The sequence below is a fragment of the Nerophis ophidion genome, linkage group LG18 (genome assembly GCF_033978795.1).
Source record: "Nerophis ophidion isolate RoL-2023_Sa linkage group LG18, RoL_Noph_v1.0, whole genome shotgun sequence".
NCBI lineage: Eukaryota > Metazoa > Chordata > Actinopteri > Syngnathiformes > Syngnathidae > Nerophis > Nerophis ophidion.
The window spans coordinates 17,601,901-17,746,079 of record NC_084628.1 but is presented as its reverse complement, the minus strand read 5'-3'; the positions used below and the strand labels follow the sequence as shown (position 1 = coordinate 17,746,079).

At 39.8% G+C, this 144,179-nt stretch overlaps 3 protein-coding genes across 4 annotated transcripts; all 3 read left to right on the top strand.

The window, feature by feature from the left end:
• Positions 1-53,785: 53,785 nt before the first annotated feature.
• On the top strand, positions 53,786-89,770 carry bace2 (beta-secretase 2). 2 transcript variants are annotated; one of them, XM_061877408.1, is made up of 9 exons: positions 53,786-54,302; positions 74,371-74,459; positions 74,603-74,819; positions 77,037-77,168; positions 77,341-77,475; positions 78,924-79,025; positions 83,722-83,871; positions 83,942-84,110; positions 88,528-89,770. In XM_061877408.1, exons 3-9 carry the CDS (start codon positions 74,664-74,666, stop codon positions 88,767-88,769), a joined length of 1,086 nt encoding a protein of 361 aa, XP_061733392.1. In that variant the 5' UTR covers positions 53,786-54,302; positions 74,371-74,459; positions 74,603-74,663; the 3' UTR covers positions 88,770-89,770. The 2 variants fall into 2 exon arrangements, with proteins under 2 accessions (XP_061733392.1, XP_061733391.1); XM_061877407.1 differs by lacking the exon at positions 53,786-54,302 and adding an exon at positions 54,536-54,562.
• A 4,539-nt stretch (positions 89,771-94,309) lies between these two features.
• srsf1a (serine and arginine rich splicing factor 1a) lies at positions 94,310-105,755 on the top strand. Its single transcript, XM_061877405.1, has 4 exons — positions 94,310-94,717; positions 97,462-97,643; positions 104,800-104,972; positions 105,135-105,755. The coding sequence occupies exons 1-4, from the start codon at positions 94,530-94,532 to the stop codon at positions 105,330-105,332; spliced, it is 741 nt and encodes a 246-aa protein (XP_061733389.1). The 5' UTR covers positions 94,310-94,529; the 3' UTR covers positions 105,333-105,755.
• Positions 105,756-111,433: 5,678 nt separating this feature from the next.
• On the top strand, positions 111,434-124,175 carry dynll2a (dynein, light chain, LC8-type 2a). Its single transcript, XM_061877406.1, has 3 exons — positions 111,434-111,628; positions 112,027-112,171; positions 123,030-124,175. The coding sequence occupies exons 2-3, from the start codon at positions 112,040-112,042 to the stop codon at positions 123,165-123,167; spliced, it is 270 nt and encodes an 89-aa protein (XP_061733390.1). The 5' UTR covers positions 111,434-111,628; positions 112,027-112,039; the 3' UTR covers positions 123,168-124,175.
• The last annotated feature ends 20,004 nt before the right edge of the window (positions 124,176-144,179 follow it).

Genomic DNA, 144,179 nt, shown 5'->3' with positions numbered 1-144,179 from the left:
TTGCATAAAAACTACTCATAGAAGTACAATTTATCCCAAAAGTTACTCAAGTAAATGTAACAGAGTAAATGTAGCGCGTTACTACCCACCTCTGAATATGACAGTATACCTGTCACACTCAATATGACAGTTATTTAAAGGCATAATACAAACAAAAAAACATTAAAAATAAAATCATGATCAACAACTTAAAAGCAAGTATCAGTACCGTCAATACCGGCCATGTATGTACTTGATATCGGATGATAACATTTGCAGCATCCGTCAACCCTGCTTGCAATGCATTTTGAGTCTATTAGCGGTGGGAGTTATTATTGTTTTGAATAAGACATACTGTCTTCATATGAAAGGGAAAATACCATTTCAGAAACTAGTAATACAAATGCTTTATCATTGCTACTGTTTTTTTTAGGTATTGCTGTACAATCTAAATAAAAACATTTAATAGTGTCTCTGTTTGGAATTCAGAATTATTGGACTGTTTTTATATTATTTTATTGTATTGTATTTATCCTTTGATATTCTGATCTCATGTTTAAAAGGCAGAAAAAATTATTTTAAAGACATATTTTTCTCACTGAAACCACCCACAGTGCAGAACGGGTAAAGAATAAAAATGTAGGGTAACACTTTAGTAAAGGGAACATATTCACCATTAATTAGTTGCTTATTAAAGTAGCAAATACTTAATTTATAGTTATTTGGACACTATGGGAACATATAAGGGTTAGCGTTAGGGATAGGGTTAATAATAAGCAATAATTCGGATGTTATTGAGGGAGGACTCTTAGTTATTGGCTTACTGGTTGTATAATAAGGCCATGCATTATTAAGTACATTATAATGACTAATTGAGAGCCTATGTGTTGCTAATCTGCATGTTAATAAGCAACTAATTAATGGTGAATATGTTCCCCATACTAAAGTGTTACAAAATGTAAAAATGTCAAATCAATTACAAAATTAAAAAAAAAAAAAAAGCCTACAGCCAGTACAAATGTAGCAAAAATGCACTATCATATAGGATAATTCTGTTGTTCAACCTTTTCTAAGCCGAGGCACATTTTTTTTATTGAAAAAATCCCGAGGCACACCACCAGCAGAAAACATAACAAAAATGAAAGTCAGCAGCCGATATTGACAATAAAAAGTCATTCTCCCAATTGTTGGATATGACTTTAAACCATAACCAAGCATGCGTCACTATAGCTCTTGTCTCAAAGTAGGTGTACTGTCACCACCTGTCACATCACGCCGTGACTTATTTGGAGTTTTTTGGGTGATTTCGTGTAGTCCTTGTCTTGCGCTTCTATTTTGGTGGTTTTTCCTGAGTTGTTGGTATTTTCCTGTAGCAATTTGATGTCTTACTTAAACGCTATTCCCCGCACCTGCTTTGTTTTCGCAACCAAGACTATTTAAATTGTGCGGACGCTATCCTTCTTGGTGGGGACATTGTTGATTGTCATGTCATGTACGGATGTACTTTGTGGACGCTGTCTGCTCCACACGCTGTAAGTCTTTGCTGTCGTCCAGCATTCTGTTTTTGTTTACTTTGCAACCTTAAGCTTCAATGCTTTTTCTTAGCAGCACTCGCCTTTTGTTTTTTTTTGGTTTAAGTGTTAGGTACCTTTTTACCTGCACACTGCCTCCCGCATATTGTGATCACGACAAACCATGTTCCCAACATCTACAAAACAATTAGCTACCTGCTGCCAGCTACTGATATGGAAAAGTATTACACGGTTACTCTGCCGAGCTTTGGACAACACAGACACTAAACAACGACACATTATTTTCAGGTTATAATTAGTGGTTTGCAAAAAAAATATTTTTAACCCAATTAGGTGAAATTACATAATCTCCCACGGCACACCAGACTGTGTATCACAGCACACTAGAGTGCCGCGGCACAGTGGTTGAAAAACACTGGGATAATTAATACTGAATATGCTCGTGCAAATATAAATAGAAGTAATACAGTCGAGTCAATAAGGTCAATAAGACAGTTTTATGCAGGAATTTAGTGTAAATACAGCACAATGCTTGCAGAAAAGACAGGGTTAAAACCCAAGCATCCCCCACCCTTGAGGCAAAGGCATCATGCACACATGCGTACCCCACCCCCACCCCCACCACCCTCAAACCCCTTAATCCAGCCAGCACCAGCGACGCCGCCACCCCTCCATTTTAATGCCTGCCTTCGAGTCAAGGGTGTATGGAGCTGCAGCAGCCGTGGACGCCTGTGGGGCCTGTCCACAGAGCCGGCTTCCACTGGACGTGATTTTACCAGCAGGGTAGAAAGTCTGCATCTCATTCTCTATTCCACATGACAGAATGCAAGGAGAGTTGTGTTTTGTTTACCGCAGGATGTTCACTTACTTTTAAGGCACGGACGCTCCGCAAGGAAAACACACCAAACACAACAGTATTTAGTTCCTTTCCAGCATGTTTGTACGCTGCATGTTCACGGCTGCACAATTCAACATGTTTGAAAAGCAGAAGGAAGAAGCAGAGCTTATAAAATCCAGGTGCTTAATTACTGACTTCATGGTATATGATATCGAACACTAGGGTATTGGTTTGGTAATGATAAATGGTGAAGTCAGGATGAAATTATCAGACGCTGCGTTTTTTATAAATAAAACTGTCAGGAGTTGTTGGTGACGAACCCCAAGACGCAGAGATGACAGGACGGCAAGCTTTGAGCAGGAAAACATAATTTAATGTCCAAAAATGTGAAAATAAAGAAGACACACAAACAAGGAACCAGGAACAAACAAACTGGAAGCAGGGAAGAGGAACCAGCAAACAGGAACTAGGAACAGAAAAACTGGGAATATCTAATGGCTAACAGGAAAATACAAAACAAGGAGCTAGGAGATTGCAAACTGTAAATAGTTATAGGAACTAACAGGAACAGCTTACCGCACTAACAACGACATGACACGACAAGAGGTAACGACAATCAACCGGTAGGCGTGACAATAGTCCAGCACTGACTGGAGGAGAAAGCAGATCTAAATAGTATCTGGCTGATTGACACCAGGTGTGGCCAGGTGCCAATCAGCCACAGCTGAGGGGACACAGCACTCAGGGAGACGAACAGGAAACAGAACCAAAATAAGAGTGCTGACAGGAAGTAAAGACAGGAAACAAAGACAAATGCAGAGGTAAAACTAAGACATAGTCAAACTGTCAGGGACAAGCCTGACAAAAACAAATACTGGATGAATAATAATAGGCACCGTGGTTTTTTATCAAACATTAATCTACACCAGTGATGTCAAACGTCCGCCCCGAGGGCCGGTTCCGGCACGCGAACAGATTTTATCCGGCCCGCGGCATGAGTTTGCTAAGTATAAACATTAACCTGACATTTTTGAATGAAAGAAACAGATGTTCTAAATGTGTCCACTGGATGTCAAAATAACAATTCTTTGTATCTTTGTAGATGATGCTACATACTGTATGTACAAAATAAACCACATGATGTTAGTACATCAGTCGAGGAAAATGATCAAGCTACATAAATAACATACTGTAATTTGATTTTGATATATTTTTTTTATATTGATAGATTAAAAATGAACACCAATGAGTTGACTGATGAATATTATCACATAATTTATTCAGAAAGTATAAATAACAACAAATAAAGATAGAATACTCTTAACCGCAACATGTAAGTTTGAAAAAAAAACAACAAAAAAACATTATGATTTGTACATTCTCAGAATGTGCTTGTTCTATTTTTAAACAAAGAAAACAATCTGAAGTTGTCTCTATTTTTAAGTTATCGTGCCGTGATTTTACCAGTCTGGCCCACTTGGGAGTAGATTTTTCTCCATGTGGCTGCCGATCTAAAATGAGTCTGACGTCCATTGTTGTGTTTTAGTTTTATTTTGCCTTCTCCTTTTCTGCACCTGTGTTATCAGGGTTTCATCCTCGGCGAGGAGCGGACCTTGTGGCACACCTGCTCTCAATTAACCCGGCAGTATTTAGGCTTGTCACTGACAGCTTGGCCTCGCCGGTTATTGTATCCCAAACTCATCTCTTGCATGCACCTACGTTTTCGCTACTTTGTCCTGAATTCCCTAACCTCTTGTGTGTTTATTTCCTAATCCCCCTGAGGTAAAAGGAGTTCTTGTGTTGGACTCTTGCCTTGCTCAGTGTGCCCTGCCCCTTCCATCTGCCGACCTCTGAGGAACCTTTTTTGTCCATATTACATGGTGTGCATTTCTGCCCCATCGCCCTTAGTTATCCCTTTTTGTCTAATTAAATGTTTTAATTTTTTTTAATCCCACTTTGTCTCCCGTCTCTGCATCCTGGGGTCACCCCCACTTGACCAAGACCCTAACACCCCTGATCTAGACGCTGTGGTTTTCATTCAACATTAAATAAATGGCTTCAGGATAAATTATGTCAGACATTGTGTTATTCCATATATTACAAGAAATAATGACTTAAGGCTAAATGGTATCAGACACCGGTTTTTATTCAAAAATAAATTCATGATATCAGACACTGTGGGTTTCATTGAATAACGATAAATCAATGACTTCAAGAAAAATCATTTATCAGACGCAGTGGTAGAGCATCTCTTTAATAATAATACATGGTTAATTCAGGATACATTATATCAGACACTGTAGATTTTATTAAATCATAAAAAATAACGAATTCAGGACAAATTGTAGCTGACACTGTGTGTGTTTTGTTTACTTTTTTTTATGTATCCAATATATCCGAGGCAGTGCTTTTATTTGATGGCTGATGAATGAAAAATTTGGGATAAATAACATTAGACACTGTGATTATCTTTAAAACACAGCAAATCATGAAACACAGATTAATTAAGTCACATTTTCAGTGTAATCTATTATATCAGACAATGCAGTTTTCATTGAATAACAATTAAATAATGACTTCTGGATGAATAATTTCAGACACTGTGCTTTTTATTGAAACACAACAAACCATGATTTACAGATAAATTATATCAGACACTGTAATTTTTTTCCAATGTAATCAATTATATCAGACAATGCGGTTTTCATTCATTTGCAACACAAAAATGACTTTAGGATGAATAATTTTAGAAAATGTGGCATTTGTTTAATAATTCTAAATGATGGATACAGGATAAATTATATCAGACACTGCGATGTTCATTAAGTCATAACACATAAGGAATTCAGGATAAATGATGTAAACAATGTGTATTTTATGTAAAAAAAAAAAAAATCCATTATATCAGACATTGTGGTTTTCAGTGAAAAACAAAGAATATATTACCTAAACATCTATGGTATCATACATTGTGGTATTTGTTTGATAATAATAAACTATGAATTCAGGATGAACAATACCCGACACTGTGGATTTCATGAAATCATAATCAATAATGAATTTAGGATAAATGATAGCAGAAACTGTTTGGTTTTTAAAAAGTATCCTCAAAATTAGATGCTTTGGTTTTCATTGAATAACACCACATTTTCTTCAAGATCAATGTTATTAGACACTGGTATTTTTTCGATAATGACGATGATGAATTCAGTATGAATGATATCAGACACTGTTTTTTATCTAATTTAATCCATTATACTATATAAGAGGGTATGGTTTTTATTGGATAACAATAAATAATGACTTCAGGATAAAAGATATCAGACACTGTGGTATTTGTTTAATAATAAATAATAAATGAAATAGGCTCCAGCAACCCTGAAAGGAACAAGCGGTAGAAAATGGATGGATGGATTGATGGAAGTCAGGGTAAATTACACCAAACAGAGGGGCTTTCATTAAATCATAACAAATAATGCAATCAGGATACATGGGATTGCATTTTTTGTTATGATTTAATTATTTATTATTAATTTAATTATTTATTATCAAACAAATACCACAGTGTCTGATATCTTTTATGCAATCAGTATACAAGGGGCAGCACAGTGGTACAGGGGTTAGTGCATGTGCCTCACAATACGAAGGTCCAGAGTAGTCCTGAGTTCGAGTTTGAGGCTTTAATTAATCTTTAATTGTAAATTTAAATTAAATAACAATAAATAAATTACTTCAACATAAATAATATCAGACACCGTGCTTTTTGTTGAAAATTATTCCATTATATTAGACACTGTATTTTTCCCTGTAACAACAAATTGATGACTTTAGGATCAATGATTTCAGACGTTGTGTTATTTAATATTAATAAATTGAGGACAAATTATATCAGACACTGTGTTTATTTATTCATTTTTCATTATAATAAATAATGATTTCAGGGAAAATGATATCAGACACTGGTGTCTGTTTGATAATAATACATGATGAATTCAGGATGAACGATATAAGCCACATTGGTTATCATTGAATAATAAATGAACTAATTCAGGATGAATGATATCAGACACATTGCCAAATGTTTGCTAATGTGGGGTCCAGCTGGTTCTTTCTTTCTTTCTTGTTCTATTTTGGAATGCTGCTAATGGCACAGGGGTGGGACCACACAATTTGTGCTTCTTCCCTCTCCTTTTGGACAGTTGATTACTTGAGCTAAAATGTGGGCTTGTGACGTTTTAACATCATCCAGATAGAATACATTGATTAATTGACAACTGATTTACCGTTTCTATTAAAATATGATGCTGTGGGTTTTCTCTGAATAACGATTAAAAAAAACTCAAGGATAAACTATATCAGCCATTGTGGTATTTGTTTAATAAGAGAAAATGACAAATTCAGTATGAATTATATCAGACACTGTGGCATCCTTTTTAATCATAATAAATGAATGATAATGATGAATTCAGGATGAACGATAACAGCATCTTGGGTTTTCATTGACTAATAAATGATAAATATTGCATTGAGGGTACAGTATGTGATATCAAAGACTGGGATTTTTATTAAATATTAAGGAATTAATTTGAGATAATTGATATCAAACACTGTGGTGTTCATTAAACACTCGTACATGATGAATTTATAATGAACTTTAATATAAACACTATATGTTGTTAACACTTTATTGTTTGAGTTCCGTGCTAAGTCCATCATTTTGTTTAAGTTCCACTTGACATATTGATATGCTAAAAGTGTGTTGTTGTTGTTTTTTAAGTTTTGTACTTCCAGTGTACACATCCTGTAGTAACATACAGTCGTGGTCAAAAGTTTACATACACTTGTAAAGAACATAATGTCATGGCTGTCTTGAGTTTCCAATCATTTCTACAACTGCTATTTTTTGTGATAGAGTGATTGGAGCACATACTTGTTTGCCACAAAATCATTCATGAAGTTTGCTTCTTTTATGAATTTATTATGGTTCTACTGAAAATGTGACCAAATCTGCTGGGTCAAAAATATACATACAGCAATGTTAATATTTGGTTACATGTCCCTTGCCCAGTTTCACGGCATTAAGGCATTTTGGTAACCATCCACAATCTTCTGGCAAGCTTCTGGTTGAATTTTTGACATCACATGGGCAAAGATAATCAACCAATCAATCAATCAATGTTTATTTATATAGCCCTAAATCACAAGTGTCTCAAAGGGCTGCACATACCACAACGACATCCTCGGTACAGAGCCCACATAAGGGCAAGGAAAAACTCACCCCAGTGGGATGTCGGTGACAGTGACAATGATGACTATGAGAAACCCACAACCCCCACCCCCCTCCTAGGGGAGACCGAAAGCAATGGATGTCGAGCGGGTCTACCATGATATTGTGAAAGTCCAGTACATAGTGGATCCAACATAACGGTGAGGGTCCAGTCCAAAGTGGATACAATATAGTAGCGAGAGTCCCGTCCATAGTGGAACCAGCAGGAAACCACCCCAAGCGGAGGCGGATCAGCAGCGCAGAAATGTCCCCAACCGATGCACAGGCGAGCGATCCATCCTGGGTCCCGACTCTGGACAGCCAGATAAGACCTTCTGTGGTCAGATGAAACAAAAGTTGATCCGTTTGGCCACTATACCCAGCAATATGTTTGGAGGAGAAAATATGAGGCCTATAATGCCAGGAAAAACATACCTACCGTCAAGCATGGTGGTGGTAGTATTATGCTCTGGGCCTGTTTTGCTGCCAAAGCAACTGGTGCTTTGCAGAGAGTAAATGGGACAATGAAAAAGGATGATTACCTCCAAATTCTTCAGGACAACCTACAAAGTGAAATCATCAGCCCGGAGGTTGGGTCATGGACGCAGTTGGGTGTTCCAACAGGACAATGACCCCAAACACACGTCAAAAGTGGTAAAAGAATGGCTAAATCAGGCTAGAATGAAGGTTTTAGACTGGCCGTCCTAAAGCCCTGACGTGTGGACAATGTTGAAGAAACAAGTCCATGTCAGAAAACCAACCAATTTAGCTGAACTGCATCAATTTTGTCAAGAGGAGTGGTAAAAAATTCATCCAGAAGCGTGCCAGAAGATTGTGGATGGCTACCAAAAGCGCCTTATTGCAGTAAAACTTGCCAAGGGACATGTAACCAAATATTAACATTGCTGTATGTATACTTTTGACCCAGCAGATTTGGTCACATTTTCAGTAAAACCATAATAAATTCATAAAAAAAAAAACTTCATGAATGTTTTTTGTGACCAACAAGTATCACCAAAAAATAACAGTTGTGGAAAAACCCAACACAGCCATGACATTAGGTTCTTCACAAGTGTATGTAAACTTTTGACCACGACTGTATGCATGGTTTTAAAACACTGATAGCTGATGACTATCATCTCTAGTAGTGGTCTTCACTACATACCACTTCAGAAATATGATCAATGCTGAGCAACGTTGGCGTTTTTAGCTCTGGATGCTTGGCATTTGAAGCCAATATCATTAGCGGCACAACAACAGGTTGCATGGAAGCGATGTGGGACTGATCGAAGCTTATTTCTGCAACATAATACACAAAATGTAAGCCTCTGATACCAAATATGAAGCATATTCATGCCCTACAGGTAACCATTGTGTACATTCCCTTAAATCAGGCTTCAGCAAAATCAAATAGGGTTTTTTCAAAGCCTGCAAATGATGACAAAATAAATGTAAGGAAGCAAGCAAACAAGGCAATTGACAAGCTGGAATATATAGACTTATTTTTATCAAGCTCGATTCTGGAGAGATTTCTTTTTTTAGAAAAAAACAACAGCAAATGAACATGGTATTAATAAAGTAATGGTAATTTTAAGAATAGTAATAAATGGGTAACATGTAAAAAAAAATCTATAATAAATGATCAAATGTAATATTACATTGTGTGTATTTTATAATATGTATTAATGAATTATTGCATAGGATTATTGCACTATCCATCCATCCATCCGTTTTCTACTACGTGTCCCTTTCGAGGTGGCGGGGGGTTGCTGGAGCCTATTCCAGCTGCATTCAGGCGGTATCCGGCGTACACCCTGGACAAGTCACTACCTCAACGCAGGGCCAATTATTGCACTAGTTGGCTTTTTGGTGTTGGTTTTTTTGTTTTTTATTTTTGCTACAGCTGTTACATATAGTGTAATATTGTGGATGGTAATTGGGATTTTTATATATCAATCAATCCATCCATCCATCCATCCATCCATCCATCCATCCATCCATCCATCCATTTTCTACCGCTTATTCCCTTTCGGGGTCGCGGGGGGCGCTGGCGCCTATCTCAGCTACAATCGGGCGGAAGGCAAGGTACACCCTGGACAAGTCGCCACCTCATCGCAGGGCCAACATAGATAGACAACATTCACACTCACATTCACACACTAGGGACCATTTAGTGCTGCCAATCAACCTATCCCCAGGTGCATGTCTTTGGAAGTGGGAGGAAGCCGGAGTACCCGAAGGGAACCCACGCATTCGCGGGGAGAACATGCAAACTCCACACAGAAAGATCCCGAGCCTGGATTTGAACCCAGGACTGCAGGAACTTCGTATTGTGAGGCAGACGCACTAACCCCTCTGCCACATATCAATGTTTATTTATATAGCTCTAAATCACAAGTGTCTCAAAGGGCTGCACAAACCACAACGGCATCCTCGGTACAGAACCCACAAAAGGGCAAGGAAAAACTCACACCCAGTGGGACGTCAGTGACAGTGACAATGATGACTATGAGAAACCTTGGAGAGGACCGCATATGTGGGCAACCCCCTCTTCCCCAGGGGACCGAAAGCAATGGATGTCGGGCATATACTATATAAAACTATTAGATAATATAATAATAGAATATATCAATATATATTATATAATGTATATACATGTATAATGTGTAAATATTATATATATGTTATATTTTATATATGCCACTATGGTACATTTTTATTCTACTTCCATCCATCCATTTCCACCGCTTGTCCCTTTTGGGGTGGCGGGTGGTTGCTGGAGCCTATCCCAGCTGCATTCGGGCGGTAGGCTGGGTACACCCTGGACAAGTCACCACCTCATCGCAGGGCCGAATATTGCACTATTTGTTTTTTTGTTTTTTTTTTATTTTTGCTACAGCTGTTACATATACTGTAATATTGTAGATGGCAATTGGGATTTTTATATATTGCATATATTATATAAAAATATCATATAATATATTAATAGAATATATCAATATATATATATATTATATAATGTAAATATAATGTGTAAATATTATATATATGTTATATTTTATATATGCCACTATGGTACATTTTTATTCTACTTCCATCCATCCATTTTCCACCGCTTGTCCCTTTTGGGGTGGCGGGTGGTTGCTGGAGCCTATCCCAGCTGCATTCGGGCGGTAGGCTGGGTACACCCTGGACAAGTCGCCAGCTCATTGCAGGGCCGATTATTGCACTTGTTTTTTTTATTTTATTATTATTTTTTTTTGCTGCAGCTGTTACATATACTGTAATATTGTACATGGTAATTGGGTTTTTTATATATTGCACATATTATATAAAAATATTAAATAATCGTAAACGTCTCCTGCGTGGTGGGTTCTCCTGGGACCGACGGAACCTTCGTGAGCCTGGGATACAGGGTTGAACAAGTCTTTTATTTTTATATTTGGTGTCGTTCAGGGCTGTGTCGCCAGCGGCCTCCTTCTCTTCGTACGGGTATTTCTTTCTTCTCATACGCGCCCTCTCTCATGGCCTCGGACGCTGCTGATAAAGGCGACAGGTGATTAAATAAATAGACGCAGCTGGGAAATCTACTCACCTGTCAGCTGGGCTTTGAAGCCGGGCCATACACACTCCATTCCCGCATGAGGCGCGCCGACCACGCTCCCCTCCACAATAATGTATATATAATATGTAAATATTACAAATATGTTATATTTTATACTGCTACAATGGAACATTTTTATTCTACCTAATACCTGCATTATCATTTCCATCCTTACCCTTTCCATCCTTTGAAACTGAGCTACTGTGTGGAACAAATTCCCTCGTGCATCAATAAAGATTGTCTAAGTCTAGGTCTAAGTATATTTATTTAATTGACACTTTTATTTATTTTTTTTATTTTTATTGATTATTAAATATTTTATGTATTTATTTTTTATTCAGTGTTTTGCAGCGTTAGCTCTGCATACAAATACTGTCGTACTTTCCAAACAACGCACAAGCTGCGATCCTGGCAGCATTTTAATGGGTGGGGAGGGAGCTTGTGTGTACGGCATATACACACTCACACCACTGTATGTACAAACACACACACACACACACACACACACACACAAACACACATTTCATACGTTTATAAGCACCCTTCTACAATGTGTTTGACCACAAACAAACATGGATGTTCACATCAATACTGACCGTACGACCTGACTCAGTGACAACAGGTGGGAGGAACATAAATAGCTAGATATTGTCCAACAGTTTGTAGGCCGTTCAAAAAGACTGTAGACGTTTCTTACACTGCAAAAACTGAAATCGAAGTAAGGTTAAAGGCCTACTGAAATGAGATTTTCTTATTTATAATAGCAGGTCCATTCTATGTGTCATACTTGATCATTTCGCGATATTGCCATATTTTTGCTGAAAGGATTTAGTAGAGAACATCGACGATAAAGTTCGCAACTTTTGGTCGCTTATAGAAAAGCCCAGCCTTTACCGGTAGTATGTGCGCGTGACGTCACGGGTTGCAGGGCTCCACACATATTCACATTTTATTCGGGCCGAGAAAAACACAATTTCCCCTTTAATTTGAGCGAGGATGAAAGATTCGTGTTTGAGGATGTTGATAGCGAAGGACTAGAAAAAAAAAAAAAAATCAAGTAAAAAAAAAAGAGATAAACGATTGCATTGGGACGGATTCAGATGTTTTTAGACACATTTACTAGGATAATTCTGGCAAATCCCTTATCTTTCTATTGTGTTGCTAGTGTTTTAGTGAGGTTAATAGTACCTGATAGTCGGAGGGGTGTGTCCATGGGTGTCTTGAGGCCAGTGTCTGGGGGAAGTCGACGGCAGCTGTATGGACGGCGCAAGCTCAGCTGATCTCCGGTAAGAGGAGACTTTTTACCACAATTTTCTCACCGAAAACTGCTGGTTGACATTTGGTCGGGATCCATGTTCGCTTGACCGCTCAGATCCATAGTAAAGTTTCACCTCCGGGAATTTTAAACAAGGAATCACCGTGTGTTTGTGTGGCTGAAGGCTAAAGCTTCCCAACTCCATCTTTCTACTCTGACTTCTCCATTATTAATTGAACAAATTGCAAAAGATTCAGCAACACAGATGTCCAAAATACTGTGTAATTATGCGGTTAAAGCAGCGCTAATATTTCCTTAAAGTCCGTGACGTCACGCGCATGGGTCATCATTCCGTGACGTTTTCAACAATAAACTGCGCGGGAAATTAAAAATTGCAATTTAGTAAATTAAAAAGTCCGTATTGGCATGTGTTGCAATGTTAATATTTCATCATTGATATATAAACTACTGCGTGGTGGGTAGTAGTGGGTTTCAGTAGGCCTTTAAATATCTCAAATAAGGGTGATATTTGCTTATTTTTTGTCTGATAAAATAATTCTTCTCACTAAGCAGATTTTATGTTAGAGTGTTTTACTTGTTTTAAGGGGTTTGGTCCGAAATTATCTCAGTAAGATATCACAGCTTGTAGCTGAAATTTGATGACAAAGCTGTGACACTCACAAGTATAAAACTACTTATTTAAAGTAATAATTTGTTACTTCAAGCATGAAAAATAAAATCATTATGTCAAGATAATGGCACTGGCATTTACTTATTTAAGAATATTTTTCAACATATTGAGCAAAAAGGTCTCATTTTTTTTCTACCAAGAAAAGTGCACTTGATATTAGTGAGAATATACCGTATTTTTCGGATTATGAGTCACATTTTTTTTCATAGTTTGGCCAGGGGTGCGACTTATACTCAGGAGCGACTTATGTGTGAAATTATTAATACATTACCGTAAACTATCAAATAATATTATCTAGCTCATTTACGTAAGAGACTAAACGTATAAGATTTCATGGGATTTATCGATTATGAGTGACAGATTGTTTGGTAAACGTATAGCATGTTCTATATGTTATAGTTATTTGAATGACTCTTACCATAATATGTTACGTTAACATACCAGGCACCTTCTCAGTTGGTTATTTATGCGTCATATAACGTACACTTATTCAGCCTGTTTTTCACTATTCTTTATTTATTTTAAATTGCCTTTCAAATGTCTATTCTTGGTGTTAGGTTTTATCAAATAAATTTCCCCCAAAAATGCGACTTATATATGTTTTTTTCCTTCTTTATTATGCATTTTCGGAGCGACTTATACTCCGAAAAATACGGTACTTATTTTAAGGTATTTTTGGGTTCATTGAGGTTTGCTAATTTTACTTGTTTTCGAAAGTCTTGACAAGCCAAATGTTATTGTTCTACTGGCAGATCATTTTGCTTAGTTTGAGTAAAATACCCCTAATTTTTGTATTTTATTCCCCTTGTTTTTTGAACACTGACTTTTAGCAGTGTGGTTCTTATGGATAACATTGAGGATCCAAACGTCCCCGCACAAGCTCTTGTGTCCTTACGGAAAACAGGTGCTGAGTTCATCACTTACACAAGGAGGACAGCTGGACAATTGAGTAGCAGCCGACTGATAGGAAAGACAATACTCCAAATTTTCACATCAAGACAAGAGCCTTGACCTTGTCAACTGTGCATTCAGAGGGCACTCCTATTAGATTCAATTCAGGCATGTGACACTAACTGTGAATGCCTCATAGGTTTAAAAACATGCATATAAATACTAGGGTTCTGTGGTATACTGGTACTAATTAAGTACTGCGGTACTAATGCATTAAAAACGGTACCATACTGCTTCTGAAAAAAAAAAAATTCTGTATCTGACGTCGTGACATTGCTGGTAAAATATGCAGACTGGCACATGTTAGGCAACACACACGCACAGTGTACTTACAAGCAGACAAACTGTGGAGAGATAAGCGGGATAATCGACGCATTGAACAAAGAATAAAGGTGAAGCTTTTCACACTAGTGTTGTCCCGATACCAATATTTTGGTACCGGTACCAAAAAATGTTTCTTAATTACTTAATAATTACTTTTCTCAAAAAAGGGGACCACAAAAAATTGCTTTATTGGGTTTTTTTTTTTTTACAAAACAATCTTAGGGTACATTAAACATACGTTTCTAATTGCAAGTTTGTGTCAGCTTTGTCCCTGACAGTTTGGTTATGTTTTATTTTTTCCTATGCATTTGTCTTTGTTAGCTCTGTGTGTAGTAGTATTTCCTGTCAGCACTCTTATTTGTTTCTCCCTGAGCGCTGTTTCCCCTCAGCTGTGGCTGATTGGCACCTAGCCACACCTGGTGTCAATCAGCCCGTTTCTATTTTAACCTGCCGTCCAATCCAGTCTGGGCTGGATTATTGTCGTTGCTACATGTCCTGTCGTGTCATGTCGTGTCAAAGCAGCGTTGCGGTAAGCTATATTTGGTAGCAGTTTGTAGCTTACTGTCTTTTGTTCCCTGCTTCCAAGTTTGTTTGTTCATACTCAAGTTTGTTATCCGCCTCGTGTGCGCTTTTTGTTTGTACCCTTTTGGTTTTGTTCTTGTTTTAGTATTTGTAGCTTACTGTCTTTTGTTCCCTGCTTCCATGTTTGTGTGTTCATAGTCAAGTTTGTTATCCGCCTCGTGTGCGCTTTTTCTTTGTACCCTTTTGGTTTTGTTCTTGTTTTAGTATTTAAAGATTGAATCATGTTTACCTGCAAAATGCTTGCCTCCTTCTCTGCATCTTGGGGTTCGTCACAAACTCACTCTGACAGTTTGTCCTTAAATAACATAGTGAACATACAAGACAACTTGTCTTTTAGTAGTAAACTTGTGTTTCTTATTGCAAGTGTGTCCTTAAATAACATAGTGAACATACTAAACAACTTGTTTTTTAGTAGTAAACATATGTTTCTTATTGCAAGTTTGTCCTTAAATAACATAGTGAACATACTAGACAACTTGTTTTTTAGTAGTAAGTAAGCAAAAAAAAGCCTTCTAATTTAGTCTGATGACATATTCAGTAACATATTGTGTCATTTTCCATTCTATTATTTTGTAAAAATTTAAGTGGTAGAAAATGAATTATTAATCTACTTGTTCATTTACTGTTATCTATCTACTTACTAACTCTTTTAACATGTTCTATCTACACTTCTGTTAGAATGTAATAATCATTTATTCTCTGTTGTTTGGCTACTTTACATCAGTTTTGGATGATACCACAAATGTAGGTATCGATCCAATACCAAGTACTGTAGTTACACCATTAATGGTGAAAGGTGCAAGCAGGTTTCGGAGCAACATATGTTGCCATCCAAGCAAAGTTATCATGGACACCCCTGCTTATTTTAGCAAGACAATGCCAAGCCACGTGTAACAACAGCTTGGCTTCATAGTAAAAGAGAGCTAGTAGACTGGCCTGCCTGTAGTCCAGACCTGTCTCCCATTAAAAATGTGTGGTGCATTATGAAGCCTAAAATACCACAACGGACACCCAGGACTGTTGAACAACTTAAGCTGTACATCAAGCAAGAATGGGAAAGAATTCCACTTGAAAAGCTTAAAAAAAATGGGTCTCCCAAATATTTCCTGAGTGTTTTTAAAAGGAAAGGCCATGTAACACAGTGGTAAAAAGGCCCGGTGCCAACTTTTTTGCAAAGTATTGCTGCTATTAAATTCTAAGTTATTGAATATTTGCAAAAAAAAAAAAAAAGTTTCTCAGTTCGAACAATACACATCTTGTGTTTGCAGTCTATTCAAATGAATAAAAGTTGAAAAGGATTTGCAAATCATTGTATTCTGTATATATTTGCAAATTAAAGAACGTGCCAACTTCACCGGTTTTGGGATTTGTAAGTGCAGCAAGTTCAATGCAGGAAACATCTTTTTACTAATGAGAGCAATAAACAGCACCACACTAAAAGAAAGTTGATATCAAATAGGAAGAGGCTCCATCGCACTGTGAAACAGCAACGTACGCACACATACACAATGGGAAAAATAAACAAATCAATTACTGAAGTGACAAACTTACTTGCCACCCAAACAATACCCCGTTTGTTGACAAGAAGATAAGACAGTCATCGAAGCACATTTAAGCTCAACAGAGCTGGCGTCAGGGCCGACAAACTGCAGTCTGCCACTGCTCACTGCTAAAACTAACCAACAGAGCTTCGTTGAAACCCTCGATGATGTCACACATCACTAGGCAACAAGCCCTGCCTTTTAAATGCACACACTCACACTGTGCCCTCATATAAAACGTCTCTCAGCTGCATATGCCAGATATTTGAAGTTTTTTTTTTTTTTTTAAGTAACGTATTAATTACTTTTTGTCGTAATTAATTATTAAAAAGTCATTCCAATAGCAATTCATTTTTTGGGGATGTAAAGTAATGAGTAACTATAAATATTTCCTTTTTAAAAGTAACTTTCAGAAGCCTGGTTATTGTTAATGTTGTTGAAATTGTAAGCATGTTCGAAATAAACCAACCGACCAAGCAAACTGTGCAGTAGCCACTTTAGTTTGTTAATAACATTTTTTATTTAGCATTCAATACCACAAATGTAATACCGCATTTGATACAAACAATATACCGCACATTCTAAATATGATAAGTTTTATAAAAATGTGTTATGTTTACTTTAGTTAGTTCCTATAGAACGTTTTTGTCAGGGTTATTTGTTGACGAACCCCATGATGCAGAGAAGGAGGCAGGCATTGAATGGGAAACATGTTTTAATTTAAATAATAGAACAAGAACCAACAAAAAGCAAGCACGTGGGCGGAATAACAAACAAAAAGGAACTTTAGCATTGAAGCTAGTGGATAGCAAACAGAAAAACTGGAAATAACTAATGCTAACAGAAACAGCTTACCGCTACGACGGCCAGGACAAAATGTAGCATGACAGGTAGTAGCTGTAACAAAACGACATGACAGGTCGCACGACAAGAGTAATATGTGGCAACGACAATACAAATGACAATACAATGATCCAGCAACTGACACAAGACAAAGGAGGTACAAATAGGAGCCGGCTGATTGGCAACAGGTGTGGCCAGATGCCAATCAGCCGCAGCTGAAGGGGAACACAGCACTCAGGGAACAAGACAGGAAGCTGACAAAATAAGAGCACTAGACAGGAACTAAGGACAGGAAATACTAAACACACTGAGGAGGAACACAGCACTCAGGGAACAAGACAGGAAGCTGACAAATTAAGAGCACTTGACAGGAACTAAAAGACAGGAAATAAACACAGGAAACAGACAAATGCAGAGGAAAAAACTAAAACATAAACAAACTGTCAGGGGCAAGCCTGACAGTTTTCAGTTGTATATTATATTGCCAAAGTATCGGATCAGAAATGGATATCAGATCAGATTGGAGGTCTTACCAAAGACTACAAAAATTGGACCCTTTACCTTCCTGCTTGGCACTCAGCATCAAGGGTTGGAATTGGGGGTTAAATCACCAAAATAATTCCCGAGCGCGGCCACTGCTGCTGCTCACTGCTCCCCTCATCTCCCAGGGGGTGTAACTAGGGGATGGGTCAAATGCAGAGAATAATTTCACCGCACCTAGTGTGTGTGTGACTATCAATGGTACTTTGACTTAACTTTATTTAAAATAGGAGTTATACTATAAATACATATTTTTTTTATTTGTTCATTTGAATGCACGTACAACACTTAAAACCTTTAGTATATCAGTATTGTCACGCCTATGGTTCATGTTTTGTTTTGGTCATATTATGTTTATTTTTTTGGGACATTTAGTTCTGTTTTGCATTTCCTTGTTTGTCTTGTTACCATGCCAACTGATTTAGTTTTCATCTGTCATATCCGATCATGAGATTGGTATGGCCATACTACCCTGAGCATCCCCAATCTCATCTGTTTTCAAAGCTAAGCAGTGTCTGTCCTGGTTAGTACTTGGATGGGAGACTGCCTAGGAATACCAAGTCCTATTGACCTTTGGACTCTAAGTTCTTTTTTTTTTTTCACTCCCTGTTTTGTTACCATGACGACCAATCAGTTCACCTGTCTTGTCTCACACCTGTTTTCACTTATCATGTTCATTATTTAAGCCACAGTTACCAGCTAGTCAGTCTGGCAACATCACCTCATTCACGCCCTCGATTACCTGCTTCATGCCTTGCAATGCTGTCCATTTTGTCCACGTAAGTTTTTGTTATTCATGCCACTGCGCAAGTGTTTTTGTTTCATGTTTGTAGTTTATAGCCTTTGTGCTAGTCTTTTGTTTCATAGCCCAGTTTTTTGTACCGCCATTGTGCGCGCTTTTTGTTGGTTCCTGTTTTTAGTTGTAGTGTTAATATAAAGATGTCTTTACCTTCACGCCGTTTCCAATCCATTCGCTTTGCACCTCGGGAAAACAAACCAAGACCAAGTCCAAGCCTGACAAGAAAGTGGAATTAAATTATAGAATGGATCAAGTAAAGGAATCAAACAATGTACTAATATGATCCAATTTAAGAAACTGTAAACATTTTGAGTTTGAACAAAGTACAAAGAAGAACCATGATAAACATTTTGAACTTATTGATAATCATATTCATCTCACTATACAAAATAAAACTTGATTCACTATTTATTATTCATTTTTTTAATGTATTATATATGGAGTATATTGTGAATAAACTGATAAGTGGATGTGAACAAAAGTGGTAGCAATTGCTATGTAAAGGTAACTGGCTAGGATTACTGTAAATAAGCTCTGCTTCTTCCTACTCCTTTTCAAACACATTGAAAAGAGAAACTGGAAATTGGGATTTACCATGTTGTAATATAAAAACAATGTTTGGACTTTTCTAAAACATTTGCAAGCACTAAGTAATAAGTCATTCATTGCTTTGACATTTTGACTAGTTAACTTCTTTTTACACACGTGTGACAAATAAGAATGTCCTCCCTCGTCACCAAAGTTCAGATTGAGAACACGTTTTATGAGCATTTTTTTATTGTTTCAATATCAAAGACACCCCCTCCCGCCGTCGCCATGGTTAGAGTCGTAATAGTCTTTGGTAGCGGGGTATAAATAACCGAGGCACTGCGCAATATATTCAAACGTGAACACAATATAAGCATGAATAAAAAATGATTTCATTTCTCTCCAGCTATATTTTACAATAAACATGAGCTGAATATAGTTTTGGGTGGGCTTATTGAGTTTACTATGTGGGCAGCAGGGGGGGAGGGGTGGTGTAGTTCATTTTAGCCCCCCTCCCTGCAGCATGATGCCCAAACCATGTTAAGTGAATGTGACAATGAGACCCTTGGGCTTGGCCGTGCTGTGTGGCCGTGTGTGTGTGTGTGTGTGTGTGTGTGTGTGTGTGTGTGTGTGTGTGTGTGTGTGTGTGTGTGTGTGTGTGTGTGTGTGTGTGTGTGAGCAGAAGTAGAGCACATATGAGGTAAATCATGAGCAGACTGCACACATAAGGCCACAGCTCCTTGTTGTGGAAAACACACAAAGGCATCCTCTCTGGTGGTCTTTGTGTCACTGTTAAGGTCTTAAGGAGTGATGCAGCATGTGGTATCAGTACTGCTGCTGTTGTTGTTGGAGTATTCTGAATAAAACTTGTAAGCAATTTGGAGTCTTTTTGCTGAAATAAGCAGGGGCGTCCATGATAACGTTGCTTGGATGGCAACATATGTTGCTCCAAAACCTGTATGTACCTTTCAGTATTAATGGTGCCTTCACAGAGGTGTAAGTTACCCATGCCTTGGTCAGTAATACACCCCCATACCATCACAGATGCTGGCTTTTGAACATTGCGCCTACAACAATCCGAACGGTTCTTTTCCTCTTTGTTCCCGGAGGACACGACGTCCACAGTTCCCAAAAACAATGTGAAATGTGGACTCATCAGACCAAAGAACACTTTTCCATTTTGCATCAGTCCATCTTGAAGCCGGCGGCGTTTCTGGGTGTTGTTGATAAATGGCTTTCGCCCTGCATAGCACAGTTTTAACTTGCACTTACAGATGTAGCGACCAACTGTATTTACTGACAGTGGTTTTCTAAAGTGTTCCTGATCTCACGTGGTGATATCCTTTACAGGCTGATGTCGCTTTTTGATGCAGTACCGCCTGTCACGGGCATTCAATGTTGGTTTTCGGCCTTTCAGTGATTTCTCCAGATTCTCTGAACCTTTGGATGATATTACGGACCGTAGCTGGTGAAATCCCTATTCTAATATTCATTAAAATAAATACAAATGCAAAAACTGTGTGGTAACAGCCCTCACTATATATGTATATATATATATATATATATATATATATATAGTGTGTATATATATATATATATATATATATATATATACACTTATATATATATATATACACATATACTTATATATATATATGTACACATGTATGTATATATACATACATATGTATGTATGTATATATATACATACATATGTATATATATACATATATATATATATATATGTATATATATACATACATACATACATACGTACGTATGTATATATATATGAATGTATGTATATATATATATATATATATTTATATACACATACACACACACACACACACACACACACACACATATGTATGTATATATACATAAATACACATACATATATACATGTATGTGTATATATGACCCACGGCCCGGGTGTCTGAGACCCCTGGTCTAGCATAATATTGTGAAAGTCCAGTCCATACTGGATCCAACAAAAAATGTATCTTGTACTTTCACCCGCATTTATCTTCTGGGTAGAGTAAAAAAAACAATAGAAGCCGAGTCCAGTCCAGTCTGACAAAGTATTTCGAGTGCTGAGTGGTATTAATAATAGATTTTTACTGGAGAGAAAGTGTGTGAAATGCTGCCACCTCAGAGCATACACACTATCATACACTAGGCCGCTCTCTTGCATGGCTAAAGAATGGAAACAGATTGGTAACAATGCACAATGCGCTTGACTGGTCAAACTAATTCCATCATAAGCTGAATCAAATCAAGTGTTGCCATTTATTGAAATTGTACTGCGTTCCACCATCGCCGTGGTCAAGTCTGCATGTAATCCTATTAACCACCCCAAAAATAGTACGGAGCAGAATTGTCGTTTCCGTCTTCTCACGCACCTACGCTCATAGCTTTTGCAGTCCCCCCGCCCCCCCACCCCCCAGCGCACCCCATGCCCGACGTGTGTGCAGGCCGGCCGGGTAATTCCTCAGGATGGGGCCTCTTGTTTTGACAACTCCCGTGAAGCCCGGTGTCTCTTACAACACAACACAAGCTGTCCTATCATCAGCGGTCCTCGGTCGCCCTAGAGGGGGATCAGGTTCCCTGTGCACTACGCCAGCCATTAGCTCAGAATAGAAACAATCTCAGCGCCGGGATAATGATACCCTTTGTTTGTGAGGACAATGACGTTGATAAGAGACAGGGCACGCTCATGGCTTCTGACGGGAGCGCGTATAATGTTACAGGAGGGCGCTGGACGCTCGACTAAGACCGGGCGAGTGTACGCTTACTTGGGGGCGGGCAAGACGCGGCCGATCAATCGACATGAAGACACGTGCATGCTTGTCGTGCTTCTTCTGGAATGCACCAACAGTGCAAAGAGCAGGCTGATGCAAAGGTCGGCAGAAAAAAATAAGAATTTGAATTGAATTATATTTATATAGCGTTTTTCTCTAGTGACTCAAAGCGCTTTACATAGGGAAACCCAATAACTAAGTTACATTTAAACCAGTGTGGATGGCATTGGGAGCAGGTGGGTAAAGTGTCTTGCCCAAGGACACAATGGCAGTGATTAGGATGGCTGAAGTGGGAATCAAACCTGGAACCCTCAAGCCACTCTACCAACCGAGTTATGCTGCAAATTGTAAATACTCCAATTAATCGCAGACAGCAGTGTGTGTGTGTGTGTGTGTGTGTGTGTGTGTGTGTGTGTGTGTGTGGACCTCCAATTTCGGGAGGTGGGGGTGGGGGGGCGTGGTTCGGGGCGTGGTTATTTACAGCTGTTGTGTGCGCAGTTGTGCACTGCACTTTCTAAAGTAGATGTTATTGTCACATATGCATGATTGATTGATTGATCGAAACTTTTATTAGTAGATTGCACAGTACAGTACATATTCGGTACAATTGACCACTAAATGCTAACACCGCAATAAGTTTTTCAACTTGTTTAAGTCGGGGTCCATGTTAATCAATTCATGGTACAAATACATACTATCAGCATAATACAGTCATCCCACAAGTTAATCATCATGGTATATACAATGAATTATTTACAATCCGGGGGGTGGGATGAGGAGCTTTGGTTGATATCAGTACTTCAGTCATCAACAATTGCATCAACAGAGAAATAGACATTGAAACAGTGTAGGTCTTACTTAGTAGGATATGTACAGCGAGCAGAGAACATAGTGAGTACGGATAGCATAAGAACAAGTATATACATTAGAAATACATTTGATTATTTACATTAGGTTATTTACAATCCGGGGAGATGGGATGTGAATGTAGGAGGGTATTAGTAAAGGGTTGAAGTTGCCTGGAGGTGTTGTGCTGGTGCATGTACAGTAGATGGAAGTATTGCCCTGTTTAAGAGTGTCACATGTTGTATACGGCAGACAAACTGCCTTACGGTAGAGTGGTGGACATAAACGTGACTGCTGTTGTTGTGTGTTGTTACTGCACTGGGAGGACGTTAATGAAACTGCCTAACAATAGACCCACATAAGAAACAGAGAACTCGCCCTCGATCATGCTACAGTTATAACGTCATTGGGCAGACACGCTCTCAGACACGTCACTCAGGTCCTCATGGAGCTGTAGGGGGCGTGGCCTCCAGCTCCTTCTGAATTTCGGGAAATGTTCGGGAGAAAAATTTTCCCTGGAGGTTTTCGGGAGAGGCGCTGAATTTCGTGAGTCTCCCGGAAAATCCGGGAGGGTTGGCAAGTATGGTGTGTGTGGTGAGGGCAGGGGGTATGTGGGGATGTTGCACCTGGACTTTTGGAAAGTTTAAAGATTATTTTTGTCTACCGTCTAAATCAGGGGTCCGCAAACATTTTGCCTCCAAAGTGAAAATGTGCCAGTGGTCCGCGGGCAAAATAGCGATTTTTTACCATGCCACAGCACCATCAGTGAGGAAATGTGCCTCATACAGCCATATACAGTCACGATCAAAAGTTTACATACACCTGTAAAGAACATAGTGTCATGGCTGTCTTGAGTTTCCAATACTTTCTACAACTCTTATTTTTTTGTGATAGAGTGATTGGAGCACACGCTTGTTGGTCACAAAAAACATTCATGAAGTTTGGTTCTTTTGCGAATTTATTTTGGATCTACTGGAAATGTGACCAAATCTGCTGGGTCAAAATTATACATACAGCAATGATAATATTTGGTTACATGTCCCTTGGCAAGGTTCACTGTAAAAAGGTATTTTGGTAGCCGTCCACAAGCTTCTGGCAAGCTTCTGGTTACATTTTTGACCACTCCTCTTGACAAAATTGGTGCAGTTCAGCTAAATTTGTTAGTTTTCTGACATGGACTTGTTTCTTCAGCATTGTCCACACGTTTAAGTCAGGATTTTAGGAAAGTCATTCTAAAACCTTAATTTTAGCCTGATTTACCCATTCCTTTACCACTTTTGACGTGTGTTTGGGGTCATTGTCCTGTTGGAACACCCAACTGCGCCCATGATCCAACCTCCGGGCTGATTATTTTAGGTTGTCTTGAATAATTTGGAGGTAATCCTCCTTTTTCATCGTCCCATTTAAAGTACCAGTTGCTTTGGCAGCAAAACAGGCCCAGAGCATAATACTACCACCACCATGCTTGACAGTAGGTATGGTGCTCCTGGTATTAAAGGCCTCCCCTTTTCTCCACCAAACATATTGCTGGGTATTGCAATTTTTTTGTTTAATATGACCACAGAACTTTCCTCCAGAAGGTCTTACCTTTGTCCATGTGATGTCAGATGAAACAAAAATTAAGCCTGGGGCCGCACGTTTGACACCCCTGAGTTAGACTTTATGAGAAAAAAAAAAGTAAAAGATGCCTGGTAGGATACGCAAAGGTCGTCTGTTTCCTGTGCATTTGTCGTTAGTTATGTGCAAGTCAAAGTTGTGACCAAAAAACGTATTAGCTATAAAATTGGAGAGACCTTTGTACAGCAGACCTTTCCTACATATTTCAAGCCATTCCGAAGGCGACACATAGCGGTAACCTTTTCCACGCATCGGACTGCCTTTGGTTAGCCCCCAGGCTCCTTGGAGAATATATCTGTTGCCAACCTCAACAAGCTAAACTAGGACGCTGAAGGGGACAGAAATTAGGAGTTGGAAAAAAAACAAAAAAAAACAAAACATAATGGAGGTGCGTCAGAATTAAGAGGCGAAGAAAAAGGTGGAGAGCTGATGGATCAGTGGAGAGGTGGACTAGTTCTGCTGATTTGTACTCCGGCTGCATATGAGCCCGTCTCCAGCTCCCTTATTGTCTGCTTGAAAACTGCAGAAATCAATACACGAGCTGTGAACTGTATACCCACATGAACTAGATCATTAAAAATATATAAATCATAAAAAATAAAAAAACGCTGCATGTTTCACCCTCCGACACAAAATAAGCATGTTTCACTCCTTATTACAAGCTTTGTACACCATTTCCATGGCCAAATTCAAGCACTTTTTAAGGACTTTCAAGATCAGTTCTCCAGTTTTTCCAGTACCCTTCAAAAGGTGAAAACCAGTATGAATAAATCCATAGCCTTGTTGTTTGAGGTCACCAAATGCGGTCTGGAGGAAAAATACGGAAAATCTGCTAAATCCTAAGCCTAACATTGAACCAGCAGTTATCATTAATTGAATGGGGCATAGAAAATGAAGCAAATTGAAACTATTCAATGTCTTTGGTGTTTGCAAACATTGTTTACTTGTTTTTTTGTATCATCATCATTATTCATGTATACCTCATTCTTACAGGAAATAACATTAATTATTATTGTTTACTTGTTTGATTGTATCGTATTTCATGCATACATCATGTTCATTAAAACGACAACCTCCCGGTATGATGGACCGATGCACCACTGTCCTCTTGGGGGCGACACTGAACCATATTGGCATGACAACAACCTAATGTAAGGGCTTGTGCAAAGTCAACAGATGAAGCGCGTGGCTTTCATTTTTAAGGATACTTATTAGGGCTGTGAATCTTTGGGTGTCCCACGATTCGATTCAATATCGATTCTTGGGGTCACGATTCGATAATATATCGATTTTTTTCAATTCGATTCGATTCTCGTTTCAAAAACGATATTTTTCTGATTCAAAACGATTCTGTATTCATTCAATACTTAGGATTTCAGCAGGATCTACCCCAGTCTGCTGACATGTAAGCAGAGTAGTAAAAACAATTTTAAAAAAGCTTTTATAATTGTAAAGGACAATGTTTCATCAACTGATTGCAATAATGTAAATTTGTTTTAACTATTAAACGAACCAAAAATATGACTTATTTTATCTTTGTGAAAATAATGGACACATTGTGTTGTCAAACTTATGAGATGCGATGCAAGTGTAAGCCACTGTGACACTGTTGGTTTTTATTTTTTATTTTTATAAATGTCTAATGATAACGTCAATGAGGGATTTTTAATCACTGCTATCCTGAAATTATAACTAATATTGATACTGTTGTTGATAATATTCATTTTTGTTTCACTACTTTTGGTTTGTTCTGTGTCGTGTTTGTGTCTCCTCAATTGCTCTGTTTATTGCAGTTCTGAGTGTTGCTGGGTCAGGTTTGGTTTTGGAATTGGATTGCATTGTTATGGTATTGCTGTGTAGTGGTTTGTTGGATTGATAAAATAAAAAAAATTAAAATTAAAATAGATTTTTTTTTAAATGAGAATCGATTCTGAATCACACAACGTATTCGATTCGATTTGTATTCGAATTGATTTTTTCCCACACCCCTAATACTTATTATATATTTTTCCATTTTATTACTAGCCTATTGAGTCGGAGCGCTGAGAAATATGATGAACATTTCCAAGCATTTACAAGCACTTCACCAGAAATTCAAGCATTTTTCAAACCTTGAAAGCACAACATTAAAATCCAAGCATTTAAAGGATTTTTAAGCACCCATACGAACCCTGTAATCGTTTGACAGTTTGTCGTCTAACAAAAAATAGAAAAAACGAGACAGGCAAGAAGCGGATCTGTCTTGTTGTGTTGTGGAGATATCGGACTTCTCGGCTTCACAACTCCATCGGACTCAGGGTCACAGTGTTGCCTAGTAACCATAGCACACTAGTGACCTTATCTATGCGGTCATAAAAATGTATGAAGAAGCCCCCTCTACACACACACACACACACATGCCGCCTTTTCTTCAACCTCCTCCCTGTAACTCCCCCAAGTGCCTTTTCCTCCAACCAGACCACCACCCTCAATGCCCTTACCTTCCCCATCACAGAGCGTCTAGCCAGGGGATAAGCCCTCTATACATCCCTCCTGCTACAGGAGCTCCGCACTGGCTCTGTTTATCTGCCCCCTCTTTTTTCCCTAGACATTCACTTTGTGCTCAGAGAGAACGCGCCTGACTAAGTGCGGCGAACAATTCACAGAACGAGCACTGGTGGGCGTCCGTGGGAGGCATGAAGGAGGCAGATTGCGTGCTATGAAACTGACTGATAGCCGCAAGGAAAGACGGGACACACTCGAGTGCAGCCAGCACACTGCAAGGTGAGTCCAGCCTTCAAGAACATGTCACCTCAGAGTGCAAGTCGGAGGAAACATGGCGGCGAGAGGAGAAATATGTACATGCTCCGCGTTCCCCCTAATAACACCTGAAAGGAATATAACTGCACAATTTTTTTTCCACAACTGTAAATGTATTTAAACCACATTAGCAATGATGCAACACACCAGGTTATTCACCTGCTGGGCCAATCACGAGGCTCTGTCAGGTTCCCCATGATTGGCCCAGAGCACATTCTTAGCATGGGAAGAATAGGTCGTTTTGTAACAACAACAAAAAAACACGACAAAAAAAGCGAAAACCCTCAAACCCTACACATTAATAATAATAATAATACAAACCCCAAAACCAGTGAAGTTGGCATGTTGTGTAAATCGTAAATAAAAACAGAATGCAATGATTTCCAAATCCTTTTCAACCTATATTCAATCGAATAGACTGCAGAGACAAGATAATTAACATTTGAACTGGAAAACTTTGTTATTCTTTGCAAATATTAGCTCATTTGGAATTTGATGCCTGCAACATGTTTAAAAAAAAGCTGTCTCGAGTGGCAAAAAAGACTGAGAAAGTTGAGTAATGCTCATCAAACACTTATTTGGAACATCCCACGGGTGAACAGGCTCATTAGGAACAGGTGGGCGCCATGATTTGGTATAAAAGCAGCTTCCATGAAATGCTCAGTCATTCACAAACAAGGTTGGGGCGAGGTCACCATTTTGTGAACAAATGCGTGAGCAAATTGTCCAACAGTTTAAGAATAAGATTTCTCAATGAGCTATTGGAAGGAAATTAGGCATGTCACCATCTATGGTTCGTAATATCATCAAAACGGTTCAGAGAATCTGGAGAAATCACTGCACCAACATTTAATGCCTGTGACCTAGGATCCCTCAGGCGGTACTGCATCAAAAACCGACATCAGTGTGTAAAGGATATCACCACATGGGCTCAGCAACACTTCAGAAAACCACTGTCATTAACTACAGTTGGTCGCTACGTCTGTAAGTGCAAGTTGAAACTCTAGTATGCAAAGCGTAAACCATTTATCAACACCCAGAAACCGCGCCTGATTTTGTAGTCCAGACCTGTCTCCCGTTGAAAATGTGTGCCACATTATGAAGATAACGGAGACTCCAGACTATTGAACAACTTAAGCTGTACATCAAGCAAGAATTTGAAATAATTCCACATGAAAAGCTACAAAAATTGGTCTCCTCAGTTCCCAAACGTTTACTGGGTGTTGTTAAAAGGAAAGGCCATGTAACACAGTGGTAAAAATGCCCCTGTCCCAATTTTGCAGTGTGGTGCTGCCATTAAAATTCAAAGTTAATGATTACTTGCAAAAAAAAATGTTGTTTCTCAGTTCGAACATTAATTATCTTGTCTTTGCAGTCCATTCAATTGAATATAAGCTGAAAAGGATTTGCAAATCATTGTATTCTGTTTTTATGTACAAATTACACAACGTGTCAACTTCACGGGTTTGGGCGTTTGTAAAAGCATCACATATTTTGTGTTAAATACTACTCAATGGCATAGTGGTTAGAGTGTCCGCCCTGAGATCGGTAGGTTGTGAATTCAAATCCCGGCCGTGTCATGCCAAAGACTATGAAAAAATGGGACTCATTCCTTTCCTGCTTGGCACTCAGCATCAAGGGTTGGAATTGGGGGTTAAATCACCAAAAATGATTCCCGGGCGAGGCACCGCTGCTGCTCACTGCTCCCCTCACCTCCCAGGGGACAATCAAGGGGGATGGGTCAAATGCAGAGAATGATTTCGCCACACCAAGAGCGTTTGTGACAATCATTGATACTTTAACTTTAAAACTGGGCTATTTATATGAAAAATATATCATTTTATGTAATATCAATACCAATGTTAATTAATGGCTGGTTTATACTAACATGACCGACATCCCATTTCCAAACATAAGTTTCTGGGACATTTCCGTGTGTCTTGTAAAAAAAAATAGATGTCTGCAACACATTTTGTGAAGATCCTTGAAACTGGTGGCATGAGGGTTGAATAACCAAAAAAAAAATGAGTGATTAAACCTCTGGGGGGATTGTGTTTTAGGACTACTGAAATATTACAAACTAATTTTGGTTAAGGCATCCCAAAAATGGGAGGAAACGCCAGTAATGATCATCATCATTATCGTCATTGCAATAATCATAATTATGGCTACATTTCCTTTGATCATTAATTATAATAATAATGAGTCTATTTATTTGTACTGGTATTTTCATTATAATCATTGTTATATTCCTAAACACTGCAGTATCATTATAGCCTTTGCACCGTTATCGCTCAGTGCTTGGGCCCTTGGCATATGATGGTAAATGTAATAATTTTAGAAAAATATTAAACAAACATCGCAAACATTTTTAAAACTGTTTTCTCTCGCTTTCCAGCACGGGGCGATCTTACCATGTCAGAAACTATCAGATTTTGTTGTTTTCAATCCTAAACGCTCGATGTGTTTACACAATGTAAGTTTAGCAGCTTTGCATACAAACACGCTTTCCCTCAAATGCCCACCATAAACTATATAAATAGGATATGTCGGCTCTGCAGGTGGTGAGAGTGTGTGTGTGTGTGTGTGTGTGTGTGTGTGTGTGTGTGTGTGTGTGTGTGTGTGTGTGTGTTGTGATACTAAATAAAGCCTACAGTGTTACGGTTGCGCATGGTGGCAGAGACGGCAGGCGACGTGCAGGTATCAATAACTTTTAACGCAGGCAAAAAGCAGGTAGCCCAAATGGAGATGAGACGGTTGACTGCGGGTGAATCAATTCACAGCCGGAACGTTGCCACAGACAAAATACAGACTACAGTGGTACCTCAACTTAGGAGTGTTTCGAGATAAGAGCTGTCTCTTGGCTAAATGTTTTGTTTCAAGCAGCAAACAAAAATTTGATTAACAAGCCTCCTTGGTCGAGTGAATTCTGTAAAATACACTCATCTGGTCTTACTCGCTTGCATTGGCTTGTCCAAACGTGGACTGTGGAGGGGTTTGTTTTCCCGGAGTGCAAAGGAAGGTGACGGAACATGGCGTGAAGGTTAATACATGATTTTAATCTTAACTCAAAAGCTACAAACAAAAGGCACTCATAGTGGAGGCACAAAACTTAACGCAGGGAACAAAACTAATGCTTAAACATAAACTATGAACATAAAACAAACAACACTTACTGTGACATGAGCAAGGCAGCATGAACAATGAACATCGGTACAAACTATGGCACGGACAGAGCAAAAACAAGTGTGATGACACCAGAACGACCAACAGAAAATGACAGGCTTAAATAGTGACATGATTGACAACAGGTGCGTGAGTTCAAACAAATGAAGCAGGTGAAACTAATGACTTGTCATGGAAACTAAAAGAAACCAGGGTGCGCAAAAACAGGAACTAATGGAGTCAAAAACCAACAGAACATAACTAAACAGAACATGATCACAAGACATGACATGGCTTATGGCTAGAGACTAACATACATTTGTTTTCCCATCATAGGAATGAAGAAAAATAGTGTGAAGGAAAATGTTGTTGTGAACTTTGTTCATAAAATTAAAATAAAAAATGAAAAATGTGTCGCCAACTTGGTGAACCAATTCAAGCGTACTACTGCTAGTCTCCAGCATACTGACGCAGAATAAGTCTAATGCTAACCAAGAATGTTCAAATAATATCTTAACAACAGACTTTTATCCATGAAAATATGGGAAAGCTGCTGATGGTGTGTTTGACAGAGAAGCATCTGCAAGGAGATACTGTAGAAGTCATTGTTCTAAGGTAAACCCTGTACATTATTATTACATTGCTTCATAAAACTACTGTAGTTGTTTGAAGTACATTTGATTGCATTGTTTTTATACAATAGTTCTTATTTGAAAGTTAGTTTTTTCTTTTTAAAAGGCCTTTTATACTGATTGATTGATTGAAACTTGTATTAGTAGATTGCACAGTACAGGACGTATTCCGTACAATTGACCACTAAATTAGTAACACCCGAATAAGTTTTTCAACTTAATAATCAATTCATGGTAAAATGGTGCTGTTTTGGAAGGCCACGCACCAATGAAATAGATTTCAATTCACTTCAATAAGTGATGTTGATTTGAAATACAAGTATTTTGGGTGAAGAGCTCGCTCACAGAACCAATAAACTCGTAAGTATACCGTATTTTCCGGACTATAAGGCGCACTTAAAATCCTTTTTTTTCCTCAAAACTTTTTAGATTTGGTTGGTTTTGGATTGATTTAGACAGCTTTTTAGCCAGAATAGAGACCCATTTCCTCAATTTTTAGTCGGCTTTTACTGGCAGTTTATTCAAATTTATTTGAGGTGGCCGATTATCACTCCAGTATATATCTTTTTTTCAACAGTCATCCCTTGTTTACTGTGGTTAATTGACCATGTTAAAATACATTTTTGAGAATTGTAAATGTCTGTAGAATAGGAATCATTAATTATATCTCAAATATTTTCATAGTATGAGCATTAAAAAAACCTGTTCATAACCTTCTAAATACATTTTTCAACATTATGAGCGCCCTCTTTACATGAAACAACACAATTAGGTCACCTTTACACTCTTTTAATCCAATATAGTAATGCTGGCAATACAAAAAAAATAAGGCAATACAAAAAAATGCCATAACTTTGAGAATATTCAAGTGAGAGATCCCCTTTTCGGACCAAATTGAGATGTTGAAGGGGATCTGCACTTTTTTGGAATTCTGCCTATCGTTCTCAATCATGATGAGAGACAAGAAGACAAAAGGGTTTTATTTTTTTGCATTCTAACATGTAAAAATCGGTTCATTCTTGGTGGGTAGCAATGCAGCTAATAGGAGCAATTAAATCTATCTCTAAATCACTTTAAAAATGCGTTCAAAACCGTCAACAATACTTAATTTACGTTATGTAAACCTGTATAATAACCAAGCTGTAGTAACATTGTTATTGTAAGCGCGAACACAGAGGAACTTTTTTTATAGCCTAGTAACTGTCGTGTTCCGATCCGATCCTCTGCCGGTCACCCCCCAGATTTGTTAGACGACACATAAGCTGGTTATAAATGAATCCCAGGCAGATTTGCTTATTTTGATATTTTATTACCAAAGCTTTGGGAGACCAATCTAGATACAACAACCTTTCAATCGCAGTGCCCAAATTGATCTAATATTCAAACGGGAAGAGACTACTTCTTGAATCCCCAAACAACCCCCACCCTCTGGAAGCAATACACATGTCTATTGTTTCTCCTTAGCTGAGCACAGGATGAGATAAGAAAGGGAGTATATCTGCTCTTCACATTCCTAAAGCCAAGGTTAACTTGCAGTGTACCAAAGACGTGAGATTATGAAATAGAAAAAGTACAAATGGAAAACACTAGCTATTTCGAATATGACTACAGGAAGAAATAACTCTAAAATATAGATATATGGAGATATCTATCTCGGTCATAACACATAGGCATGCTTCGGTATTAGCCGTAAAAGCTAGGTACGGCAATTGATAATAAGATTTGTGCGTTTGGTGCAGCTGGCCAGGTACGTTTTTTTTCTGGTTTATTTTGGTAAGCACTCAATTTATTTCGAAATAGCATCGGTCAAGTTCCACATTTAAAGCGCCAAAGTCCCATAAACATCACTCTCTCAGCTTCCATCTGCTCCAACGGCTACCCCTTCCTTTCTTCTATAAGCAGCATTTCATCCATCCATCCATTTTCTACCGCTTATTCCCGTCGGGGTCGCGGGGGGCGCTGGAGTCTATCTCAGCTACATTTGGGTGGAGGACGGGGTCCACCCTGGACAAGGTGCCACCTCATCGCAGGGCCAACACAGATAGACAGACAACATTCACACTCAAATTCACACACTAGGGTCAATTTAGTGTTGCGAATTAACCTATCCCCAGGTGCATGTCTTTGGAAGTGGGAAGAAGCCGGAGTACCCGGAGGGAACCCACGCAGTCACGGGGAGAACATGCAAACTCCACACAGAAAGATTCCGAGCGCAGGATCGAACCCAGGATCCTATTCCACCGTGCTGCCCCAGCAGCATTTCATCCTCCGTATATTCAGCTTCAAAAAAAGATAAGGCTGTGAAGTGAAGTGAAGTGAATTATATTTATATAGCGCTTTTCTCAAGTGACTCAAAGCGCTTTACATAGTGACACCCAATATCTAAGTTACATTTAAACCAGTGTGGGTGGCACTGGGAGCAGGTGGGTAAAGTGTCTTGCCCAAGGACACAACGGCAGTGACTAGGATGGCACAAGCGGGAATCGAACCTGCAACCCTCAAGTTGCTGACACGGCCACTCTACCAACCGAGCTATGCCGCTGTGAATCCTCATTTGCCCAAAAATAGTTTTACTATCTAAAATACACAGTTAAAGTAAAGTAAAGGTAAAGTTGTGTGAATTTTGTCTCAAATAAAGATGGACAAAATGCCATAAAAAGTGCAGTTTTCCTTTAGGATAAAAATAAATGTAAGTCTAAATGTAAGCAGTCTTATCAGCCTATGCGCTGAAGAGTTGATTAATTCACCAAAACTCCTGCTTGTAGAGCAACGACCATCCAACAGTGCATTCATGTCGCCGCGTGTGAAAATCCAACAGATTCCTAGAGGATAATTGCGGTTGTCTACAGCCATTAATTTAAACCAGAAAAAAACCCAAATACCATAGATAAAGAGATGAATATAGAGCATAAAACGAGGGGATTTTCTCCCTGTAAAACTGAATTACCCGCTTCATTGGCAATGTAAATAGCATGTCAATAATAAGCACAGGGGCAGCTCCCCGGACATGTGACGCATCAGGTGGGTATCAGCGTGTTGCAGTAACAAGGGACGCTAATGGAGGGCACGGAGCCCTGCCCGGAGGCAATGGTGGAGGCAACGCAGGCGTGCATGACGACCTGTTTAGACACCGGCCTCCATGACTCATCTATTTGTCATGAACGCTTGAGCTATGAATGAACAAATAGAGATATACTGCACAGAGGCTAACAACGACAACATCAACTTGGAGCCTGCGAGACACCATGCTTAGTCATAAAACAGCTTGGAAAGCTATACGTGGGACCAATTTCTAGTATTGTCAAGTATTGGTGGTACACAAGAAAATCTGACGTCAGATTTGAAAAAAAATATATTGGGTTTTTTTTTTATCCACAAAAGGAGACGGTTGTGTGATTATTCTTTTTTTTTTCCAAGATGGCATCGCTGTACTGGCTGCTGGTGGCCGGAGCTCTGTGCTCTTGTATCCGCCTTTTGTCTTCCTGATGTTTCCCCCTGGTTTTCATGTGTTTTTGGGTTTTTTGCCTTTTGGGGTGGCGGGGGGTGGGGGGGTGTAGCATCCCGGAAGAGTTAGGGCTGCAAGGTGTTCTGAGCATTTCTTCTGTTGTGTTTATGTTGTGTTACGGTGCAGATGTTCTCCCAAAATGTGTTTGTCATTCTTGAGTGTATATTGTTCATTTTTTCATCCATTTTCTACCGCTTATCCCTTTTGGGGTCGCAGGGGGTGCTGGAGCCCATCTCAGCTACAATCGGGCGGAAAGCGGGGTACACCCTGGACAAGTCGCCAACTCATCACAGGGCCAACACTGATAGACAGACAACATTCACACTCGCATTCACACACTAGGGCCAATTTAGTGTTGCCAATCAACCTATCCCCAGGTGCATGTCTTTGGAGGTGGGAGGAAGCCGGACTACCCGGAGGAAGAACATGCAAACTCCACAAAGAAAGATCCCGAGCGCAGGATCGAACCCAGGATCGAACCCAGGACCTTCGTATTGTGAGGCAGACACACAAACCCCTCCCCCACGTGCTGCCCTTGAATATTGTATAATGTGTATATATTGTGTGTATATTGTAGCGTCCCGGAAGAGTTAGTGCTGCAAGAGGTTTTGGGTATTTTTCTGTTGTTTTTATAGAATAGAATACAATAGAATACAATAGAATACAATAGAATAGTTTATGTTGTGTTACGGTGCGGATGTTCTCCCGAAATGTGTTTTTCATTCTTGTTTGGTGTGGGATCACAGTGTGGCCCATATTTGTAACAGTGTTAAAGTTGTTTATACGGCCACCCTCAGTTTGACCTGAATTGTTGAGCAAGTATTCCTTGCATTTACTTGTGCGTGTAAAAAGCCGTAAATGTAATGTGACTCAGCCGGCACGCTGTTTGTATGGAGGAAAAGGCGGGCGTGACGACAGGCTGTCCTCAGGTCAGCATGCGGATCTGAATGAGGTCAGCATGCGGCTGTTAAGGGTTGAAGGTTTCAGGTGGGAGAGGACGCTCAAGGCAGTGCCTTAAAGGCACGCCCCCAATATTGTTGTCTGGGTGAAAATCGGGAGAAATTCGGGAGAATGGTTGACCCGCCAGATTGTGCACTGAAATTCGGGAGTCTATCGGGAAAATCAAGAGGGTTGGCAAGTATGTTCGAGACCCTTTGGGACTGTGTGCACTGCAAAAAGTCAGTGTTGAAAAACAAGAAGAAAAAAAAAAAGTAGGGGTATTGTATTTGAACTAAGCAGAATTATCTGCCAATACAGCAAGAACATTCGGCTTGTCAAGACCTTCCAAAACAAGTCAAATTAGCTAACCTCAATGAACCCAAAAATACCTTAAAACAAGTACATTCTCACTGATAAAAAGTGCACTTTTATTGGTAGAAAAACAAATGAGACCTTTTTGCTCAATATGTTTAAAAATATTCTTAAATTAAGTACATGCAAGTGCCATTATCTTGACACATTGAAATGCGCTCGGCATCATGATTTTTTTTCCCCCTGCTTGAAGTAAGAAACTATTACTTTAAAAACGTGGTGTTATCCTTGTGAGTGTTGATGACACAGCGTTGCATCAGTTTATATTCTAGTTTCAAGCATGTTTTACTCAATATAGGTCATAACAACAAGCTGCAATATCTTACTGAGATCATTTAGGACCAAAACCCTTAAAACAATTAAAACATAAAATCCGTTTAGTGAGAAGAATTATCTTATCAGACAGTGAAGTGAATTATATTTATATAGCGCTTTTCTCAAGTGACTCAAAGCGCTTTTACATAGTGACACCCAATATCTAAGTTACATTTAAACCAGTGTGGGTGGCACTGGGAGCAGGTGGGTAAAGTGTCTTGCCCAAGGACACAACGGCAGTAACTAGGATGGCACAAGTGGGAATCGAACCTGCAACCCTCAAGTTGCTGGCACGGCCACTCTACCAACCGAGCTATACCGCCCCCGACAGAAAAAAAGAAAATATCACCCTTATTTGAGATATTTAATCTTACTTAGATTTCAGTTTTTGCAGTGTGACAACGGATGCCACTTTCGTGACTTCTGCGGTGCTTTTTTGTGAACTTCTGGATCTGTCTCCCGGGAGCCTTTTGGCCTTAAAGACCAGCTGCCGAGTCTCTGCCACACCAGAGTCCGTTTGGAGAGACTGGAGGGGATGCAAAGGAAAAGACAGGACGGGGAGCTGGCTGGACACTTATCGTAATCAGCTGTTTTTTAAATGTTACCTAAATGATAACATTTTAATACAAAGCAATTAACATTTATTGACACACACAAAAGTACCAAAATGTGATATTTGTTGAGTACAGGTATCAACTCCTAGGTATCTGGAATTGATATCAGATTAGTTCAAATGGTTACGATATCCCTCCCGACCTGTGTTACATTTAGATGTTTAAGATGATGTGCAGTGATGTTTTCTATTGACCGAAATTCTTCTACTATACTAAGTCTTTCAATGCTTGGAATCTGCATCATATACTAGTTACTATGGCCATATAATTAGTTACTATGGTCATGTAATTAGTTGCTGTGGTCATCTAATTACTTACCATTTTCATTATGAGATATCTCAGATTGTAGTTAGGTTTTTTTTCACTGTTTGTTGCATTTTGGTTGCGTTTCGGTTGATTATAAAATACGTTCTCAATATTCAGTGTTTTATCATTCGTAGTTAATTTCTTTATTTTCATGTACATTCTGGGTTTCTCTTAAAGTAAAAAAAAAATTAATTTCCAGTCCCTTTTTAATGCGGTCTGTCATAATGTTTTTAGCATTCAATCCGACATTATTGTAAGGTTTTGTATTAGTGTTCCTAAAAAAATAGAAATACCGGCTCCCAGACACACTTTATTTTTTTCTAAATCTGGCACCCCGAGTAAAATAATTGCCCAGGCCTGGTCCACACTACAATGAGTTCAAGAACCGCTGAAATTAGTAGGACAAAACTATGTTCACCATAACTCTCATCAGTGTAGCATACACACAAACATATCACACAGTGGGCTTTCTAACAATTGGCAAGGTTTGTGTCATGTTTGTCTTTAAACAAAAAACATTCCATTTTCTATCCTCTTTTAAAAATGCTCCAGGGAGCCACTAGGGCGGCACTAAAGAGCTCTAAAAACAACTGTCCTGTTCAATAAAAAAAATGTATTATTGTAAAACGACTGCAACACAAAGCAATAGGGTGCAGTTCTCATGGTTGTGTTGTTCCGGCCAAAAAGAGAAGAAGGCGCTTGTGTGCGTGTGCAGCCCTCTCTCCTCCTCCTCCTCCTCCTCCTCTCTTATCAGCTGTAATGATCAGAGCTGAGGATTAAGCAGCAGTGTCCCAGTAAAGAAGATTTGTGCTGCCGAATGTAGGACCACTGCTTCTCCTAATCTGCCTAATTTGCTCAGGCAGGCACACATGATGCTGATGCTGCTTCAACACGTCCGTCTTTGAAGGGAGGCGAAACAATGGAGGACAGCGCCTTGCTGTGGCCAAAAGTTGAATTGCAAGCAGTAAGGACGCGCATCTTAATAGACAACACATCCAGTTCTAATATTTTAGTCTTTTACAACACTTTCACATAAGTCTTAAAGTGTATTTGAACAATGTTATTGTTAGAATTTGCACTGTTTAAAATTACTTTTTGTAAGCCTTCTTGGGAAGACACTGCTTTGCGTTTGATTGATTGATTGATTGAAACTTTTATAAGCAGATTGCACAGTATAGCACATCCATCCATTTTCTTCTTCTTATCTGAGGTCGGGTCGCGGGGTCAGCAGCCTAAGCAGGGAAGCCCAGACTTTCCTCTCCCCAGCCACTTCATCCAACTCTTCCCGGGGGATCCCGAGGCGTTCCCAGGCCAGCCGGGAGACACAATCTTACCAACGTGTCCTGGGTCTTCCCCGTGGCCTCCTACTGGTTAGATGTGCCCTAAACACCTCCACAGGGAGGCGTTCAGGTGGCATACTGACCAGATGCCCAAACCACCTCATCTGGCTCCTCCCGATGCGGAGAAGCAGCGGCTTTACTTTGAGTTCCTCCCGGATGGCAGCGCTTGTCACCCTATCTCTAAGGGAGAGCCCCGCCACCCGTGATCTTGTCCTTTTAGTCATAACCCAAAGCTCATGACCATAGGTGAGGATGGGAACGTAGATCGACGGGTAAATTGAGAGCTTTGCCTTCCAGCTCAGCTCCTTCTTCATCACAACGGATCGATACAGCGTCCGCATTACTGAAGACGCCGCACCGATCTGCCTGTCGATCCCACACAGTACATACTCCATACAATTGACCACTATAAATGGTAACACCCGAATAAGTTTTTCAAGTTGTTTCAGTCGAGAACCACGTTAATGTTAATGTTAATGTTACTTTAATGTTATCAATCTCATCTTATGTAAGACCACAAAGTTAGCAAAAGGCTCAATTTAAATATTCCTGATTGCTAACAGGAAACTTGTGCAGGGATTAGTGTTCAGAGACAGCCGTGAAGCTGTTACGGGAGTACACCAACAAAACCGGAAAAGCCACCAAAATAAGAGCGCATGAAAATAACTACAAAACCCATTGATTGATAGATTGATTGAAACTTTTATTAGTAGATTGCACAGTACAGTACATATTCCGTGCAATCGACCACTAAATGGTAACACCCGAATACGTTTTTCAACATATTTAAAGGCCTACTAAAAGGAGATTTTCTTATTTAAACGGGGATAGCAGGTCCATTCTATGTTTCATACTTGATCATTTCGCAATATTGCCATATTTTTGCTGAAAGGATTTAGTAGAGAACATCGACGATAAAGTTTGCAACTTTTGGTCGCTAATAAAAAAGCCTTGCCTGTACTGGAAGTAGCAGACGATGTGCGTGTGAACTCACGGGTTGTAGGGTCCCACATTCTCACATTGTTTACAATTATAGCCACCAGCAGCTAGAGCAATTCGGACCGAGAAAGTGACAATTTCCCCATTAATTTGAGCGAGGATGAAAGATTCGTGGATGAGGATAATGAGAGTGAGGGACTAGAAAAAAAAAGAAAAAAAAGGCTAGGCTAGTGAGAGCGATTCAGATGTTTTTAGACACATTTACAAGGATAATTCTGGAAAATCCCTTATCTGCCTATTGTATTACTAGTGTTTTAGTGAGATTATATAGTACCTGAAAGTCGGAGGTGGGGCCACGGGTGTGGTGACCGCCAGTCTCTCTGAGGGAAGCCACGCAGCTGCAGAAGGACGCAAGCTCCACTGATGTCTACGGTAAGAGCAGACTTATTATCACAATTTTCTCACCGAAACCTGCCGGTTGACATGTGGTCGGGAACCATGTTCGCTTGACCGCTCTGTTCCATAGTAAAGCTTCACCTCCGGGAATGTAAACAAGGAAACACCGGCTGTGTTTGTGTTGCTAAAGGCAGCTGCAATACACCGCTTCCACACCTCCATCTTTCTCTTTTGACTTCTCCATTATTAATTGAACAAATTGCAAAAGATTCAGCAACACAGATGTCCAGAATACTGTGTAATTATGCGATTAAAGCAGACTACTTATAGCTTGGATCGGGCTGGAAAAAAATGTCCGCTACAACCAGAGACATCACGCGCACGCGTCGTCATACGTCATCATTCCGCGACGTTTTCAACAGGATACCTCGCGTGAAATTTAAAATTGCAATTTAGTAAACTGAACCGGTCGTATTGGCATGTGTTGCAATGTTAAGATTTCATCATGGCCTTTAAGTCAGGGTCCACGTTAATCAATTCATTGTAAAGCAGTGAAGTTGGCAGGTTGTGTAAATTGTAAACAAAATCAGAATACCATTATTTGTAAATCCGTTTCAACCTATATTCAGTAGAATAGACTGCAAAGACAAGATACTTAACGTTTGAACTCGTAAACTTTGTTATTTTTTAGCTCATTTGGAATTTGATGTATGCAACATGTATCAAAAAAGCTGGCACAACTGGCAAAAAAGACTGATAAAGTTGAGGAATGCTCATCCAACACTTATTTGGAACATCCCACAGATGAACAGGCTAATTGGGAACAGGTGGGTGCCATGATTGGGTTTAAGAGCAGCTTCCATGAAATGCTCAGTCATTCAAAAACAAGGATGGGGCGAGGGTCCCCACTTTCTGAACAAATGCCTGAGCAAATTGCACATGGGCTTAAAAAATCAATCAATCAATCAATGTTTATTTATATAGCGCTAAATCCCAAATGCCTCAAAGGACTGTACAAACCACTACGACTACGACATCCTCGGAAGAACCCACATAAGGGCAAGGAAAACTCACACCCAGTGGGACGCCAGTGACAATGATGACTATGAGAACCTTGGAGAGGACCAAGTTGTTGTATCTAGATTGGTCTCCCAAAGCTTTGGTAATAAAATATCAAAATAGGCAACTCTGCCTAGGGGACCGAAAGCAATGGATGTCGAGCGGGTCTAACATGATACTGTGAAAGTTCAATCCATAGTGGCTCCAACACAGCCGCGAGAGTTCAGTTCAAAGCGGATCCAAGACAGCAGCGAGAGTCCCGTCCACAGGAAACCATCCCGAGCGGAGTCGGATCAGCAGCGTAGAGATGTCCCCAACCGAGGCGAGCGGTCCATCCTGGGTCCCGACGAGCGGTCCATCTTGGGTCCCAACTCTGAACAGCCAGTACTTCATCCATGGCCATCGGACCGGATCCCTTCCACAAGGGAGGGAGGGACAGAGGAGAAAAAGAAAATAAGCGGCAGATCAACTGGTCTAAAAAGGGGGTCTATTTAAAGGCTAGAGTATACAAATGAGTTTCAAGGTGAGACTTAAATGCTTCTACTGAGGTAGCATCTCCAACTGGAGTACTGGACCCCTAACGGAAAACGCTCTATAGCCTGCAGACTATTTTGGGGCTTTAGGAATCACTATTAAAAAACGGTGTGGCAGAGTGAGCCGTCCCCTCAGGGCCTGCTCACCCAAGTCTTTGTTTACTCGCTTAGTTTTTGATTTGAAAAAATTATTAATTTTGCCTAATGATTGAAGTTAAACAAGCAGCTGAAGATTTTTTTTCTTTATTTTTCTCAAGCTGTCGCACCTTTCAAAACCCTGTATTTGTACAAGTATGTTAATGTATCCAAATTACACCTTAAAAACAGCATATTGCAGTAAAGTTATACACTCCAGCCTACTTAGACAAAAACAATAAACATTTTAAATGTATAGTAATTTAAAAGGTTATTATTACTATTTTTATTATTTCCATTATTTTTTTAAAGCAAGAAGAATGGAAAATGTATTTGAGGTGGGCTATTATCACTCCAATATGCATCCTTTTTTCAAAGGGTTTTTTTTTTCAACAGTCGTCCCTTGTTTACTGTGGTTAATTGACCATGTTAAATTAATTTTTGCGGATAGTGAATTTCTGTAGAATATGTATCATTAATCATATCTCAAATATTTTCAAAGCTAGAGCATAAAAAAACTGTTTATGACCTTCTAAATTAATTTTTCAACATTATAAGAGTCCTCTATTCATGAAACAACACACTTAGGTCACCTTTACACTCTTTTAATCCAATATAGTAATGCTGGCAATACAAAAAAATAAGGCAATGCAAAAAATGCCATAGCTTTGAGAATATTCCAGGGAAAGATCCCATTTTTGGACCAAATTGAGATATTGAAGGGGATCTGCACTTTTTTGGAATTCTGCCTATTGTTCTCAATCATGATGAGAGACAAGACAAAAGGGTTTTGTTTTTTTGCATTCAAACATTTAAACATTGGTTCATTATTGGTGGCTTGCAATGCAGCTAATAGGAGCAATTTATTCTACCTCTAAACATACTTGCCAACCCTCCCGATTTTCCCGGGAGACTCCTGAATTTCAGTGCCCCTCCAGAAAAACTCCCCGAGTAACTGTTCTCCCGAATTTCACCCGATTTCCATCCGGACAACAATATTGGGGGCGTGCCTTAAAGGCACTGCCTTTATCGTCCTCTACAACCTGTCGCTATGTCCGCTTTTCCTTCAAACAATATATGATGCTTCTACAAACACACAAGTGAATGCAAGGCATACTTGGCCAACAGCCATACAGGTCACGCTGAGGGTGGCCGTATAAACAACTTTAACGCTGTTATAAATATGCGCTACACTGTGAACCCACACCAAACAAGAATGACAAACACATTTCGGGAGAACATCCGTACAGTAAGACAACATAAACACAACAGAACTAATACCCAGAACCCCTTGCAGCACTAACTCTTCCAGGATGCTACAATATACAACGGCACTTTATTATTATTAGTGATTTCCCCAAAAATATTTTTGGGACCAATTAGGGGAAGTTGCATAATTTTCCACGGCACAACAGACAATATCTTAGTGGTTGAGAATCACTGTCTTAAGGGGCTTTAAAGGCTACATTTGGTGCGGTATAGCTCGGTTGGTAGAGTGGCCGTGCCAGCAACTTGAGGGTTCCAGGTTCAATCCCCGCTTCTGCCATCCTAGTCACTGCCATTTGGTCCTTGGGCAAGACACTTTACCCACCTGCTCCCAATGCCACCCACACTGGTTCAAATGTAACTTAGATATTTGAGTCACTTGAGAAAAAGCGCTATATAAATATAATTCACTTCACTTCACTACAACGGTGACTCCCATTAATCATCTTTAAAATCCTAAAAAAAAAAAAAAAAAAACACGAATTCTTGTCTCTCATTATGATTGTAAACGATAGGCAAAATTTCAAAAAAAAATGCAGTTACCCATTTTAAGTTTGGTTAAAAACCACAGATAATTTTACAAACCCCGTTTCCATATGAGTTGGGAAATTGTGTTAGATGTAAATGTAAACGGAATACAATGATTTGCAAATCCTTTTCAACCCATATTCAATTGAATGCACTACAAAGACAAGATATTTGATGTTCACACTCATAAATTTTATTTTTGTTTTTGCAAATAATCATTAACTTCGAATTTCATGGCTGCAACACGTGCCAAAGTAGTTGGGAAAGGGCATGTTCACCACTGTGTTACATCACCTTTTCTTTTAACAACACTCAATAAATGTTTGGGAACTGAGGAAACTAATTGTTGAAGCTTTGAAAGTGGAATTCTTTCCCATTCTTGTTTTATGTAGAGCTTCAGTCGTTCAACAGTCCGGGGTCTCCGCTGTCGTATTTTACGCTTCATAATGCGTCACACATTTTCAATGGGATACAGGTCTGGACTGCAGGCGGGCCAGGAAAGTACCCACACTCTTTTTTTACGAAGCCACCCTGTTGTAACCACTGCTGAATGTGGTTTGGCATTGTCTTGCTGAAATAAGCAGGGGCGTCCATGAAAAAGACGGCGCTTAGATGGCAGCATATGTTGTTCCTAAACCTGTATGTACCTTTCAGCATTAATGGTGCCTTCACAGATGTGTAAGTTACCCATGCCTTGGGCACTAATGCACCCCCATACCATCACAGATGCTGGCTTTTTGAAACTTTGCGTCGATAACAGTCTAGATGGTTTGCTTCTCCATTGGTCCAGATTACATGATGTCGAATATTTCCAAAAACAATTTGAAATGTGGACTCGTCAGACCACAGAACACTTTTCCACTTTGCATCAGTCCATCTTTGATAATCTCGGGCCCAGAAAAGCCGACGTTTTTTCTGGATGTTGTTGATAAATGGCTTTCGCTTTGCATAGCAGAGCTTTAACTTGCACTTACAGATGTAGCGACGAACCAAATTTATTGACAGTGGTTTTCTGAAGTGTTCCTGAGCCCATGTGGTGATATCCTTTACAGATTGATGTCGGTTTTTGATACAGTGCCGTCTGAAGGATCGAAGGTCACGGTCATTCAATGTTGGTTTCCGGCCATGCCGCTTTCGTGGAGTGATTTCTCCAGATTCTCTGAACTTTTTGATGATATTATGGACCGTCGATGTTGAAATCCCAAAATTTCTTTCAATTGCACTTTGAGAAACGTTGTTCTTAAACTGTTTGACTATTTGCTCACGCAGTTGTGGACAAAGGGGTGTATCTCGCCCCATACTTTCTTGTGAAAGACTGAGCATTTTTTGGGAAGCTGTTTTTATACCCAATCATGGCACCCACCTGTTCCCAATTAGTCTGCACACCTGTGGGATGGTCCAGATAAGTGTTTGATGAGCATTCCTCAACTTTATCAGTATTTATTGCCAACTTTCCCAACTTCTTTGTCACGTGTTGCTGGCATCAAATTCTAAAGTTAATGATTATTTGCAAAAAAAAAAAAAAATGTATATCAGTTTAAACTTTAAATATGTTGTCTTTGTAGTGCATTCAACTGAATATGGGTTGAAAATGATTTGCAAATCATTGAATTCCGTTTATATTTACATCCAACACAATTTCCCAACTCATATGGAAACGGGGTTAGTACTTTGATCTGAATAAAATCGTGACCAAATCTGTGCGATTCAGTCTTGCGCAGGCGTTTATATACAAGTTAGCCATGCATTCCGGGTTCCCTTTCCTTTCGACGCTCTCAGGCCTTTGTGAAATCGTAGGCGTTAAAGAGGAAATACGCTCAAATCATCCATTCACAAGACCCACGGCATGACAAGCACTCCACAGGAAAGACCCGGTCACAGCCTTCCCTCGCATTATTCAGGTTATTGTAAGTGTGGTGGTTTACTGCAGTTAGCGAAGGGTGAGGACGATGAGGGCGAACATGTGACCAGTCCGGCTGTGGACTCATGGAGGAATTCACTGCCAGACACTGGTTGCCTGTGTGGAACAGACAGCGAAGAAAAAGCTCTGTGACGTCCGTGATTTAGTCTCAACGCTGGGAGCTGCACATTCGCCGGCTTTGTGTTGACTTGTTTGGACCAAATGAATAGTCTGGGAGCGAAACATAACGTCTTTGCATAGGCAACGTGTCTGAATTGAAGATATTAGATCATAAAAAGCAACAGGCGAATGGTTCAAGATACTAATTATAGGAGTTACTGTTGTATTGTTTATGTTTAGATAAAACCCATCTAATATTGGTATATATATATATATATATATATATATATATATATATATATATGCTAAGCTTGTGGCAGGTACACAGGTGCCATGTAGTGGTACGCCAATTAATCACTTGATTAAAGTACAGTGTATTATTTACCTATCATTAAAGGCCTACTGACATGAGATTGTCAGAGTTATTAGTTGATGAACCCCATGATGCAGAGAAGGAGGCAGGCATTGAATGGGAAAACATGATTTAATTTAAATAATAGAACAAGAACAAACAAAAAGCGCGCACATGGGCGGAATAACAAACTAAGGGTCTTTAGCATAGAAGCTAGCAAGAAACAAAAAAAAGGACCTAGCGTGGAAGCTAGCGGGTAGCAAACAGGAAAAACTGGAAATGGCTAATGCTAACAGAAACAGCTTACCGCTACGACGACCAGGACAAAACGTAGCACGACAGGTAGTAGCTGTAACAAAACGACACGACAGGTAGCACGACAAGAGTGACATGTGGCAACAACAATACAATGATCCAGCAACTGACACAAGACAAGGCAGGTACAAATAGGAGCGGGCTGATTGGCAACGGGTGTGGCCATGTGCTAATCAGCCGCAGCTGAGGAGGAACACAACACTCAGGGAACAGGACAGGAAGCTGACAAAATAAGAGCACTAGACAGGAACTAAGGACAGGAAATACTAAACACACAGAGGAGAAACAAAAACACAAACAAACTGTCAGTGGCAAGCCTGACAGAGATTTTCTTATTCAAACGGGGATAGCAGGTCCATTCTATGTGTCATACTTGATCATTTCGTCATATTGCCAGATTTTTGCTGAAAGGATTTAGGAGAAAACATCGACGATAAAGTTCGCAACTTTTGGTCGCTAACAGAAAAGCCCTGCCTTTACCGGAAGTCGCAGACGATGACGTCACCCCTGTGAGGGCTCCTCACATCCTCACATTGTTTTTAATGGGAGCCTCCAACAAAAAGAGCTATTCGGACCGAGAAAACGACAATTTCCCCATTAACTTGAGCGAGGATGAAAGATTCGTGTTTGAGGATATTGATAGAGACGGACTGGAAAAAAATATATAAAACAATAAAGTAAAAAAAAAAAAAAATGTGATTGCATTGGGACGGATTCAGATGTTTTTAAACACATTTACTAGGATAATTCTGGAAAATCCCTTATCTTTCTATTGTGTTGCTAGTGTTTTAGTGAGTTTAATAGTACCTGATAGTCGGAATGGTGTGTCCACGGGTGTCTTGAGGCCAGTGTCTGATGGAAGTCGACGGCAGCTGTATGGACGGCCCAAGCTCAGCTGATCTCCGGTAAGTGGCGACTTTTTACCACAATTTTCTCACTGAAAACTGCTGATTGACATTTGATCGGGAACCATGTTCGCTTGAGCGCTCTAATCCATAGGAAAGCTTCACCTCCGGGAATTTTAAAAAAAAGAATCACCGTGTGTTTGTGTGGCTAAAGGCTAAAGCTTCCCAACTCCATCTTTCTACTTTGACTTCTCCATTATTAATTGAACAATTTGCAAAAGATTCAGCAACACAGATGTCCAAAATACTGTGTAATTATGCGGTTAAAGCAGACGACTTTTAGCTGTGTGTGCGCAGCGCTAATATTTCCTAACAGTCCGTGATGTAACGCGTACACGTAATCATTCCGCGACGTTTGCAACAAGAAACTCCCGGGAAATTTAAAATTGCAATTTAGTAATCTAAAAAGGCCGTATTGGCATGTGTTGCAATGTTAATATTTCATCATTGATATATAAACTATCAGACTGCGTGGTGGGTACAAGAGGGTTTCAGTAGGCCTTTAAACACAGTGTGTCACGGCACACAAGTACCGTGAGATATTGTCTGGTGTGCCGTGGGAAAGTATGCAACTTCACCTAATTGGTCCCAAAAATATTTTTTGCAAATCAATTATCATTATAATGTGCCGTTGTCTAGTGCCTGTGCTGTGTAGCGCTTGAAAGGGTAATATTGTAATACTCCATATCAGTAGGTGGCAGCAGGTAGTTCATTGCTTTGTAGAAGCCAGAATGCGTCGAGGATGGTTTGTCGTGTTTCCAATATGCAGAGCACAGCGGGAGAGACAGCGTGCAGGTAAAAAGGTATGTAACGCTAAAACAAAAAATTAACAAAAGGCAAGTCCCTCTAGGGCAGGGGTGTCCAAACTTTTTCCACTTATGGCCGCAGACTGAAAAATTTAAGCAAGCGGGGGCCATTTTCACATTTTGTTATTTTAAAAACCAATACAATATATGTATAACCAATATATACATTTAGGCCTCCACTCAGGCTTGATCCCGGAGAACCCAAAGGGTTTTGGTCAAAAAAATATTAAAAATGTGTCATTATTCAGTATTATTTTGTTTTATTATTATTCAAGTTTTAAATCCCCAGATCAAAATTAGGTCCATCTGTCAATATAATGATTTTAAAGATTTAAGTTGTATGCTATTTTTGTCAAAGAAAACCTTGTTTATTAGATGGAAAAAAAACACAAAATATGCAATATTATCACCCAATATTTTTCTTAAGTGGAAAATTTGAGATTATATAATAATTGGAACCTTCAAAAAAGTCAATTACTAATAACACCATTGATTTTAATTCATTATTATTTTTTGAGCAATGAAACTTAAAAACAAATCACACAAAAATTATTGGGGATCCTTTTTTTTTTTTCTTTGTCATGAAAAAGGGACGTTTTTGTCATGAAAAAGGGAGATTTTTGTGGTTGGTGCACTAATTGTAAGTGTATATTGTGTTTTTTATGTTGATTTAATTTTTTTTTTTTATATAATAATGAATAAAAAATTATTCTGCGGCCCGGTAGCAATCAGGCCATGGCCATGTCTACATAACATGAAATTGTGGTTCATTGGTCAAAATGTTGCATAGATTATGTTTTACAGATTATATTCAAGCATACTTGCTAACCCTCACGATTTTCCCGGGAGACTCCCAAATTTCAGTGCCCCTCCCGAAAATCTCCTGGAGCAACCATTCTCCCGAATTTCTCCCGATTTCCACATGGACAACTATATTGGGGGCATGCCTTAAAGGCACTGCCTTTAGCGTCCTCTCTCACCTGAAAAGGAGACTATTGTATATGTCTCCGTTATCCATAGGTTTATCTATAACCCATAAAGTAGGCAGGCACGGAGCTACAGTATTTCTCAGCGTGTGTTTATTCAAGCCGACGCGTTAATTCACTCACACACAACATCCGGATTCCCATCATGCATTGCTTCAAAACTACGGCAAGTAATATAATATAATATAATATAATATAATAGAGACAAAGCACAAGAACAAAGAAGAGACATGGCGGCGACGAGTAAGAAGAAGAAGTACGCTTGCAAGTTCCAAAATGATTGTAAAAATGTATTTCAGTTCATCGAGGACAGCTCGAATATACTCATTCATGAACAGATTATTTATATACTCCCCTCCCTCCCCACCCCCATTTCCCGAATTTGGAGGTCTCAAGTTTGGCAAGTATGTCTTCAAGCCGCTTTCTGACAGTCGCTTCCGGATGAGCCATTTTGTTGGCGGTCTTATTTACGTGGCTCACCTTCGGCAGCGTCTTCTCCCCGTCATCTTTGTCGTAGCGGTGTAGCGTGCAGGGACGGGAGTGGAAGAAGTGGCAAAAGATGGAGCTAACTTTTTTTTATGACATTCAGACTTTACTTCAATTAATAACGGAGCAGCATCTCCTCATCCGGAAACAACAAGGCCGGAAATGTGTCCTGTGAAAAACCGTCCGACCAGAACTCTTTACTAACTAAAGTTTCTTGGATGAATAAAGTAAACTCACTACACCGGTATGTTTTAGCGCTTTTATGGTGAGCTTACTTCTTGTTATGTCACATAACAAGAAGATAGAGAAAAAGAAGAAGCTTATCGACTATGGTGTTACCACTGACTACAAAGGCGGACTCGGACAATTTTTCAGGGATTTATGCAAATCCCAAATACAGATCAGCAGGTACCAGTAGGTAAGAAAAGTTGCTTTTGAATAATATTACGAAACAACACGCCAGATATGTCTTACCTTATACACACACCATAATACCGTATTTCCTTGAATTGCGGGAAGGCATATAGTATGCGCCTGCCTTGAATTACTGCCGGGTCAAACTCGCTTCCCAAAATAATTAGCGCATGCTTAGTATTACCGCCGGGTCAAACTCGCGACGTCACGAGTGACACTCCCCCTGTCATCATTTTCAAAATGGAGGAGACTGATTTCAATACCGGTAATTTGAAATCGCATAAAGGGAAGAATATTAAGAGCTATTGAGTAGGATTTAAGGTCCAAGCTTACATCACACTCAAATTTTTACCGCATGCCTTTGGTAAGCGCAGGAGTGAGAAGAGGTTTTCAAATTAATTAGAGTCCAAGCGGTAATTAAAGCAGTAGAAGCATTTAAGTCTCACCTTAAAACTCATCTGTATACTCTAGCCTTTAAATAGACCTCCTTTTTAGACCAGTTGATCTGTCGCTTCTTTTCTTTCTCCTATGTCCCCCCCTCCCTTGTGGAGGGAGTCCGGTCCGATGACCATGGATGAAGTACTGGCTGTCCAGAGTCGAGACGACCGCTCGTCGGGACCCGGGATGGACCGCTCGCCTGTATCGGTTGGAGACATCTCTACGCTGCTGATCCGCCTCCGCTTGAGATGGTCTCCTGTGGACGGGACTCTCGCTGCTGTCTTGGATCCGCTTGAAGTGAACTCTCGCGGCTGTGTTGGAGCCACTATGGATTGAACTTTCACAGTATCATGTTAGACCCGCTCGACATCCATTGCTTTCGGTCCCCTAGAGGGGGGGGTTGCCCACATCTGAGGTCCTCTCCAAGGTTTCTCATAGTCAGCATTGTCACTGGCGTCCCACTGGATGAGAATTCTCCCTGCCCACTGGGTGTGAGTTTTCCTTGCCCTTTTGTGGGTTCTTCCGAGGATGTCGTAGTCGTAATGATTTGTGCAGTCCTTTGAGACATTTGTGATTTGGGGCTATATAAATAAACATTGATTGATTGATTGATTGATAAAGGAAATACGGTAATACTCGTATGTTGAAGCACATTACAATACATTAAGCAGTGCAGGTTCATAGCTTACCAAAATCGTACTAAAACATTTTGATAGGTTGTTGAGCGCCGTGTGTAATGTTCTATATTTTTAATGGAACATATAAAATGTTGGTGTTGTTAAATTGAGTCATATTGCCATCATGTTGCAGTCTATGCATATCCCTTATGTTTGACTCCCATCTATTGGTCACACTTATCATGTAACAAATAAAATTTATTCAGGGTCGGTAAGCAAAACCAGAATTATTCCGTACACTAGGCGCACCGGGTCATAAGGCGCACTGTGGAGTTTTGAGGGGAAAAAATTATCTTAAGTGCGCCTTATAGTCCGGAAAATACGGTACTTGTTAAATAAAACCTCTGCCTTGTTTTTAATGAACGGGGGGGAAGGGATTTTGACAAAATAAAAATATTGATTTTATCGCTCTAGTATTGTTCAAATACCGATACTACCTTGGTATCGGTTGCAACCACCAACGGTTGTAGTGATATTATTCTCTTTATACACTCTAAATAATCTACTTGACTAAATATTAATGCAAAGTCAGCCAGAGGGGATCGACGTTTGTGACTGGCATTGATAGGCACTAATCAGCAATGGTGATGAGGGGATTACGCTTAAGAAAATCAGTCGATAATGGTCAGCACATGCCTGACAATACTTGATAATACATCTTATTAACAATCAATTTATTTATTTTTCAGAATATATCGAGGGCCAATAAAAACAAGCTGCATGACAAAAAGGGTCCATCGCCGCACTTTGCTGGATTTGAAAATTAAACTGAAAAAAAAAAAAAAAAATTGGGAAAAAGTCAACAGGAATCGGTTATGAATGATGGGCAGGGCAACCACCTCATAGTAAATTCTGCAGCAACATTTGATTTTTACATACTTCACTGTACAATATTATTTTACTTTTGCTTTAGTACAATATTTTTACTATTACTGAAATACAATAGTACACATTTATGTTATTCAATAAGAAGGTGTGCCCAAGCATTGGACTGGTACTTAGTTTTAAGTGATAGTTATTTTTAATGCATCATAGTTACTGGAAAGGGTTCATCTTTATGCCTCCCTTGATTTAATAGTTACAAACACCTAAGTTAGACACATTTATCTTGAATACTAGAAAGAATGAGGGGATTTCCATGCAAGTTTGGAAAGTGAAACAAAATCGCAAGTTTAAAGTCCAGTATGTTTTCATAACACTGCTTTTGATAAATGTTGTATTTGCCATTATTATGAATTTTACTATTGATAATAATCAGAAAAGTGAGTATTAACGTTAATAATAATTATATTAGAATCAGAGATTGGCCAATGGTTGGCAGCAACATTGATTTTAATACACTTTTTTTAGAGTGTCAGATTTAAAACAAAACCTTACACTAGAGAACTTTGCAAAAATCTGGTTTGCAAAAACTGCTATTATGTATATATTATATATTTTTACATTTCCCACATTCAATTATTCAACCTTTTTAAATATGTGTTACAATATCTTGAGAAAATGTTTTATATTTGGGGGATTTTATAAGTATTAGTACTACAAAACAAACAAAGTGAAACAAAGTGAACAACAAATTTATTATTTCAGTAGTAAAACAGCAGGTAATTTATGCATTCAAATGAAATGCATAAATTGTTGTGTTGGATCCACTATGGATTGAACTTTCACAGTAACATGTAAGACCTGCTCAACATCCATATGTCCACATATGCAGTCCTCTCCAAGGTTTCTCATAGTCATCATTGTCACTGTCACCGACGTCCCACTGGGGTGAGTTTTCCTTGCCCTTATGTGGGCTCTACCGAGGTTGTTGTGGTTTGTGTTGTGGTTTGTGCAGCCCTTTGAGACACTGGTGATTTAGGGCAGTGGTCCTCAACCTTTTTTCAGTGATGTACCCCCTGTGAAATGTTTTTAATTCAAGTATCTCCTAATCAGAGCAAAGCATTTTTGGTTGAAAAAAAGAGATAAAGAAAGTAAAATGCAGCACTATGTCGTCCGTTTCTGATTTATTAAATTGTATAACAGGGAAAAATATTGCTCATTTGTAGTGGTCTTGTCTTGAACTATTTGGAAAAAAAGATATAAAAATAACTAAAAACTTGTTGAAAAACAAACAAGTGATTCAATTATAAATAAAGATTTCTACACATAGAAGTAATCATCAACTTAAAGTGCCCTCTTTGGGGATTGTAATAGAGATCCATTTGGATTCATCAACTTAATTCTAAACATTTCTTCACAAAAAAAAGAAATCTTTAACATCAATATTTATGGAGCATGTCCACAAAAAATCTAGCTGTCAGCACTTAATACTGCATTGTTGCATTTATTTTCACAGTTTATGAACTTACATTCAGATTTTGTGGAAGTATTATTCAATAAATATATCTATAAAGGATTTTTGCTATTTTTAGAATATTTTTTAAAAATCTCACGTACCCCTTGGAATACCTTCAAGTACCCCCAGGGGTACGCGTGCCCCCATTTGAGAACCACTGATTTAGGGCTATAAACATTGATTGATTGATGCGAAATGTCAACAAAATTTGGGAAAGCTGTTTATATTAAGATAAAATGTAATGTCTAACATTCCCTTTTAAAATTGAGAAATGTTCTCGTTGTGCTGTCATTTTTAGGCCAATTCAAGGAACAATGCGATTAAAACATGTTCTAGGAAATAAATATTACCCAGAAAATATAATTCAACACCACAACATTTAACTGTGTATTGTGAGTTAAGACTCCTCAAGAATTTGTCGGAGGAAAAAAAAGTAGATTGTGAGTGTAAAGTTCAATCACATGGTTTGGTTATTCGCCTGGCTGCAGGCAAACACGAAATCAGGTTGAGATTGTGGAAATAAAATCAAAATTTCCGTTAAGTTGACTCCGAAATAAAACACTTGTATTTTAAAATACCCAATACTTTGACGGTGTGTGTTTTAATTTGAAGTACAACACCGGAAGTATTATGTGTTCCGTTGTCTAGCATAAGTTACTCATTTTTTTTTTTGTTCATGCTTTTTTTCACGCCACTCTATGTTGTCTCTTGCCTTTTCTTTCACAATGACGACGGTGACTAGTTGACGCTGTAGTGGAGAGGAAAAAGTCCGCGGTGATGGCGTTGAAATAATGGCCGAACTAAAAACTTAGGAGCCACGCTGTAAACCCGGAGACTCGCCCTAACTTGGCCATCCCGTCCCAGCAATAGAATAACAAAACGATGGCTCCCGTGCCTATGCCCCCCTTTTGGCGTTTGTTTTCAGCTTTCCCCTCCTCGACGTTAACGAGGCTTACCTATCGATTCCTCTCAAAATCTTCCCGGGGGAAGGTACAACATCTCCACGGCGGTGAGTTTGTCCACCGTCCGGCCTGGTCGCTCTGACGCCCGATGGCAATGGTCTCTCCCTGGCCACCGACCCCAGCGGTCAAGTCAACTTTGTGGACATGGTGGGCAACTTGCAAGGGGACTCCGGAAGAGGATACTACATAGAAATGTTGATTGGCACCCCCAGGACAACAGGTAATGTGTATTCCCTTTTAAATAGTTGTTTACCAGCAGTTAATAGTTTGCTCTCTTCAACGATGCTTTAACTACATCCATCCATCCATTTTTCTACCGCTTATTCCCTTTGGGGTCGCGGGGGCGCTGGCGCCTATCTCAGCTACAATCGGGCGGAAGGCGGGGTACACCCTGGACAAGTCGCCACCTACAGTGGGGCAAAAAAACTATTTAGTCAGCCAACGATTGTGCAAGTTCTCCCACTTAAAATGATGACAGAGGTATGTAATTTTCATCATAGGTGAAGTGTGAAGTGAATTATATTTATATAGCGCTTTTTCTCTAGTGACTCAAAGCGCTTCACATAGTGAACCCCAATATCTAAGTTACATTTAAACCAGTGTGGTGGCACTGGAGCAGGTGGGTAAAGTGTCTTGCCCAAGGACACAACGGCAGTGACTGGATGGCAGAAGCGGGGATCGAATCTGCAACCCTCAAGTTGCTGGCACGGCCGCTCTACCAACCGAGCTATACCCTTCAACTGTGAGAGACAGAATGTGATTCACATTGTAGGAATTTTAAATAATTTATTTGTAAACTATGGTGGAAAATAAGTATTTGGTCAACCATTCAAAGCTCTTACTGATGAAAGAAGGTTTTGGCTCAAAATCTCACAATACATGGCCCCATTCATTCTTTCCTTAACACGGATCAATCGTCCTGTCCCCATAGCCGAAAAACAGCCCCAAAGCATGATGTTTCCACCCCCATGCTTCACAGTAGGTATGATGTTCTTGGGATGAAACTCAGTATTCTTCTTCCTCCAAACACCACGAGTTGAGTTTATACCAAAAAGTTCTATTTTGGTTTCATCTGACCACATGAAATTCTCCCAATCCTCTGCTGTATCATCCATGTATATATTTTGGTATAAACTCAACTCGTGGTGTTTGGAGGAAGAAGAATACTGAGTTGCATCCCAAAAACACTATACCTACTGTGAAGCATGGGGGTTTGAAAGGGGTTTATCATTGTTACCGGTAATAGATTACACACCTTAGATACAGTACTATAAATTTAGCTGTGCAGTGTTGTTGGTCGGTGCCAGTTTATTTCGAACATGCTTTCAATTACAATGTAATACAGTGTAACCTCGATTTACGGACTTAATTGGTTCTTAAACATGGTTTATAAACTTAAAAGTTTTAGGTAGTGAAGCAGGGTTCCTTATAGCAGTGGTTCTCAAATGGCCGTACATGAAGGTATGCCAAGGGGTACGTGAGATTTTTTTTTAAATATTCTAAAAATAGCAACAGTTCAAAGATCCTTTATAAATATATTTATTGAATAATACTTTAACAAAATATGAATGTAAGTTCATAAACTGTGAAAAGAAATGCAACACTGCAATATTCAGTGTTGACAGCTAGATTTTTTTGTGGACATGTTCCATAAATATTGATGTAAAAAGATTAATTTTTTTGTGATGAAATGTTGAGAATTAAGTTCATGAATACAGATGGATCTCTATCACAATCCCCAAAGATGGCACTTTAAGTTGATGATTACTTCTATGTGTAGAATATTTATAATTTAATCACTTGTTTATTTTTCTACAAGTTTGTAGTTATTTTTATATCTTTTTTTTCCAAATAGTTCAAGAAAGACCACTACACATAAGCAATAGTTTGCACTGTTATACAATTTAATAAATCAGAAACTGATGACATAGTGCGGTATTTTACTTCTTTATTTTTTTTTTCAACCAAAAATGCTTTGCTCTGATTAGGGTGTACTTGAATTAAAAAAATGTTCACACGGGGTACATCACTGAAAAAAGGTTGAGAACCACTGCCCTATAGGAATCAATGTAAATATGAATCATTGGTTCTGGCCTTGACAAAAGCCCCACATTTAGTAAAAAATATGTTGAACCAGTGACGTGCTGTCACGGGAGGCAAGTGAGGCAGTGCCTCACCTGCCACCAGGTGGTGAATGAATGAATGAATGAAGCGGTCAAATACCGAGACATGGTTCGCACACAAATGCATATTTGGCGTGATGTAAGGGTTCGTTTACCGAAAAGGTCACAAATAGAGTTGGTAAATCTGCATCACTTATTTCCAGTTTTTCATTACAGTATGTCCAAAAAAAGAGTAGGAGGAAGCTCTTTTAATCCTACCCAATTTTTGTGTCTCTGCAGTTTTTAATACATTTGTTTGTACTCAATTTGCAACACCCAAGTGAATAAATAAATCAATGAGTAAATAAATAAATGAATGAATAGACAATGAGTAAGTAAATAACTATTAAATACATAAATGATAAATAAAGCATTCATAAATAGTTAAGTATTTTATGGTTCACATTATGAGATATAAGATTAGCACATTTTTGAAGGAAAAGTTCAAATTGTTTATCATGGTTCTGCTTCTTTGTACTTAGTAAATACTTTGCGTTTAAACAGTTTCGTAAACTGGATTTTATTAGTACATTGTTTAATTTATTTGCTTAATCCATTCCAGATCTTAATTCCACATACTGATGATGTGGAATTTATTTGTATCATGTAGTGCTATTTCTTACACAATTGCTAAGAGAAATATAGATATATATTCACAAAGTAGTATCTTTGACTGATTACTCACTCAAAATATGCACTTTAGCTGAGACAGGCTCCAGCACCCCTGCGATCCCGAAAGGGACATGCGGTGGAAAAATGGATGGATGGATGGATTCTAGTAAAACTGGTCCACCCTCTTCATGATTTATTCATTTGTCAAATTGTACATATTTTAATACAGTGGTTCTCCACATTTTTTCAGTGATGTACCCCCTGTGAACATGTTTTTAATTCAACTATCCCCTAATACGAGCAAAACTTTTTTGGTTTAAAAAAAAGAGATAAAGAAGTAAAATAAGTGAAGTGTGAAGTGAATTATTAGCGCTTTTTCTCTTGTGACTCAAAGCGTTTTACATTGTGAAACCCAATATCTAAGTTACGTTTAAACCAGTGTGGGTGGCACTGGGAGCAGGTGGGTAAAGTGTCTTGCCCATGGAGACAACGGCAGTGACAAGAATGGCGGAAGCGGGGATCGCACCTGGAACCCTCAAGTTGCTGGCACGGCAACTTTACCAACCGAGCCATACCGCCCCAAAATACAGCACTATGTCATCAGTTTCTGATTTATTAAATTGTATAACAGTGCAAAATATTGCTCATTGGTAGTGGTCTTTCTTGAACTATTTGGAAAAACAGATATAAAAATAACTAAAAACTTGTTGAAAAATAAACAAGTGATTCAATTATAAATAAAGATTTCTACAGATAGAAGTAATCATCGACTTAAAATGCCCTCTTTGGGGTTTGCAACAGAGATCCATCTGGTTTTATTAACTTAATTTTAAACATTTCTTCACAGAAATAGAAATCTTTAACATCAATATTTATGGAACATGTCCACAAAAAAATCTAGCTGTCAACACTGAATATTGCATTGTTGCATTTCTTTTCACAGTTTATGAACTTACATTCATATTTTGTTGAAGTATTATTCAAAAATACATTTATAAATGATTTTTGAATTGTTGCTATTTTTAGAAAATGTTTTAAAAAATCCCACATACTCTTTGGCATACCTTCAAGTACCCCTCTGGGTACGCGTACCCCCATTTGAGAACCACTGTTTTAATAGACATCCAGTTCCAAACATTGGGGCTGTTTCTAATAGGTGCCTTGTCCAATAGGTTTTGTTGGTTTATTGCAAATATTTCCAATCTACTCTACTGTAGCAGCTATTTCCAACTTGTTTGTTACCTTCTTGGAACCTGTTTCTCTTTCACACACCTGCCCTTCGGAGGAGGAAGTGTGATTTACTGGTAAAAACACATTTTGAAATGTGTATTAGTAAAAAGCAGGACACATTTTGGACCACAACTGGATCAATCTTCATCAACATGCAGACAATCTGCCGTCATTGATATTTTTAAATGTAATTGATATATTGGAAGATTTGATTAAATGATTTTGTACCAAAATACACCCACTGCTTGTAAATGATCCATAATGTAATAGTCTTATTAAATGGATATTAAGCAAAATTAGTGGCATTATATGAAAACAGCCCAAAAAACACATTTATTTGGCAGATGTAGTATCAGAAATGTAAAAACAGTCAAAAGTTTGGACATTTCCTCATTCAATAGCGTATGTAAGTGTTCTGTGTTGTACAGTGTGCAGATGTTTAAAGTGGAGGCTCCTTGTCTTGATGATGCTTGACAGGGTGGTTAAATGTGTAGAGGGTGATTACAAGATAAAGATGAGACTAATAGTAGAGTAAACAATCTTTGTGTTAGAGACAGGCATTGGTTAATCAATTGTGTGGCATTGGTTGGCGATTAATGGCGTCTTTAAGCAATTGAGGCAAAAATAGAGTGCACTGTTGAGGTACTGTTGATATAGTCGCAAGTCATGGTCTGGAGAAGAAGAATATGACTTCAAACCTTTGGATTCAAAACAATTATTAAAGAAAATTGTGCACTTCAGCCACACTTTCTGAAATGCAAGTACTGTACCATCATGTGAGATGTAACGCATATTAAGTTTTTGTGCAATTCTGAGGCATATTTTTACCCCACATTTTGGTTAGTTTCCAAATTATACAACCGTGATGGTATTTAAATCAAGCAAATCCTTTGTCCAAACAGTAATGGTATCAAGAACTGTGGTGCAAAACCCTAATTCACAGATCATGTCGAAGAAGGGTTGTTTTATGTTATCGCCTTGGTGCAGATAGGCAATAGGTGCAGTTCACTTCCCTGTATCCTTGCTCTGTTGTTGCCTTACAGCACTCCAGTTTTTAATAACATAACACACTCACACAGTAGCCTATTGTATCACATCATAGAATGAGATCAGCTGTCCACCGCCGCTATGTTGGGATAGTGCCGTGTCTGCGGGGTGCACGCAGCCGCCTGGAGGTGTGTAGGTACGCTCAGCCTTCCTCACATGCTGCTCTCACATGATGCTGCCCTGTGAGGACTATTGTTTCTTAGCAGGCAGCTGACAGGGATTACGAGGCTCCCAAACGGAGCACAGAGCTGCCCCACACTTGCAGTGACTCCCTCGTCTTTCTTCCTCCTCATTTTCAGGGTGATTACGCTGAACTAGGAATGTGTGATCTACAATCATTTATCCGGCTTGATACGTAAAGTGCCCTAACAAGATCATATTAATTTTTAAGGGGGAATAAATGGTCCCAGAGGGGATTTTCCCTGTCGCTATTAAAAATACATGATGCTTTAGGCGGTTGTAGATTTAACACTAACACAATCTGGTTGCGATAGGCTACTTAAAGCAATGTAGAATTGTCTCATTAGTGACTGGAACCAGTGTTCTCAGTAGTCTCTAGTTTTAGAAGTGTTAGAAGCTTATCATGTGGGCTTATAGTAAAGCTAGACAATTGTTCAAAATCTTATTTCGTTTATGGCTAATCTATTAGGCTAATCTAATAAAAACAAATAATGGGCAGCGCAACTTTCATGCAAATTCGGGAGCTTGGAAAAAAGACCACGTCTACATGTGTGGGATCTCACCATGGTTGCTCCTTTTTATGTGACTAGGTATGGGAATTGATAAGATTTTTCCAGTTCCGATTCTGCTTCATGAATCGGTTCCTTCACGGTTCTCACATATCAATTATTTGGAGAAAAAAGGATAGATTAGCATAAATCTTGTTTAGTTTAGAGGTAACCTTACCTTACAAAACCTACATTGCAGTATCAAGAGGCTTATATGTAGTATAGAAGAAAAAAAACCTTTTTCTAAATATAAGAAAATAATATTCTCTATATAATTTAATCATGTGCAAAATACACAAAAATGTAACCTTAAATAACATGTGTTATTAACTTATTACATGCAAAGTGAGATAGGGCAAGCCTTAATTGGTTATACATTTGATGATTATGGCCGTTAGTGTATGTACACTTTGAATTGAAAATCTCAGAAAATGTAAGGTTTCAGAAAATGTAAGCCATGATGATCAAAATTATAACAAATAAAGCCTTGACGTATCTCACATTGCATGTAATAAGGTAATATCACATATTAGGAGTAACATACATGCGCAGTTACTGTGCAGGTGAATCCAAATTTTAAAACAAAAGATAAAACTATATAAGCTTTGGCAGTCAGCGAGGAAAAAAACTGACACATGGGAGGAGTTTGGCAAAGCCATGGAAAACGACTTTTGGATAACTTCAAAGAGATTCTGGATAGATGCAGGAGTCTTTGGCCACTTCACGTTTCAATTACGAATACGATTCATGGGCTGTGATTAGATTATAAATCGATTATTTATACATCAAAGTCGTGTGCCGTCTATCTATGGCCGGTTGCCAAACTGTGTCGTTATTATTATCGTTTCTGATTAATGAATGTACTTGTTAATTTCGTCTTCTTGGATGGTTACTCTCAACCGTAACACGGTTCCCAATAGACTTCTGTTAAAGGGGAATATTATCACAATTTCAGAAGGGTTAAAACCAATAAAAATCAGTTCCCAGTGGCTTATTTTATTTTTCGAAGTTTTTTTCAAAATTTAACCCATCACGCAATATCCCGAAAAACTGCTTCAAAGTGCCTGATTTTCACCATCGCTATATCCACCTGTCCATTTTCCTGTGACGTCACTGCGTGATGCCAATACAAACAAACATGGCGGATAGAACAGAAAGATATAGCGACATTAGCTCGGATTCAGACTCGGATTTCAGCGGCTTAAGCAATTCAACAGATTACGCATGTTTTGAAACGGATGGTTGGAGTGTGGAGGCAGATAGCGAAAACGAAAATGAAGAAGAAATTGAAGCTATTGAGCCATATCACGACAGACAACAGCAACAAGGACGAATTCGGCGATCGCCTTCTAACCAACAATTGCATCTTTTGAATCTGTCGATTGGTATGTATTTGTTTGGCATTAAATGTGCGTGGAGGGAAAGGCTGGATGCAAATATAGCTACAAATGAGGCATAATGATGCAGTATGTACATACAGCTAGCCTAAGTATCATGTTAGCATCGATTAGCTTGCAGTCATGCCGTGCGCAAATATGTCTGATTAGCACATAAGTCAATAACATCAACAAAACTCACCTTTGTGATTTTGTTGACTTTATCGTTGGAAATGCATCTGCTTTGAGTGTCGCAGAATATCCACACATCTCTGTCGTAGTATCGCTATCGTCGGTAGCGATGCAACGACAGAACAGAACAAACGAGGGACTTTTGCATCTTTTGACAACGGGTGAAACTTGAATCCGTCGATTGTTATGTGTTTGTTTGGCATTAAATGTGGGTGGAGGATCAGGCTGGATGCAAATATAGCTACAAATGAGGCATAATGATGCAATATGTACATACAGGTAGCCTAAATAGCATGTTACCATCAATTAGCATGCCGTGACCATTGATATGTCTGATTAGCACACTCCACGTAAGTCAACTGGAATCCGTCTCTGTTCGTGTTGTTACACCCTCCGACAACACACCGACGAGGCATAATGTCTCCAAGGTACGGAAAACACCCGAAAAAACGGAAAATAACAGAGCTGATTTGACTTGGTGTGTGTAATGTGTTTGAGAAAATGGCGGATTGCTTCCTGTTGTGACATCACGGGTGAGAGGTCATTGCTCCGACAGCGAACAATTGAAAGGCGTTTCAATCGCCAAATTCACCCTTTTAGAGTTCGGAAATCGGTTAAAAAAACATATGGTCTTTTTTCTGCAACATCAAGGTATATATTGACGCTTACATAGGTCTGGTGATAATGTTCACCTTTAACGTGTACAACGTATTTATTATTTTTTTGTTTTACTACTTCACATTCAAGCTAGCTTAGCGCCGTGGTTAACATAGCTTGTCCTCTCCTCCTCTTTTCTCCGTGAGTGTCTGCGCTAACACATGTTAACATAATATAAAGTAATGGTTCTTCGATGGTTAGTTATTCGCAAACCTAGAACAAATGTTTAAAAAACATTAGCATTAATGCCAGATTTTAAAACAGTCGGTATTACTTTATCAAACATTCGTAAATTACCGATATTTGAACATTTGTCCATTAATTCATAATTACCACGTTCTAATCACGATGAATCAGAGAATCGATCATTTTACCCACCTTTAATTCTGATCCACACACTGTCTTCTCTGGAAGGGGAAGCAGTGTATTGTCAACACGGTGTTTGCTTGGGACTGTGTGCTGCTGACCTTGACTTCGGATGTTCTGAATCCATGAAAGGAATTCTTCAAAGATCTCAATCTCTCTTACATGTCTTCCTCTGAGGAAACAGTGCCTGGGGACTTTATAGTAACCTCTTCTATCTCTGGGCCTGAGGTTGAAGACGTAGTTAAGTAGCTCCTTGGTGTCCGGGCCCCAGGGGAGGATATGATGATACCATGTCATGTATTACAAATAATCATTCATTCAATTTCTTCTGTTAGCAGCAGAATCCCCAATGTCAATGGGGATTACAATTTCTTGTTACTATCTTCATCTTACCGGGTCTAATGTGTCTCTACAGCAAAAGCGTAAATTTCGCTAATACTGCTAGTGTTGCCCCGGCGTCAATACGCACCTGCTGTTCCACAATATTGTGCTAAACGATTAGCGCTATTTACATAAAATGATGATGTTGATGTGATTACATGGGCAGCAGTTGTTAAATGAGTCGTTGCCTAAACGAGCCGCTAATTGCTGCATCTGTTAGCATTTGGCGGAGTCGAGACGACGTGTCGGCCGGCGCAGCTTTCACAGCTGCTAATTGGTACAAACAGGTAGCAGATTGTTGCCTGAGCGCCGTCACCAATTAGACAGTGAGTGCTCAACTGCATGTGATCTCAGCATCGCGGCCTGTTGGCAAGATTGGCCCTGAGGCTCAGTAACCAAGATGAGGGAGGAAGAAGTAGATGTGCCATTTATCCGCCTGTGCCTTTTAAACAAATTAGAACCAAGCCAAGCCAGATATTGTCAATGTATGACACATTGACAATATCCCACAATCAATTACATGAGTCACTGCAACCTAATCTATTTGTTTGTTGACATATTTCACCGGGAAGGCAATATCGTCAGCCATTACGTCTGGTAACCAAGTGCTGTGCTGCACTGTAGTAGTGATGGTAAACCTGATTCATTTTACCAACTTAGGTACATGTGAGTCACTAACCAAAATGAATCTATTCACTTGATTCACTCATCACAAAACGCATGCGCAAAAGCTTGCACATGCATGGTTACTCCATGCTTAGGGCTCTCCCCCACTCGATTTACTTGATTCATCATCACGAAGCGCATGTGCAGAACCTCACAATTCACTCATCACAGAGCGCATGTGCAGAACGCTGCACATGACATGTCTCACCTTCATCCATCTACTCCAGTGTTGGCGCTAGGAATTTTCAAAATGGTGTCGCAGCGACCCCATCAGGTCTTAAAAATGGGCTCACATGGCGTGCAAAACATCTTTCCATCTTCACAAGTGAGCCATTTGATGAAAAGTGGCTCCTAAAGCCACTTTTCATTGTTGGGTTTATTGCTCGCCATGACGAAAACAATAACATGCGGGAGTCCAATTACCGGAAATGCAGTAATTGTAATTGATAAAACTTTCGGCGAATCAAAATTGAAGAAATTGTACCGGGAAGTTAATTAATTTGAAGTCGACCAATAAAAACGCAATAAACGGGGACGGAAACTTGATTCAGCAAATCTAAACAAAACAAATCACCGGTGGAAAGAGATACCGTATTTTTCGGAGTATAAGTCACTCCGGAGTATAAGTCGCACCTTGCCGAAAATGCATAATAAAGAAGGAAAAAAATACATATAAGTCGCACTGGAGTATAAGTCGCATTTTTGGGGGAAATTTATTTGATAAAACCCAACACCAAGAATAGACATTTGAAAGGCAATTTAAAATAAATAAAGAATAGTGAACAACAAGCTGAATAAGTGTACGTTATATGACGTGTAAATAACCAACTGAAAAGGTGCTTGGTATGTTAACGTAACATATTATGGTAAAAGTCATTCAAATAACTAACATATAGAACATGCTATACGTTTACCAAACAATCTGTCACTCCTAATCGATAAATCCCATGAAATCTTATACGTCTAGTCTCTTACGTGAATGAGCTAAATAATATTATTTGATATTTTACGGTAATGTGTTAACAATTTCACACATAAGTCGCTCCTGAGTATAAGTCGCATCCCTGGCCAAACTATGAAAAAAAATACGACTTGTAGTCCGAAAAATACGGTGATCTATAAAAAAACCAAGTAACCCAGAATTTTGACGCGGCAGGGTCTGTAAAAAAAAAAAAAAAAAAAAAAATCTGCATCCCAGGGACGCGCAGACTTCCGGAAATGCGCGTCATTTCTGATTTCAATGTGTAAAAAGACACATACAGTGCGTTAACGCCAACAGTGTACTCCTTTACAAGGTACATGCGTAGGGATTCGCACATACGCAACAGATAATACCATTTTATTTAAAATTTAACACCTGCAAAAATTAATGCTGCGCAACTTTAACAGGTAGCAGTATTAATTCAACAATTGTGAAAACAATAAAGATATATTCACTTCTTCTTGATAACCTGCAGTCTTTATTCAAAGATAGTTATATCCACTGTCGCACCAGTTAACGGCATTGTAGTTTTTGCCAACCACTCCTCGTGTCACTTTCTGCCTGTGAGCTCCTCACGCAACTACTGCTAATATTATGTAATTTGAATGAGAGATAAAGTGGACATGCACTGTGTTTCATTACATCTTAACGGCATTGTAGTTTTTGCCAACCACTCCTTGTGTCACTTTCTGCCTGTGTCCTCCTCATGCAACTACTACTAATATTGATGTAATTTGAATGAGAGATAAAGTGGACATGCACTGTGTTACATCTATAATCCACCTGATTGTCAGTAATGTGTTAAAACAATACATCCTACACATACAGTTGTGGACACCACACATGCAACTTATAAAAGTAAATAAAAACTAAATGCCATGCAAGTAAGTTAGCGAGGGGAGGAAGTGGAAAGGAGAGTTGATTTGAGGCAATAAACCTATTTGTTGCTGTTTCTATTTGGCAAGTACATTTATAGAAACACAGTTAGATTGACAGGGGCATAATTAATTACATGTTACATAGTTTATTCTCTTAATTGGTTAACATGGCAGTGGCGAGTGTCTGAGCAAATCAAGGAGTGCTGTTTCATTAAAACACTTGCAGGTTTTGAATGATTCATTCATGACTCGCACATCACTACCCTACTACACCGTAATTTTTCACTGAGTAGATGCATAACTTTGCTCACTTTAATTGTGTAACATGTGGGACATCGATTTGCAAACGTGTGTGTAATCAGATCTGTGTCCGTTTCCTAATTTGTGTGTCTGTGTTTGGATTTGTGTGTTTGCATGCGTGTGTGTTTAAAAAAAAAAAAAAAAAAAATCTGTCACTGTTCATCTGTGTGAAGAAAACTTGAGGCAGACATTTTAGGTAAAACAGTATTAGTTCGGTATCGACTATCTGTGTCGGCCACCATTCGAATCGGAAGCTAACTTCAGAATTGTTAACAACACAGGGTGCTTGGCGCCGACTAGTGGTAAGTGTAGGCAAAGGAATGGTGAAGCTATGTTACAATACCGGGGGAAGAAGACGGCACAGAATGCAGGGACGTAGTTTAGCTCTATTAGTTTTTTATACAAAAGTATGGAGTGCGAAACTAATCCAAAATGTGTATGGCGTGTGACTATGTGTAGCGATTATCTGATGAGTATTAACGGAAGTGTTGCGCGAGGTGCAGAAGTCCAAGGGGGCAAGGCAAGCTCTGAGGTCCATGGGTAGGCATGAGTTCAAGGGCAGGGATGAGGCATCAGAGGTCGGGATCCAAGAGGAAGCCAGGGAACCAGAGGGAATAGGGGGAGACGAGACTCAGTGCTTGTGACGCGGGAATGGAGGAATTCTGCTAGAAGACGACAAGGGACAAGAGACAAATGAACACGGAGAGGGAGAAACACAGAGAGAGATATTCGGGTTACTGTACTGGAACAGGTCGCTACGTTTTGGCCCGGAACACAGGTTTTAACTGGCTTATGAAGCCCAGGGATCTCATCAGCGGCAGGTGTGTTGATTGCTGACTGATTGGCGATTGAATGCAGCCGCCTGCTGCAGCCGGAGTGGCGCGCACAGATGAACGCGCACTGGAGTGCACACGGGCTGTGATAGGTTATCGAGAAATATTTTCTACATGTACTGATTGTTACACGCACGTACAGATTTGCCATGGCAGAAGTGTTGCAAAGGTGTAAAAAGACAGCTCATCAAGGAATCCTGATTTACATAGAGTTTAACACGGACGCGTAGATTATAATTTATTTTTTTTACACACACAAATGCAAACACAGACACGCAGATCTGATTACACACACAGATTGCGATATATATTTGGAAATAGTTTTGCTACAATAATACTTCCATACCTTACCATACCAAAGTCATACTACGAATGAATGTATCACTGCATCCAAACATATTTTCCATTTTGGCCAGTTTGACCGGTTCAGACTTACGTCTTTGAAAGAGGCTGTGGCCATCTTTAACACACAGCAAGTGTTTTGGATGGCACAGTCACAGGGGTTGGACCAATGCCAGTGCACTGAGCAGGAGGGGATAAGCCTGACTTCTGCTTGACTCAGGGGCTTCCTGGCTTCGATCAGTCTGTTGCACATTGTTGATAATTACCTATGCCAAGGAGGCCATGTTTTTTGTGCCTCTCCATGGTGTGAAAATGGACCTTGGTGGAATGCTTTAAATTTTGGAGGGTGGGCTCATTGGGCTGTTGGAACATTACATCATACTTATATGTTCTCCTAGCTGATAATACCTACTGTAAGTACTAGTTAGACAGGTTTAGGAAGAACAAGGCACAAGGAAGTAGTTGAGAATGTGCGATTGTCGACTTTCTAAAGTGTGGAATGTGCACCTTCACACTGACTACTGTGAACCGATAATTATGCATGTTTGTTGTTTGAGATTTGCTTTCAACAAATAAGGACAGGAAAAAGAGTCTCACATTTAACTTTTCAGACTTCATTCCTGGCTTTGTGGGATGGGATGCACTCTCAAAAGGAGCTATTCCGCCTCTGGTACGGCTCTGATGCCTCCAAAGTCAGGAACATTTGTGAGAAAAGCTGTGAAAAAAAGAAGTGTTGTATACCCTATGCTTTTTTTCCTCCAGTATAATAATATTGTGATATCGCTGTATCGTAATGTTATTGTTATTGCATTATTGTGAGTTAGTCTGCAATTTTTTTATCGATCTATTAATGTTTGTTTTGGTTAATGACAGAGCTTCAAAGTAGAATCTACGCATGCCTGCGTTTCACCAATCACATGCAGTCACTGGTGACGTTGGACCAATCAAACAGAGCCAGGTGGTCACATGACCGTGATACGTAAAACCCGACTTAAACATGTTGACAAACGTATTCGGGTGTTACCATTTAGTGGTCAATTCTACGGAATATGTACTGTACTGTGCAATCTAATAATAAAAGTTTCAATCAATCAATCAAAAGTGTAAAGGAAAAACAACACTTTTTATTTCAACCGTACTTCCCGTCAAAAGTCTAAACACTGATCGCACAGTTCCTGTCTTCACAATAAAAGCGCCGCTCCATCGCGCCTGCGTTAACAAAATAAGAGTCTCCGAAAGCCAGCGCAAACAAACTAGCAAGCTACGGAGTTTGCCGCCAATGTATTTCTTGTAAAGTGTATAAAAACGAATATGGAAGCTGGACAAATAAGATGCCAAAAACCAACGACTTTCATGTGGTATTAGACAGAAAAGAGGAACTTTTTTTCTCCTCCATTTGAAAACGTGGACGTCTGATTCCAATCAATGCAAGTCATCAGAATCAGGTAATACACCAACTTATATTCTTTTCTTCATGAAAGATAGGAATCTATATGTTAAACATGCATGTATATTCATTAAAACACCTTCAACATGTGAACAAAAACGGCAAAATAAATAAATATAAATTATACTGTATATATAAATGTATGTATATGTGTATATATATATATATATATGTATATATATATATATATATATATATATATATATATACTGTATATATATGATGTTATATGTGTGTGTATAAATGATATGTGTGTATGTATATGTATATATGAGGTAGATCACCTCGACTTGGTCATTTACTAAGTAATTGATAAACGTTGAAAAACTTATTAGGGTGTTACCATTTAGTGGTCAATTGTACGGAATATGTACTGTACTGTACAATCTACTAATACAAGTTTTAATCAATCAATCAATGAAATCAATGAATGCCAACTGAGGCTATGGGGCTGTTAAGTTATTGTGGCTCAATGTGCCATTTTTTTTATTTTATTTCAATGTACTATTATCTAATATAAATTATTGTTTTAGTTGCTTAAGAGATATTCCTGGCTCTGAATTTGCTCATTGCTATTTTTATGTTTTTGTGCATTATTTGTTGCCGTAATCAGGTTACTCATCAGTTACTCAGTACTTGAGTAGTTTTTTCACAACATACTTTTTACTTTTACTCAAGTAAATATTTGGGTGACTACTCCTTACTTTTACTTGAGTAATAAGTCTCTAAAGTAACAGTACTCTTACTTGAGTACAATTTCTGGCTACTCTACCCACCTCTGTATATAGGTATCTACTTATAAAATGCATTGAATAGATGCTTTTAGGTCTGGCAGGAGGAACAGTTGGAGATTGGCTCGTCAGTCAATATGTTCACATGCACTAAAACGGTTGGATTCCCGAAATAGTATATTAATTTTTCACATTTCTATGTGAAGTCCCCTTCATATGCACTTTCTCTTCTTTGATTGCTGACCAAACGCTGTGTGTCTCCGAAACGCTAGGGCACGATTTTTGTCTTTTTTGCACATTCAGCTTGTTGGGTACAGGACTGTCGCGACTAAGGATTTCTATGGTGGCACAAGCATAGCTAATGGGGATCCCCACAAATAAACAGACCTCATTTGCGACTTTTTTCACCTAAAAAACCTAAAACACTCAGATAAACAAATAAACAGCAGGGATTGTATAGTTTGGTTATGGTTGTGGTATTAGTTTATTTCAAACAAGCCTACAATATCGTACATGACATATTTCCACTTTTTCATTACAACATGTTCGAAAAGAAGTAGGAAAAAGTAAAGCTTATTTAATTCCACCCCCTTTCCATTTCATAGTAATTTCTAACATATTTATTTGTTCACTCCCTGTGCTTAGTCAGTAACACAAATAAATATATACATGAATAAATAAATAAACATTAAAGTTCCATGAATAAATAAATAGTGAAGTAAGTTGTGATTCACATGAGATGAATAAGATTCACATTTTTTTAATAGGGTTTAGATGTTTATAAGGATTCTTCTTCTTTATCCAGTAATTTGTAAACACTGTGAGTTTGAACAGATTCTTAAACCTGATCATATTAGTACTTTGTTTGACTCATTTGCTTTTAATCTATTCCATAATTTAATTCCACATACTTATATACTGAAGGTCTTAAGTGTTGTACTTGCTAACAATTGTTTGATACCAATTACTTACAAGGTTATTTTCTCTTGTTAAAAATAATTTTTACACATTCTTATGTAGCAGGTTATAGTTTGATTTTGTGCATAATCGTAGCTGTTTGTAAATGCATAAAATCATTGATTTTTATTATGTTTTAATTCAATAAATAAAAGGGTTTGAGTGTTCTCTTTAACCAACATTTTGTATTATTCTAACTAACTTTTTTGTACCACAGTTACTACAAACCCTGTTTCAATATGAGTTGGGAAATTGTGTTAGATGTAAATATAAACGCAATACAATGATTTGCAAATCCTTTTCAACCCATATTCAGTTGAATGTGCTACAAACACAACCTATTTGATGTTCAAACTGATAAACGTTATTTTTTTGCAAATAATCATTAACTTTAGAATTTGATGCCAGCAACACGTGACAAAGAAGTTGGGAAAGGTGGTAATAAATACTGATAAAGTTGAGGAATGCTCATCAAACACTTATATGGAACATCCCACAGGTGTGCAGGCTAATTGGGAACAGGTGGGTGCCATGATTGGGTATAAAAGCAGCTTACATGAAATGCTAAGTAATTCACCAACAAGGATGGGGTGAGGGTCACCACTTTGTAAGCAAATTGTCAAATAGTTTTTGAACAACATTTCTCAATAAGCTACTGCAAGGAATTTAGGGATTTTACCATCTACGGTCTGTAAAATCATCAAAAAGTACAGCTAATCTGGAGAAATCACTGCACGCAAGCAATGATATTACGGACTTTTGATCCCTCAGGCGGCACTGCATCAAAAACCGACATCAGTGTGGAAAGGATATCACCACATGGGCTCAGGAACACTTCATAATACCACTGTCAGTTACTACAGTTGGTCGCTACATCTGTAAGTGCAAGTTAAAACTCTACTATGCAAAGCCAAACCCGCTTATCAACAATATCCTGAAACGCCGCCGGCTTTGCTGGGCCCGAGCTCACCTAAGATGGACTGATGCAAAGTGGAAAGGTGTTCTGTGGTCTGACGAGTCCACATTTAAAATTATATTTGGATACAGAGGACGTAGTGTCCTCCAGAACAAAGAGGAAAATAATCATTCGGATCGGTATAGGCGCAAAGTTCAAAAGCCAGCATCTGTGATGGTATGGGGGTGTATTTGTGCCCAAGGCATGGTTAACTTTCCCTCTTACACACATGTAAGAGGGATGTTTACTATGGCTATGAGCTGTTGTTTTTTTCCCTTGGCCTCAGTCTGCACCCCCAGTCCAGGGCCCGGGCTAAGACCGATTTTTTTTATTTTTTTTTTTATTTTAATCTTCCCCCCCCCCCTGTTTACCTGTATGTCATCTTTTTTGTAAGGGGCGCTGGAAGCCGGCAGACCCTTCAGCGATCCTGTATTGTCTCCCTGTAATGTTTGTCTGATCTTGAATGGGATTGTGCTGAAAATTGTAATTTTCCTGACGGAATAAATAAAGTACTATCTAATCTATCTAATTTACACATCTGTGAATTCACCATTAATGCTGAAAGGTCCATACAGGTTTTGGAACAACATATGTTGTCATCCAAGCAACGTTATCATGGACGCCCCTGCTTATTTCAGCGAGACAAGTGTTCCAACAGCGTGGCCCGCCAGCAGTCCAGACCTGTCTCCCATCGAAAATGTGTGGCGCATTATGCAGTGTAAAATACGACAGCAGAGATCCCGGACTGTTGAACGACTGAAGCGCTACATAAAACAAGAATGGGAAAGAATTCCACTTTCAAAGCTTCAACAATTAGTTTCCTCAGTTCCCAAACGTTTATTGAGTGTTGTTAAAAGAAAAGGTGATGTAACACAGTGGAGAACATGCCCTTTCCCAACTAGTTTGGCACGTGTTGCAGCCATGAAATTCTAAGTTAAGTATTATTTGCAAAAAAAAAAAAAAGTTTATAGGGGGCTCAGCCTATCCCAGCTGCACTCGGGCGGAAGTCAGGGTACACACTGGACAAGTGTCGTGGGTCCATTTCCAGTGCTCAAGGTCTTTATGTGTGGAATTTGCATGTTCATCCCGTGACTGCGTGGGTTCCTATGGGGTACATCAGCTTCCTTCCAGTACCAAACACATGCACGGACCACAGTTGTGAAATTTGCTCAAATGCTTTCATTTTTGCCTTGAGTTTAATACATGGTTTCAGATCATTCAAAAAAGCATTCAATCCTTTCCTGTGTGCAAATTCTTCAAAATGCCTTTTTGTAATCCACCTTTCTCTTCCTGTAGTTTTCTTCACAGATTGTGACAACTGGTAGATGCAGGGTTTCCCCTAGACTGCCAAGCTTTCTGTGGCGTTGGAGCATGGTTAGGGGTGTGGTCACCATGATCATCATATAATTTGCTATGATAATATGATTTTTTTAAAAGGCTCCAAAAAATGTAAACTAGATTTAAAACAAATATGTTATTAATTAGTATTAACATATATTTTTGTAATATTGTTTCTATTTTCAATTGTTGCTGCTTATTGTACAGTGTACTTGAGTTTTTCTAGTGTCTTATATACTTATTGTGACTTTTTATTTATTCAAAACAACCATCAACATATCTAGCAATTTTTTTCTGGTGTTATTATAAAATGTACTCATGTTTAGAGCTCTACACAGACATGCTGGCAACTCTCCAGACAATGGCGTGGGTCTTGGTTACATTACAACATCCGTTTTCAGCAGTGCTATTTTCGGTGATCAAAGTCTTTATTAGGCGTCCGAATGTCATTGCATCATTAGTCAATATTTGGAACTGGGCCGGCTGTTATCATAAGATTCTCAATAAATGTTAAAAATAGAGAGCGTCAGACTATTGACTTCTTCTAGAGCCTACAATGCATTTGATTTATTTAATTAGTTTTTATTTAAAAAACAACAACACATTTTTAAGGTGTGGCGGCTATGATTTTGTTGTGGCCGTGCGCCACGTTAAGTTACATTAGGGGAAACCCTGAAATGACCACCTGTGGTATAATTGCCTGAATCATAAGTCAACATATTATCAATGAGCGTGACCTGTAGTTCTGCTTGATTTGTAATTTTTTTGTGTAAACTCATACTATACATTCTACCTATGAAGCCAACAATGGCACTATGCTTATTAGGGTTCAAAAGATCAATAGTGAAGTCCCAACATTAGAAAATTACTTTTAGCCTGATTTCAGTGAAGGTTGCCTTATCTAGTCCCCAGACATTTCAAACTTGACCTCCATCCATCCATCTATTTTCTACCGCTTATTCCCTTTGGGGTCGCGGGGGGCGCTGGTGCCTATCTCAGCTACAATCGGGCGGAAGGCGGGGTACACTCTAAACAAGTCGCCACCTCATCGCAGGGCCAACACAGATCGACAGACACCATTCACACTCACATTCACACACTATGGCCAATTTAGTGTTGCCAATCAACCTGTCCCCAGGTGCATGTCTTTGGAAGTGTGAGGAAGCCGGAGTACCCGGAGGGAACCCACGCATTCACGGGGTGGACATGCAAACTCCACACAGAAAGATCCCGAGCCCGGGATTGAACCCTGACTATTCAGGACCTTTGTATTGTGAGGCAGACGCACTAACCCCTCTGCCCCAAACTTGACCTAAGTGTTCTATATTTACAGCTGGTCAATAAATGTTTGCTTTTTTTAATTCTGGTTTAAAATAAGTTGTTTACGGTAAAAAAAAAAATATATATATATATATATTTTTTTTTTAATGAAGCAGATTTCAATCAAATGTATGCATTGATTTCAGCGCATGTACTGAGAGAAGAGTCCCTTCTATGAAGGGCCGTTAGGGAAATTATTCAGAATTACCTCTTACATACACTACTGAAATGCTCTTACATACACTTCTGAAATGCTCTTACATACACTACTGAAATGCTCTCACATACACTACTGAAATGCTCTCACATAAACAACTAAAATGCTGTATGTAAGAGCATTTCAGTAGTGTATGTAAGAGGTAATTCTGAATAATGTCCCTAACGGCCCCTCATACTCTTCAAGTGCTCCAATGCGGTTAAAGTCACAGGTGCTTGCTAGGTATCAGGTTAATGACCCCTGTCAGGGTGAGGGGCCCCTTCCACAGAGGTGCTAATGTGGCTCCACATTGTACTCCCAGTAAAAGTAGTGCCGCCAGGCTAATTATTTCTTGCTCATTAATTTCATGCCTATCTCAACAGCAGGTCAGCCACTTGCCATGGAGTGCATGGCAGTATGGCGATCTTGGCTTCTTACCCTTGTTCTGTGACAGCGCTATTTACACACAGTCAAACACGAGGGTTTCCCTGACACTCGCAGTTTGCAGAAAGGCAGATGTAACTAAGCTGTGGGGTGGAGCAGCCAAAAGCTAATGCTTGTTAAAGCAACTCCTATGGTGTGTGTCTTTCAGCTGAACATCCTGGTGGACACAGGCAGTAGTAACTTTGCAGTGGCTGCAGCTTCACACCCTTTTATTACTCACTTCTTCAACACTGCACTGTGAGTATACCAAGTTATCAGTGTGGGCCTTTCCTGTTCCTCTGATAATCTTATCAGGAAACATCACAATGTGTGTTCTAATTTAACGACTTCCTTTTGTTTTGGCGGTGTGTGTGTGCGTTTGCGTTTGTCTGTGTGTGTAGCTCTACTTCCTTCACCTCAGCCGGCCAAACAGTGGCTGTCAGGTACACCCAGGGCAACTGGATGGGTGAACTGGGCGTCGACGCTGTCTCAATTCCCAAAGGCCCAAATGGCACCGTCACCATCAACATAGCCGCCATCTTGTCATCCGAGGGCTTCTTTCTCCCCGGCATCAACTGGCAGGGCATTCTCGGACTAGCCTACCCCATGTTGGCTCGGGTGAGACCACACACACAGGATTCTGAATACATATATTTTGCCGTGAATGTAGGTTTGCCTGTAGGGGAAATGGGAATGGTAAAAGTCGTATTTGATTTGGACATGTGTGACATGTCCAAATTCACATGTCCAACATTGACTGTTAGCATTGAATGTTTTTTATGCTTGCATAAATTAAAGAGTACAAAAAACACTAGCACCAAACCTTAATTGATTGAAAAAAATAATAATAATTGACTCAATACATTTTTAATCTGTCCTCTCCAGCCACTCGGGCAAATCATATTGTTGATGTAGATGCCCATATCTGCTGTACAGATTTACTTCAGAAAAGAGAAATGTTGGATACTTCTCTTGTTGCCTTATTTGTATTTGACTTTATTAAAGGTTTGGACAAAATTACATTAAACAAAACCGGTTTTCTTTTAAGTAATATCAAAATGTATCAGAGCTGTTTGTTTATTCCATGAAGCAATGTAGTTAATCATAGAAGTGGCACCCAATGTTATAATAGAATAATTGATTTTGAATTGGGAATCGATTTGATTTGAGTCATCACCCCCAAGAATCGGTGCCCAAAGAGTCACAGCCCTAATTTCTACTGTCAAACAAGTATCTGCTGTATCATTAAACCTAACAGCAAGTTTTGTACTGCAATTATGACAAGTAACAAGACATGTGACGACTTTGCAATCCTACAGAGGAGCATGAATGGGCAAACTACAACCCGTGGGCCACATACTTTGTGGCCTACTTGTTGGCCCAGTCTTTTTAATAGACACTGTTTCTACCATGCTTATATTGTTTTCCTCCTCCTTTTATGTAGCCACCCGAAGATTTGTTGATCTTGTAATGGTAGAAAGTAGCCCGCTAAGCTACCTTCTTTCATTATAGCAATGTGGAGGTTCACCTAATATCTGATGGTAACGTTTGACATCGCAGGGCTACAAATAATTTCAAATATTACTATAAAACAGCCAGTTAACATCTAAATTTCCTCCAGTAAGCACACAAAGATGATATTTTCTTGTATTTTAGTAAAGTAATTTACAAAAGGCAACCATGGTAGGATATAAGCTGCTAGGAGCTAGTAGCTACACAACAGCTAAGCACACAAGGGAGACACGGAATACAGCATTGAAATGCCCTTAAGGAAACAATATTGCCGTTTAAAACTTGATACTTGTCAAAACAAAAAAGTATAAAATAATTTTAGTTGTATATTACTTACACATACATACAAAGTGTCCAAGGCAGAAGCATATTAGAAAGTATCCAAACGTGTCCGCATCATTCAATGTACTGATTAATGAACTTAACTTATGGATTATTGTGGCCACTAGGTGTTTTCAAAAAACAATTACCACTCCACTTCAGTCTGTCATAAGGTTTGTGTTTTCCATACCCAACAATGTTCTCTGTTTGACTAGTTTCACTTAATCAGGCCTTTCCTAACATTTTACACTGCAACATTATAGAATAATGGATGATTTGTGCTGATCTTCCATCAGAGCAATATTGGTATCGGACATTAATATTGACTTTATACCAGAAGTAACAAAAAAAAAACACTACTATTTATGATACAGTACATGTATATATAATCTTTAATTCTCCTGAAGGAATCAATAAAGTACTATCTATCTATATAAAAATTCCTAATTTCAATTTTAAAATCCACGATTAACTGGGACTGTAGTAAGTGAACCGCAAAATGTCGAGGGAAAATTGTATGCCGTATTATTTAGAATTATTTTGGTGTTGGTGTCGTTCTGATAGGGCTAATGTCGAAGGACCTCCAGCGTTTTTTGGGCATTCCACTTGGGAGAATCCGACTTTTGCATTCGGCTACACATTTCAAAAATTTAGAAAAAAGGGTCCGTTTATTAGCAAGAATCATTCACAATTTGAAACAGATTATAATTTCATAAATGTTTTTCTAAACATTATTTCAATGTCCTGCAAAAAAAAGTACAGTGCGCAGATAGTTTTTGCAATGTTAAACATAAATACGCAATATACATGTACTAATAAATCATGGTAAAGCCAGCACCTTATGTCGATAAAGAGATTAAATAAACTGATGCTTCATTTTCCTTTGAAATGTTTGTGGAATAGTCTTTGGTATCAATTAGAAACCTAGAATGCAAATGTAAAAAACTTCCAGCACAAATTTGTAATTGTGTTTGGGGCGGGGGGATTTTTGTTGTCTATCAGCCAGATGCATCAGTGGAGCCCTTCTTCAACTCTGTGGTGAAGCAACTCGGCATTCCTGATGTCTTTTCCCTCCAAATGTGCGGCACTGGAATTTTAGCCGGCAGCTCAGCCGGCGCTCCGGGTGGGAGTCTTGTGAGTAGTCAGCAGGGGCAGCAGAGAATTTGATTGAAAAAAAAAAACCCGGAATATCTCAAAAGAATGGATTGTTAGGAACACATTTTCTTCTAATATTAATGGTGTATACTTAGTGAAGGCATCATAACTGTTGGGTTTGTTAGTGTGATTTTATTTTTGTGTGTTATAGATCATGGGAGGGGCTGAACCCTCTCTGTATCGGGGGTCAATCTGGTACACTCCTATAGTTGAGGAGTGGTACTACCAGGTGGAGGTTCTAAAGCTGGAGGTTGGTGACCAGAATCTGGACCTGGACTGCAGAGAGGTGATATATTCACATATAATTACTGGGTTTAGTCAAACATTGCCTTACAAAGTCACTATAAGACACCATGTTTAGAAAGAAAAGAACAACACTTTGATTTTGGAAATAGCTGAGGTCAAAATCTAGATCAATAGGTTCTATTGGCCTTGTTCACACTGCCGGTCATTCTGATTTTGGTGCCCATATGTGACCTGTTTTGGATTTTTTCATATCATTGTAAGGAACGCAATTGCGATGTTCTTCAAATTTGATAAGCGCCATAATTTTTCGCCAAAATAGAAGGGTACAAATTGAATAATTGACAAATTTGCAGAAAATAGGAAAATGTTTTTATGTGTTTAGTACTATTATGATATTTTCCAGACGAAAGAGCACACTTGTATATATACTATATACGCTTCATCCATTTAATTTTAGAAGAAAAAATATTTTTCCATATATTAGCCACACTGGAATATAACCCGCAGAATTATAAGTTGCTAAATTTGTTATTTACATAGAAAACAATTATGTTTATTTACATAACATAATTGTTTTCAAACAGTGCCTGTAACGCTGCAGTAAAAAGGCAAAGAAAATAGAAGTCATCGTCATGGACCCACTAGCTGCGGAAGCTAGCTATCCAATTACCTAAACAGCCTCAATAACCCCACGGTGACAATTTGGGGAATTTACTAAGGAATTTGTGAAACTGAAACAATACAAAGAGAATGCCGTTGTAAATCAAAATTGTTATCACAGACACTCACACATATTAGCCGCACCGTTTTATAGGTCGCAGGGTTCAAAGCATAGGAAAAAATTACCACCTTATTGTCCGGAATTTACGGCCATTTTTACGGAACTCACCTTAATGTTTCGCCGGTCTTTCCTTCGACTGCTCTCCGACACGCTCTTCAAAGCAGACGTCGAAGCAAATGTCCCGCAAACCGTGAGAGCCAAAATACTTGCCCTCTTCCGTCTTAATCGTCTACAAGCAATAATTTGGTTAAAAAAATTTGACTTTTATTGCACAAAGTCCTTCAAATTGCCACAAACGCGCCACAACCGAGACGGACTAAAATTGAAGCCATGTTTGCTTCTGTAGAGACTGTGACATCATGTCTGCATGTGGGTCAGATTGCTTACACATTGGACATCGCAATATGAACGATATTAAAAAGATTGGATTTGCCAAAAATCCAAATTGGACATCCTACCCTGCAGTGTGAACGTAGCCTTTATGCTTCTATGCTCACTACATTAGTACAATTATTGTCCATTGTATTCCTGTTTGACTTAAGGACCAACACTAGTAGCTTATTCTATCCCAAAAGTCATACTGGCACAAGTTCTTGTCAGTGCTTTAAATCCAATGTTGACATTCTGTCACTCGCTCAAGGTCTTCCATCAGAGTCTTCTCCACTCCACTGACGAGCTGCACTTCTTTTGTCGCACTTTTCTTTCAGTACAACATGGATAAAGCCATAGTTGACAGCGGCACGACACTCCTGCGACTACCCGTCAATGTCTTCAATGCGGTGGTGGACGCCATCACACGCAGCTCTCTGGTACGCCGCCGTCTTCTTCTCTACACTATGATGAAACATGTCAAGAGCAAAGGGATGTGGGGGGGAGGATGGTGCGCTGTTCAAGGACCCAGTTTTTTTAGAATTCTGAGTTTTCATACATAGTTTATTCTACTTCACGTTGCAGTATGTCGCAGAAGTGAGTGCAGCCCGCACATTTCAGCAAGCATGAATGTATATATTCTCAAGGGACAATTCTATAGAAATGAAATCAATACAGTATATGCATTAGAGTAGTCAGTGTACAGCTTGGAAAAGGAATACACATTTGCTATCCACTGTAAATGAGTCAACACACAGTCGTCATTGTTTACGTAGCTTGTAACACAAGTGAATAGCAAGAGAATGTTTTCTTTCCTGCAATGGTGGTAAGGTCCAGGGATGGGTACTTTCACATTTGAATCGATACCATATTAATTTCCAATACTCAACCGTACCCATTTTCCGTACTTATATGTGTGTTCATGTTTTAATAAACATTTATTTGTTTAATAATAAAAATCTAATTTTTGTATTTAAAGGCCTAATGAAATGAGATATTCTTATTTAAACAGGGATAGTAGGTCCATTCTATATGTCATACTTGATCATTTCGCAATATTGCCATATTTTTGCTGAAAGGATATAGTAGAGAACATCGACGATAAAGTTTGCAACTTTTGGTCGCTAATAAGAAAGCCTTGCCTGTACCGGAAGTAGCAAAAGATGTGCGCGTGACGTCACCGGTGGGAGGGCTCCTCACATCTTCACATTGTTTTTAATGTGAGCCACCAGCAGTAAGAGCAATTCGGACCGGGAAAGCGAGGATTTCCCCATTAATTTGAGCGAGGATGAAAGATTCGTGGGTGAGGAAAGTTAGAGTGGAGCACTAAAAAAAAAAATAGAAAGGGCGACGGCTCCAGGCGGCGGCAGTGGGAGAGTTTCAGATCTTATCTGCTTATTGTGTTAATATTATTTTAGTGAAATTGTAAAGTCATACCTAAAAGTCGGATGGCTGCGAGGAACGCCAGTGTCTCTAAGAGAAGCCGAGGTGCCAAGATCACAGCTGCCTTTTTGAGCTGCAGGATGAGGTCGTGTAATCCACTCAAGTCTCCGGTAAGAGCCGACTTAATATCCCAATTTTCCTATCCAAAAACTTGCTGGTTGACGTAGAGAAACATGTTTGCTTGACCGCTCTGTGTTAAAGCTTCACAACAAAAAAAAGAAACACCGGCTGTGTTTCAGTGTTAAAGGCAGCTGCAATCCACCGCTTTCCACCAACAGCATTCTTATTTGACGTCTCCATTATTGATTAAACAAATTGCAAAAGATTCAGCAACACAGATGTCCAAAATATTGTGTAATTGCGCGATGAAAAGAGACGACTTTCAGCCGTAAGTGGTGCTGGGCTAATATGTCCCCTCCAACCAATAACGTCACAAACACGCGTCATCATTCCGCGACGTTTTCAACAGGAAACTCCGCGGGAAATTTAAAATTGTAATTTAGTCAACTAAACCGGCCGTATTGGCATGTTTCGCAATGTTAATATTTCATCATTGATATATAATCTATCAGACTGCGTGGTCGGTAGTAGTGGGTTTCAGTAGGCCTTTAACATATAAGGGGCTGTTTGCAACTTGCTTACAGTAACAGTTTTCAAAGCAAATCATAACAAGAACACCATTGGCTAGCTCAGGATACCATGAGTGGTTAAACAGAACACATTTGTGTTCGAACGGTCTCTATTTTTCACAATCAATAAGTTTATGTAGTAACATTTTTTATCGTCTCGCATAAAATGATTGGTGTGTATAGCGGTCATTCACCCTGTCTCGTCAACACGTATGCGCAGAGAGCACGTGCACACATACAAAAGCAGTCCAAGAGAAGCAACGGACAATTTGCAGTCATATTGTTGTTGTGATGAAATATACATTCTTGGGGAAGGTGTGGCGCGGTTGGGAGAGTGGCCGTGCCAGACACCTGAGGGTTCCTGGTTCAATCCCCACCTACTACCAACCTCGTCACGTTCCGTTGTGTCCTTGAGCAAGACACTTCACCTTTGCTTCTGATGGGTCGTGGTTCGGGCCTTACATAGCAGCTCCCGCCATCAGTGTGTGAATGGGTGAATGTGGAAATAGTGTCAAAGCGCTTTGAGTACCTTGTAGGTAGAAAAGCGCTGTCCAAGTATAACCCATTTACATTCACTGATGGCTAACACTAGTTAGCCAAATCACTATTAATAGCTAACAAGACCTACAAGCCGGAAAAGGGCGGATATACTGTGTAAAACACATATACACAGATGTCTAGAGGGCGCTCACTTTCCAAACATCCCCTTAAAAAGTGAGCTGATAAATGATAACTGTGCTGCTCAGTGTTTATATATATTTTTTGTACACTTATGAATCCCGTGTCCAAGTGTTATGTAAAATCTTTTGTTGCGCATTACAAAGTGTTTAAACTGTTAGTATTGTATTTAAAACACACCAAATGTTTGATTGTAACGTGCATTTTATTTTTATTAACAAATTTGGAGGTGTTGAAAATGCCATGTAAAATTGCTAATGCATGTTTATGGAAACTTTAATATAAATTAGCGTCGAGTTAGCGCATTTTGAAAACTGAAGCCTTGCTGTATTTCAGAGTGATCTTTATCAGGCATTCTTGCTTTTTTAGCATGGAAAATTGTAACATTACTTATAGGCAGTGGCTGAGTCCGCTGTAAGTACTGCCTGAATCCTTGCTTGCCGGCCGAGTCTGAAACCACATGTGACGTCACATGCAACAAAGGTATCGATATGGCATCGTTTGAGATTAAATAAATCGATACCTTGTAGTACCGAAGGAATTCGGTCATTGCCCAACAAAGTACAGAATTCAGTACCCATCCCTAATAGTGTCATTGTCTCGGGCTATACAAGTGTTAGGGAGAGCTGCGGTTCATTGAAGTTAAAGTTAAAGTGCCAATGATTGTCACACACACACACTAGGTGTGGCGAAATTATTCTCTGCATTTGACCCATCACCCTTGATCACCCCCTGGGAGGTGAGGGGAGCAGTGAGGAACAGCGGTGGCCGCGCCCAGCAATCATTTGGGTGATTTAAGCCAAATTCCAACCCTCGATGCTGAGTGCCAAGCAGTTTGAGGGAAATGAAACAGAATATGGTCCCCATTCATTAGAAAGTGAGCCACATGGCAGTTTTCCAACACGATAAAGAGCATAAACACATACATCCTCAAAAAGATGGAAGGAAAATGGAAGAGTGCAAGGTGCCTAACATCACCAGCTTGATCTGGAGGAATGGACGTAACCAACAACACTAATTCAATGCTCAACAGGTTTAAGGCAACGGTAGATAACAATGTTGCTAACACTAAGTATTGATATTTTGGACATATTCGCTGTGAGGTGTACTCACTTGTTTTTCCCTATTTATTTAGTGTTTTAGTAAATTCTTATCTATACGTCTACACAAGATGCACTACACTAAAGTATCCCCAAGTTTAGTTTATTTTTATTTGTCCCATGAGAAGATATACTGACTGCTGAAATGCATCTCAAATAGTGCCACACTGTACATCTGGACTAAGCTGCAAATAAATAATAATCATCATATTTAAAGTATATCTATTAAATATATTTCTAATTTTGCATTCATTTGTTTAGTTTGGCCTGCTGTCAGAGTTTTTTAATTCTATTTGCACTATAAAATAACACTATTCAACTTTTTACATTATAATCTATAAGCTATTTATAAACTAATCTCTTTCCATATATTCTTTTTAAATAAGTGGCACGTTAGGACATTTTTATTTATAGAGCACTTCTCGCAGAGAGCTCACAAAGTGTTTCACATGGTTACAATTCAAACGGTACAATCTAATTTTAGCATATAGCTTGATGCAACAACAGAAACATTGGAAATAGATAATAATATATAAAATAATAAAACAATGATAATGTAATACCGCAGAAATTTTACTACATACAATCGTTTTCCTGGTACTCATTGGGCTAAATCTGCAACCTCGGCTTGGTTCGACAAAGATCAAATCGTACAAAAATTGCAGCAAATTTTTCAATAAGAAAAAATGTAAATCACCTAAAAACACCCAAAAATATGAACACAAAAACATTTTACAGAGAATTGTTAGAGTTTTACATGCAGAAAACAATGTGAAATATATTTATATTAAATGTAAAATGTATAAATTAATATTTAACATCACCTTTGTACTTTGCTAGGAGTTCTTTCTTGACTTCAATATAGTTTTTACCTTCTTTGCCAAATTGCTGGCACTCGCAACTTTCTTTGGCTCCATGGTGTCTTATTGTGCTGTCCAGCCATCTATCCACTTTCTACCGCTTGTCCCTTTGAGGGTCGTATTTAATAATAAAAAAAAAAAAGTCAAGACTAAATCACCAAAGCGTGGGATTCTTTGTTTGGGCACTTGATTCCCTACAATGATGCGCGGGCAAACAGACCAGTTTGGCCATACAATAATTGAGTTGGTTTGAGATAACCAGTACAAACTTGGCAAAATTTTTGTTGCAAACAGAATCTTACAAAAAGTGGGGCGTATGAAAACTGAGCTACCACTGTAGCTTCCAGTGGTTTTTGGTAATTCAACTTAGATTCTTGATAAAAACCTTAAAAGTCGTTATACTGACATTTTCTATCTGTCTCTCAGATCCAGGATTTCTCCTCTGGCTTCTGGGACGGCACCAAGCTGGCATGCTGGATGAGGGGAGATACCCCCTGGAGGTTTTTCCCCAAACTGTCCATCTACCTGAGGGATACCAACGCCAGCCAATCATTCCGTATCACCATCCTGCCTCAGGTAAATCAATGTCAACGCCAGCATTCCTGAAAAGTGCGTCTTTATCCTTTGTTTCTCCTGTGTGTTGAAGCTGTACATCCAGCCAATCACAGACGTGGACGGCACACTGGACTGCTACCGTTTTGGAGTGTCTTCGTCCGCTAATGGCCTTGTGATCGGAGCAACGGTGATGGAGGGTTTCTATGTGGTGTTTGATCGTGCCCAGCGCAGACTGGGCTTTGCCCTCAGCAACTGTGCAGGTCAGGCGACATGCAGTGCATGTATTTTGGCCACGATAACCACGGTTAAACTCACAAAGTTTTGTTCGACCGTTTTTAATTAATATCATCAAAGATTGATAACTGTACTTTAAAAAACTTAGGGACTGATTGGCGCCAGCTCACTGACTTAAAAGCTAATATGAAAACAAGAGACATTAACGTCTTTCCCCAATAAAACAATGATATACCCCAAAGTAAACGTATATAAACACATTTCTGTCTGAGTAACTAAGCTTTGTCATTGTGTTGTCTTTGCCTGAGTTCAAGGATTGCTGAGCAATCTAGGACACAACAACCGCCAGAAATAATTGTAATAAACTTTATTTTGTTTACGCACATTTCATTGATGTAAACGTTTAAGTGCGACAGTACGAAATAATATTTAAAAATTCTATATTTGTTATAGTCTTTTTTGTATTTATTTAAATAACGTGGTCCAAAAATTTCAGTGTGTTTTTTTTGAGAACATTCAACAATAATAATGACAATTTTGGTCACAATAACCGCAATGTGACATTTTCATATCACTACATCCCTATTATATTGTAAATACCGTATATACTTTCATGCTGACTTCCAGACACGGGTTAAACTACAAACTATTAAAAAGCAAGCAGATGGAACTGAAGCTCTGTCCAGACATGAATTTTCCCACACTCTAAGGACAAAGACAACTTTTGTTAAGTATTATATAAACAGACGTGTCACAGTTTTTGTCTGAGCAATATCATCTCTTTGCTTCCTAAACCGCCAAACACATTCGCTTTGGTAATTTTTTGTCTCACGCATAATGTATATTTTGTTTGCTGTAACTAGGAAACCTAAGCTATGAATAAATAGGAGAAATGTAGGTCCCTTCTGTTTCAAGTGCTCCTTCAAATAATATATACAGTGTATATATATATATATATATACTGTATATGACTATACATGGATGAATGAATGAATGAGCACTATACAGTGCTCATTCAAATTATATATAAATATATATATATAATAAATTAAGAGCACTATACAGTGCTCATTCAAATAATTTTATGTATATATATATAAATATATATATAGATATAAATATATATATATGTATATATATATATATATATATATATATATATATATATATATATAAAAAATATTATGAGCACTATACAGTGCTCATTCAAATAAAAACTATATATATATATATATATATATATTATTTGAATGAGCACTGTATAGTGCTCATTCATTCATTCAGGTATAGTCATATACAGTATATATATGTGTGTATATATATATATATATATATGTATACATGTGTGTATATATATTTATGCATATATATATGCATATATATAGATTTGTATTAGGGCTGCAACTAACGATTAATTTGATAATCGATTATCTCTCGATTATTACTTCGATTAATAATCGGATAAAAGAGACAAACTACATTTCTATCATTTCCAATACTTTATTTAAAAAAACAGCATACTGGCACCATGTCTTTTCGACTTGCCAAATAAAACAAGGCAAGTGTTACAAAAATGTTTTTTTTTATAAAGTGCACCATTGTCATGCACAATAGCAATAATTTTGCATAGGGGACTTTCAAACATGGTTATTACCTATTCCAACCATTCTGCAATGTTGGATGCTGAATGTCTTTCCTCTATTGGCATGGTCGTAAGGCAGATTGACTTCATGTTCCGTTGGTCTCCAATGTAGTGGCATGTATTGCGAAGGTAGGCTTCCGTGGCTACACTTGTCCACACATCAGTAGTGAGAGCAATTTTGCTCTGGGTGGCTTTTATGTCAGTCTACACTGCATGGAATGTCCGCTCGTACTTCCTCTCCATCAGTTTGGTAAAATGGTTCCTCGAGGGAAGAGTGTAACCAGGGTTGAGGACGTGAATCATTTGTCTAAAACCTTCATCCTCCACCATTGATAGTGACCTCATGTCAGTTACCAACATATTCAGGATAGCATCAGTCAGTGCAGCCGCTTGCTGTGGTGTGCACACCTTCCTTTGTACCAAGTCGCGAATGCTGGCTTGTTTCTTTCTGAAATGAGAAAAACCATATTATGAACGTACATAGTAGCATCATTTACATGTAACTCAATACATACCCAGTTGATTTAATTAATAATTTCTGACGTAAAAGGCAAATACGCCACAATATTTAAAAAAAATAGCTAAATTAAATAAATGGACATTGGAGTTGCAGAATACACCAATAACAACACAGAAATGTAACTCATCAGATCAAAACTGGATCAGATATAGTACATGTTTCTGTCTGAATAATAAAGGATTCACTTTAGGCTGCCTCTGAATAATAGCATGAAATATTTCAGCACCTTATAACGTTTAGTTATACTAAAGCGTCACTCAAGGCTAAATAGATGTATATAGCTTTATTGGATCCATTATGAAACCAACCTGAGATATTTCTTTCTGTTACGTTTATACGTGCGTTTTCTCTCTCAAAACGGAGTCAAATGTGCCGGAGACACATTATCAGCCCCGCGTTGCAACATAGACATAACGTTAACATTACTCACAAAAAAGTTGAACTTATGAATGAATGGCTGTTGCGACTCAAAACAACGCAGAAAATGAAGTCACGGCACAATCCAAAAAGTTCCTAACACTCTGAAAGTTAATACACAACAGTTGCTGTTGTGCTTCCTTAAAAAAAAATCTCCTCGTTAACAAAAGATTAAAAACACACAAAGAAGGACATAACAGATCAATATACTCGGACTATGGACTTAAAAAAGTTACGTACCGTGAGTTCTTCCCTTCATCCATGGCTCCACTTCAGGTGCTGCCGAAGCAATGTTGTCCTTCCGTGCCACGCGAGGTCCATGCTGCTCGTTTTGCAGGAAATGTCTTCTTTGAAAACTTTAAAGTAAAGTGTTCCGACACTTTTGACGACATAGGTCGTACACTTTTCTCCATTGAAGCAATAACCTCGAGACGTTTCTCCGTTGAATTATTCGTACTGTTTCCCTCCGCCATTTTTCGAATGTTTCCAAAGGAGACGGCGTGGTCACGTGAGCTGCACATGACACATAATTGGCTGGCTTATTGCCACCTCCTGAGACGTAGCCTCGGCGCCGTCTCTGCGCTGTTTTGTGCTGTTTTTGTACTTATTTAGATTATTGTTTTTCAGATGTTTGTAAATGTTGCAGTTTATAAATAAAGTTTTAAAGGGGAAAAGAAAAAAAAGAGCCTCATCGCATGCGCATTGCATACATCCAACGAATCAATGACTAGATTAATCGCCAATTATTTTGAGAATCGATTTTAATCGATTTAATCGATTAGTTGTTGCAGCCCTAATGTGTGTGTGTGTGTATGTATATATATATATATATATATATATGTATATGTATAGATATATAGATATATATATATATATATATATATATATATATATATATATATGTATGGATATATCTATGTGTGTATATATATATATGTATTTATGTGTGTATATATATATATATATATATATATATATATATATATATAATGTGTGTGTGTGTAATTTATTATGTTTTCCTTAATAAGGAGACCAGGGCATTAATTGGAAGCAAGCGATAGAGAAAAGGTGCTTTTTCCAAAATTTTTAAACGTATTATACGCAACAACTTAAATTTTGTAATTTTAGTAACAATTTAACTATGCATAAATGACATCCTTCCCTTTAACTATACACCATTAAATTAAAGTACATATTAATAAAATATCGTAATGCTCTATTTACCTAAACTGCTATGACAACAGGGTATTCTTTAATTATTTTAGAAAAACGCTTATATTAAAAAAAATATATCAATAATTTCTAATAATTTAACAATTAAAAGAAAACAAGACGCAAATTGTAAGCAGGCGATTATTAGAGCTCTCGCTAATTATCGCCTGCCTCCAACTTGCACCTTGTTCTTTTTTTAAAACGTATACTATACAACAGTCTAATTTTCCTAACTTTAATAAGGATTAAACTATATATATATATGTGTGTGTGTACGTGCGTGTGTGTGTATATACTGTATATATATATGTGTGTATGGGTATATATATGTATGTATATATATATATATATATATATATATATACACACACACACATTTTTTTTTGTTAAGTGCATAACTCCACATGTGTTCATTCATAGTTTTGATGCATTGAGTTACAATCTACAATGTATATAGTCATCAAAATAAAGAAAACGCATTTAATGAGGAGAATGTGTGTCCAAACCTTTGGTCTGTACTGTATATATTGGCATACATATTTAGGTATATTTTTAAATATATGTTTTTTATATTAAATGTTTAGGAAAAAATATGTAATTACACACCCTGATGAGTTGTTTTTTTTGCTTTTTATGTGACATGTCTTTGCAGTCAGCGGTGAAGCGCCTCTGTCAGAAATCGCCGGGCCCTTCTCGGCGGTGGACGTGGCGACCAACTGCTCGAGCGGATGGCTGAAGGAGCCGCTGCTCTGGGTCATCTCCTACGCGCTGATGGCCGTCTGCGCCATCATCCTCATCATCCTGCTGCTGCTGCTGGTCCTGCCCTGCCGACGGCGAAGCTACTCGGGGGAAATCACAGACGAGTCCTCGCTGGTGCGCCACCGCATCAAGTGACTCAGGGGGATTGTGCGGGCAGGGGGTGAGGGAAGCGCCGCCGCAGAGGCGGGAAAAGGCGCACGGCCGCGCACACGGGTGCACACGGAAGCAACGACCATATCACAGAGGATTGAACCTTCCGGTAAACTCTCAATAGACACTGCCTGTGATGGACAATGAACTAGTCTTGTTTTAACTCTGGATTAGTCAACAGAATGTGAAGGGACAGTTTATCTCACAAGCTGTCTGGTGACAACTTGTGAGATTCAGAAGTGACGTTCATGGACAAAACATTATTCCAGATGCTTTTATTGTCTGCACCTGTCCATCAGTGACGGGTGGTTCACCCTCTACTACCCCCCAATACCCTGCTTGCGTGGTGATGAAAAACAATCACTGATACTTTCAAGTCATGTTTACATTACACTTGACGAGTTTCTTTGCTAAAGAGATTGTGCACTTTCAGAAACCACAAAAAAAAGAAAGTAGCCTTACAGTTCCCAAACAAGGGGATTAATATCATGTTGTATCAGGACGGTGCCAAAAACATACCAAATCAACCCAGGTCTCAACGAACAGCAGTGCCTTCCCATTAGCACTTCCTGTTTATAGGACCAATGAGGGTTTGCACTTAAATCAATGGTAATAATGCAGAATGTTCATGTATTTTAACTAATTATATCCAGTGTTTATCTTTGTATTTAAGTCTTGTTTTGAATGTGAGTGTGTATAGTGCTTTAGATTTTTTTGGCACATGCTGTAGAATTGCCATAATTCAAACCAAAGCATTTTTTAACTGCCACAGGCACAATCATGTATGAGCCTCTAATATACATACCGGTATGTGAACCTAGGTAAGGACTCTAATGCCATCTAGTGGATGAGCTGAAGATTGCAAACAAATTAAACATGCTAAATGAAGAAAGGTACAGTACACTGCAATCATATAAAATTCTCCTTTTTATGAGTGTATTTTTTTGAGTCCTGTAAATAAAGAGCATGTGACCAAAATACACAAATTTGTACTTGAGAGAGATGTTATTTGTATCTCAATGCAAGTTTAGGATAATGGAGGTCACCCACATCTGTGGTTTTCTCCAAGGTCTCTCATTGTCATCCCACTGGGTTGAGTTTTTCTGGGGGATCTGAACCGAGGATATTGTTGTGGCTTGTGCAGCCCTTTGAGACACTTGGGATTTAGGGCTGGCTATATAAATGATTCATAGGATAATCACCATTTTGAAAAAAAATATCTCCTTTTATTATTTCCTTGTTACCTGTCATGGACAGTAGAGTAGTTTTGGGGATAATGTAGCATTTCATGCACTTTTGTTATTGTGGCGTAACACTGCAACAGAACTATAACTTATTTTGATGAGCGTAGCATACAGTTCATATTCTTATTTTGTGATCGGTCATGTTAGGAGATTTTGGAGACACTGCAATACATCATGCACTGTTGTCTATTGTCTATCACTTTATGTGGAGTCGTTTTTGAGACAGGGCATCATAGCATGCAGTGTCGCGACTATTTCAACATAACGGTGCACAACAAGTAACACATTTTGCCAGCACAGCCTACAATCCTTGATATGTATTTGCTGTTGGTTATGTGGAGTTGTTTTGTATACAAGACAGCATATCATGCACTGATGTGACTCTTGTAGCATAATGTTGCAAAACAAGAATGAACAGCATAGAATGAACTTCCTGTTTATCTGCTATCCGCAGTGTTCTGCAGTAGTTTTGGAGACAGCCTATCATGCATGCTTTCTGTCAATTGGAGAAACAGGGGCATAACATGCACTGTTGTGACTATTCCAGCGTAATACTGTAAAAGAAGTATTTTGCTGAATCTGGCATAGCATACAATCATTTTGTCTTTTGTTTGCAAGCAGTCCTGTGGAGTAGTTTAGGAGACACTACAGCATACCATGCACTGGTGTAACTATTTTCGCAAAACAACTAGCACCTTATGTCACCAGCATAGTATACTGTTTGTATTGTTTATTTGCTATCCGTCATATGGCGTAGTTTTGGAGATGGGGCAGCATATCATGCATTGTTGTGACTATTCTAGCATAATACTGCGCAACAAGAATTATACCTTGCTTGCAGCACTAACTGTTCTTATTATTTATTAGGCTTTGATTATGTGGAGTCGTTTTGGAGACTGAGGAGCATATCATGCAGTGTTGTGACTATTCTAGCATGACGCAATGTTGTGACTATTCTAGCACAATACCGCACAACAAGAACTATACTTTGCTTGCACCGCTTACAGTTCTTATTTATTAGGCTTTGGTTATGTGGAGTCGTTTTGAAGATACTGCAACATACCATGCACCGGTGTAACTATTTTAGCAAAACTAGCACCTTATGTCACCATCATAGTATACAGTTTGTGTTGTTTATTTGCTACCAGTCATATGGCGCCATTTTGGAGACAGGGCAGCATATCATGCACTGTTATGACTATTGTAGCATAATATTGCTAAACAAGAAGCATTTTATTTTGCCAGCATAGAATGAATTTCCTCTTATCTGGAGTAGTTTTGGAAACAGCCTATCATGCATGCTTTTTGTCATGTATAGTCATTTTGAGAAATAATGGCATAACATGCACTGTTGTGACTATTCCGGCGCAATACTGCAAAATAAGAAGTATTTTGCTGAATCTATTATAGCATACAATTATTTTTTCTCTGTTTGCTAGCAGTCTTGTGGAATAGTTTTGGAGACATTGCAGCATACCATGCACTGTTGTAACTATTTGTGTTGTTTATTTGCTATTCGTCATATGGCGCAGTTTTGGAGATGGGGCAACATATGCATTGTTATGACTATTCTAGTATCATACTGCACAACAAGAATTATACTTTGCTTGCACATATTACAGTTATTTATTAGGCTTTGGTTATCTGGAGTCGGTTTGGAGATAGGGCAGCATATCATGCACTGTTGTGACTACACATCTGTTCCGCTTATCTAAGGTCGGCTCGCGGGGGCAGAAGCCTAAGCAGAGTAGCCCGGACTTCCCTCTACCCAGCCACTTCGTCCAGCTCCTCCCGGGGGACCTCGAGGCGTTCCCAGGCCAGCTGGGAGACATGGTAAATGGGTTGTACTTGTATAGCGCTTTTCTACCCCTTTTCAAGGAGCCCAAAGCGCTTTGACAGTATTTCCACATTCGCCCATTCACACACATATTCACACACTGACGGCGGGAGCTGCCATGCAAGGCGCTCACTAGACGTGACTAGGCTGGTAGAAGGTGGGGATTGAACCAGTAACCCTCGGATTGCTGGCGCAGCCACTCTACCAACTTCGGCACGCCGTCCCCCATAGTCTCCCTAACGTGTCCTGGGTCTTCCACATGGCCTCCTGCCAGCTGGATGTGCCCTAAACACCTCCCTGGGGAGGCGTTCGGGTGGCATCCTGACCAGATGCCCGAACCACCTCATCTGGCTCCTCTCGATGTGGAGGAGCAGCGGCTTTACTTTGAGTTCCTCACGGATGACAGAGCTTCTCACCCTTTCTCTAAAGGAGAGCCCCGCCACTCGGTGGAGGAAATTCATTCCGGCCGCTTGTACCTGTGATCCTGTCCTTTCGGTCATAACCCAAAGCTCATGACCATAGGTGAGGATGCGAACGTAGATCGACCGGTAAATTGAGAGCTTTGCCTTCGGGCTCAGCTCCCTTCTTCACCACTATACCAGTGTAATACAGCAAAATGAGAAATATTTTATAAGAATCCAGCATAGCGTACAGTTCATGCTGTTCATTTTCTATGGGAGTAGTTTTGGAGGGAAAATGCTCCTCTATTGTTCTGGCTCCTCTCGATGTGGAGGAGCAGCGGCTTTATTTTGAGTTCCTCCCGGATGACAGAGCTTCTCACCCTATCTCTAAAGGAGAGCCCCGCCACCCGGTGGAGGAAATTCATTTCAGCCTCTTGTACCCGTGATCCTGTCCTTTCGGTCATAACCCAAAGCTCATGACCATAGGTGAGGATGCGAACGTAGATCGACCGGTAAATTGAGAGCTTTGCCTTCGGGCTCAGCTCCCTTCTTCACCACTATACCAGTGTAATACAGCAAAATGAGAAATATTTTATAAGAATCCAGCATAGCGTACAGTTCATGCTGTTCATTTTCTATGGGAGTAGTTTTGGAGGGAAAATGCTCCTCTATTGTTCTGGCTCCTCTCGATGTGGAGGAGCAGCGGCTTTATTTTGAGTTCCTCCCGGATGACAGAGCTTCTCACCCTATCTCTAAAGGAGAGCCCCGCCACCCGGTGGAGGAAATTCATTTCAGCCTCTTGTACCCGTGATCCTGTCCTTTCGGTCATAATCCAAAACTTATGACCATAGGTGAGGATGGGAACGTAGATCGACCGGTAAATTGACAGCTTTGCCTTCCAGCTCAGCTCCCTTCTTCACCACTATACCAGTGTAATACAGCAAAATGAGAAATATTTTTCAAGAATCCAGCATAGCGTACAGTTCATGCTGTTCATTTTCTATAGGAGTAGTTTTGGAGGGAAAATGCTCCTCTATTGTTCTGGCTCCTCTCGATGTGGAGGAGCAGCGGCTTTACTTTGAGTTCCTCCCGGTTGACAGACCTTCTCACCCTATCTCTAAGGGGGAGCCCCGCCACCCGGTGGAGAAAATGTATTTCTGCCTTTTGTACCCAAGATGATCACGGGTAATACAGCAAAATGAGAAATATTTTATAAGAATTTAGCATAGCGTTATGACCAAAAGGATGTCATATCCCAAAGCTCATGACCATAGGTGAGGATGCGAATGTAGATCGACCGGTAAAAATTGAGAGCTTTGCCTTCCGGCTCAGCTCCCTTCTTCACCACTATACCAGTGTAATACAGCAAAATGAGAAATATATTACAAGAATCCAGCATAGCGTACAGTTCATGCTGTTAATTTTTTATGCGAGTAGTTTTGGAGGGAAAATACTCCTCTATTGTTAGATGGCAATGGTCACTTCATTATTTTCAATACATGATATGAGGCCATTACAAGTTGTGGAGCTACTCTCGAATTGACTGTAAGAAGCGATGCGTGAGGGCTTCACGGTGGCAGAGGGGTTAGTGCGTCTGCCTCACAATACGAAGGTCCTGCAGTCCTGGGTTCAAATCCAGGCTCGGGATCTTTCTGTGTGGAGTTTGCATGTTCTCCCCGTGAATGCGTGGGTTCCCTCCGGGTACTCCGGCTTCCTCCCACTTCCAAAGACATGCACCTGGAGAGAAGTTGATTGGCAACACTAAATTGGCCTTAGTGTGTGAATGTGAGTGTGAATGTTGTCTGTCTATCTGTGTTGGCCCTGCGATGAGGTGGTGACTTGTCCAGGGTGTACCCCGCCTTCCGCCCGATAGTAGCTGAGATAGGCGCCAGCGCTCCCCGTGACCCCAAAAGGGAATAAGCGGTAGAAAATGGAAATGGATGGAAGCGATGCGTGTCGTGACGTCATTTGCCCACTTACTCAGCGACAGTACGTGGCGGACTACTTTGTTACGCGGAAGCGCACCAGTCCTGAATGGAACGCCACAGGAAGGAAGTCCGGCACTGGAGGGAAAGGCGCCGCCGCGGTGAGGACGGGGACCGTCTGCACACAAAACAACAACCAGAAAGCGTTAACTAGGGCCACCGCAGCCATTTTTCTAAAATATAATTGTATCTGTATCGCATTTTTGACTTTTTAAATTCCTTTTTATAGCAACGAGTCGCCTTTTTTAAAGCAGCGACCAGTCCCCCATTCATCCGCGATGTCTGGCGTGGTGAGAGGCCCGGCAGGGAACAACGACTGCCGAATCTACGTGGGCAACCTTCCCCCTGATATTCGCACCAAAGACGTGGAAGAGGTGTTCTACAAGTACGGCGCCATTCGGGATATCGACCTGAAAAACAGACGAGGTGGCCCGCCGTTCGCTTTCATTGAGTTCGAAGACCCAAGGTAAGACGCTATTGCTAGCTCAGTTAAACCCCAGCAAAGGGCCGCCATTTTATGGCTAACACCCACTAGCTGCTACACTTTCAACACTATGCCCACTTTTGCCTTTACGATGCTTTTGGTTTGATTCCCTCTGCGAGTATTTGTTGAACCAGCTTTCTGTTGTTTTGTCCGCCCCCCAATACCTCGCACACTACTTAAATGCGTGTGAGCAAACAAGGCTAGCTGTTAACATGTGCTATTAACGTGCGAGCTTTCTCTCGGAGACGGCGTGGCGCGGTTGGAAGAGTAGCCGTGCCAGCAACCTGAGGGTTCCTGGTTCGATCCCCAGCATCTACCACGTCCGTTGTGTCCTTGAGCAACACACTTCACCCTTGCTCCTGATGGTCGTGGTTAGCTCCCGCCATCAGTGTGTGAATGTGGAATTAGTGTCTAAGCCAGGGGTAGGGAACCTATGGCTCTAGAGCCAGATGTGGCTCTTTTGATGACTGCCTCTGGCTCTCAGTTAAATCTTAGCTGACGTTGCTTAACACGATAAGTAATGAATAATTCCGCTGGTAATCAGTGTCAAAAATAACGTTCGAAATATGAACATTCTCATGCATTTTCATCCATCCATCCGGTTTCTACCGCACCTGTTCAAGAAGTCGCATTAATGGTAAGAAGTGTATTGTTTATTGTTGGTTAGCCTCAGAATAACAATGTTAAAAAGAATAAGAGACTTATTATACTCGAAAAAATGTTGGTCTTTCTTAAAAATGCACGCATATAGTTGAATTCAGTGTAAAAAAATAAATAATTATATGGCTCTCACGGAAATACTTTTAAAAATATTTGGCTTGTATAGCTCTCTCAGCCAAAAAGGTTCCCGACCCCTGGTCTAAGCGCTTTGAGTACCTAGAAGGTAGAAAAGTGCTATCCAAGTATAACCCATTTTACGATTACCATTAGGGCTGGGCGATATTGCCTTTTTTTAATATTGAGATATTTTTCAATGATGACTATGAGAAACCTTTGAGAGGGCCACACCGAAAGCAATTGATGTCGAGCGGGTCTAACATGATACTACGACATCCTCGGAAGAACCCACAAAAGGGCAAGGAAAACGCACACCCAGTGGGCAGGGAGAATTCACACCCAGTGGGACGCCAGTGACAATGCTGACTACGAGAAACCTTGGAGAGGACCTCAAATGTGTGCAACCCCCCCATGAAAGTTCAATCCATACTGGATCCAACACAACCGTTAGAGTTCAGTCCAAAGTGGATCAAACACAGCAGAGAGTCCCGTAGACAGTGGAGCCAGCAGGAAACCACCCCAAGCGGAGCCGAATCAGCAGCGCAGAGATGTCCCAGCCGATACACAGGCGAGCCATCCATCCTGGGTCCCGGCTCAGGACAGCCAGTACTTCATCCATGGCCACCGGATCGGACCCCCTCCACAAGGGAGAGTGGGACAGACGAGAAAAAGAAAAGAAACGGCAGATCAACTGGTCTAAAAAGGGAGTCTATTTAAAGGCTAGAGTATACAAATGAGTTTTAAGGTGAGACTTGAATGTTTCTACTGAGGTGGCATCTCGAACTGTTACCGGGAGGGGATTTCAGAGTACTGGAGCCCCAACGGAAAATGCTCTATAGCCCGAAGACTTTTTTTGGGCTATGGGAATCACTAATAGGCCGGAGTCCTTTGAACGCAGATTTCTTGCCGGGACATATGGTATAATACAATCAGCAAGATAGGCTGGAGGTAGACCGTGTAGTATTTTATACGTAGGTAGTAAAACCTTAAAATCACATCATAAGTGCACAGGAAGCCAGTGCAGACGAGCCAGTATAGGCGTAATATGATCAAACTTTCTTGTTCTTGTCAAAAGTCTAGCAGATGCATTTAGTACCAACTGTAATTTTTTATCATTAAGATAATTTGCCTTGTATTTATTAAGGTTATTAAGCAATGGCACAAACATTCAAGTCATTTCCAAAACAAAGTGCAAGATTGTCAGAGACATTTTAAGTGTCAAATAAAAATGAGCTGCATAATAGGAAATCAAATAGTATTCGTCCTTCACAATGTGGTATGTAACTAAGGTTATGAAATTCTCTTCATTCTCTAGCGAGTGACTTTTCAAATGATGCTACATATTAGCAGTAATGCTACTTTTTTATAGCAACGATTGTTCCTTCCACACTTGACAAATTACGGTTTTCTGTTCAACATATTCCCGCTTGAAGTTGAACCACCGCCAGACGATGGAAACCCTGCTGTTTTATTGGGTACTTACGTCTTCCTTCATTTGTTACCAGATCCACACCTTCTTTCTCTCGTACGGCTACGTTAGCAGCTAACGTATCCCAGTATGTTACCTCCCTGCTCTCCGAGGGCGGACACGTATGTGACGTATGACATGACAGTATGTGACTTATGTAAGAATGTGCGCCTGCTTGTCTGTGAGAAGGAAAGACAGGAAAGAGCGAGAAGAGCCTGAAGTGTACGCCCACAGCTAAAAGCAACTGCGTGAGAACGTATACTTGAATATTACGATAGTCATTTTCTATATCGCACAGAGACAAACCCGCTATATATCGACCAGCCCTACCTTGAAGGTAGAAAAATGCTATACAAGTATAACCCATTTTACGATTACATTTATCTATATGTGTATATGTATATATATATATATATATATATATATATATATATATATATATATTTTATAAATAAATATAAATATGCTCCGTTTTTGACAGGGATGCTGGTGATGCAGTTTATGGCCGGGATGGATACGACTACGATGGCTACAGGCTCCGTGTCGAGTTCCCCCGGAGCGGCAGGGGCTCCGGTAGAGGCAGTTTCAGCGGGGCCGGTGGAGCCCCGAGAGGCCGCTATGGTCCTCCATCCAGACGCTCCGAGTACAGAGTTGTAGTGTCCGGTAAGAATACTGAATAATCTACGGCCATGTCCACACCAACACGGGGAGTTTCAAAAACACATATTTGGGGTTGAAACAATCTCCAACCACATAAGTGTAGTTTCAAAACTGTCTGTCTACACACAAACGTACACACTTGCTGTCATGCACATTTTGTCCAGTCAGAAGCCTGAAAAAAAGCAGCAATATCTGACTAGCTGGCATTACAGCTCTGTCAGGTGTATTTTGATGTACTATACATTAGGGCTGGGCGATATGGCCTTTTTTTAATATCTCGATATTTTTAGGCCATTTTGTGATACACGATATATATCTTCATATTTTGCCTTAACCTTAAATTAACACTTGATACATATAATCACAGCAGTATGATGGTTCTATGTGTCTACATTAAAACATTCTTGTTCATACTGCATTGATATATGGTCATTTTGAACTTTCATGTAGAGAAGGAAATCACAACTAAGTCAATTGACCAAAACTTTATTTATTAAACAGTTATTAAGCAATAGCACAAACATTCATGTCATTTCCCAAGCAGAACGTGCAAGATTGTGAGAGACATTTAAAATCAAGCAATTAGTACACTTTTGTGCATGATGTCACTAAGATGACATATCCAAACAACTCTAAATTAAAGTGCACTTTTTTTACATAACACAATTACAATAGTTTAAAACAAATAAAATGCACTTTTGTGCATGATGTCACTAAGATGACATATCAAAACAACTCTAAATTAAAGTGCACTTTTTTTACATAACACAATTACAATAGTTTAAAAAAAATAAAATGCACTTTTGTGCATGATGTCACTAAGATGACATATCAAAACAACACTAAATTAAAGTGCACTTTTTGTACAGAACGCCACTGGAATAGTTTAAAACAAATAAAGTGAACTTTTGTGCATGATGTCACAAGATATTTCAATAAGTATTAAATAAAAAGCACTCAATGTTTATTTATATAGCCCTAAATCACCAGTTTCTCAAAGGGCTGCACAAACCACAACAACATCCTCGGTAGAGCCCACATAAGGGCGAGGAAAACTCACCCCAGTGGGACGTTGGTTAAATTAGCTGGATAATAGGAAATCAAATAGTGTTCGTCCTTTGCAATGTGGTAGTTTACTGTGCACAATATCTCCTTTTGTTGTTGACTGTTTTTTTCATACAGTGTTGATCTGGAAATGTTTGCCTCTGCATTTTGATGGTGTGGGCGTGTGGCACCAAATGGAGATGTTGATATGCGGAGTAATCACTCTTCATTCTCTAGCAGATGACTTTTCAAATGAGCAGTAATGCTACTTTTGGTAGCAATGCTTGTGCCCCACACTTGACAAATTAAAGTTGTCTATACCAGTGATTCTCCAATGGGGTTTCGCGTACCCCTGGGGGTACTTGAAGGTATGCCAAGGGGTAACTGAGATGTTTGAAATATATTCTAAAAATATCAGCAATTCAAAAATACTTTATAAATATATTTTTTAAATAATACTTCAACAAAATATGAATGTTAGTTCATAAACTGTGAAAAGAAATGCAACAATGCAATATTCAGTGTTGACAGATAGTTTTTTTGTGGACAAGTTCCATAATTATTGATGTTAAAGATTTCTTTTTTTATGAAGAAATGTTTAGAATTAAGTTCATGAATCCAGATGGATCTCTATTACAATCCCCAAGGAGGGCACTTTAAGTTGATGATTAGTTCTATGTGTAGAAAACTTTATTTATAAATGAATCACTTGTTTTGTTTTTTTTAGTTATTTTTATATATTTTTTCCAAATAGTTCAAGAAAGACAACTACAAATGAGCAACATTTTGCACTGTTATATAATTTCAATAAATCAGAAACTGATGATATAGTGCTGTATTTTACTTCTTTATTTCTTTTTTTTTTTCAACCAAAAATGCTTTGCTCTGATTAGGAGGTACTTGAATTAAAAAAATGTTCACAGGGGGTACATCACTTAAAAAAGGTTGAGAACCACTGGTCTATACGACATATTCCCACTTGAAGTCAAACCACCGCCAGACGATGGACCTCCTGCAGTTTTTCTTGGGAATTAATTCTTCCTTCATTTGTTACCAGGTTCGCAGCTTCTTCCTCTCATATTACCTATCACACGGCTACGCTAGCATCACAGCTAACGTTACCCATGCTGCTTCCTCTCTGCTCCGCGAGGGTGTATATGTCACAGCTAACGTTACCCATGCTGCTTCCTCTCTGCTCCGCGAGGGTGTATATGTATGTGACGTTTGAAGTGACAGTATGTGACGTAAGTAAGAAGGTGCGCTTGCTGTCTGTGAGGAGACAAAAGGAGTGGTAAAAGCATGTAGTGTAATGCCCGCAGCTAAAAGCAACTGCGTAAGAACGTTTACTCGAATATCACGATATCGTCATTTTCTATATCGCACAGAGAAAAACCCGTGATATATTGCGTGTATCGATATATCGCCCAGCCCTACTAGACATATACAATGACATGTACGTTATTTTTAAAACCAGCCTGCGCGTACACAGAGCCCTGGGCGCATTTTCAAAGATCGAATGCACACCTGTGCTGCTGAAACCCAACATTTATTGAATTATAACATGTTCAGCAACATGGTGATGTATTACATGTGTAGTAAAGTGTAATTAATTTCTAAAATCAGCACGCACTACGAGCCAAGGAAACCATTTTGCATGTTTAAGTGCTTATATAAGCACACAGAAGTGCGTATACCCCTGCGAAACTGTTGTGGAATTATAAAGCATTTAACCACTGATATAGTGATATATTACATGTGTAATGAAATGTATATTGTCTTTAACATCGATACACACTACAAGGAGGACGCTAAATTTATGTTTTTTTAGTTGCTTGGTGGCTTTTTATGCGTGACCACGCTCGCGCCCGGTTCCATCTACAAAAATGGAAGCAACACACATAAGCTAACTTCATGATTTGTCGTTAAACAAGGACTAAAAACATAAGATAATGTTGCACCTTTCTTATGACACAGAGCAAAAAGTCTTGCTTGTCAAAGTTGTCCCATCAGCTGGAGGTTTGACAGTGATCATATCTTTAGCGCCAGCGGGAGTGGCGCAAAGCCCATTTTATTGTGTTTTTACTAATGTAGAGTGAAAATAGCAGCATGTTTACGTTCAAACATACATTAAGTCCTCTTATAGTGTTTAAAGGCAGTGTAGTTGAGCTTGGAAATGACAGCACACAACCATAACATCTTCACAAGTCTCAGTTTGTGCCGTGTACATGCATACGCTAAGCGAAGAGTTTTGGATCTCTACACTTTGGCCAGAGTTTGCAAAAGTCTGCGTTTTTAAAGACAAAAAAGGTATGCGTCTGCGTGTGGACAAGAGGCCTAATCGCAGCGATAAGTATGCGTGTATTAAGTATCTTTGTTTGTGTGGAGATGGCCTAAGTATGGTGCATGCATTGTTGTCGTGTTTCTGTGCTGTGCTCTGCTTCCCAAATTATGCCATCATACTGACCCCCAAAAAACAGGTTTTAATTTTAGCTATTCAAAGGTGAATGGCTTGACAGTATGCAGCTAAAATCCGCAGACTGTTAATATCAAGTAATGTAAATGGAGGGCATATTTTGAAGTTTTGTAGGTGTGAGGTAAAAATGTATTGTTGAATGAACCACAAAGTATTTGTGGAGTGCTTTGATGTTGTAAACATCTCTGACTGAGACCGATGTGATCAGAGTAGTTTTTATCTGACAGAGCCAGTAGACTATGACCATGAATGTACTTTAGTAGCACAATTGGAGATGTGCACTCACATTAACACAAATATAGTTGCTCACAACTCGCTCCAGAAGACTGCTCATACTCTAAAGTATATTTGGTAGAAATAGGGTGTTTACTACGTGTGAAGTCTAAGTGTCCATGTACTGTGAGACTCTACGAGTCATACCAAAGACTATAAAAATGAATTCATTACCTCCCTTCTTGGCACTCAGCATCAAAGGTTTGAATTGGGCGTTAAATCACCAAAATGATTCCAGAGTGCGGCCACCGCTGCTGCTCACTGCTCCCCTCACCTCCTCAGGGGTGGAACAAGGGTTTGGGTCAAATGCAGAGGTTAATTTCACCACACCTAGTGTATATGTGTGACTATCAGTGGTACTTAAACTTTACTGTTCCTTTTCCGGTTGACCTATGACATCACACTAACCAACTGCGGATTCTTGCAACTTGTTTTAACTGATGTCCGCTGTAATGTTAGTTCAGATTAAAAGTATTACATCTGTAATGGCTATGCTGATGTCAAATAACAGACAGCATCAGTAAATGATCTTGAATTGCGCTACTAACGTGACTCTACTTCCTAAAATGAATTATAAATAAATAAATGGGTTGTACTTGTGTAGCGCTTTTCTACCTTCAAGGTGCTCAAAGCGCTTTCAATCAATCAATCAATCAATGTTTATTTATATAGCCCCAAATCACAAATGTCTCAAAGGACTGCACAAATCATTACGACTACAACATCCTCGGAAGAACCCACAAAAGGGCAAGGAAAACTCACACCCAGTGGGCAGGGAGAATTCACATTCAGTGGGACGCCAGTGACAATGCTGACTATGAGAAACCTTGGAGAGGACCTCAGATGTGGGCAACCCCCCCCCCTCTAGGGGACTGAAAGCAATGGATGTCGAGCGGGTCTAACATGATACTGTGAAAGTTCAATCCATAGTGGCTCCAAGACAGCAGTGAGAGTCCCGTCCACAGGAAACCATCTCAAGCGGATCAGCAGCGTAGAGATGTCCCCAAACGATACAGGCGAGCGGTCCATCCTGGGTCCCGACGAGCGGTCCATCCTGGGTCTCGACTCTGGACAGTCAGTACTTCATCCATGGTCATCGGACCGGACCCCCTCCACAAGGGAGGGGGGGACATAGGAGAAAGAAAAGAAGCGGCAGATCAACTGGTCTAAAAAGGAGGTCTATTTAAAGGCTAGAGTATACAGATGAGACTTAAATGCTTCTACTGAGGTAGCATCTCGAACTGTTACCGGGAGGGCATTCCAGAGTACTGGAGCCCGAACGGAAAACGCTCTATAGCCCGCAGACTTTTTTTGAGCTCTAGGAATCACTAATAAGCCGGAGTCTTTTGAACGCAGATTTCTTGCCGGGACATACGGTACAATACAATCGGCAAGATAGGCTGGAGCTAGACCGTGTAGTATTTTATATGTAAGTAGTAAAACCTTAAAGTCACATCTTAAGTGCACAGGAAGCCAGTGCAGGTGAGCCAGTACAGGCGTAATATGATCAAACTTTCTTGTTCTTGTCAAAAGTCTAGCAGCCGCATTTTGTACCAACTGTAATCTTTTAATGCTAGACATGGGGAGACCCGAAAATAATACGTTACAGTAATCGAGACGAGACGTAACAAACGCATGGATAATGATCTCAGCGTCTTTAGTGGACAGAATGGAGCGAATTTTAGCGATATTACGGAGATGAAAGAAGGCCGTTTTAGTAACGCTTTTAATGTGTGACTCAAAGGAGAGAGTTGGGTCGAAGATAATACCCAGATTTTTTACAGAGTCACCTTGTTTTATGATTTGGTTGTCAAATGTTAAAGTTGTATTATTAAATAGAGGTCGGTGTCTAGCAGGACCGATAATCAGCATTTCCGTTTTTTTGGCATTAAGTTGCAAAAAGTTAGCGGACATCCATTGTTTAATTTCATTAAGACGCTTTGACACGACTTCCACATTTACCCATTCACACACTGATGTAGGGAGCTGCCATGCAAGGCGCTAACCAGCACCCATCAGGAGCAAGGGTGAAGTGTCTTGCTCAGGACACAACGGACATGACGAGGTTGGTACTAGGTGGGGATTGAACCAGGGCCCTCGGGTTGCGCACGGCCACTCTTCCACTGCGCCACGCCGTGGCGGAGGCAGGTCCAAAGCAAAGAAAAACTGACAGAAGAGTTTTCTAAGGGATTTGCGGACTAATCAAAACTTCTGAATGTCTCTAAATTGATTTCATAGGGCTCTTTCAATTGATATGGGTTTTTAATCTGAAGGAAAATACAGTTCATGCCACGGACGATACTGTTCCAGATGAAGGTTGCTATTCTGTACTGTCGGGCTAGTTGTGCAGAGTTATTGTTAATCAGTTTGGAGTGCACAATTACAGCGTAAAGAGGCTTGCGTACGCTTTATTATTTGCCTTTTAATATACCTGCTTCATTATCTTTTATTTTGTTTGGGAGTCAGAATTAAGCCGGCGTTTTACATTTCCTAATCTATCTCATTTTAAAAATCGGCTTTTTTTCTCCCATCGGTGCACTTCAAAATGTTACCTTCTCTTAATTTGTAAAGCCAATAAACAGTCTCTTATCCAGTTGCAATTGTTGCTGCGTTTTTATTGAATGGTATCTGCTGCCGGGTTGTATCCGGCGCGTTGGTACTGGCGCAATACTAAGGGTCTTCTCTTGGTGTACACACCCACTCGAGAGACCCCGTTTCCAATCGCATAATCCAGGTGTGTTAGTCCAATTTATCAAAAACCAAACATGTTCGGATTAAGGTGTCTCCATGTCAAATTCGACTAATTTAGTGCATGCACACATGCTGACTGACACATAGTCAAGCCTCCATGTTACTACAGGTTTTCACAACCAGGTCAGTCCTCTGTACAAATGTACCAAGGTTGCAATGGAGTGCAAGTTAGAATAAAAATTTAAAATCCAGTGTGGAAAAACATATACATACCTGATACTCGTACTGCTGTTTGTCTTGTAGAGCAGTTTTGGAGAGACAGTAGTATGTCATGCATTTTTGTGAATATTATTGCATAACACTGCAAGCAAGTATCTGACTTAGCATTGCATTCATTTCATGTTCTTTATTCCCTGTCAGCAATGTACAGTTAAGTATGGAGACAGGGCAGGATACAACACACCGTTGTGACTAATACTGTAAAAGAGAAGCATCTCATTTGCAGAGAATATAGTCCATGTTCTTAATTGTCGTGTGTCGTGTAGAGTTGTTTTGGAGACACGGCAGCATATCATGCAACGCCATGACTGTTTTTATCTCAACACATGCACACGAATACAACAAGTCCTAATAGAGAAAATGTAATATCATCACACAATCCCTGTCATTGTTTTTTAGGTCTCCCTCAGAGTGGCAGCTGGCAGGACCTGAAGGACCACATGCGTGAAGCGGGGGACGTGTGCTACGCTGACGTCTACAGAGATGGAACCGGTGTTGTAGAGTTTGTGCGCAAGGAAGATATGACCTATGCCGTTCGAAAGCTGGACAACTCCAAATTCCGCTCGCACGAGGTATGTGTACTGATTTGGTCTCTTGGCATGGATTGTGTGTCTTTGCTGTGCAAAAGGTGAGTACTCTCTGGACGCGCGCCTCTTCGTCTCCTCTATGGACTGTCCTCGCACCCAGGGAAGGAATGTTGTCCCTTCAATATCCAGTTCTCTTGTGTCCGCCAGGGAGAGACGGCTTACGTTCGCGTGAAAGTAGACGGTCCCCGCAGCCCCAGTTACGGAAGATCCCGCTCCCGCAGCCATGGCAGCAGAAGCCGCAGTCGCAGCATCAGCCGGAGCCGCAGCGATTCTCGAGACCGCGGCAGAGCATCGCCACGCTACTCGCCTCCTCCCAGCCGCTCTCGATCCCGCTCTCGCTCCTAAAAACTGATGTTTTCTCCTTTCCCTCCCATCTCGATGTACCCAACATTGACACAATCTTCCCACTGTTTTTACCTTATGAGATCCTCCAGATTTCAGCTGTTGGTTTTTAATTTTTGTCCTGGTGTCCTTGTGGATGAGCTTGGTATGTAGATGTACCCCTCCCCTTTCTCCCTCCTCTTTTTTTTCTTCCCCTTTGTCTTCTATGCTTTTTTTCCTTTAAAATGTGCTGAGCTTCAAAAATGTTGAGTTGTAAAGCAAACTCAATGTTTTTGTAAGTTGTTTTTTGTTGTTTTTTATACTAGAAGCTTTTCATTGGGTATTGGTGGGAGGACTGTTTGGACAAAGCCCAAAATTTAACTGTATTTTACCTTGTGTCTTCCTTTAGACATCTGAAGAGAAGGATTAAAGTGATTTGGAATAAAACCATTGTGGAGCACATTTCATTTGTATGGTCAGGATAGGACATCAGGTCAAGGCAAATGGTATGCTTCATATTCCATAATTTTTTTATGTTTTTTTTATAGATTGCTTTGTTGTGCATGTCTTTGGCAAAAGCCATTTGTGCTGCATTTCATCATAGATGACAAACTGTAACATGTCTTTCCGGCCTGACACCAGAAAAAGTCAAGTGTTGTGAAGTGTAACATCTTTGCTTGCTGTCAAATGAAACAGACTCAATGTGCTGCAAAAGAAACCCTCCTTAATTAGCGATTTTTTGTGATTTGGCAAAAAAAAAAAAACATGAGTGCTCAAAAAATTTGGCCCAAAATCTTGACATTCTATTCTAACGGTCTGCCTCTGATTTTCTTCCTGGTATTTCAAGGTTTTGATTGGAGAGGAGTGGCTCAGTGGATCCCAATCCTTGGAGCTGGATGAGTGGATCGATTAGGAAAGTGATAGGCAAGGATGGATGCTCGGGACGGGATCCATTTTTCCAGGATTTTCAAAATTGCAGAACTAATTTTAACGGGATGTCCCGGAGCAACTTTTATTTATTTTTTTAAATAGCCTGCCACCTGCCTCTTTTTATTTTTTTTTAAGCTTTTCAGTGATAATAGTTGACGAGCAAAACAGGACCAGGAAGTTGGATCAAAGGATGGAATCGTAGATGCCTGGTATGAGGGAATCAAAATTTGGGGGAGGGGTTTGATATGCGGGGGGGACTTCGTTTGTATCTTGATTTTGCCTAACTTTTCCTCCTTTTCTTCTAGCATTTTCAATAAAAGCACATCAAATGAGCTGAAGATGTCTTTTTTTTTTTTTATAACGTTTTCTTTACCAAAATGTACTTTTTACCTCCATTCAAAATGATTTAACATCTTTGCATTATAGCTGCTTAGTATGTAGCTCGTACTTACAGGTGTTTTTAGCCATTTCAATTGCATGTCAGCAGTCCTTTTTGTTATTTTGTGAATACCGTATTTCCTTTAATTGCCGCCAGGGCACTAATTAATTTAAAACGTCTTTTCACTCCTGCGCTTACCAAAGACTTGTGGTAAAAGTAAGCATGCGCTAATTATTTTAAAACTTCTCACTCCGGCACTTACCAAAGGCATGCAGTAACAATTTGAGTGTGATGTAAGCTTGGACCTTAAATCCTACTGAATACCTCTTAACCTTCTTCCCTTAATGCGATTTCAAATTATTGGTATTGAAATCCGCCTCCTCCGTTTTGAAAATGATGACAGGCGGTAATACTAAGCATGCGCTAATTATTTTGCGAAGCCAGTTTGACCTGGCAGTAATTCAAGGCAGGCGCATACTATATGCCCTGCGGCAATTCAAAGAAATACTGTATTTCTAGTGCTGTTAAATTAAAAAAAATTGTATTCTGAGTAAAACCGTATTGACCACAGAAAATTATTGGTAGCAATAACATGTTGACTTAAATTTGAATGTAAATGGAAAAATAAGCTAGCTCCATGGACATGTGTTCTCAGTTGTACAGATTCAAAATGAAACACATTTTGAAAACGACAGTAGGATAATGTATAACTTGAGCCCTTCTAAAGAGATAGTACTGTAGTTTTCTAATGAATAGAACACAGACAGGTAAAATCCCATTGAGATCAAAGATCTCTTTTCCAAGGAAGACGTGGCCAAGAGGGCAGCAGCAAGATTACAATAAAAACAGTAAACAACACAAAACATCACATTTACAACATTAAAACTTGCTCATATGACACATGTGCATATAGACAAGGTAGACTGCAATCCTTTCACAGAAGCTTTATGTGGTAGCTTTATGTGGGCCTACCGAGGATGTCGTAGTGGTTTGTGCAGCCCTTTGAGACACTAGTGATTTAGGGCTATATAAGTAAACATTGATTGATTGATTGAAGCTTTAAAGTCATTCAATGTAACAAGGGTTTGAAGTTGAATATTCGATTGTAGGTTATTCCAAGAAAACCTAAATGCTTTCTTGCCCACTTCAGTTTTTACTTTGGAGATGACAAATTGCAGAACATTCGTTGAACGAAGATTGTGACTTCCTTGCTTTTTTGTTAAAAGACAAGATAGATAAGATGGAGTGACACAAAGAATGGTTTTGTGGATGAAAACATACCAATGATTGAGGCGTTGAGCACATAAAGATGTCCAGTTAGCCATTGAGTATAAGACACAATGGTGAGTAAGGGGAGCGCATCTGGTGATGAATCTCAGTGCCCCGTGGTACACACTATCCAGCTTGTGGAGACAACCAGCAGTAGCATTCATGTACAACACATCTCCATAGTCAATTACAGGTAAGAAGGTTGTTTCCACCAATTTCTGTATCACAGTAAAAGAAAAGCAAGGCTTGTTTCTATAATAAAATCCCAGTAAAAGTTTCAGTTTTTTTACAACATACTGAATGTGCTCCTTAAAACTCAAGTGGTCATCAATTAAAAATCCCAAATATTTAAAAGAAGATGCTAGGGCTGTGAATCTTTGGGTGTCCCACGATTCGATTCAATATCGATTCTTGGGGTCACGATTCGATAATATATCGATTTTTTTGATTCGATTCTCGATTCAAAAACAATGTTTTTCTGATTCAACACAATTCTGTAATCATTCAATTCATAGGATTTCAGCAGGATCTACCCCAGTCTGTTGACATGCTAGCAGAGTAGTAGATTTTTTTAAAAAAAAGCTTTTGTAATTGTAAAGGACAATGTTTTATCAACTGATTGCAATAATGTAAATTTGTTTTAACTAAGAAATGAACCAAAAATATGACTTATTTTATCTTTGTGAAAACATTGGACACAGTGTGTTGTCAAGCTTATGAGATGCGATGCAAGTGTAAGCCACTGTGACACTATTGTTCTTTTTTATTTATTTTTATAAATGTCTAATGATAATGTCAATGAGGGATTTTTAATCACTGCTATGCTGAAAATATAACTAATATTGATACTGTTGTTGATAATCATTTTTGTTTCACTACTTTTGGTTTGTTCTGCGTCGTGTTTGTCTTCTCTCAATTGCTCTGTTTATTGCAGTTCTGAGTGTTGCTGGGTCAGGTTTGGTTTTGGAATTGGATTGCATTGTTATGGTATTGCTGTGTATTGTTTTGTTGGATTGATTAAAAAATATATATTTTCGCTTAATTTTTTTTTTTAATCGTTTTTTTTTTTTATTAGAATCGATTCTGAATCACACAACGTATTCGATTCGGTTCGTATTCTAATCGATTTTTTCCAACACCCCTAGAAGATAATAACATAATTTGTTGCCCATTTCTTGTTAAAATGTTTTCACACAGTGCTGATCTTACAGTTTTTGATGTGGTAAAGAATATACACTTTGTTTTCTCTGCATTTAAAACCAGTTGAATATAGCAAAGTTGTTCTTGTACTCTGTCAAATGCATATTGTAGATATTTAAAGGCCTCAGTAGGAGTTGGTGCTGTGCAGTATATGACACTATCATCAGTATAGAAATGGAAAGTTGAGTTCGGAATATTCTGTCCAAGATTATTTATGTAAATAGTGAATAATAAGGGGCCCAACACGGAACCTTGAGGGACACCCTTTTTCACTTTCAGTACGTTTGAGGAGGAACCTTATATCTGAACAGCCTGAGTTCTACTTGTGAAGTAATTTGCAAAGCATCCAACTGCTTGCTGAGAAAAACCAATAGCTGAAAGACGTTTGATTAAAATTACATGATCAACTATTGGTGTTTCTCGGCAAGCAGTTGGATGGTTTGCAAATTACCTCACAAGTAGAACTCAGGCTGTTCAGATAGAAGGTTCCTCCTGAACATCCATCCATCCATCTTCTTCCGCTTATCCGAGGTCGGGTCGCGGGGGCAGCAGCCTAAGCAAGGAAGCCCAGACTTCCCTCTCCCCAGCCACTTCGTCTAGCTCTTACCGGGGGATCCCGAGGGGTTCCCAGGCCAGCCGGGAGACATAGTCTTCCCAATGTGTCGTGGGTCTTCCCCGTGGCCTCCTACCGGTTGGACGTGCCCTAAACACCTCCCTCGCGTGGCGTTCGGGTGGCATCCTGACCAGATGCCCGAACCACTTCATCCGGATCCTCTCGATGTGGAGGAGCAGCGCCTTTACTTTGAGTTCCTCCCAGATGGCAGAGCTTCTCACCCTATCTCTAAGGGAGAACACCGCCACCCGGCGGAGGAAACTCATTTCGGCCACTTGTACCCGTGATCTTATCCTTTCGGTAATGACCATAGTTGAGGATGGGAACGTAGATTGACCAGTAAATTGAGAGCTTTGCCCTCCGGCTCAGCTCCTTCTTCACCACAACGGATCGGTACAACGTCCGCATTACTAAAGACGCCGCACCGATCCGCCTGTCGATCTCACGATCCACTCTTCCCCCACTCGTGAACAAGACTCCTAGGTACTTGAACTCCTCCACTTGGGACAGGGTCTCCTCCCCAACCCGGAGATGGCACTCCACCCTTTTCCGGGCGAGAACCATGGACTCGGACTTGGAAGGACTGATTCTCATTCCGGTCGCTTCACACTCGTCTGTGAACCGATCCAGTGAGAACTGAAAATCCCGGCCAGATGAAGCCATCAGGACCACATCATTTGCAAAAAGCAGAGACCTAATCCTGCGGCCACCAAACCGGAACCCCTCAACGTCTTGACTGCGCCTAGAAATTCTGTCCATAAAAGTTATGAACAGAATCGGTGACAAAGGGCAGCCTTGGCGCAGTCCAACCCTCACTGGAAATGTGTTCAACTTACTGCTGGCAATACGGACCAAGCTCTGACACTGATCGTACAGGGAGCGGACCGCTACAATCAGACAGTCCGGTACCCCATACTCTCTGAGCACTCCCCACAGAACTTCCCGAGGGACACAGTCTAAAGCCTTCTCCAAGTCCACAAAGCACATGTAGACTGGTTGGGCAAAATCCCATGCACCTTCAAGAACCCTGCCGAGAGTATAGTACTAGTCCACAGTTCCACGACCAGGACGAAAACCACACTGTTACTCCTGAATCCGAGGTTCGACTATCCGGCGTAGCCTCCTCTCCAGTACACCTGAATAAACAATATATATCTATAGATATATATAGATATATATTGTTTATTATATATATCAGGGGTCCCCGGTACCGAGCTGTGGCCCAATTGAATAATTTTTTTATTCATTTTTATTTAAAAAAAAAAAATATATATATATATTTTTATTTTTATTAAATCAACATAAAAAACACAATATACACTTACAATTAGTGCACCAACCACAAAACCTCCCTTTTTCATGACAAAAACGTACCTTTTCCATGAGAAAGGAAAAAAAAAAAAAAAGGATCACCCGCCGGGCCGCGGGACAAATTATTAAGCGTGGTCTACGGATACAAAAAGGTTAGGGACCACTTATATATATATAAACAATAAGACCAAAAAAAGGGGTTGTCTAAAAACATTTACACGACAATAATTAAAGTTTTTTTTTTTTTCAAAGATTTCAAAAATAGATTGACGTCGTTAATCCAATAGGTAAATGTGGGTTTCACTTCAAGTAAATTACCGAGTGTGCGTATCAGCTGTTTTCGCGCCACGGTTAGTGTTGCATTCTGGGAGGAAATAAGATGCCGGCATAAAGGAGCAGAAGAAAAACGCCTGCACAGCGCGGGGAGGCGGGATTCTCAGCCAATGGGAAGCTGCAGCCTCAAGCGAGAGGGGCGGGGCTAGGTAGCAAGAGTGGAGCGCAAGCGTACCTCCATGCTCATTGTGTGCATGTTTAAAAAGCAATTACGAAGCATCTTCAAAACTCGCTAGTTGAATTCCACATTTGGAAAGCCTTGTTTTCCCTACAGCAGCACTAAAGGTAAGTAACGTTTTTTTTTTATTTTATTTTTATTGAGTGAGTTCCTGTCGTTGGCGAGTTGTTTCGACGTAAGCCCACATGAGTGCGTGTTCATCTGTGATTGTACCCTCAGCCATTCGGGTTTAATGATGATTAATTAAAACGGATTCCGCCAAGTAATGTCACTCCGTCTGGATCAAGTTTCCAAGCTATGCGTGGCAAAGTCACCCATGCGGAGGATGACTCGTTAAAAATGGAAGTTGGAAAAAGAAAAAGCAATGAGTCGGCATATATATACATATTAAATTATCCCGATGCTAATTGTCCTCCGTGTGTGATTGACATTCGCAGTGGTCACATGTGGTGTTGATTTCAGCGCACTACGTCACCGCTCTCTTCCTATTCTTCCTCCCCCTCAGCACTATCGTCATCATGACTGACAGGAAGGCCGTCATCAAGAATGCCGACATGTCTGAGGACATGCAGCAGGACGCCGTGGACTGTGCGACCCAGGCCATGGAGAAGTACAACATAGAGAAGGACATTGCTGCCTACATCAAGAAGGTACACCACACTGCAATATCATTAAAGGCCTCCTGAAACCCACTACTACAAACCACACAGTCTGATAGTTTATATATCAATGATGAAATATTAACATTGCAACATATGCCAATACGGCCGGGTTGGTTTACTAAATTTCGCGCGAATTATCCTGCTGAAAACATCGCGGTAAGATGACGCGTGCGTGTGACTTCACGGATTGTAGCGGACATTTTGGTCAAGCACAAATCCCAGCTATAAGTCGTCTACTTTAAATGCATAATTACACAGTATTCTGTACTTCTGTTGCTGAACCTTTTGCAATTTGTTCAATCAATAATGGAGACGTCAAAGAAGAAAGATGTAGGTGGGAAGCAGTGTATTGCGGCCGCCTTTAGCAACACAAACACAGCCGGTGTTTCCTTGTTTACATTCCCGAAAGATGACTGTGAAGCTTTACTATGGAACAGAGCGGTCAAGCGAACATGATTCCCTACCACATGTCAACCGGCAGGTTTCGGTGAGAAAATGGTGGTAATAAGTCGGCTCTTACTGTAGACATGAGCGGAGAGCTTGCGTCCTCCTGCAGCTGCGGAATTTCTTGCCTCCTCACACCGGCCGCCCCCGATTGTCGGATGCTTACACCGTGGAAGAGGGGGAAAAAAAATAATCTCAGCCCGGCTGCCTTCGCCTCGTCGAGAAATGTGGCTTCCCTCGAAGACACTGGCGGTCACCACACCCGTGGCCACACCCCTCCGACTTTCAGGTTGTACAGGTACGACCATATAATCTCACTAAAACACTAGTAACACAATAAGCAGATAAGGGATTTTCCAGAATTATTCTAGTTAATGTGTCTAATATCATCTGAATTGCTCCCACTGCCCTCGTCATTTTTTTTTTCTCTAGTTCTTCACTCTCATTTCCCTCATTCACGAATCTTTCATCCCCGCTCAAATTAATGGGGAAATTGTTGCTTTCTCGGTCCGAATCGCTCTCGCTGCTGGTGGCTATGATTGTAAACAATGTGAGGAGCCCCACAACCCGTGACGTCACGTGCACATCGTCTGCTACTTCCGGTACAGGCAAGGCTTTTTTATTAGCGACCAAAAGTTGCGAACTTTATCCTTTTATGTTCTCTACTAAATCCTTTCAGCAAAAATATGGCAACATCGCGAAATCGGGGATAGCCGGTCCATTCTATGTCATACTTGATCTTTTCTATTTTTGCTGAAAGGATTTGGTAGAGATCATCGAAGATAAAGTTCGCAACATTTGGTCGCTAATAAAAAAGCCTTGCCTGTACCGGAAGTAGCAGATGATGTGCGCGTGACGTCACGGGTTGTGGAGCTCCTCACATTTACAATCATAGCCAGCAGCAGCTGAAGCTATTCGGACCGAGTAAGCGACAATTTCCCCATTTAATTTGAGCGAGGATGAATTCGTGGATGAGAAAATTTAGAGTGAAGGACTAGAAGAAAGAAAAAAAAAAGGCAATTGCAGTGGGAGCGATTCAGATGTTTTTAGACACATTTACTAGGATAATTCTGGGAAATCCCTTATCAGCCTATTGTGTTCCTAATGTTTTATGGAGTTAAATAGTACCTGAAAGTCGTAGGGGTGTGGCCAGAGTCTCTGAGGGAAGTCACGGCAGCTGCAGCAGGACAGAAGCTCCGCTGATCTCCTGTAAAAGCCGACTTATTACCACAAATTTCTCACCGAAAACTGCCGGTTGACATGTGGTCGGATCCATGTTAGCTTGACCGCTCTGATCCATAGTAAAGCTTTACCTCCGGGAATTTTAAACAAGTGTTTGTGTGGCTAAAGGCTAAAATCTTCCCAACTTCATCTTTCTACTTGGACTTCTCCATTATTAATTGAACACATTTTAAAAGATTCAACAACACAGATGTCCAGAATAATGATTAACCATGCGATTAAAGCAGACTACTTATAGCTTGGATCGGGCTGGAAAATAATGTCCGCTACAAACCACACAGTCTGATAGTTTATATATCAATGATGAAATATTAACATTGCAACATATGCCAATACGGCCGGGTTGGTTTACTAAATTTCGCGCGAATTATCCTGCTGAAAACATCGCGGTAAGATGACGCGTGCGCGTGACTTCACGGATTGTAGCGGACATTTTGGTCAAGCACAAATCCCAGCTATAAGTCGTCTACTTTAAATGCATAATTACACAGTATTCTGTACTTCTGTTGCTGAACCTTTTGCAATTTGTTCAATCAATAATGGAGACATCAAAGAAGAAAGATGTAGGTGGGAAGCAGTGTATTGCGGCCGCCTTTAGCAACACAAACACAGCCGGTGTTTCCTTGTTTACATTCCCGAAAGATGACTGTGAAGCTTTACTATGGAACAGAGCGGTCAAGCGAACATGATTCCCTACCACATGTCAACCGGCAGGTTTCGGTGAGAAAATGGTGGTAATAAGTCGGCTCTTACTGTAGACATGAGCGAAGAGCTTGCGTCCTCCTGCAGCTGCGGAATTTCTTGCCTCCTCACACCGGCCGCCCCCGATTGTCGGATGCTTACACCGTGGAAGAGGGGGAAAAAAAATAATCTCAGCCCGGCTGCCTTCGCCTCGTCGAGAAATGTGGCTTCCCTCGAAGACACTGGCGGTCACCACACCCCTCCGACTTTCAGGTTGTACAGGTACGACCATATAATCTCACTAAAACACTAGTAACACAATAAGCAGATAAGGGATTTTCCAGAATTATTCTAGTTAATGTGTCTAATATCATCTGAATTGCTCCCACTGCCCTCATTTTTTTTTTCTCTAGTTCTTCACTCTCATTTCCCTCATTCACGAATCTTTCATCCCCGCTCAAATTAATGGGGAAATTGTTGCTTTCTCGGTCCGAATCGCTCTCGCTGCTGGTGGCTATGATTGTAAACAATGTGAGGAGCCCCACAACCCGTGACGTCACGTGCACATCGTCTGCTACTTCCGGTACAGGCAAGGCTTTTTTATTAGCGACCAAAAGTTGCGAACTTTATCCTTTTATGTTCTCTACTAAATCCTTTCAGCAAAAATATGGCAACATCGCGAAATCGGGGATAGCCGGTCCATTCTATGTCATACTTGATCTTTTCTATTTTTGCTGAAAGGATTTGGTAGAGATCATCGAAGATAAAGTTCGCAACATTTGGTCGCTAATAAAAAAGCCTTGCCTGTACCGGAAGTAGCAGATGATGTGCGCGTGACGTCACGGGTTGTGGAGCTCCTCACATTTACAATCATAGCCAGCAGCAGCTGAAGCTATTCGGACCGAGTAAGCGACAATTTCCCCATTTAATTTGAGCGAGGATGAATTCGTGGATGAGAAAATTTAGAGTGAAGGACTAGAAGAAAGAAAAAAAAAAGGCAATTGCAGTGGGAGCGATTCAGATGTTTTTAGACACATTTACTAGGATAATTCTGGGAAATCCCTTATCAGCCTATTGTGTTCCTAATGTTTTATGGAGTTAAATAGTACCTGAAAGTCGTAGGGGTGTGGCCAGAGTCTCTGAGGGAAGTCACGGCAGCTGCAGCAGGACAGAAGCTCCGCTGATCTCCTGTAAAAGCCGACTTATTACCACAAATTTCTCACCGAAAACTGCCGGTTGACATGTGGTCGGATCCATGTTAGCTTGACCGCTCTGATCCATAGTAAAGCTTTACCTCCGGGAATTTTAAACAAGTGTTTGTGTGGCTAAAGGCTAAAATCTTCCCAACTTCATCTTTCTACTTGGACTTCTCCATTATTAATTGAACACATTTTAAAAGATTCAACAACACAGATGTCCAGAATAATGATTAACCATGCGATTAAAGCAGACTACTTATAGCTTGGATCGGGCTGGAAAATAATGTCCGCTACAAACCACACAGTCTGATAGTTTATATATCAATGATGAAATATTAACATTGCAACATATGCCAATACGGCCGGGTTGGTTTACTAAATTTCGCGCGAATTATCCTGCTGAAAACATCGCGGTAAGATGACGCGTGCGCGTGACTTCACGGATTGTAGCGGACATTTTGGTCAAGCACAAATCCCAGCTATAAGTCGTCTACTTTAAATGCATAATTACACAGTATTCTGTACTTCTGTTGCTGAACCTTTTGCAATTTGTTCAATCAATAATGGAGACATCAAAGAAGAAAGATGTAGGTGGGAAGCAGTGTATTGCGGCCGCCTTTAGCAACACAAACACAGCCGGTGTTTCCTTGTTTACATTCCCGAAAGATGACTGTGAAGCTTTACTATGGAACAGAGCGGTCAAGCGAACATGATTCCCTACCACATGTCAACCGGCAGGTTTCGGTGAGAAAATGGTGGTAATAAGTCGGCTCTTACTGTAGACATGAGCGAAGAGCTTGCGTCCTCCTGCAGCTGCGGATTTTCTTGCCTCCTCACACCGGCCGCCCCCGATTGTCGGATGCTTACACCGTGGAAGAGGGGGAAAAAAAATAATCTCAGCCCGGCTGCCTTCGCCTCGTCGAGAAATGTGGCTTCCCTCGAAGACACTGGCGGTCACCACACCCCTCCGACTTTCAGGTTGTACAGGTACGACCATATAATCTCACTAAAACACTAGTAACACAATAAGCAGATAAGGGATTTTCCAGAATTATTCTAGTAAATGTGTCTAATATCATCTGAATTGCTCCCACTGCCCTCATTTTTTTTTTCTCTAGTTCTTCACTCTCATTTCCCTCATTCACGAATCTTTCATCCCCGCTCAAATTAATGGGGAAATTGTTGCTTTCTCGGTCCGAATCGCTCTCGCTGCTGGTGGCTATGATTGTAAACAATGTGAGGAGCCCCACAACCCGTGACGTCACGTGCACATCGTCTGCTACTTCCGGTACAGGCAAGGCTTTTTTATTAGCGACCAAAAGTTGCGAACTTTATCCTTTTATGTTCTCTACTAAATCCTTTCAGCAAAAATATGGCAACATCGCGAAATCGGGGATAGCCGGTCCATTCTATGTCATACTTGATCTTTTCTATTTTTGCTGAAAGGATTTGGTAGAGATCATCGACGATAAAGTTCGCAACATTTGGTCGCTAATAAAAAAGCCTTGCCTGTACCGGAAGTAGCAGATGATGTGCGCGTGACGTCACGGGTTGTGGAGCTCCTCACATTTACAATCATAGCCAGCAGCAGCTGAAGCTATTCGGACCGAGTAAGCGACAATTTCCCCATTTAATTTGAGCGAGGATGAATTCGTGGATGAGAAAATTTAGAGTGAAGGACTAGAAGAAAGAAAAAAAAAAAGGCAATTGCAGTGGGAGCGATTCAGATGTTTTTAGACACATTTACTAGGATAATTCTGGGAAATCCCTTATCAGCCTATTGTGTTCCTAATGTTTTATGGAGTTAAATAGTACCTGAAAGTCGTAGGGGTATGGCCAGAGTCTCTGAGGGAAGTCACGGCAGCTGCAGCAGGACAGAAGCTCCGCTGATCTCCTGTAAAAGCCGACTTATTACCACAAATTTCTCACCGAAAACTGCCGGTTGACATGTGGTCGGATCCATGTTAGCTTTACCGCTCTGATCCATAGTAAAGCTTTACCTCCGGGAATTTTAAACAAGTGTTTGTGTGGCTAAAGGCTAAAATCTTCCCAACTTCATCTTTCTACTTGGACTTCTCCATTATTAATTGAACAAATTGCAAAAGATTCAACAACACAGATGTCCAGAATACTGATTTACCATGCGATTAAAGCAGACTACTTATAGCTTGGATCGGGCTGGAAAATAATGTCCGCTACAACCCGAGACGTCAAACGCACGAGTCATCATACAAGTCATCATACACTTGGCGGGAAATTTGAAATTGCAATTTAGTAAACTAAAAAGGCCGTATTGGCATGTGTTGCAATGTTATTTCATCATTGATATATAAACTATCAGACTGTGTGGTCGGTAGTAGTGGGTTGCAGTAGGCCTTTAAAGCATTTTTTTCAAAGCCACACAGTCTAAATAACTAATTTTTTATTTATTGTTTTGGTGTAAATGGTGTCCATAATTCAGAACATTAGATAATTTACATATAATTAAGATGTTTTATTGTTTTGAAGAACATTGTCAATTAGTAGCATTTTAATGTTTGTCAATTCATTTATACAATTGTTTGTGCTATTTTTATTCATTCTATTACTAATTCTGTCATTTGCTGCTGCTATTTATTTTTTTAATAACTTTTTTTGCATTTGAAAACAAGAAAACTAAATTGTGTATTTTTATGAAAGGTTTGCTGATGCATGCTTTTGTTTTATATTTGTGGGTATTTTTTTTATATATTAAGTTTTTTTTTATATTTAAATTGAATTCTAAATGCAAATACGTAAGTAAATTAAAACAAATATGGCAGCACGGTGGAAGAGGGGATAATGCATCTTCCTTACAATACGAAGGTCCTGGGTTCGATCCTGCGCTCGGGATCTTTCTGTGTGGAGTTTGTATGTCCTGCCCGTGACTGCGTGGGTTCCCTCCGGGTACTCCGGCTTTCTCCCACTTCCAAAGACATGCACCTGGGGATGGGTTGATTGGCAACACTAAAATTGGCCCTAGTGTGGGAATGTTGTCTATCTATGTTGGCCTGTGATGAGGTTGCGACTTGTCCAGGGTGTACGACACCTTCCGCCCGATCGTAGCTGAGAGGCTCCAGCGACCCCAAAAGGAATAAGCGGTAGAAAATGGATGGCTGACCATGAAGCACACAGCCATGATAATGTCTTAAAGGGGAACTTGACCTTTTTTGGGAATTAGTTCACAACCATTATGAAAGACATGACGGGTGGATTTTTTTTTTAATGCGTTGTAAATATTAAATACATTTGATCAAAAGTCAGTTTACAATGGAGCCTATGGAAGTCGTTTAATTCTTCCTGCAGAGCCCCTAAAAAAACATCCAAACACCTCCACTAGGGTTTTATATACATGGTGTAATTATATATGTAATGTAGTAACGGCCACATCTATTATTATAATAATAATAATAATGTATTTTGATCATTTTAAGCATATATGGTGCATTAGTTTCCAAAACCCAACTCAATGTTTGTTCATCACTGATTACTTGCTGCAGACTTAATAAGAGCCAACAAACATTATAAAACATAACTTACTGCACGATGTCTTCTGTCATTAGCAGGCCGACTGCTGCAATGTTCATATTTCAATTTAGGTGAGAAATTTCTCATATTTAAAAACGGGGTCAGGGGCAACAACACTTCATGTCCTTCTCGCCATTTCCAAGTTCGAAATGGATGTCAGTGTCTCAATTTGTGGATTATATTCTCAGCCATGTAGTTTCCAAGTGACCTGCATGATTAATGATCTACAATAAATTTACACGGAGAAAGGAAGCGAGGAAGCAGCAGACCACTCGATGTAAACATAGGCACACGCGCTAGTGGTCACGCTGCTGCTATAAATAGTATGTCTGCCTTTGCCCTGCATGATTACAATCTCACCAATACTTGGTCAATATTCAAGTCATGAAATGTAAATTGAGTATTATTGGTGCTTTTTGAATAGTTATTTAGATTTTATGAGCGTAACAGAGGGCTTCACGGTGGCAGAGGGGTTAGTGCGTCTGCCTCACAATACGAAGGTCCTGCAGTCCTGGGTTCAAATCCAGGCTCGGGATCTTTCTGTGTGGAGTTTGCATGTTCTCCCCGTGAATGCGTGGGTTCCCTCCGGGTACTCCGGCTTCCTCCCACTTCCAAAGACATGCACCTGGGGATAGGTTGATTGGCAGCACTAAAATGGGCCCTAGTGTGTGAATGTGAGTGTGAATGTTGTCTGTCTATCTGTGTTGGCCCTGCGATGAGGTGGCGACTTGTTCAGGGTGTACCCCGCCTTCTGCCCGATTGTAGCTGAGATAGGCGCCAGCGACCCCGAAAGGGAACAAGCGGTAGAAAATGGATGGATGGATGGATGGATGGAGCGTAATAGAGGACCTCCCATTGCCTCCTCTGTAAGCAGACTTTTATATTCATTTATTTAATATTTAGAATGCATTAATAATCCATTTGATTATCTTTCATAATAATTACAATAGGTAAAATAAAAAAGTGCAGTTAGTTCCGCTTTAATACTTCTTAAAATTGAAGATAAGAATTGACACATTTTCATATTTTCTAAACTGTTTGGCAAAGCTTATTTTTAAAATGTATTTTGAACTTTTTTTTCCAGTCAAATGTCTTATTTTAATACTGTACAAGAATATTGAAACACATTTTAATATGAAGCCACAGCCAAAATAAAACATTTAGATCCGTATAATTTTTATTTTTGCAACTGTTATTTTAAGTATTCTAATTCAATGTGTCTTACTCCTATTACAATATGTACCCTTTTAGATCATAAATATATTGAATTAAAGATTTGACTTAGCTCCATCTATTCACTGTCCACTAAAATGTTGACCTTTTTTTAATTTCAGGATTTTGTCTTATTTATGTATTAGTTGATTTAACTAAAATTTATGCAGGTGAGAGAGGCTCCAGCAATCCCAAAAGGGACAAGTGGTAGAAAATGGATGGATGGATAACTTGGAAAGTGTTGTCTTTGTGTGGACCACTTAAGGCGCAATTTGAAAATTATGTAATATATGAATTATGGATACAAAGATGTGAATGCATTAGCCATTAATTGCTTATTCGCTTATCTGAATAAAGTGCAACCAACCAACACTTCAGTTTGAATTAACAACAGGAAAACATTTTCTGCTCATTTTCAACATTCAAGACATTTTCAACATTTAAACAGATTTACCTGCTACTTTTGCAGTTTTTTTTTTCAACATAGAAATAAAACTATAAAGTGCAACCAGCATCTCTTCAGGTTAATTTAGTTAGGTTAGACCTGCAACTAGTAGCATTTTAATAAAGAGCAGCAGTGGCTCAGAAAAGTCAACAAGTGCAAATACAACAACTTTCAGCTATTGCACGATTGCAAAGACCACAACAAATCCAAAAACCACAACATAAAGCCATAGCAAAACTATATGCTAAAACACAATCATATAAAGACAACCTACAGCAGACAAGTTTTGCTGACTCACCACAATGGCTAAGAAAACGGTGTAATGAATGATGTTGGAAAAGAAAGTGAAGTATATAAATAACTTGTTTTTTATTTATTCATTAGGAATCATATACTATTGTTCATCACACTGTTTTTAAGCTCCCCACCTCAGCTTGGTCAGTCCGAAATTTGCTCCGCTGTCACTTCAGTTTTGTCTGTTGCATCCTTTCTGGTTGAAAGTAGTGTTGCAGCTTTATAATATTGTGTTGTGGCTTTTGCGATCGTGCTGTAGATGAAAGTTGTAATGTAATCAAAGATATTGTCTTGTTGCGTTTGTGTTTTGTTGTGATCATTCTCGGCCACCATAGCTCTCTGCCTACCTTGTTTTGATGACTAATGGCGTCGGGCAGACAGACTTGAGTAACTTTTAACGCAAATTTATAGTTTGCTGTTTTTAAATCTAATTTTCTTTTTCTAGTATCGAGAAAATCGATATTGCCTTTTTTTTTTCAAAAGGATTTTTAATCGATACTGATCTTCCGGAAGTGCAACTTGCCGAGCACAGATCGATTTAGTCGAATTTTAGGAATATAAGTCATTACACCTAATAATTATTCAATTAGTACAAATGGTTGTTATTGAACAGTAATATATAGTTTAGCACCTGGTGTAATGTTGGAAGAGACAAATGAAGAAAAACTTCATTAGTTAAGTTTTGTTCAATACCACTTCCGTAGGTAGCAGTGTTGTGCACAAATTATCTTTCAAAACGGGTTTTGATGTACATTTTATGAATAAAACCATGTGCTGCTTATTGTACTGTAATTTTTGGGCGATACAGCACAACAGTATTTAGGCTGCATCCAACACCAAAAATAATATTTTACAATATTTTGTAAATTTTTATTTCCATACCTAATTTGTTTCCAAACTGTCACACAGCAGTAAAACGGCTGCTCAAACAAACCAGAAGTCCTTGTCATGGACCCAGAAGCTGCGGAAGCTTGCTCTCCAATCTGCTAAACAAACTCAATAACTCCACGGTGGCGTTTTGGTTACTTTACGAAACTAAAACAATACAAAATCGTGCTATTGTAAGTTAATAGTATTAACAGACTTAAGATGTCAGCATATTTGCTAATGTTAGAATGCTAGCTTGATTTCAATTACATTAGTACATACAAATATGCATGAAAACACTCCTACAGACATCACATGTGGAATTGTTTATGTATGAAGTGTTTGTTATATTTTTGTAAAATTTACAAACGTTACTTGGAGTAATGAATGAAGAATACTTTCGAGCAGAGACACAGGGGGTGGTTATACTTCCAGTTCAAGGCACGAAACAGGAAGTACATTGTAGACCTGAAGTGAGCAAAGTCATCGTACAGACGGTGCCATAGCACAAACGATAACACACCTTTTCAGTGTCTGTCGGTGTTTGTATGAAAACTATTTGTTGAATACAGTACAACTGACTGACTGATTGATTGAAACTTTTATTAGTAGATTGCACTGTACAGTACATATTCCGTATAATTAACCACTAAATGGTAAAACCCGAATAGGTTTTTCAACTTGTTTAAGTCTGGGTCCACGTTAATCAATTCATGGGTGTTGGTGAAGAACAATCCATGAATTAGTTGCACCGTTTTATAAATCGCATTGTTCAAAACATTAGAAAAAAGTAGCGGCTCATAGTCTAGATGAAATGCGTAGTAAAGAGTCTCCTAATATTAGGCCTGCTTTAGTTGTTGTAGTCTGTCTATTTTTTTATTTATTTTTTTAAATTTCTCAACTGTCATCTTTGTAGGAATTTGACAAGAAGTACAACCCCACCTGGCACTGCATCGTCGGGAGAAACTTCGGCAGTTACGTGACCCACGAGACCAAGCATTTCATCTACTTCTACTTGGGCCAGGTGGCCATCTTGCTCTTCAAGTCTGGCTGAGACCTTTCCCCGCGGACGTCCATTTTTCTTTTTGTCTTTCCTTGTTTTGCTTCACGGGGAACGCGTCGGACAACGACATAACATCACGATGCGAAACTGGCTCGTGCACAGTTGCATGGACGGTACTTTTAATTGTACTTTTGCGTAAGATTACTTTTTTGTTGATTGCCGTTTGAATGCAAGTACGTAATAGAGTTAAAATACCGATAAAGTAACGTCGTTGTCAACAACACATTGTCATAAGCGCTGATTGGTTTGCTTCAGTTTGGAGTTGAGGTGTGACTGCAACCATTTGGTAGAAGATTCTTAATTTAGAGTCTAATAAGTTTGTGCGATTTAATTTCCCCCCCGCAATGTGAAGTGATGGTTCTTGAGCATTTTTATTAAAAAAGTGTCACTGTGAAAGTCGCTTGAATCTTTAGTCGTCTGTCGGCTAGCTTGCCTTCACGCTTTCTGCACGTTAAAATAATTTTTAAAACGCATGTCGTATTTTTTTTTTTTTTGGTTTTTTTTATGTTACGAAGCCAACTTGGCTTGTAAAAGACCTTTTTTTTTCTCGCTAAACTGTTTTCTTCGAAAGCTAGTAGCACAGTTAGCCGGGTAGTCGTGTCGTTTTAAAAGTGACGTCGCTCTCTTTTTTTTTTTTTTTTTTCTGACCGAAAAGAAGCATTTTCATTTTTTGATATATTTCTTTTGGCGGCAATGCGAACCCAGTTGCTAACAAAATGTGTCGATGCTAGCTTAGACTGTCATATTGTTTCATTTTTGAAAGGGAAGTCTTCCTGTTCCGAAAAGAAGTCCGTATTGTTGCTTTCTCTCGTACGTGTTGTTGTCGTCAATCTTAGCGCTGTTCCGATACTCTTACAATTTGCACAAATCCTGTGCCTGCCATTGCTCTCAACAGTATCGGGCTCGAATACAATTGCACATCGTTAGAACTAGGCAGTATCTTGCTAAAAAACCAAAATAATGGCATAAAAATAATAAAGTAATTGATGACTTACTAAACTGGCCTTTAGCGTCTTCATTTGATGAACGGACAGTGTTTTAACCATTTAACCTAGCGTCATTACGCTTAGCCTTCCTGGGCATACCATTCAAACAGCCTAGCATCTAAAGTTGCTCTTTTTACATACTGTAGAGCACGGGTCACCAACCTTTTTGAAATGAAGAGCTACTTCTTGGGTACTGTTTAATGCGAAGGGCTACCAGTTTGATACACTTAAATAAATTGCCAGAAATAGCCAATTTGCTCAATTTAACTTTTTAATAAAAAAATGTATATACATAAAAAAATGGGTTCTGCTTTACATTTTTTTTCCTTTTATGGAAGGTTTCTTGGAAAGAATAAATGATGAAAAAAACACTTAATTGAACAGTTTAATAGAGGAGAAAATATATATTCTATATTGTCGAGAAAACAGAAGCTACAATGAAGAATTAAATTAAAATGTATTTATTCTTTACAATAAAAAAAAAACCTTTAACATTGATTTAAATTGTCAGGAAAGAAGAGGAAGGAATTTAAAAGGTAAAAAGGTATATGTGTTTAAAAATAATTTTTAACACTATTTTTTTCTCTGAAATTGTCTTTCTGAAAGTTATAAGAAGCATAGTAAAAAAATGAATTTATTTAAACGAGTGAAGACCAATTCTATTTGAGTTTTGTCTCTTAGAATTAGAAATGTAGAGCGAAGCGAGACCAGCTTGCTAGTAAATAAAATTTAAAAAATAGAGGCAGCTCACTGGTAAGTGCTGCTATTTGAGCTATTTTTAGAACAGGCCAGCGGGCTACTCATCTGGTCCTTAAACGCTACCTGGTGCCCGCGGGCACTGCGTTGGTGACCCCTGCTGTGGAGTCTTCTGGAGGCAAAAGTTTGTTACAAATGTACATCATTAATGGGCAGTTTGTCACCAAAACAATAGAATAAAAATAATTGTTGCCTTGCGAGAGTGACTTTTAAAGTTAAAGTACCACTGATAGTCACACACACGAGGTGTGGTGAAATTATTCTCTGCATTTGACCCATCACTGACTTGATCACCCCCTGGGAGGTGAGGGGAGCAGTGAGCAGCAGCGGTGGCTGCACTCTGTAATAATTTTCGGTGATTTAACCCCCAATTCCAACCCTTGATGCTGAGTGTCAAGCAGGGAGGTAATGGGTCCCGTTTTTATAGTCTATGGTATGATTTGGAGTTTGGAGTTTGCATGTTCTCCCCGTGAATGCGTGGGTTCCCTCCGGGTACTCCGGCTTCCTCCCACTTCCAAAGACATGCACCTGGGGATAGGTTGATTGGCAACACTAAATTGGCCCTGGTGTGTGAATGTGTCAATGTTGTCTGTCTATCTGTGTTGGCCCTGCGATGAGTTGGCGACTTGTCCAGGGTGTACCCTGCCTTCCGCCCGATTGTAGCTGAGATAGGCGCCAGCGCCCCCCGCGACCCCGGAAGGGAATAAGCGGTAGAAAATGGATGGATGGTATGATTTGACCGGGGTTTGAACTCAACCTACGGATCTCAGGGCATGTCTCCATTGTGATGGAAAAGTGTTTAGCCACTTAGCATAGCGTCACTTAGCTTTGCCTTCCTGGTCCTAACATTGAAGGATAGTTAACCATCTTAAGTCTCTCCTTACAACACTTATAGTTTCAGAAGGCAAAATGTGTCACTCCCAAATGTTCTGAAAACACAACATACTGTAGTTGGTCTTTTTTTTTTTTTTTTTGAGTTTGCTTGGCTTAATTTAGTTCAGCCTTTCAGGGTTTTGCAAAGCTCATTTTTGGAAAGAGGTAAGTGGCAAGATTATTGTTGCAGACATTTAAATGATGTGGATTTGTCCAATTTTGTCTTCCTTTCAACCATGGGTGTCGAACATGAAAAAAATAAATATATATTTCCCCTCGGGGATTAATAAAGTATGTCTGATTCGACCTGCCAACATGTTTAATCCGACCCGCGGTAGGAGTTTGCCGAATATAAAAATGAGCCGAATTTTTGGAATGAAACAGCTGTTCTAAATGTGTCCACTAGATGTCACTATAGCAATTCCTTGTATTGTTGTAGATCATGTGTGTCAAACTCTGGCCAGCGGGCCAAATTTGGCCAGCCGTGTAATTTAATTTGGCCTTTGAGGCAATATCAAATTAACATTACAGCTGGCCTGACGTTATTACACAGCAGCGGTGCTGCTGTAACGCCGCAATTTCTCACACTTGCTAATCCTCCCGAAGATCTCCCGGGGCAAGCATTCTCCAGATTTTCACCCGGACAACAATATTGAGCGCGCCTTAAAGGCACTGCCTTTAGCATTCTCGACAACCTGTTGTCACGTCCGCATTTCCTCCATACAAACAGCGTGCAGGCCCACTCGCATAATATATGCAACTATTACACACACATAAGTGTATGCAAGGCATACTTGGTCAACAGCCATACAGGTCACACTGAGGGTGGCTGTATAAACAACTTTACAACTGTTACAAAAATGCGCCACACTGTGAACTCATACCAAACAAGAACGACAAACACATTTCGGGAGAACATCTGCACTGTAACATAACATACCTTAAACACAACAAAACAAATACCCAGAACCCCTTGCAGCACTAACTCTTTTGGGACGCTACAATATATTTTGATATTTACCTCAGAAGGCTGCAAATAGAAAAGAGGCATTACATCCATCCATCCATTTTCTACCGCTTATTCCCTTTTACGGTCGCTGGTGTCTATCTCAGCTACAATCGGGCGGAAGGCGGTGTACACCCTGGACAAGTCGCCACATCATCGCAGGGCCAACACAGATAGACGGACAACATTCACACTCACATTCGCACACTAGGGCCAATTTAGTGTTGCCAATCAACCTATCCCCAGGTGCATGTCTTTGGAAGTGGGAGGAAGCCGGAGTACCCGTAGGGAACCCACGCATTCACGGGGAGAACATGCAAACTCCACACAGAAAGATCCCGAGCCCGGGATTGAACCCCTGACTACTCAGGACCTTTGTATCGTGAGGCAGACGCACTAACCCCTCTGCCACCATGAACTCCTATGAAGCTGCATATGTAAAAATAAATAATAAAAAAGTACCAATGATTGTCACACTCATACACACACACACACTAGGTGTGGCAAAATTTGTCCTCTGCATTAGACCCATCCCCTTGTTCACCCTCTGGGAGATGAGGGGAGCAGTGAGCAGCAGCGGTGGCTGTGCTCGGGAATCATTTTGGCGATTTAACCCCCAATTCCAACCCTTGATGCTGAGTGCCAAGCAGGGAGGCAATTGGTTCCATTTTCATAGTCTTTGTTATGACTCGGCTGGGGTTTGAACTCAACCTACCGATCTCAGGGCGGACACTCTAACCACTAAGAAAACCACATGTTAGTGCACCAGTCGAGAAAAATGAGCAAACTACATAAATAACCTCCAATAATTTGATTTCTTAGATAATTTTTTCATCTTGATAGATTGAAAATTGCACGAGGGAACAGGGGTTAGTGCGTCTGCCTCACAATACGAAGGTCCTGAGTAGTCCTGGGTTCAATCCCGGGCTCGGGATCTTCCTGTGTGGAGTTTGCATGTTCTCCCCGTGACTGCGTGGGTTCCTTCAGGGTACTCCAGCTTCCTCCCACCTCCAAAGACATGCACCTGGGGATAGGTTGATTGGCAACACTAAATTGGCCCTAGTGTGTGAATGTGAGTGTGAATGTTGTCTGTCTATCTGTGTTGGCCTTGTGATGTGGTGGCGACTTGTCCAAGGTGTACTCCGCCTTCCGCCCGATTGTAGCTGAGACGGGCTCCAGCGACCTCAAAGGGAATGAGCAGTAAAAGATGGATGGATGGAAGATAGAATGTTAACACCAATGAGTTGATGGATGAATATTGTCACATAATTTCAATAAAATAATACTATTAATCGCAACATGTAAGTGTAAAAAAACCCCAACAACATTATGCTTTGTACATTTTCACAATGTGCTTGTTCAATTAAAAAAAAAAAAAAAACTCTGAAGTTGTCTTTATTTTTAAGTTATCGTGCTGTGATTTTACCAGTCCGGCCCACTTGGGAGTAGATTTTTCTCCATATGGCCCCCATCCTTACATCGTGAGTTTGACACCCCTGCTTTAGACTAAAGGCACAAGGAGGCAACATTTGTTACCTCGTGTTGTATATTTTTCTACAAGGAAGTAACGAGCACATTGTTTTGGCCAGTTAGCTTAGCTTATTTTATCCACTCTGGACCTGCCCTGCTCCGGCATAAATCCACTGTTACAAAATACTTTGGTTTAAAACAACTTAAACCGTCCTCTACTACTTAACTAAATATATGAGTGCTATATATTTTTTAAATCAATCAATGACCTTTAGTGTTACCAGGGGACCATGAATTGATTAACGTGGACCCCGACTTAAACAAGTTGAAAAACTTATTCGGGTGTTACCATTTAGTGGTCAATTGTACGGAATATGTACTGAACTGTGCAATCTACTAATAAAAGTTTCAATCAATCAATCAAAACAGTTGGCAACTTTATGATGTACTGAAAACCAGTTAACACTTCAAGCTGCTTAGACTTCCTCGGTCTAGGAATCAAGCAAAGTCTAGCATCCTAAGCCTCTCTTTTTACATAATTTTATACATTTCAGGAGGCAAAATGTACGAAAAACAACTCAGTTAATCAGTTAAACTTATCATTGGTGACTTTAGCTTAAATTTGCTTATCGGAAACATGAAAATAGCAGGCTTATTGTTACCAAAGTAAGGTCTAAATCAGGGGTCACCAACCATTTCGAAACCAAGAGCTACTTCTTGGGTACTGATTAATGCGAAAGGATACCAGTTTAATACTCAGTAGAAGCATGTAAGTCTCACCTTAAAACTCATCTGTATACTCTAGCCTTTAAATAGACCTCCTTTTTAGACCAGTTGATCTGCCGCTTCCTTTCTTTCTCCTATGTCCCCCCCTCCCTTGTGGAGGGGGTCCGGTCCGATAACCATGGATGAAGTACTGGCTGTCCAGAGTCGAGACCCAGGATGGACCGCTCGTCGGGACCCAGGATGGACCGCTCCCCTGTATCGGTTGGGGACATCTCTAAGCTGCTGATCCGCCTCCGCTTGAGATGGTCTCCTGTGGACGGGACTCTCGCTGCTGTCTTGGATCCGCTTTGAACTGAACTCTCGCGGCTGTGTTGGAGCCACTATGGATTGAACTTCCACAGTATCATGTTAGACCCGCTCGACATCCATTGCTTTCGGTCCCCTAAAGGGGGGGGTTGCCCACATCTGAGGTCCTCTCCAAGGTTTCTCATAGTCAGCATTGTCACTGGCGTCCCACTGGATGTGAATTCTCCCTGCCCACTGGGTGTGAGTTTTCCTTCCCCTTTTGTGGGTTCTTCCGAGGATGTTGTAGTCGTAATGATTTGTGCAGTCCTTTGAGACATTTGTGATTTGGGGCTATATAAATAAACATTGATTGATTGATTGAATACACACTTAAATAAATTGCCAGAAATAGCCAATTGGCTCAATTTACCTTTAATAAATTAATCTATATATATATATATATGTATATAAAAAATGGATATTTCTGTTTGTCATTCCGTCATACATTTTTTTTCCTTCTACGGAAGTTTTTTTTTGTAGAGAATAAATGATGAAAAAATAAATTAATTGAACGGTTTGATAGAGGAGAAAACACACACAAAAATGAAAATTAAATTTTGAAACATAGTTTATCTTCAATTTCGACCCTTTAAAATTCCAAGATCAACCGAAAAAAATGAAGTGAAAAACTAGCTAATTCGAATCTTTTTGAAAAAATTAAAAAAACAATTTATGGGACATCATTAGTAATTTTTCCTGATTAGGATTAATTGTAAAATTTTGATGACATGTTTTAAATAGGTTAAAATCCACTTTGAAATAAGATTTAAATTTGATTTTACAGATTTTCTAGATTTGCCAGAATATTTTTATTTTATTTTAATCATAATAAGTTTGAAGAAATATGTCACAAATATTCTGCGTCGAAAAAAACAGAAGCTTAAATGAAGAATTAAATTAAAATGTATTTTTTATTCTTTACAATAAAAAAAAAACGCGTTGGTGACCCCTGGTCTAACTTATATGGCTTTGTTTTATTGTATTAAACACTTGAAAGGAACATGGAGACGATACACTATATTGTCAAAAGTATTCGGCCACCCATCCAAATGATGAGAATCAGGTGTCCTAATCACTTGGCCCGGCCACAGGTGTATAAAATCAAGCACTTGGGCATGGAGACTGTTTCTACAAACATTTGTGAAAGAATGGGCCGCTCTCAGTGATTTCCAGCATGGAACTGTCATAGGATGCCACCTGTGCAACAAATCCAGTCATGAAATTTCCTCGCTCCTAAAAATTCCAAAGTCAACTGTTTGCTCTATTATAAGAAAATGTAATAGTTTGGGAACAACAGCAACTCAGCCACCAAGAGGTAGGCCACGTAAACTGACAGAGAGGGGTCAGCGGATGCTGAAGCGCATAGTGCATAGAGGTTGCCAACTTTCTGCACAGTCAGTCGCTACAGAGCTCCAAACTTCATGTGATTTTCCAATTAGCCCACGTACAGTGCGCAGAGAGCTTCACGAAATGGGTTTTCATGGCCGAACAGCTGCATCTAAGCCATACATCACCAAGTCCAATGCAAAATGTCGGAGGCAGTGGTGTAATGAACGTCGCCACTGGACTCTAGAGCAGTGGAGGTGCATTCTCTGGAGTGATGAATCACGCTTTTTTATCTGGTTTGGAGGTTGCCAGGAGAAAGGTATATTTCGTACTGCATTGAGTGTGAAATTTGGTGTAGGAGGAATTATGGTGTGGGGTTGTTTTTTTAAGAGTTGGGCTTGGCTCCTCAGTTCCAGTGAAAGGAACTTTGAATGGTCCAGGATACCAAAACATTTTGGACAATTCCATGCTCCCAACCTTGTGGGAACAGTTTGGAGCGGGCCCCTTCCTCTTCCAACATGACTGTGCACCAATGCACAAAGAAAGTTCCATAAAGACATGGATGACAGAGTCTGGTGTGGATGAACTTGACTGGCCTGCACAGAGTCCTGACCTGAACCCAATAGAACACCTTTGGGATGAGTCAGAACGGAGACTGAGAGCCAGGCCTTCTCGACCAACATCAGCGTGTGACCTCACCAATGCGCTTTTGGAAGAATGGTGGAACATTCCTACAAACGCACTCTGCAACCTTGTGGACAGCCTTCCCAGAAGAGTTGACACTGTACTATCTGCAAAAGGTGGACCGACATCATATTGAACCCTATGGGTTAGGAATGGGATGGTACTTCAAGTTCATATGTGAGTCAAGACAGGTGGCCAAATACTTTTTGCAAAATATAGTGTATTTGGCACATTATGATGTACCTTTTTCTCCAGGAAACTAATTAGCTTATCATTTTAGCCACTTAGCTTATCCTTTCTGGGCCTAAACAAAATGCAGAGGATTGAAACGGCATTATTGTTCTTGTTTTGAACCCCTTAATATAAATATGTTGCTACTATATTGTTTTTAAGTAATCAATGAGCTTTAAAACAATGTTTTACTTTAGGATGTTCTTGTTTTTATGGGGGGAAAAAAGCACATTGATTGGTTGAAACTTTTATCAGTAGATTGCACAGTTCAGTACATATTCCGTACGATTGACCACTAAATGGCAACACCCGAATAAGTTTTCCAACATGTTTAAGTCGGGGTCCACGTTAATCAATTCATTGTTTTAGTCACTTAATTTAGCCTTCTTTGATTCTAAACTTTCTAAAAGTCTCTCTTTTTACATAATAGTTTTTAGGAAGCAAAATGTATTGCCTAAAATGTACCAAAAAGAAACAACTCTTGTTATTTTGCCAGTTAAACTTTCTAAACAAGTTAGCTTAGCCTAATTCAGTCTAGCCTAGTTTTTTCATTGCTTTATTCAGTCTTAAATGGATCAAGTTAATCAAAAATGTCTGTAGTTTAGCTATTTATTGTAAGATTTCATGCAAATTGATGCACTTAATATTCCTGCTATGGAGTAATTAACAAGGTTGATAAAGTTTTTCTTTATTTTTCTTAATTGCTCATAAGGACACTGTTAAGCAGAGGTGTTTTAGAACAATTTTATCGACAAATGTTATTTATAGTTTGGGTTTATCAGAAATGAATTGAAAAGCACTGGCTTGGCAAAGCTTAGTATTGGAAAGACGTAAGTTTGCAAGCTTTATATTACAAAAGTGAAGTCAAAATTATATGTTATTTTTTGTTATTTGATTATTATTAAATAACATTAGACAATACTTTAGAGACACAATTATTTGTTTCTACAGAAAAACTAATACACATATTTTTAGCCGCTGAGCTTATCCTTTCTGTGCCTGCTGAGGCGTAAACTCACTGTTACAAATAAGGATTACAAATGCTTTGTTTCTTTTTTAAATTATATTATAAGCATCTGCTTCATCCAACCCCTTTTCAAGCCTTGCATTAATATCTCTGCCAAAATGTAAAAAAAACAAAAAAAAACTGTGTTTATTTGTACTGTACAGGTTTGAAATAAATATTTCAATTCAATTATATTGACTTTACTAAATAGATACAAAAATGTATATATATATGTTTTTTTTTTTAATCGGGTTATGATCTTTAGAGGTGCCACTGCCAAGAAGCAAGTAACAGTTGGAAACTGGTGATTTTATAGTCAATCAGCAGCCTTAGTCACTTGCAGTTCAGTGTTTTAGCCACAAGATGGCAGCCTCTCCTAACCTACTGTATAGGACATTGCTGGTTTAATAATATTTTGAGATACACGTGACCTAAATTCGCATGATTCCTACCCTTTAGAGTAAGACAGCAATACATCTGCTGATGTCTTCTATTTGGGCATTGGCACTAAGTTTAAATTGATATTTTTAGTGTAAAAAATAAACAAAACAACATAATATGGATGAAAGGAATGAAATATCCATCCATCCATTTTCTACCGCTTATTCCTTTTTTGGGGTCGCGGGGGGTGCTGGCGCATATCTCAGCTACAATCGGGCGGAAGGCGGGGTACACCCTGGACAAGTCGCCACCTCATCGCAGGGCCAACACAGATAGACAGACAACATTCACACTCACATTCACACACTAGGGCCAATTTAGTGTTGCCAATCAACCTATCCCCAGGTGCATGTCTTTGGAAGTGGGAGGAAGCCGGAGTACCCGGAGGGAACCCACACATTCACGGGGAGAACATGCAAACTCCACACAGAAAGATCCCGAGCCTGGATTTGAACCCAGGACTGCAGGACCTTCGTATTGTGAGACAGACGCACTAACCCCTCTGCCAACGTGAAGCCCGATTGTAGCTGGGATAGGCGCCAGCACCCCCCGCGACCCCAAAAAAAGGGAATAAGCGGTAGAAATGGATGGATGGATGGAATGCAATATTTAATTAATATTCATAATGATGTTGTCTTTAGTACTTTTACTTTTTTTGCATGCACAGGCTTTACCCTTTGTCCTTGTGTAGGGCACCCAAGGGTGACATGCTTCATAAATGATGGTTTTGCCGGGTCTGCTTTGCTGCACCCGAGAGCAGTTCGTTCTAAGTGATTTCCTCCCTGCCATGAAGCTTTTTTTTTTTTATATTTGCATCCCATTGCAATACGGGAAGTCGGTGAGGCACTCACCCCGCTCGGTTTCGCTCAGGTGTGGTATCACTCACATGCCATTAGGCTCATTAATGGAGCCATTCAGGAGATTAGAAAGGCCCTCGGCAGGCCGCGTGGGGGGCAAGAGAGGGGCGTGTTTACACTGACTTGTTGACACTGAAAGCAGCGACCAACTTTTTTTTACAAACTATTTTCTAATAGCAAAACTACGAAAAGGGAATAATCAAATCCGAGGTCAAACTGTGGCTGTCATAAAACTGTATTTTGATAACGAGTGACATGTGTAACTAAAAAAAGTCTTGTAACTTCTCATTTGTCTCATAATCCAACAAGTTGTAGATCGGGCACTGCAGTTCCCCGCAACAAAACACAAGAAAACAAGTGGTGCAATGGTCCTCTATTCACTTAAGTTACCTGAACACAGCACATGTGAGACAAGTTGTAAATCGGGAACTCGATTCACTCAAGTTACCTGAACAGAGTGCATAAGCAATAAGTTTTAAATCGGGTACTCTATTCACTCAAGTTACCTGAATAGTGCACCTGCACCACAAGTTGTGAATCGGGTACTAGATTCATTCAGGTTACCTGAATAGAGCACCTGCGCCACAAGTTGTAAATCGGGTACTGGATTCACTCAAGTCACCTGAACAGAGCACCTGCGCACCTAGTTGTAGATGGTGTACTCGATTCACTCAAGTCACCTGAACAGAGTGCCTGCGCAACAAGTTGTAAATCGTGTACTCTATTCACTCAAGTCACATGAACAGAGCACATGCGCAACAAGTTGTAGATCGGGTGCTCGATTCACTCAAGTCACCTGAACAAAGCGTGTGCGCGATAAGTGTAAATCGGGTACTCGATTCACTCAAGTTTTCTGAGCAGAGCGCCTGTGCAACAAGTTGTAAACCAGGTACCCGAGTCACTCAAGTTACCCGTAACAGAGCGCGTGCGCAAGAAGTTGTAAATCTATCCACTCAGGTTACCTGAACAGAACGCTTGCACAACAAGTTGTAAATCGGGTACTCTATTCACTTATGTTACCTGTACAGAACGTTTGAACAACAAGTTGTAAATTGGGTACTCTATTCACTCAAGTTACCTGAACAAAAACCTTGCACAAGTTGTAAATCGGGTACTCTATTCATTCAAATTACCTGTACAGAGCGCATGCGCAACAAGTTGTAAATCGGGTACTCGATTCACTCAAGTCACCTGAACAGAACGCTTGCACAACAAGTTGTAAACCGGGTACTCGATTGACTCAAGTTACCTGAACAGAGCGGCTGTGCAACAAGTTGTAAATCGGGTACTCTATTCACTCATGTTACCTGAACAGAGTGCATGCGCAACAAACTGTAAATTGGGTACTCGATTCACTCAAGTTACCTGAACAGAGTGCGTGCGCAACAAGTTGTAAATCAGGTACTCGATTCACTCAAGTCACCTGAACAGAGCGTGTGCGCATCAAGTTGTAAACCGGGTACTCGATTCACTCAAGTCACCTGAACAAAGCGTGTGCGCAACAAGTTGTAAATCGGGTACTCTATCCACTCAGGTTACCTGAACAGAACGCTTGCACAACAAGTTGTAAATCGGGTACTCTATTCATTCAAATTACCTGTACAGAGCGCATGCGCAACAAGTTGTAAATCGGGTACTCGATTCACTCAAGTCACCTGAACAGAACGCTTGCACAACAAGTTGTAAACCGGGTACTCTATTCACTTAAGTTACCTGAACAGAACGCTTGAACAACAAGTTGTAAATCAGGTACTCTATTCTCTCATGTTACCTGAACAGAGTGCATGCGCAACAAACTGTAAATTGGGTACTCGATTCACTCAAGTTACCTGAAGAGTGCGTGCGCAACAAGTTGTAAATCAGGTACTCTATTCACTCAAGTCACCTGAACAGAGCGTGTGCGCATCAAGTTGTAAACCGGGTACTCGATTCACTCAAGTCACCTGAACAGTGTGTGCACAACAAGTTGTAAATCAGGTACTCTATTCACTCAAGTTACTGTACCTAAATAGAGCACCTGCGCAACAAGTTGTAAATCAGGTACTCTATTCACTCAAGTCACCTGAACAGAGCGCGTGTGCAACAAGTTGTAAATTGGGTGCTCGATTTACTCAAGTTACCTAAACAGAACACCTGCGCAACAAGTTGTAAACCGGATACTCGATACACTCAAGTCACCTGAACAGAGCGTGTGCGCAACAAGTTGTAAATCGGGTACTCTATTCACTCAAGTCACCTGAAAATAGCGCCTGTGCAACAAGTTGTAAATCAGGTACTCTATTCACTCATGTTACCTGAACAGAGTGCATGCGCAACAAACTGTAAATTGGGTACTCGATTCACTCAAGTTACCTGAACAGAGTGCGTGCGCAACAAGTTGTAAATCAGGTACTCGATTCACTCACGTCACCTGAACAGAGCGTGTGCGCATCAAGTTGTAAAGCGGGTACTCGATTCACTCAAGTCACCTGAACAGAGTGTGTGCACAACAAGTTGTAAATCAGGTACTCTATTCACTCAAGTTACTGTACCTAAATAGAGCACCTGCGCAACAAGTTGTAAATCTGGTACTCTATTCACTCAAGTCACCTGAACAGAGCGCGTGCGCAACAAGTTGTAAATTGGGTGCTCGATTTACTCAAGTTACCTAAACAGAACACCTGCGCAACAAGTTGTAAACCGGATACTCGATACACTCAAGTCACCTGAACAGAGCGTGTGCGCAACAAGTTGTAAATCGGGTACTCGATTCACTCAGGTCACCTGAAAATAGCGCCTGTGCAACAAGTTGTAAATCGGGTACTCGATTCACTAAGGTCACCTGAACAGAGCGTGTGCGCAACAAGTTGTAAATTGGGTACTCGATTCAATCAAGTTACCTGAACGGAGCATCTACGCAACAAGTTGTAAATCGGGTACCCGAATCACTCAAGTTACCCGTAACAGATCACCTGTGCAACAAAATGGAAACCGGGTAATCGATTGACTCGAGTCACCTGAACAGAGCGTGTGCGCAACAAGTTGTAAATCGGGTACTCGATTCACTCAAGTCACCTGAACAGAGCGCCGCGCAACAAGTTGTAAATTGGGTACTCGATTCACTCAAGTTACCTGAACAAAGTGCATGGGCAACAAGTTGTAAATCGGGTACTCGATTCACTCAAGTCCCCTAAACAGAGCACCTGCGCAACAAGTTGTATATCGGGTACTCTATTCACTCAAGTCACCTGAACGTAGCGCCTGCGCAACAAGTTGTAAATCGGGTACTCGATTTACTCAAGTCACCTGAAAAGAGCGCCTGTGCAACACGTTGTAAATCGAGGACTCGATTCACTCAAGTTATCTGAACAGAGCGCCTGCGCAACAAGTTGTAAATTGGGTACTCTATTCACTAAAGTCACCTGAACAGAGTGTGCGCAACAAGTTGTAAATTGGGTACTCTATTCACTAAAGTCACCTGAACAGAGTGTGCATAAACAAGTTGTAAATCGGGTACTCGATTCACTCAAGTCACCTAACAGAGCACCTTCGCAACAAGTTGTAAATCGGGTACTCGATTCGCTCAAGTCAGCTGAACAGAGCACTTGCGCAACAAGTTGTAATTTGGGTACTTGATTCACTCAAGTCACCTGAACAGAGCACCTGCACAACAAGTTGTAAATCGGGTACTCTATTCACTCAAGTTACCTGAACAAAGTGCATGGGCAACAAGTTGTAAATCGGGTACTCGATTCACTCAAGTCCCCTAAACAGAGCACCTGCGCAACAAGTTGTATATCGGGTACTCTATTCACTCAAGTCACCTGAACGTAGCGCCTGCGCAATAAGTTGTAAATCGGGTACTCGATTTACTCAAGTCACCTGAAAAGAGCGCATGTGCAACACGTAAATCGAGGACTCGATTCACTCAAGTTATCTGAACAGAGCGCCTGCGCAACAAGTTGTAAATTGGGTACTCTATTCACTAAAGTCACCTGAACAGAGTGTGCATAAACAAGTTGTAAATCGGGTACTCGATTCACTCAAGTCACCTAACAGAGCACCTGCGCAACAAGTTGTAAATCGGGTACTCGATTCGCTCAAGTCAGCTGAACAGAGCACTTGCGCAACAAGTTGTAATTTGGGTACTTGATTCACTCAAGTCACCTGAACAGAGCACCTGCGCAACAAGTTGTAAATCGGGTACTCGATTCCTCAAGTCACCTGAACTGGGGACAAATGCGCAACAAGTTGTAAATCGGGTACTCGATTCGCTCAAGTCACCTGAACAGAGCACTTTCGCAGCAAGTTGTAAATTGGGTACTCGATTCATTCAAGTCACCTAAACAGAGCACCTGCGCAAAAAAGTTGTAAATCGGGTACTCTATTCACTCAAGTTACCTGAACGGAGCATCTGCGCAACAAGTTGTAAATCGGGTACCCGAATCACTCAAGTTACCTGTAACAGATCACCTGTGCAACAAAATGGAAACCGGGTACTCGATTCACTCAAGTCACGTGAACAGAGCGCCTGCGCAACAAGTTGTAAATCGGGTATTCGATTCACTCAAGTTACCTGAACGGATTACCTGCGCAACAAGTTGTAAATCGGGTACTCGATTCACTTATGTCACCTGAACACAGTGCATGCGCAACAAGCTGTAAATCGGGTACTCGATTCACTCGAGTCGCCTAAACAGAGCACCTGCGCAATAAGTTGTATATCGGGTACTCTATTCACTCAAGTCACCTGAACGTAGCGCCTGCGCAACAAGTTGTAAATCGGGTACTCTATTTACTCAAGTCACCTGAAAAGAGCGCCTGTGCAACACGTTGTAAATCGAGGACTCGATTCACTCAAGTTATCTGAACAGAGCGCCTGCGCAACAAGTTGTAAATTGGGTACTCTATTCACTAAAGTCACCTGAACAGAGTGTGCGCAACAAGTTGTAAATCGGGTACTCGATTCACTCAAGTCACCTAACAGAGCACCTGCGCAACCAAGTTGTAAATCGGGTACTCGATTCGCTCAAGTCAGCTGAACAGAGCACCTGCGCAACAAGTTGTAAATCGGGTACTCGATTCCCTCAAGTCAGCTGAACAGAGCACCTGCGCAACAAGTTGTAAATCGGGTACTCGATTCCTCAAGTCACCTGAACTGGGGACACCTGCGCAACAAGTTGTAAATCGGGTACTCGATTCACTCAAGTTATCTAAACAGAGCACCTGCGCAACGAGTCATAAATCGGGTACTCGATTCACTCAAGTCACCTGAACAGAGCACTTTTGCAGCAAGTTGTAAATTGGGTACTCGATTCATTCAAGTCACCTAAACAGAGCACCTGCGCAACAATTTGTAAATCGGGTACTCGATTCACTCAAGTTACCCGAACAGAGCGCATGCGCAACAAGTTGCAAAAAGGGTACTCGATTCACTCAAGTTACCTGAACGGAGCACCTGTGCAAGAAGTTGTAAATCGGGTACTCCATTCACTCAAGTTACCTGAACATAGCGCACGCACAAGTTGTGCAACTTGTACCTGATTCAATCGAGTAAGCTGTAACAGATTGGACTGTGCCTAAAAATGTACCTAAATAAGTCGGTTGCACACATCCTGCGTGACTAAAGGGTGGGGTCAAAGGTTGAGTTCCTTTCATGGGCCGCAATGTTTTTATGGTCTGATCTAGCACTGATACTACTGGAAACACACTCACTGACATGGTATGTATAGTTTCATTTCATATCAGACCTCAACCACCACTTGTTCTGTGTGTTTCTGGCTGTGTGTGGAAGAAAATGAAACATTTCCATGTTTGCGTCGACCTAAAGCGTCCATTCTCCCCCCATCCCCCCCTTTCAACGCCACTAAGCATCTTATCTGCACCAAACCCTTTATGGACCATCACCTCATAATCCTGCATCTTTACTGCCCGGCTGTGTGCTGCTGTCAAGGATAAAGTAATCTGCTCATATCTCATAGATACTTCCAAAAGGTTGGATTGTTTAATACATTCTACAAACGGGTTGTCTTTTTCGAGAACATTCTTCTCTCTGAAGGTTTCGTGCTTTCAGAATCCCAGAAGTCTTTGCAGAGAATGGTGCTTCATGTTTGGCTGACTTTCTTGCCTTATCTGAGATCATATTCCAGCACTGGAGGCATGTGATGTTGGGCAACACGGCCATAAAGCAGGCCGGCCGCTCTTTACGGGAGACTCAAAAATGGAAACCTGCCTGCTGCGGAAAAAAAACGAATGTTAATGCGAAATCTATGCGACACATTTCCATGCAATGAGAGGGGATGTCATTACATTTGATTGCAAATCCGGATAAATATGCACATGTTGGATAAAGCCATACATTCCTCCCTTTGTTGGAAATGGTAGAATGTAATCGTGTAGTCCGGGGGTGCCCATTACGTCGATCGCGAGCTACCAGTTGACCGCGGGGGGTGTGTCAGTCGATCTCCAGCCAGGCTTTTAAAAAAAATAGACCTAAAAATTAGTGATCATCAATCTTCACCAAGACGTCACTTAAATGACATTCACGGTACCGGAGGGTCTTGTGAGATGATGCTGGCTGCTGCAAGATCATTATTATTAAAAATGACCGAGAGGAAGGCGAGAAACACTTTTTATTTCAACAGACTCTCGCGCCGTACCTTCCGTCAAAACTCTAAAGGCCGACTGCACATTTCCTATCTTCACAATAAAAGCTCTGCTTCATGCTGCCTGCGCTAACTAAATACAGAGTCTCGGAAAACTGGCGTGCACAAGCGATCCCTCAGAAAGCTGGCGTGCACATCACTTGTGCACGCCAGCTTTCCGAGACTCTTATTTTGTTAGCGCAGGCAGCATGAAGCAGGGCTTTTATTGTGAAGATAGGAAATGTGCAGTCGGCCTTTAGAGTTTTGACAGAAGGGACGGCGCGAAAGTCTGTTGAAATAAAAAGTGTTTCTCGCCTTCCTCTCTGTCATTTTTTCATAATAATGAACTGGCAGCAGCCAGCGTCATCTCACAAGACCCTCGGGTGCCGTGAATGTCAATCAAGCAAGCTACGGAATTTGCCGCCAATGTTTTTCTTGTAAAGTGTATGGAAGCTGGATGAATTAGATGCCAAAAACCAACCACTTTCATGTGGTATTGTACAGAAAGGACAACTTTTTTTCTCCTCCATTTGAAAATGTGGGCGTTATCATCATTACTGTCTGATTCCAATCAATGCAAGTCATCAGAATCAGGTAATACACCAACTTATATTCTTATCTTCGTGAAAGAAAGACATCTATATGTGTTACACATGCTTGTATTATCATTAAACACATTTAACTTGTTTACACAAATGTCTCTTTCATAAATAAATAAATATAAATGATATATATAAATGAGGTAGATCCCCTCGAGTTGGTCAACTGAAAAGTAGCTCGCCTGCAGAAAAAGTGTGGGCACCCCTGGTGTAGTCCATACCAAAATGGTACAATGCAGTATCTTTTTATGTCACCCTCCATAAACCAGGAAGTAGTCCGATAATGTACGATATAAAAAAAAACACACTTTGAGATATTTTGAGAAAGTTTCTTTTTTCCTCCTTTGGGACATTAATTAACCATTCTTTCCAACCCCAGAGTCCAAAAATGGCACAGTCCAATATTTTATGTCCCCCTTCATGTGCCAGGAAGTAGTCCGTTAATGTACAATACAAATACATAAACAACACTCCACAATATATTTAAGGAAATGTTTTTCCCCCACAAATTCAGCATTCTTTCCACCCTCAGATTCTAAAAATGGTACAGTCCAATATTTTATGTCACCCTCCATACACTAAGAAGTAGTCCGTTAATGTAAATACAAACATGTAAACAACACTTTGAGATATTTTGAGAAAGACCTTTGGGTCATAAATAACCATTCTTACCAACCCCAGAATCCAAAAATGGTACAGTCCAGTATTTTATGTCACCCTTCATGAACCAGGAAGTAGTCCATTAATGTACAATACAAACACATGAACAACACTCCAAGATATTTTAAAGGAAATATTTTTTCCCTCACAAATTCTCCATTCTTACCACCCTCAGAATCTAGAAATCGTACAGTCCAGTATATTGTAACCCTCCATAAACCAGGAAGTAGTCCGTTAATGTACAATATGAACAAAAACACAACACTCCGAGATATTTTGAGAAAGGGTTTTTTTCCACCTTTTGGGTCATAAATTAACCATTCTTACCAACCCCAGACTATAAAAATGGTACAGGCCAGTATTTTATGTCACCCTCCATAAACCAGGAAGTAGTCTGTTAATGTACAATATAAACAAAAAACACAACACTCCGAGATATTTTGAGAAAGACCTTAGGGTCATAGATAAACCATTCTTACCACCCCAGAATCCAAAAATGGTACAGTCCAGTATATTATGTCACCCGCCATGAACCATTAAGTAGTCCGCCAATGTACAATACAAACACATAAACAACACTCCAAGATATTTTTAAGAAAAGTTCTTTTTTTCACGAATTAACCATTCTTACCACCCTCAGAATCTAAAAATGGTACAGTCCAGTATTTTGTGTCACCCCTCCATATACGAGGAAGTAGTCCGTTAATGTACAATATGAACAAAAACACAACACTCCAAGATATTTTGAGAAAGGTTTTTTTTTTTTTTCCACCTTTTGGGTCATAAATTTACCATTCTTACCAACCCCAGAATCAAGAAATGGTACAGTCCAGTATTTTATGCCACCGTCCATGAGCCAGGAAGTAGTCCGTTAATGTTTAATACAAACACATAAAGAACACTCCGATATATTTTTAAGGAAAGGTTTTTTGTTTTTTTTTCCCACATATTCACCATTTTTACCACCTTCAGATTCTAAAAATGGCACAGTCCAATATTTTATGTCACCCTCCATACCAGGGGTCGGGAACCTTTTTGACTGAGAGAGCCATTAAAGCCAAATATTTTCAAATGTATTTCCGTGAGAGCCATATAATGTTTTTAACACTGAATACAACTGTCAGGTTCAAACACTGATGACATCTATTAAACAGACAAGAAGCAAGGAATGAAACAGAGACAGGATTCAATTTAGCTCAATGAGGAGAAACAAGAGAATTCTACACCTCTTTTATTTGGACTTTCCCTGATTACAACAAACAAATGCATGCATCTCTTATTCTTTTTAATAACATTGTTATTCTATTCTGAAGCTAACCAATAATAAATACAATACTTTTGACTACTATCGCGGCTGTGTTGGAGCCACTATGGATTGAACTTTCACAGTATCATGTTAGACCCGCTCGACATCCATTGCTTTCGGTCCCCTAGAGGGGAGGGTGGGGTTGCCCACTTCTGAGGTCCTCTCCAAGGTTTCTCATAGTCAGCATTGTCACTGGCGTCCCACTGGATGTGAATTCTCCCTGCCCACTGGGTGTGAGTTTTCCTTGCCCTTTTGTGGGTTCTTCCGAGGATGTCGTAGTCGTAATGGTTTGTACAGTCCTTTGAGACATTTGTGATTTAGGGCTATATAAATAAACATTGATTGATTGATTGATGATTATTGCAATTTCTTGAACAGGTGTGATAGAAACGGATGGATGGATTCAAATGCATGAGAACGTTTTATATTTTGAACGTTATTTTTAAGACTGTGATTACCACTTATCGTGTTAAGCAACGTCAGCAAGATTTATCTGAGAGCCAGATGCAGTCATCAAAAGAGCCACATCTGGCTCTAGAGCCATAGGTTCCCTACCCCTGCTCCATACACTAGGAAGTAGTCCGTTAATGTAAATACAAACATGTAAACAACACTTTGAGATATTTTGAGAAAGACCTTTGGGTCATAAATAACCATTCTTACCAACCCCAGAATCCAAAAATGGTACAGTCCAGTATTTTATGTCACCCTTCATGAACCAGGAAGTAGTCCATTAATGTACAATACAAACACATAAACAACACTCCATGATATTTTTAAGGAAAGGTTTTTTTTCCCACAAATTAACCATTCTTTCCACCCCCAGAATCTAAAAATGGTACAGTCCAGTATTTAATGTCACCCTCCATAAACCATTAAGTAGTCCGTTAATGTAAATCAAACACGTAAACAACACTCCGAGATATTTTGACAAAGACCTTTGGGTCATAAATTAACCATTCTTACCATCCCCAAAATCCAAAAATGGTACAGTCCAGTATTTTATGTCACCCTTCATGAACCAGGAAGTAGTCCGTTAATGTACAATACAAATACATAAAAAACACTCCATAATATTTTTAAGGAAATGTTTTTTCCCCACAAATTC

Coding starts and splice junctions, on each gene's coding strand:
- srsf1a (XM_061877405.1), top strand. CDS start 94,530: ATGTCTGGCGTGGTGAGAGGCCCGGCAGGGAACAACGACTGCCGAATC. Junction 94,718..97,461: donor ATTGAGTTCGAAGACCCAAG/GTAAGACGCTAT, acceptor CGTTTTTGACAG/GGATGCTGGTGATGCAGTTT. Junction 97,644..104,799: donor GTACAGAGTTGTAGTGTCCG/GTAAGAATACTG, acceptor ATTGTTTTTTAG/GTCTCCCTCAGAGTGGCAGC.
- dynll2a (XM_061877406.1), top strand. CDS start 112,040: ATGACTGACAGGAAGGCCGTCATCAAGAATGCCGACATGTCTGAGGAC. Junction 112,172..123,029: donor TTGCTGCCTACATCAAGAAG/GTACACCACACT, acceptor TCATCTTTGTAG/GAATTTGACAAGAAGTACAA.
- bace2 (XM_061877407.1), top strand. Junction 77,169..77,340: donor GCGCTCCGGGTGGGAGTCTT/GTGAGTAGTCAG, acceptor TGTGTGTTATAG/ATCATGGGAGGGGCTGAACC. Junction 79,026..83,721: donor CCATCACACGCAGCTCTCTG/GTACGCCGCCGT, acceptor TCTGTCTCTCAG/ATCCAGGATTTCTCCTCTGG.